Below are 139,298 nucleotides of genomic sequence, written 5' to 3'. Positions count from 1 at the left end.
GCTGTAGCTGCAGCAGCAGCTCCAGTAGAAGCAGCAGGAGCTCTAGTAGCTGTAGCTGCAGCAGCAGCTCCAGCAGAAGCAGCAGGAGCTCTAGTAGCTGCAGCAGCAGCTCCAGCAGAAGCAGCAGGAGCTCTAGTAGCTGTAGCTGCAGCAGCAGCTCCAGCAGAAGCAGCAGGAGCTCTAGTAGCTGTAGCTGCAGCAGCAGCTCCAGCAGAAGCAGCAGGAGCTCTAGTAGCTGCAGCAGCAGCAGCTCCAGCAGAAGCAGCAGCGGAGTATTCTGCAGCTGCAGCACAGCAGCGTGATCCATGCCCACGGGGTTGAGTGTCTTTGTAATTTGATTCGCAGGAGCAATTTCTTTTTCTCTTTTTTTACTTTGCCGGTGGCGTGGTGACGAAAAATGAAGGCCGCTCAATCGCGCAGACGATGGTTGCAGGTTGAAATTAGCAATCGCTTATAGCTCGGTATTTCTGCACTTTTTTGCAGTACTAGTAGTAATAATAATTATAATAACAACAAATATTGAGTTTCAAAAATTCCTTTTAATTTGTTGAAAAAAATGTTTGAAACTGAACACGGCTTAACACGAACGCACGTTTTCAAGTCCACCGCTGTGCGTACGCGAGGAAGGATCGTGCGTGTCAAGCGGAAGTCTGTTTTTTGAACGCAAGCTACGACGGCTGGTCTTGCCCGCACTTCGAGCGCTCGCTGAATTTGACGCTTGAAATATCTCCACTCTGGAACATTGAGGAGGAGGGGTGGTGGGGGCTCTGTCACAGAGGCCAGCGGCGGTGTACGGGAAGATGTGCCACCCCTTTTGTTGATTTGCACCCTGCCTTTGATTCATTACGCTCCCCATATTTTGATGTCACCCCGACACCGCGTGTTCCTTGATACTTTCCTTTACATCTTCGCTACCCTCCCCCCCGCGACCCCCAACACCTACCCTTTGACTTCGCTCCGTCTCACGCCCTCTCTCGCCCCTTTCTCGGTTTCCCAGCTCTCACTGCCGAGCAGCACCCGCAGCCACCCACGTCTGTGTCTGTGTGCGTGTCGACCGTGCACTTGGTGTGTGCACTGCGGCTCCGCTGGCTTCTGTCTTGTTGTTGAATTCCATCAATAATAATAATAATAGCTGTCGGGGTGGGGGGGTTGTTTTGTTTTAAAAGGAGCTGGGTGGGTAATACCATTTGTAAACAAAAAAAATGCACATTGCAGTTTCAGAAATACCACGGAGAAAGTGAGCTTTGTTGCCCAGCCATTGCCTCTTCCCTTTAATAAGATCAATCGATTCCTGCGGGCTCTTAACCCTAATGAAGCGCACGAGTGCCACGGCGAAAGTAATTACGGTAAAAGTATCGCCAAATAATTAAATTATCGTGAATTACAGGATTTAATGTGAAGCTCCAATTCATTATTCCGCAGCAGGCACTATCGATGGATGTGGGCGCATACATAATGCATGGCTGTTGAGTGGTTGCAGCGAGGTGGCGGGGGGGGGGGGAAGGATAGGATGGATAGGATGGATAGGATGGATAGGATGGATGTATAACCCCATCGGCGAGATTGAAATGTGCTCGTTTCGTCACCCGCTTGTCTGTCCCTGCGTCGCGTTTAGAGGAGTGAACCGGGGTGGTGCTTGTAGCGCAGCGACTATTTTGACCCCGCGTTTATTTTGTCCGGCGACGGCGGCGAGGGCGGAAGCTCGCGAGCGTCGGGAACACGATTTCTGTCGTCCACTCGTTTCTGCGGCGGCGTTGCTGCCGTTCATTTTCAAGGCATGGAGAGAGAGAGGGGGGGGGGTGGAGAGCAGCAGCGGCAGCCCCTTGGCCGTGAGAGGAGTCGCCGCGTAGTCCCCTCGTTCCTGGGAGAGCGCAGGACCAAAAAAATATGAACGTTGACTCGCAAGCAAGAAGATGTCGCTCAAGCGGGAGAGCGATCGGCTCACAAGCAGAAGGATCCGAGTTTAAATCCTGGTGGGGGGGGGGGTGGGGGGGGGGGCGGATTGACTTATCCCCACCATCCGTCCCCGGGTTCGATCAAATGAGTTGCACTTTGTGGGTTCTTATGGATAGATTCACTCCCCCCCCTCCACCCCGTGCAAACGTGGAAATTGTCACCACTGAATCTGCACGGCTGTGCAGATGAGCACCAAATAATACCTCTTTTATGCTCATTTGTCTGTGATGGATGTATTCTGAACCTCTTTAGGACCGTACGTAGCCAACCGTGCTAATCGGAGATGCCAACCAATTTGAGCAGGACGTGTCTTTAACGTTTGTTTTTGACCGGGATGTGAATGTGGAGTTTTTTTGTTTGCCTACGGCACGCTTATTTTGCCCGAGGTGGTATCGCCTGCCTGCACGACGCGTGATCTTTTAAGCGCAACCCGTGATGCCGGAGACGGCAGCACGCAAGCGATCGATCGGCATCCTCGGGTGGCTGTGTGTGTCTGGAGCAAATCAACTTTCCTCCACCCCCTACTCTCGTTTTTTTTTGTAACGCTTGACCTATTTTAAAGGAACATTTTAATTTAAATCGCGAATGCATCCACAAGTGAGAATCCTGTGACTCGAGATCAACTGGCACCATCCAGCTTTGCTTGTTGTTATTTTTTTTGCAGCGTGCCCCGATTTTTTTTTAATTCTACCGACAAAATAGCACTGCTTCGGTTTTAGAATTCTGGCCACGCAATGAGTCCCCCCGCCCCCCTTTGTTCCTACCGCCATCCCACCACCGCTTCCCTCCCCTCCCCCCACCTCTCCATTACCCCCCCTCCCGACGTGGCTTTAAAAGCAGCCGCTTCCAGCAGCAGTCTCCACAGCACCGCTTTGCTGCTGTGAGCACGTGCGCATCTGCGTCGGTGTGTTCGCGACTTCATCTCGCCGCTCGTCCTGCATACTTGCTCAAACAATCACCATACGGTGTATTGTATATATGTATTTTAGCAATGCGCTTCTATATCTAATACGCGTTCTATACAAGCTCTTCACCCACTCCCACCCACTCGCGTTCCCTGCCCACAGCACCGCGCGTGCACCAAAAGGGATCTCAAGTTTTTGCTTCCCATATAGAGGGTTGTGTGGCCGTGTTGTGCTGTTTAGGCGACCCAGACATACGCCGTTTGCATCGGTCTCTTCGAGCTCTCCGAGATGAACCGCCTGCTGCTGGCGAGCCTCTGCGCCTGCCTGGTTGCCGGTGAGTCGCGCACACATCCACAACCCTTATGATGCTTCTTCTTGGTTATTCAATCTTTGCAGGATGCTAAGAAGAGGGAACGGTGAAGGGGGGAGGGGGTGCACGCTGAAAATGTGATAAAAGCTGGACACACGGCGACCTTGAAATTAAAATATATAGGCGTTAACAGATGACGTTTTCAGGCAATGGCACTTCTGCATGTCCTGCGAATAGCTATGGAGAAGGACCATTGCCATAAACGTCACCTATTGTATAATTTATGTTTTTGAGGCAGTGTGATTGACGAACGTGTCGCGTTTGTTGTTCGTGCACCACTGACAAACGCAGCAGCATCGCCAAAAAAATCCGTTTTAATTTTGCATACAATGTGCCATGAAAGAGAACTGGCACATGGCGACACGTAGCGTCTATGCCTGCGCCAGTCGCTGTGGTCTCGTGGTGGTGGTATCGCGTGGTAGCTCCTGTCCTTGTTACCCACGTCGCTTTCCCTCGACGCAAATATCACGCACGCATGGTCCCAGATGTTCCAAATTGGAACGGTTGCACTGCTTCTTTTCACTCAATTGGAATCTGAATAGCAATCGATCATCGCCCCCTGCTGCGAAACATTTTGCAGGACCCTCCTAGACAGGAGTCGTGAGACTCGGGTGATGCTTTCCTGCTGGGTAAAAAACCGAGCGTAACAAATAACACACCGGAGCGTGCATTAGCTTCAGCACCACGGACAGCGCGCGCGGCAGATTGCTGCATGGAGAGTGGTGCCGAAGAGTGGTGCCGGAGAGTGGTTGTGTAATAGGTAGTGAGTCAATGAGAACATCCTTTCTATTACGCTCGTAACTTTTTTCAGGAGGGTCCTGCCAAGGGTTTGGCAGTAGATTTCCAACCGAGTAAATGTGCGGGTACATTTTGACATTTGGCAGTTTTGGACCATGACGCCGGCACACAGTGGCCTTCCGTTACGAGTGGCATCACAGGATCTTTAACATCCCACGACGAAGCAGACGCTTACCGGTATCACCTCCCATCATTTACGGTTCTTGCATGAGCAGTATTAACTAGGACGGCCGCTGTATTCGAACCGTGAGCCTCTGCAACGAGTGTGGAGCGCGCCACCGCTGAGCCACTTCACCCATCCAACGTGATGATCACGGACAACAATGTGACGATTGACTAACGTGATTATTGGCTCACGACTTTAGCAGCAAACATCTGCAAGGAATGTGTATTCGTCGTGGCGATTTTTCCTGTGGGTCTTGAGTTACCTTGCGGAAGCGTTCATTCCTTATTTATAGATAATGTAGGGCAGACTTGGATGCAACTGGGAGTTTCCCATGCAAAGTTCTTGAGTGTAATATCATGAGTAGTGCGCAGTGGATGGAATATCATGATCTCAGAAACGTCTGAGAAAGGACACAGCACATAGAGAGTTTGAGATATGCACCGAGTACATTTGATTGTCAATACAAATCCTATATGGTGTGTGCGATTTTAAAAATATAAATTATAAAAATGGACTTGAAAGCGGATTATCAGCTATTCACCATTCTCAGACAAAGCAATTGAAAGGCGAATTCGCCCGGTGGCTGAATCTCGAAACGGCTGCTTTTTATTTGGCCGTTTGAAAGAAGAAGATTTTTTTTTATCGATGACTAACTTGCAATGAAAGGTGATAACAAATGAACTGTTTCTCAATGTGCGTGTTTTTTAAGCACTAACATTTCCCAGAGTGTTCACGGTATCTGTTTGCAGTGCGTGAGACTATATGAGAACCACGTGGCTCATTAAGAATTGTGCTGTCGATGTTGGTGATGGGAGCCTGATTTTAAATTAAATTTTTTACACGTTGCCTTCCCTATAGATTAATTCCCACACAAGTACACACTTACACTCTGCGTTGCTCCAGTCGCACACAATGCTCGTGGGAAATGATTTGCGAATAAGCCCGGAGGAAAAAAAACTGCTAAACTTCTATTTTTTTGTAAGAAGGTGCGAAGCAAATGCATGTACGTTGAACTTTGTTCGCGCCGTACATAGCCGACCGTGCAAATCTGAGTTGCCGGGGGGAAGGACAAATACATTGACATGAGGTACTGTAACGAGCCGCTTTCTTACGTCCACGCGTGTGATGGAGGAATTGTTTCTTGTTTTGTTTTTTTCTCTTCTTCAGTGTCGTCCGTTCCCGTGCCGGCGACTTTGCTGACAACAGATGATAGCGTAAGTAGAAAAAAAACGATATATATAAAAACATCGTTGTGCGAAATTCTCCGCACAAAAACTGCACTGCCTGGGGGGGGGGGGGGCGGCGGCGGGGGGAGGGAGGGGTGTAGGGTGCATCTCGCGTACGCGAGCGCTCGTGTAATTTAATGACCGTGCTTCACGATAATTTCGTCTCTCTCGCTGCACTGCATCTGTCACGACAGCGTCGGTGAACATGTCAGCTGCTGTTGATATGGAGGTGGGGGAGAGGCAGCTCGACGGCGAGGGAGTCGACGTTGCAGAGCAGCGATCCGAGCGGCGTTTTAATCCCCTTGATTGGCGTCGTTTTTTTTCTCAAATCTTTTGAATCGCATCGACCGCCATGCTGCGAAGGAAACCGTAACGTGAACGTCGCATGGAGCTGTACGCTCGCGTCGAGGTGCGGTCGGTCGGGCAGCTAGAATTTTTGCCGCGACCATTTTTTTCGTGCGTTTTGTCAGTTCGTACGTTCGCTACAGTTGTGCAAGTGTGGCCCTTTAATAAAAAATAAAAAAAACCAGCAGCAGCAATGTCACAACAATTTTGACGCGAAGCCGGTGAATAATAATTTGGGACCTATTCCTGGACTCTTGATTTTCAGCACGGTCGGCTACGTACGGTGCGAAAGAAGTTCTACGTACATACGCGCGCGTGTGCGCGCACACACACACACACACAGCTTCTTGGCCTGTACGTTTACCACCACCTCCGTGCGTCGCCTGCCTCCCCGCGGCTCGATCATTAAAAACGGGCTCCCGAGTTTCGCGGCCAGCCGCTGGATGACCTCTCTGTGACCTTGACCCCAATCATCCGCCAACGCCGCCGCCACCGCCGCCGCCACCGCCGCCACCATCTGCCCGCCACCTGCCCGCCACCGCGATTCACCTTGGGAGTAATTCCTCTGCTCGGCAGGTGGCTAGGTGCGTCGGTGAGGTGGTCACTCGCGCCATCTCGGAAGCCAGCCCTGCGCCCGCCACGGAAAACTGCCTCCGCGTGTTGCGAGAAGGTAAAACGGACACCAGACGCAAAAGGCTTCCGCCGGCATGGGGACAAGGGGATGGATAGATGGGTCGATAGCCGTTGCATGATGGTAATACTAACATTCTAGAATGTGTAACTCGCACACTTTTTCTCTCACTCCCCCTCAAAGAGAGAGCGAGGGGGAATGATTCGGAGCCACGGGGAAGCCAGAAAACCCATGGCAACACAATGCCTGAGCTTTGTGGCCCTAAATTAAAATGTTTGGCCAACTCCATCGATGAGCGTTTATACGTGGGGTGGGGGTGGGGTGGGGGAACCAGAGTACCCGGAGACAACCCACACGTGTGAGGGAGGAGGCGGAGTAACGCTCAATTCCCATACAGGTGGGGGAATTAGTCCACAAATTGGCGAGATCCACCGACCCTTAACCCCCACAGTGCTGGACGCCGGCAGTGCACGTCGTGTCCATTGAATGCGTTTTGGAATTCTGGCCGCGTGAGAACCGTAGGAGATTGGTGGGCACCCTGCGGCCTTTCCCCCACCTCGTGGTGGCTTGGTCTCAGCGTGTCTAGGGCAAGGGTCGACAACCAAAATAACAAGAAGAGCAATTTTTTTTTCGAATTCGGTGAAGAGCCGCAACGCAGGGCGGATAACATCACGAAGCAGCGGTCCTCGCAGAGACGCATGCGGCTCCAGGGCCACAGGTTGCCGACCCCTGGTCTAGGGTGAAGGAGGGTCGCTCGTGTGGCCCACTAACTCGTCTGGGTTGCTCATCACTGCCAAAGGAGATTTCATCTCTGGCTGGGAGGCTGGATGAAGAGATCATTGATGCCACCGCCTCGACATCGCTTCCTTCCCCGTGTGCCGGCTCTCGACGCTGCGTATTGAGCGCATGGACAATAAAATACAGCGCTGGAAATCGCGTTCTGAAAGCGTGTAATTTTAATGTTGTCTTTTTCAGATGAAAGAATTAATGGCTTTCTTCATCGTAAAGATTTAATCCAAGTGCTGCAGCAACTCTCCAGGCACGGTGAGGATTATTTTGAAAGAAAATAGACGTTCCGTGCGTGTGTGTTTGTTGGCGTTGAATTGAGAGTGGTTGCGGCACGAGTTAACGGTGATTTCCCCTCTCCGCAGCTGAACTAATTGAAGCTCCGCGCCAACAAGAGGCCGAGAGAACGGCGGTGCCGGACGCCTGGGCCAATCGCCCGGTTGAAAGTGACCAAGGGGGAGAGGATCCGCTGGGAGGCGCGGGAGAGTGGGTCCAGCACGGCGGGGAGGGGGCGCGTGAAGGGGTGGCAGGAATGGGGAGAGTGACCAAGGGAGAACGCGCGCATCTCGTCAAGCAGGGGGGACCAGGCGATGGGGCTACACGTGACGATGATGATGATACATCGGCAGCCGTCGATAAAAGAAACGTAAATTACAGGAACCGCGGTGGGAGCCGACGCGGAAGTGAAGGTCTTGGAATCGAGGCGAGGAACGTTGAGACGGGATACGAGCTGCGTGGAGATGGCCTTGAGCACAACGCCGCTGAGCCTCGCGTAGTCACGAAGGGCGACGGCGTCGACGATGACGACGACGACGACACCCGCGAACGTGCCCGTGGGGACGGGGCGACGCGGTCGATTGAAAGAGAAGACGGCGAAGACGGCCGAGATTATCAAACCGGGGGGGGGCATCTCGAAGGCGCGAGATTTTCCCGGCATCCCAGCGACGAACGTGAAAGCGAACGACCCGCGCCGCTGACGCTTTCTGAACAGGAACGGAACGCGGCTCCTAACCACCGCGAAGGCGATGACGACGACCGCCACCAGAATGCCGGTGGAGGCCATGGAGAGGCGGAGGAAGGGAGAAGCTCGAGGGCAACGGATCTAAGAGCCGGCTTGCGGGAGCGCCGTGGACGAGAGGGCGAGTCGGAGGGCGAGAAGGTGGAGGAGGAGCTCATACGGATGACCCTGCAGAGCGCTGGTGGGAAGGCGAGCATGGGGGGTCCCAGTCGAGATGCCGCAGACGATGCCACCACTGCCGCCACCGCCGCGTTGCTTCCTGCGGAGAGGGAACGGAGTGACGACGCGCCCGGCGTTACGCTGGCGCTTGGCGACGCAGCGGTTGCAAAGCGAGAATCTGCTGCTGCTGCTGCTGGTAGTGGTGGTACCGCCGCCACGCGCCAGGCGGGAAGGGAGATCGGTTCGGAGGGATTCGTGGGAAATCCCCACGGAGCCACGGATCGTGGCAGTCGTGCGGCCTGGAGCAGCAGCGAAGAGGTAACGTCCCCCTACTTTTTTTAAACAATTGCACGGTGTCCAATGTGCAGGTGCGTATAGACAGTCCTCTGCCAATTTGCTGCTGGATGAGGGCCTCCCCATACCATGGCGGTCGTGGGGGTTATTTGAGTGCATGGCACGACACATGCCCGTACGTGGTGGTGAAGGCAGGGGGGCCATAGACGTGGGAGCATAGAAGTGGAAGACAACTATGGATTTCTCTGCACTTCTGTCCCCCAAGTCGTCTCTGAGGCCTGTGACAGCTGGTTGGTGCTTGTGCTTGCCCATCCTATAAATTATCCAGGCTCAATTTTGCTTAGCTTCTGAGATCAGAAGCTAAGGTAAAGAAAAAATGCACAATAACTTTTAAAAATATACAATTCAGACGCGTACAGTGTCTACATGCGTCCTCATCCAAAGTACGCTCGCGTGCCGAAAGGGATTTTATTTTATAAAGAGTGGGGAACGATTGTTTTTAAACTCCTAGAGGGCCGGAGGTGGGATTGAGATGATATTATTGTTGAAGTGTAACATGGAAGCAGCGAGGCAGAAGAGAAGAGGAATGTCTGGGGCCGAGAATCGATCGTGGGAAATGTCTCGGCAGTGCAGATGACCAGAGAAAGTGACTTCTACTCAACTTAACCCTTTCCCGTTCCGAGACGTCTACAAGTTGCAGGGTGGGTGGTGTCCCGTTCACCGCTGAATCTTGCAACGCGCAAGCGGCTCGGTGTTAATTTTACTTGGAGAGCGCCGTTGTTCTTGAGGACGTTTGCACTCGCCGCCGAGAACCGTCACGACACGACCGCACTGCACGGACAGCTGGCGCCAAGCTGCGCCGCACGCCCTCCCGCATGGCCTTGTGGGAGCCTCGGTCCCGATAAAAGTGATTTTATTTTAGTTTTTCTTCCGGTTTCATGACGATGATGTCCACGTACGTCATCGGAATGGAATCGGAAGAAAAAACTGGTGACGTGCACGCACGCCATTGGAACGGGAAAGCGTTAATACGAGACGACAACACATTAATCCGCATGAGACTCGGTTTTAATCGGTTTTGAATCGGTGCGAATGATCTTCCGTGACAATATCGTAAGAAGAAAGAAGTGTGGAACAAATAAAGGAAACCTTCGTACGTGGAATAAAATTCAAAGGGCGAAAGAGGAACACGTGGATCAAGGGCACAGGTTGATGACGTAATTCAAATTTAAGAACGGTGAGTGGGCTTCGGAGAGAGGAAACATCGCTTGGAGAGACGATGTTGAACTTCTGTCGCACTGAACTTGGCCAACTGTGCTAATCGGAGGGGTAAAGTGTGGGTACTCTCACCTCTTGCACAAAAGGGCCTGGCCACCATTAGAAGGAGGTGCGGGAAACGATGGCAGGTGGTCAAGAATAATGATGGGAGTGGTAGCAAAGGAATGGAACGCGTCTGGGTTTTATGTCCATAGGGGAGATGGAGCAATGAAACGTTCCAGGGGTTTGGATCATTACGTTGCAGGACCAGGAGATATGGCGACGGCTTGGGGGGAGGGGGCCGACTTAATCCAGTAGTGGATTGACCACGGCTGACGATGTGAAAGTTGAAAAGGTAGCTTTGTGTTGCTGTGCACAGCGTGAAGCAAATTGTCTGGCGCTGTTCTTTCGCAGGACAAAGAACTCGCAGAAATCGCAGCGATGGAGTTGGAACTGGAGAGCATCGTTCATAAAATTGAAGATCTCAAGAGAGGGTAAACATGCTTAAGTGCTTGGTCACTGTTAACTTTTTTCTTAAATTATCTTTTTGGAAGATTTGAAAACCGGGTGGTTTGGGAGATTTGTAAACACTTTTAATAGGTTTTTTTTAATTATATATGAAGTATTGAAGCAACAAAAAAATACTTGGACTGAAAGTTTGATGTTAGCGCATTTTGTTGACTCGCTCGAAGAGAGAGGCAATACTTTGTACATGCCCTGTGTGCTATATATTTAATCATTTTCAGTCGCACACGGGAGAACTGACAATCGTTTTAACCCTTTCCCATTCCAATGATGTACGTCATCAGTTTTGCAGGAAGAAAACTAAACTTAAAAGTACGTAACTTTATCGGTACCGAGGCTCCCACATGGCAATGCGGGAGGGCGGTGTGGCACAGTTTTTGGCGCCGGCTATCGTACAGTGTGTGGTCGTGTCGCCACAGACTCTGCGGTGATCGCGATGTCATTTAAAAACCATCTTCGCCACGCCTCTCAATAAAATGGACGTGAAACCGATTGCGCATTCCGAGATTCGTTGGTGTATGGGCCGCCCGCCCGTCGTGCAACTCGAGACGAGCGCTCAGGGTGACGCGGTAACGCCGTGCCCCCCTGGGTGCGTCCGACGTCGGGCGTGACGATCAACGTCGTCATTCCCGCCCCCCGAACTAACCTTGGCCACGAAGCAGATTCGGATGCCTTTCTTGCGACGGCAAATGACATTAGCACGGTTTAGTTCCGGCCCGGGGAGACGGAAAAGAGGCAGTGGCGAGGGAAAAGACGACCCCGCAACCGTGAATGGCAAACCCGGCGCTGGTTCGGTTCGGATTTGCCGGTGGAAAAAGAGCGGCACGGTGACAATCGTGGTTCGCCTTTCCGTCCAAACGTACGCTGGGTCAATGGCTCCCCGCTGACTTGAAACCCGTCTTGGCAGGCGTCTGCGCGTTTGTGTGCGCACGCCGTTTCCTGTACGTTCCGTGTCTTTCTTGTTCATGGGTTCTCGTCTCTGTGGCGTCCGAGGTGGGCAGTCGCAGAACAATGTGTAAATCGCACAAACGCATTATTGCTCGCTTGTCCTCCTCCTGTGCGTTGTTCTACAAAGAAATAAATTCCTATTTGACGACGAAACAAATGGTAATGTGGTTTTTATTTGAATCAGTCTCGCAGTTAATAGATCTAATAGACTTGATCAGACTTATACGGTCGACATTGGAACAACGTTCACCAACGATCATAAACGAATGCTGCACGCGATAATGCTCCCACCCTCTTATTTACCCAGGACAGCCTCAACGAGTCCTCAAAATTGCTTTTCTTCACGCGGGTCGTGCACTTGGTGCGCCTTTTCGCCAAATTCGCCCCACGTGGGAAGAAACCGGAGCTCTCCGAAGGGGAAGAAGAAACCCCACGTGGGCGACGAGGGGGAAGCAACTAAAAAAATCCCCGCACAGTAAAGGACAAAGCTGGCAGTCACCAGGTGTCCGTGGTGTCACCGCAGGTCCCCTGCGAGCACGAGAATTCATATCCCAAAGGGTTTTGCCTGTCTCTAAAATAACCCCCACCCCCCTCCTACGGTGACAGGCACCTGGCGTTCCCATGCAGTTGCCCATTTAACCCTTTTGTCAGTACCGAGGCTCTCCCACAAGTCCATGCAGGAGGGCGTGTGGCACCGATTGGCGCCAATTATCGCTCCGGTTCTCTGCGGTGAGTAAGAATGTCTTTTTTAAAACAATGGCATCTGCTACGCCTCCTCTAAATAAAATAGGCGTGGAACCGCTTGCGTTTTCCGAGATTGAGCGGTAAACGGGACACCACCCTGCAATTTGCAGACATCTCAGAACCAGGGGGGGGGGGGGTGGTGGGATACTTTCCCAATGTTTGTATTAATCTGAAATTCCCGCAGATGCGGCCTTGATACGAAATTCCTTATCCGGGGGAAAACATTTTTGTATTGATCCGGAAAAAAAAGTGCCATCACTCTGACTGAATGCACGTACGTTGAACTTCTATCGCACCGCTCGTCGCTAACCGTGCTTAATCGGAGGTGCGGTGGGAAGGAACGTGCTGCCGTTCCGTCACCAGTCTTATCTGGTGGCCGCCACCCCTCTCGCTTCCCGGCACGTTCCGCCCGCCGCCTCTGATTCGCGTTGGCCCTGTGACCCCCCCCCCCCCACGTGTTCCCTCTCTTCTGTCCCCGCGGTATAAATCCCAACGTGCACCTATTATGCAACGCCTTTGTACCATTTTTTGTCGGTGTTCGCGTGTTTTTTTTTCCAAACCATGTCATGACAGGTATTAAAATAGCGTGCACTGCAAACTCCAGCTGTATTGTTGCGTTTTCATTTTGCAGGACAATTTTCCAAAAGCACTCGCGACCTGCCCTGCTCGTTTAACCTTTTCACTCATTTATTGTGATGTTACATTTTTCAATAGATATCCTAGATATACACACAAGCACACACTCCGTTGTGTATTTCAGTTGTGTCCTTTTTAAAATTGCAGCCATAATTTAGTTGTTCAATCATTCCCTCCTGGTTCATTTCCACTGGACGGTACGTCGACTACAACTGGCTACATCCGTGTTATGGTTACGCCTGGAATGTCTCCAATCGAGCGGTCAGAACGCGCCTTCCAGAGTCGCTGCACGTGGCCTCCGTGGGAGGGAAATCTCAGCTGTGCAATCTCAGCTGTGCTATCTTCCTAAATCGTGTTTAAATGACGTCAATTTATCTTTTGTTATTACTGCATCACCCGGTTTCATATTCTTGGTTCTTTCGGTAAAGTCACATAGAAGGGAAACAATTTATTCTCATTTTTATTATTTTATTGTTTCCCTTCTACGTGACCTTACCGAAAGAACCAAGACTATGAATCCCTACAGTCACGAAAGCTTTAAATCAAAATCTCTCGGGTTGTAAGAACACTAATGGACCACACCATATATATTTTTTGACTGACAAACTACCTGCTGTTTTACATTTTTGTTCTGTTTTTTTCCCTCTCTCTATTTATTCCGTTGCTTTGTTTGAGCTTGCGTGCGATTTGTTGATTTGTTTAAATAACCTCTCTCGTTTTCCACCACTGCGGATCCCAGCCTGGGCTCTGGGACACCAAAGATACGGCTGCACAGGTCACCGCCTTCTTCCGGCCTACACCAAACGACTGCGATTACAATGCTACAGATGAAAACACCTTTTCGACAAAAATCCAAGGTACGTTAAAATTGCATTTTTTTTACGACTTTGCCTCTCGTAGAATCTGGTTCATCGCATTTATGTGGTTTCTCAATCCAGCTTCCTCGGATGGTCGGTTGTCCCCTAACGTGTCAATTTTATCATGGGTTCTCTCCAATCTTAGCGTTGAGAGGGCAATGGAACTAGAATTCTGTAGATCGGCTTTGTTGTCTCGTTTCAACAAACAGACGAATGATCGAGGTTTCGTACCGCCATCGACGCGTTTTAATGTACACGTAAACGTTCAGTGATCAGGCACCGCAATGCTTTACGTGTGCGCACCTTGACCTGTGACCGTACGGTCGGTGAAACAACCCCGCCGAGGTGTTGGATGGATGCAGGAATTAAGCCGGCGGGTTTCCTAGGCGCATTCCGCAAACCTGCATCGCCCACAGGATTATTACACCGTCCCCGTTCCGACGTTTACATACGATGCCGGGAACTACAACCTCAAATGTAAATCACGCTCCATGCTGCGGAGAGAAACCCTGGCATGACGACGCAGTATATCTACTGATCAAACTAACCACGATCTCTTTGCTTGTCTATTCGTGTAAGGCAGGGCTTAAATTTAGCCGGAGCTGTCCGGGACTGAGCTATTTTCCTCTCCTGGGGGAGGGGTGGGGAGGGGGGATTGTGCCCATGGGGGGTTGGGGATTTGGAGGGCCTCCAGAAAATGCTACATGAGAAATGAAACCTTGGATGTAAGTATCGCTCTTCGTAATCCACGCTAAAAAGGCTGTTTCCTTCATTTGTTAAAAAAGAAACTGCGTTGAGCCAATGGGCTTGCTCGCGATCTAGCGAGAGGAATGAGCGTAAATTCTACTTGGCTTCTTTTTTTCTTTTGCGCACAGCGGATTGCTGTGCCCTCTCCGAGCGGCGGGATTCAAAAGAACATTATCCTCTTCATCCACTGGGAAGACACGCGGGGGGGGGGGGGGGGAAGGGGGGGGGGGGATCAAGATGAGCTCATTGTATAAATCAATAGATGCAAGAAACACTTCCATTAGTCCACGTCACCAAAGGGGTTCAGGACGTGAGGATTATAACTACGAGGTTTAAGCGAACGCTGCGCATTGTGCAGCTTAAATCGGGCATGGCCTTGTTGGCATGCCCTGTCAGGACAAAGGCAATTCGGCACAGCGATGACCGAGCATTCCTAACGCAACCCGCAGTACATCCTGGGTTTCTTGTCATCGTCGGCCGTGATCGATGCACTGCTGGATGAAGGCCTCCCCTAAAACGCTGCCATCGCTCATCTCTCACGATCCTGCAATTTGCGATAAGCCACTTGGCACCAACACACGAGCTGATCCCCTTTTATTATTTTTCTCATTATTATTCACGCTAAAGAATATATAAACTGCGGGCCTTTGCTTGATGTGTGTGAGTACAGCTGAGCGGTCGTGTAGCGGTTAGCACGCTGCGCTACAAACCCGGCCACCCGGGTTCGATTCCCGCTCAATGCCATCACCAGTGACGATTATTTGAGCCGGTCCTGGGCCTCCCCATGGTCGACTTGTCCTCAAATGAGTACCTGGCATGGTGTGTATACATCGCCACTGGGGAGACAAAGGTAGCCGGACATGATGCTGGCCACCCACCCCCTCGTGCGCCGTACCGGCCTTCATAGGTGCTCGCTAAAAGCACTTGCCCCAACAGTCTGTTAAGGCTACAGGGTGGATCCTTGTCTTTGCATGAAGCGACACACACAGGACGCTCTTCGTTTAGCTGATGACACAGCTGAGCGAAGCACCGAGTCGAACATTCTGGCTATAACATCTCATCGAGCGCTTTGGCAAAAGTCCCACGTAGTTTACATGTTTCAGTGAGGGGGTGGGGAATGCCAGGTACCTCCTTCTGTTCAGGCTGTATATCCGGCCGTTGGAGGATGGCCTTCACCGTTCCTGAAAGAAGAGACGAAATTGCGGCATCACACGCACGGCAGCAGCAGCAGCAGCAGCAGCATCGCGATCCTCGGTCATCTCAGTATCGACATCCACGTTTTAACTTAACCTCACGCCCAGACGAGATAAGGGCGGACAGATTTGTTTTTATTTCGGCGGGGGAAGGGCCCAATGAGCTGTTGGGCTCCACTATTCCACGCGCGCCCTGCGGGGCGGCAGAGATGTCTGCTACGCGGCGCAGATCTCCGATACAGGCGCGCGCGGTCCTCACGTCGGGCCGCGGTACGAACGGCGCGGCGACGGCGAAACGTGGTTGCTGACGCAGCCCACAATCGGGCGTACGCAGCCTTGGATGTCCGAGCCAAACCGCTGCAACACCCCGGAATTCAATCGCTGCAGAGCATCATTTCTTAACGTTAACGTCGACCGGCTCCACCGACCGCGCCGCACCTGACAGCGCGTCGATGTGCAGCAGGCAGCAGAGGAAATCCTCGAAGTCGATTCTCCTCTTGCCGCCAAGGTACCTGAGCAGGGTATGCTTCTCCAGGTCCCCAGACACCGGGAGCCCTGGCAAAATGCGCAAAGACAAAGATGCCCCCCCCCCCCCCCCCCACCGCCGTGATAGACTTTGAACAGACCGTCGTGGCAAGTGCTGTTAGCGAGTTGCATCTGTGAAGGCCGGCATGGCACTCAAAGCAGCGGGGGGGGGGGGGAGGGGGGTGTGAACATCGCCACGAGGGAGACAGGTAGCCGGGCGTGCGTGCTGTCCACCATTCTTTTGGCCACCATTCTTTTGGCACCGCTTGCTCCTACAGTCTGTGAAGGCTAAACGGGGAGGGGATCTTTGTCCTCTGTGTGCGATGCTTCACTCCGCGTACCCGCTTTGTAGAGGCCCCGGTGCACGGATTGCAGAGACGCCGCCGCGTTGCCGTGGAGGCGAAATCTACGGTAGAGATCCTGAAACGGAGCGCAAAAACGGAGCGAGCGTTGGACAATGTCGCGGTGTCGAAGGTGGGTACAAGTACACGGGACGACCATGAACGCAGCGCTTTTTGTTATTGTTGTTGTCGTCCTTCCCCCCGCCCCACCCCGCATCTCCCATGTTGCACTGTTGGCTATGTACGGCGCGAAAGAAGTTCAACACACGCGCGTACGTACATTGGCGTAAGGGTAAAGTCGCAGCCCTGCAATTGCCGGGTCACGCGACCAGCTGGCCGAAGGGCTTCCACTGAAGCGAGCTCGACGGCGGTGTTTGGGCCTAACCCCACCGCACACGACAAGCCGATCGCCAAACGGCCGCTGCTGCACCCCCGTTTAGTAATGTTGGGTGGACCAAGGTGATTGGTGGTGGTGGTGGTGAGGGGGGGGTGCTGCAGTGGTCTAGTGACGACTATCAGCTCAGGGGAGTGCGACAATCGGTCAGGTGGGGCCCCCCCAATATTTGATTTTTGCCTCGTACGGTCGCACCTCGAGGCCATTTTCTATATCGTGGCTCCTCTTTGCCTCATCGCATCGTCACGTCGGTGTTTTGTTCTTTTTGCACCGTTGTTGAAAACATCTCTCATGGTGGTTGTCAATGGGGGGCCCCCAACTCGTTAGCCTTGGCCACCGGGGGGGAGGGGGGGGCAAGGCACCCCCTGCCTGCCCCCCACGTTCGTTACAGCGCTACTGGGTTGGTGGCAGTTGGTGAGTGGGGGGGGGGGGGGGGGCAAGGCACCCCCTGCCTGCCCCCCTCGTTCGTTACAGCGCTACTGGGTTGGTGGCAATTGATGAAGGGGGGGGAGTGGTTGAGGGGTCTGGGGGGGGGGTATTTAAGAAACTTCCCCGCACCATTGCGATGACATTGAGTACTCACGTGGATTTCGGTGAACTTGTGGGAGAGAATTTCAAACTCCCTTGATGCAAGTTTGCTTGAGACGCTTTTCTGGACGTACGAAAGCTCAGTGAAAAAGATTCTTAAGCATCATCATAATCCATTTTCATCTGGCATCGCGGCGATGACAAAAGCGGAGCATTGTAATGCATTTTTAATTGAAAAGAGCTGAAACGACCGCTTGTAATTATCACACGCCCTCACACGCTCGCGCGCGTTCAATGGCTGTGAACACGCCGCATATTTAGTTGATAACAAATAATTTTAAAAACTAATTTCAGATCTTAAAACGAAACAAAAAAACTGCTCGTCTGCCGTGGATAGATGTCAATCGCAAGCTAAGAAACACACACACACAAAGTAGGAGCAAGGATTAAGGTTTAAGGGGGGGGGGGGGGCGACTGTTCACGTTATTTCGCGATGGAAATTCACCCAAGGGAATATGATCTACTCCTTGTCGTGTCCTGCCACCACAGTCATTACGTTTATCCAGTGCTGCACGAATGAACGTTGAACTTCTTTCGCGCACCGCACGTAGCCAACGGCGCTAATGGGAGGTGCGGGAAAGCTAATCGGTATGTGGTGCTATAGCCAGAAGTGCATAGACCATGACACACGATTTGCTGTGGCTCGGTCTGTAGCCCAGGGCGAGGTCGTGCACTGTGCACAGCCGCTGCAGCGAGCCGTGGGACCGATGGCCTCCACGTCCGCGTCTCACCACATTCGTGCGATGTGACCGTGTTGGTGTGACCAACACAGGGTGACCGTGTTGGTATGACCGAGTTGGTGTGACCAACACGGTCACACCAACTCGGTGTGACCGAGTTGGTGTGACCAACACGGTGTGACCGTGTCGCTGGGGCAGGACCACTTCCTTTGCGCCTCTTCAGCTTCCCTCTCCCGTCCTGAGTGCGTGGGGAGATTGAGCGAGTGATTGGGAGACTGGGTAGGTGAGTGAGTGGGTGAGTGAGTGGGAGACTGTGTAGGTGTGAGAGTGAGTGGGAGACTGGGTAGGTGTGTGAGTGGGTGAGTGAGTGGGAGACTGGGTAGGTGTAAGAGTGATTGGGAGACTGGGTAGGTGTGAGAGTGAGTGGGGGAGTGAGTGGGAGACTGTGTAGGTGTGAGAGTGAGTGGGAGACTGGGTAGGTGTGTGAGTGAGTGGGTGAGTGAGTGGGAGACTGGTTAGGTGTGTGAGTGAATGGGTGAGTGAGTGAGTGAGTGGGATACTGGGTAGGTTTGAGAGTGAGTGGGTGAGTGAGTGGGAGACTGGGTAGGTGTGTGAGTGAATGGGTGAGTGAGTGGGAGACTGTGTAGATGTGAGAGTGAGTGGGAGACTGGGTAGGTGTGTGAGTGAGTGGGTGAGTGAGTGGGAGTCTGGTTAGGTGTGTGAGTGAATGGGTGAGTGAGTGATTGGGAGACTGGGTAGGTGTGAGAGTGAGTGGGTGAGTGAGTGGGAGACTGGGTAGGTGTGAGAGTGAGTGGGTGAGTGAGTGGGAGACTGTGTAGGTGTGAGAGTGGGAGACTGGGTAGGTGTGAGAGTGAATGGGTGAGTGGGATACTGGGTAGGTGTGAGAGTGAGTGGGTGAGTGAGTGGGATACTGGGTAAGTGTGAGAGTGAGTGGGTGAGTGAGTGGGAGACTGTGTAGGTGTGAGAGTGAGTGGGTGAGTGAGTGGGATACTGGGTAAGTGTGAGAGTGAGTGGGTGAGTGAGTGAGAGACTGTGTAGGTGTGAGAGTGAGTGGGAGACTGGGTAGGTGTGAGAGTGAGTGGGTGAGTGAGTGGGAGACTGGGTAGGTGTGAGGGTGAGTGGGCGAGTGAATGGGTTAGTGAGGGCGAGACTGTGAGAGTGTGTGGGTGAGTGAGTGAATGGGTGTGCGGGGTGAGGTGAGTGTGTAAGTGAATCGAGTGTCCCACATGCAGTTTCTATATATATAGCCTTAGAAGAGCGTATGTTGTTGAAGAATTCAACTCTAAAGCTTTAATAACTTTTTGCCAAGAACATGCTGTGCAGCTGTCATGGGCTGCGATCGCTTAACATTTACTGCACGACAATTTAATCCACCGCCCCCGCCCCCTCGCCCTCCAGTCTTGGTTATAAAAGGATACATTCAGGAGGATGATGATTTTTTGACAGGTTCCGGAGCTGAAGCTCTGCGATATGGTGGCGGGGTCTGTAGGAGGTGCGACCATTTAATTATCGGTTAACAGCTTTTGAGAACGTGCGACCGATGCGAGACGACGCACAAAGCTTTTTTAAAATGAAACAAAACGAACGCCGTGCGTGTGTGCGTGCGTGCGAGCGAGCGAGAGATGGTGGATGATGGGATTGCAACGTTACATTTCGAAGCGGCCTTGGACAATACGGCCTGCAGTTCGGCGGGTCCAATCGACTGGTCCTAGACGAGGCACAACGCACGGGGTCGGGAATGCGAGCAGCCCTGTGAATACATCGGGCGGTCGCCACGCGACTTGGAGGGCACAACCAAGCGAGAGGTGGCTCCTGCGACGACGGGGGTTGTGGCGTGTGTGGGTGGTGGTGGTGGTGAGGGTTGTGTCGTGTGTGGGTGGTGGTGGTGAGGGTTGTGTCGTGTGTGGGTGGTGGTGGTGAGGGTTGTGTTGTGTGTTGGTGGTGGTAGTGGTGAGGGTTGTGTCGTGGGTTTGTGTTCTTGGCGGTGGTGAGGGTTGTGTCGTGTGTTGGTGGTGGTGGTGGTGAGGGTTGTGTCGTGTGGTGGTGGTGAGGGTTGTGTCGTGTGTTGGTGGTGGTGGTGGTGAGGGTTGTGCCGTGTGTTGGTGGTGGTAGTGGTGAGGGTTGTGCCGTGGGGGTGTTGATGATAGTGAGGGTTGTGTCGTGTGTTGATGGTGGTGGTGAGGGTTGTGTCGTGTGTGGGTGGTGGTGGTGAGGGTTGTGTGTGGGTGGTGGTGAGGGTTGTGTCGTGTGTGGGTGGTGGTGGTGAGGGTTGTGTCGTGGGTTTGTGTTCTTGGCGGTGGTGAGGGTTGTGTCGTGTGTTGGTGGTGAGGGTTGTGTCGTGTGTTGGTGGTGGTGGTGGTGAGGGTTGTGTCGTGTGTTGGTGGTGAGGGTTTTGCCGTGGGGGTGGTGGTGGTGGTGGTGAGGGTTGTGTCGTGGGGTTGTGTTCTTGGCGGTGGTGAGGGTTGTGTCGTGTGTTGGTGGTGAGGGTTGTGTCGTGTGTTGGTGAGGGTTGTGTCGTGTGTTGGTGGTGAGGGTTTTGCCGTGGGGGTGGTGGTGGTGAGGGTTGTGTCGTGGGGTTGTGTTCTTGGCGGTGGTGAGGGTTGTGTCGTGTGTTGGTGGTGGTGGTGGCGAGGCTGACCGTGCTCGCGTGCTGCTGGAACAGCTCGCTCCACATGGTCCGCAGGAGATGCCTCTCGTGCTGTTCATGCCGCAGAACCGGCTGCGTTCCAACCACAACAACAACCACAACAGCAACCAGAACCACCACCACCACAATAACCACAACAGCAACCACAACCACCACCACAATAACCACAACAACAACCACAACAGCAACCACAACCACCACCAGAATAACCACAACAACAACCACAACAACAACCACAACAGCAACCAGAACCACCACCACAATAACCACAACAACAACCACAACAACCACCACCACAATAACCACAACAACAACCACAACAACAAGAGCCCATCACAAAATCGTGATGAACTTCATCCGTCAAAAACGTGTTCACAAGTGCACTGTCTCCAACTTATACGTACGTGTGTACGTTGAACTTCTTTCACACCGTACGTAGCCAACTGCGCTAATCGGAGTTGTTCGGGGAAGGTCAACAAACTAAACACAAAAATCAGCAGTTCTAAAGAAATGAGTTTTTCCATACGTACGTATACTACTGCAGAGTCGTTTGGTCAACATCACTGCTGGACGGAAGTCGTCCAGGACCCAAAGCAGCAGTGGTGGAGGGTAACGTCACGTTGAGCAATCGCATTAAAAAAAAACTAAACGAGGCTCTTTTTATTTTACCAGGTAAGGCCCGCTGAGCTATGCAGCTCTTTTTTTCAGAAGCTACCTGGCCACAAATGACAGCTCAACGAAAGTGGCTTTTGTCACGTGGGAATTTAGAGCAGCCAAATACTCTAAAGGCTCGTTTCTAAACGTCGAGGGGAAAATAAACGGAGGACCCGGGGGAAAATCCGCGCGACCACGGGCAGAGAGAGAGAGACAGGCAAACTCCAAATATACAGCAGCAGGCGTCAGGGTCGGGGTAGAACCGACGACCACCTGCATACCAAGCGAGGGAGTTAACATCTCGCAGCTACCGTGGCACCCACTATCCTTGTACACGGTACGGCCCTTGCGGTAATCCACTGCTGGATGAGGTTCCTCCTAATGCCGATCCATGGAGGATATTTTTTGTGGGTGTTTCGTCCCGGGTGGTCCCTGTGGGTTGGTGAAGCCGGGCAGCATGTACATCACAGTACAGTACAACAATAGATTCCGTTGAACTGTAAAATAATGAATATAAGTTTGCCATCAAAGTACCGTGTTCATCTTAAAATTCTCTTCGGCACAAGCATATATGCAGGACGTTCATACGAATTAAACCATTAAAGCTTGCTCGCCCACTCACATGGGCCAGTGTTTGATTAATTATTAACCGCAGCTCGGGCATGAAATTAGGTAGGCCAAAAGCACGATGACATTACTGTGTATATGTATGCGACATTCCATTAGGATATTAGAACACGTTTACAAAAGTGGTGGCCCACCTCTTGCGGGGCTCCGCATTCTTGCAGCTCATCGGTTAACCTGAAAAGCAACGCACGCGGTGGCTGCAATTGACATGGGGTCGCCGGAGAAATACTAAAAATAAATCGCTATGGTCACACGCGGAATATAAAAACAACAGCTCAAATATCGACGTTTTTTTTTCCTCCCATCGTAATTAATTCACTTCGAAAGAGAGAGCCACACTGCGAGACGCGTCGCGTGGTAGCTCTGTGATGTTTGCTTCCGTGGGTCATTCTGCATCGCTGAGTTTCGCTCGAGCATTCCAAATTGACTTTACTACGTCTCGTGACATGATGCCGAGAGCACAACCGGGATACACTTGGGGGGGGGGGTGAGGGGGCAGCGTGGGTAGGGCAGCATGGGGGGACGGGGGGCATGGGAAGGGCAGCATGGGGGGACGGGGGGCATGGGAAGGGCAGCATGGGGGGACGGGGGGCATGGGTAGGGCAGCAGGGGGGGACGGGGGGCATGGGTAGGGCAGCATGGGGGGGGGGTTGGGGGTGGCAGCGGAAGAAGAAGAAGAAGAAGCGACCGCGTGGCGTCGTACTCGCTGCTGTCGCAGCTGCAGCAGAAGACGCGCAGCAAGAAGTCGGCCGCCTCGCCAGGCTGCAGCGAGCAGGGGATGACGACGTAGCGGCCCGGGGGCAGCAGCAGGCGCTGGCTCACCTCGCGCAGCGCCTCGAAGCGCTCGCGCAGCGCCACGGGCGCAGCGGCACGCAGCTCCTCCCGGGACAGACGCCGCCCGCACGCCTGCGACACGGCGGCACCGACCGGTGCGGTGAAGTATGGTCAAACAAACCCCGCCGCCACATATGACGGACGCAGTTTGGGGGGGAGGCCTTCATCCAGTGGCGAAGTGACGGCGGGGTTGTAAGTCGCGCCGGTCGGACCGACGACGACGACGACGACGACGCCGTTCTCGCGACCTATAAATTGGAGCTCGTGTGTAGCGGTGCGTGTTTGCGAAGGTGTGATGAAGGTCGTGGATTCCCCGCAGCCTGGGCGAACGCCTTCCTGCGGACGTGGAGTCGTGCGCCGTGTCGGAGCCTCGTTGTGCGAGAGGGGGGTGAACGGCGTGTGGGCAGAGTCGCCCCTTCTGCCCGTCGACCCAAGCTGCCGTGTGAGCATGTGTGGTGTGCGCGTGTGCGTGTGTGTGCGCGTGTGTGTGTGCGTGTGTGTGTGTGCGTGCTCCGTGTTACCAACGTACCGCGGCAGGAACCTGCGGCACAACAACAACAACATCATCATCAATAACAACATCAACACAGTCAATTTGCAGACAATCCGCCCCCTCTCCCGTCATTCGTTCCTCCACCATAAATAATCAAAAGTTATTGTTAGACAACCCAATGGCCACACGGACTTCTGGGAGTGTATCTTATCAGCTCGATCGGTTTCAACATTCAGTGTCTCATCAGCAAAGTCGGGCTCCCTTCAGCCAATGCTGGTGAACCGCCAGATCTTTATTATATATATATTTTTAAGTTTCCAAAACATCATTCGTGTATCAAATTTCAGATAAGCGGTTAAAACGCGTTTTCTAATGGGTAAAACCACCACATCAACCTTCCTTTAGCACTCTTAAGTAACTGGCCGCTCGTGTCGCCTGCAAATTACAGCACCCGGAGGTAGAATCACCGCTCCCCACGGGCAGTCTCGAGGGGAGCGAGGCTTGGCCGTGGGCTAACGAGCGCGCGATTTGAAGAACGCAAAACCAACAACAACCTTGTAGATGGCGAAGCCGATGGAGAACCAGGGCGCGCGGTTGCGCTGAGCGTCGCGCGGCTTCTGCATGAGCGACACGATGAGGCTGCAGAGCGCGGACTCTCCGCCACCGCAACCGCAGCCACCGCCACCGCCGCCGCCACCACCGCAGCCACCGCCACCGCAGCCACCGCAACCGTCGCCGCCATCGCCCTCCTCCTGCTCCGCGTCCGCCTCGTGAAGATCCAGCAGGTACTGGGGGTTCTTCCAGAACGTCTCTGCGATGGAGACGGGGTGGGGGGGGCGAGAGAGAGGGGGGGGGGAATAAGACACGGGGAGCGCTTGGGGAAAGGAAGCCGGCCGGTGACATTCGACGGGAAATGTATGGAAGGTTCCCCTCGCCTCCCCCCACCGCCACACCAACCCGCACTGACCAGCATGGTGAAGTACGGTCACACAGCTGGCATCCAGCTGTGGGCTTACGGGGGTAGGGGGGGGTTATGCATTGTCGCTTCAGAGATGTGTCCGCCACGCCCGGCCACCTTTGTCATCCTTTTGAGGCTGAAGACCGGTTTCAGATTATCGTCACTGGTGTTTGCCGTGAGTTGGGAATCGAACCCGGGTCGCCAGGTTCGTGGCGCAACGTAGCACAGCGTAGCGCTAACTGCTACACTACCGCTCCCCACACACAGGTACAAAGATCCCCCATATAGCCTGAACAGACTGTCGGGGCAAGTGCTGTTAGCGAGCACCTATGAAGGCCGGAACGGTACACGAGGGGGTGGGTGGCCAGCACCACGCCCGACCGCCTTTGTCTACCTAGTGGCAATGTTTACACACCGCACCAGGTACTCATTTGAGGCTGAGTCGACCTAGGGGAGGCCCGGGACCGGTTCAGATAATCGTCACTGCTGTTGGCCGTGAGCGGGCATTGAACCCGGGTCGCCAGGTTCATAGTGCAGCGCGCTAACCGCTACACTATCGCTCCCCACTACAGGTACAGACACACAAAGATAAAGACAAAGATCCCCCATATAGCCTTAACAGACTGTAGGGGCAAGTGCTGTTAGCGAGCACCTATGAAGGCTGGAACGGTACACGAGGGGGTGGGTGGCCAGCACCACGCCCGACCGCCTTTGTCTCCCTAGTGGCAATGTTTACACACCGCACCAGGTACTCATTTGAGGCTGAGTCGACCTAGGGGAGGCCCGGGACCGGTTCAGATAATCGTTACTGGTGTTGGCCGTGAGCGGGAATCGAACCCGGGTCGCCAGGTTCATAGCGCAGCGCGCTAACCACTACACTATCACTCCAGACACACACACAGGTACAGACACACACGGGTACGCACAGGGCTTGTGTTGAGTGGTTGGCCCGCGTGGACCCACCTTTGCAGGTGCCCCCGGCAGAGTGGCCAGCCTGCCAGCTGCCCTGGTACATAGTGACGGTCCAGGTCTTGCGAGGGCCGTTCTGCACGTCGTCTGGCGTCAGGTGGCACACGTCCAGCCTCTTGAAGTGTCTCCTGAAGTCCTCCAAGGACATCCTTTGGGAAGGGTAAAGGCGCAGCCCTGCAATTGCTCGCTCAGTGCCATCCGCTGCTGGGAAATCTCCTACCAGGAGCAGAATCCCGAGACGGGTTGTTGTTGTTGCTTTTGTTGTTTTCGTCGCCTACTCTTCCACGCCGGCTGCACCGGATGACTGCTGAACGGTCAGAGTAGCTACCACACTTTACCCAACCACCACACACCACCTGCCGCCGATCGACTAATTGTGGAGTGACCCATGCATACTGCGGGGTGCACAGAAGCCGGGAGGCGTGGGGGGGGGGGGTTTAATAAACTTGCCCACGTTGTTTTTCAACCACCGCGACAGGAGATCGAGCCGGCAAGCGCTGGATCACAAGTCCACCGTGTGCTGACCCCGCTGCACCACGGACGCCGGTGGAGGATCTGAGACCCCAGTAATGGGAAACCCACCCTCACGTGTGCCCTGCCGGCCTTCATAGGTGCCGCTCGCTAACATAAATACACCCACGTGGGTGTGGGTGTGTGTGCACAGGGAGCTTCATTACGCACACAGTATGCGTGTTGGTGTGGCGGTGTTTGTGTGTAGGTGGGGAGCGGTGGTGCAGCGGTTAGCTCGCTGAGCTAGGAGCCCGGCAACCTGAGTTATATTCTCGCTCACGGCCATCACCAGTGACGATTTATCTGAATCCCGAGGCGGACTCGGCTAAAATCCGTCCCTGGTGCGGTGCGTAAACGTCGCCACTGGGGAAACAAAGGCGTCCGGGCGTGGTGCTGGCCACCGACCCCCTCGTGTGCCGTGCCGGCCTTCAAAGGTGCTCGCTCACAGCACTTGCCCCTGCAGTCTGTTAAAGCTATACGGGGCATCTTTGTCTTTGTATGGGGGGAGGGGGGAAAATGTCTCACCAAAATTCGCCGTCTTCCAATTTCACCTGCAGCTTCCTCTTGGCGTCGCAGTCAACACATTTCCACACCGGTGAGCTGTGTGGGAGAAGATGTTGCCGTACACATGACAGGTGTCTCCCTGCGGTGTCGGACATGAGCATCAAGACGTTGCCCTACACATGACAGGTGTCTCCCTTCTGTGTCGGACATGAGTATCATCAGCCACGATCTATCCACTGCCGGATGAAGGCCTCCCCAAGCCGGCACCGTCCCTCACGGTCCCGTCGACGAACAAACCCATCTTACGGGTGCGTCGCTGAAACACAAGGGTATGCGTAGAGATTTCACGTGTTTGGCAGCACGGCGATCATTCTGTCAGCGTGTCCCCTCTGATAAATCGAAGCTTCTTAAGATCCGACTAAATGATCACAGCCATTATTGATCTCCTGAACGAACTTACTTGCGTACAGGGCCTTTATTCGTAACTAGGCAAGAGCCTATAGAGACCAAAATTATATTCTTTTGCACCGTATGCAGCCGACCAATACCGGTGGTGACTGTGTGTGTGTGTGCCTGTTATTGTGTATCTGTGTGTGTTATATTGTATGTGCGTTTTAAAATTGTGTGTGCATCTGCCAGTCATCTCAGTCGGCCAACCCACTGCACCTGGGTCTGTCCCGTGACCTCCTGTCAGCGACCCTTCAACACTTCACGTGGCCTCAAAGTGCACCTAGCCTGGCACAAGCACTGCGGTGACATCACCGGCACTTAGCAACGAATGTCGGGGGTATTGGTATTGGTTATTTGGAGCTGCTAAGTTTGCTGCCCGAGGGAAACGCGAGCGAAGCATTTGGTCCGTGGGTCCATGCCTGTCGCTCCACGCGCCGTTCCACTCCACCTTGCCCCACGGGTTCCTCAACCTCACCAGTTCCACCACCTCGCCGTCCACCTTCACCTGGTGGACAACAAACGTACATCGACGCCTCGTCTTAAAGCATGCGGCAGAGTTGGTGTCCCTCGCTTGCTGCCACCTGGGCGGGCGGCGACGCGGCCCGGCGGGCGTGGGCGCGTTCGCCGCACGTTGCGGAGGTTCGCGGTTCGAGTGCGGCGGCCGCCCTGGTTAACACCGCGGCGGTGTAAAACCCGGAGAAACGCTGCGCGCCGTCTGCTTCACGGCGGACGTTGAAGAGCCCCCGTGACGTCATGCGCAAGGGTAGTGCCATCGTGTGCACACCGTCAGGGCCCAAATTTGCCACGTTCTAAAATGACACCGCAATGGATTACTCAGTCGGGATTGCACGCACAGCAGCAATCATCGCCGCCTTCCGGCAGACTGATGCCCCAGGCTACTTTTTCAAATGCGACTCTAACCTGCTCTCTTGAGTTCACGCCTGGTTACGAAAAATACATATGAATTCTGAGCTGTTTTCCCCCGGATTGGCCTATTTTTTTTTTAGGTTTCACGCCAATGACCTGAGAAATATGTCAGTCTTCCCAAGACATTAAAAGTGAGTGAGTGAATGAGCGGTCGAGTGGGTGAGTGAGTGAACGAGTAAGTTAGTGCGTGAGCAGGTGAATGAGTGAGTAATTGAGTTAGCAAGCGCAAGAGCGAGTGAGTGAGGTGAGCGTGCGAGCGTTTGAGCACGCAAGCAAGCGGCGTGCTGAGCGGGGGCCGGCGACGCGCACCCTCTCCACGCCGGTGATGGAGTACGCGTGGCCCAGCACCAGCCCATCGCGGGTCTTCTGCTCCGGCCGCGTGCGCGGCACACGCTCGCCCACGCCGGAGCACGACAACGACGAGGAGGAGGAGGAGAAGGAGGCGCTGGGCCGTAGGCCGCCGAAGTCGCGGCCCCAGCCGTACCGGGGGCTCGGCCCGGAGCAATCGTCCTCGTGGCGCCAGGCGAAGTGAGGGCCCAGGAAGCTTGCGTCCCCGCGCGCCGCCGGCTTCCCGGGGTGCGGGCGAGGGTGGGTGGCCGCCCCCATGAGGGAGCCGGCGTTCTCCGCCCGCTTCAGGAAGAGCCACAGGTTGGGCGGCGGCGCCTCGCCGAGGAGGTAATGCTCCTTGACGCCTCCCGTAAAGTCCACCAGCGCCTCGGTGAAGCGGCCCGACCTCAGCGCCTCGTACGAGCCGCACACCCTGCCCCCCGAGGACCGCACGCGGCAAAGGTCACCGCCGTCGCCGCGGTCACCATCGTCACCTCCGTCACAATTGGTCACCACCGTCACCGGTCCGACAGTTTAGCTTCCGACAGTCCAGGAGTTTTTTTTGTGTGTGATTTGTCACATTAAGGAATGTTTACGAGTGCCAGGAATTGAATAGATGCCGGATTTGTGTTGGACTTTATTACAGTGCAGGGCCCTCACCGCACAGGGTGGCTTTCTCGCCGGCCATATACTGTGACGCTCCAGAATCAAGCCGTGCTGCAGTGGTCTCACAAAACATCTGAACCTATCTCGGGGTCACGCAGGGCCAGGGGGCCGGGGCTAACGATGCATCCGTTGCACAGCTCAAACGCAGGGTCCCCGCGTCATCCGCACGCGTCTCGAACTCCTTCGTCGCGCGCGACTCCGGTGGCACGGCTCGCGCTGCGCGGTGGAAAAACGACCGGGGCCGCCTCGGCTCGACTCGGCTCGGCTGCGCGCAGTAGAAACGAGAGGTGCACCTATCCCCCCGGCTCTCGAGCCAGGCTGGTGTGACTTACTTGGCATAAGCTTTTTCCAGCAGGGCTCCCCAGAACTCGTTGCTCTCGCACGACCTCACAAACGCCAGCTTCCCCTTGAGCGTGGGCAGCCTGTCGTCCACCACCACGTCCACCCACTCGCCGTACCGCCAGAACTGAAACGGCGACAACGACGACGATGATGCTGTGAACTTGGAACGCGTCGCCGCGCGGCACTCGCTCCTCGCTCTCTCGTAGAGAGACACCGAGAGAGGACCACTCAGGGGCAGCGGCAGCAGGAGGAGGAGGAACCGCAGACGAAAGGGAAGGCAGCGGCAGCAGCCACGCGGTGACACGGTGCCAAAGTCCCCACCTCCGTGCTCTGCGGTCCTCTATATATCAGAATATTTATACTGGTAGGAACGAAGTTGTAAACTGAGTGTACCAGCCTGCAATAGATTAATGTGTCCGTCCGTCCCCTTTCAATACTTTAACGAAGTGAAATCTCGTGCTGTTGGGGTGTAAAAATAAAATTGCGCAAAATTCCAATGTTCCTACCAGCCCACCCTGCAGGGACCTGTTTTATACTGGGGGAATCCGATGAGCTATAAAGCTCTCTGTCACAGATGTTCAGTAGGGGCACGGAGTCAGACGTTACAACAACAAAAAATACAAAAAAACCACGATAAGAGTGAAAGGTATAGGAAAGGTAAACAAATCGATTCAAATACGACTAAAACTAAACTATTTTTTTACAATCTTAACAGGCAAAGCCCACTGAGCTATTATCCTCTTTTTCAGAGGCGACCTGGCCACAAATGATAGCTCAACGAAGTGGCTTATCATGTTGAACTGTATATCAGCCAAATAATCTAAATAATCATATCAAGGTGTTATCGGCCGTTTACTAAGGAGCATGAACCAACCCAGGCCTATGAGGAGGCAGCACTGTATCCATTACAGATGGGCCAGATGGAGATTAGTCCACACTTTGTTCTACCGCCATCTCCTGGCCAGCCATGGTATGGCTCCTTCTTGACGCCCACGGGAACGGAGCAGTTACAACATCCGTGTGTGATCCACCAACCCTCGCTGTCCATACAGCGCGCAGGATCACAGGTAGCCACGTGCTGCAGCGTAGCTACCGCCACCGGGACAGCTCTGGGTTGAGACGACGCTTCGAATGTCACGACTCGCTCTGGGAAGTATCCCGCGGGCAAACGAGCAATAGCCGTGCGATAGTTGAGCGCGTTTGCAGTCGTGTGCCAAAAAAGTATACGCCATCGCGAATGTGCACCAGTAACTTTAGGAAGTGGTTAACGATGCTAATCGTAGAGACAAGCAAGGAATTCCAAATTCGGAATTTTAGCAATTTAACGCTGGTCAGATGATATGATCGGTACCCGACATGTGAACAACCACCCTGATGGTTCTATTTATGCTTCTTTTAATTTGTATTACACAAAAAGAATTATTAAAGCAAACGTTAATGTATTCATGTATATAATTAATATGTACAAACAGCATGCGCAATGAGCTCTGTGTGCGGTGCTTTGAGTACTCTCAAATGTTGAATCTGTGTTTGGGTTTGGTACAGTCGTTGCCAAATCGGCTGAGGCAATCAACTTGCAAAAAAACAACAACCACAACAACAACCACCACAACAACAGCCTCCTCGTGAAGGACCCAACCACGCAGAAGATTCACCTGGGCTGTGATTTCCGACCGTGAAGCTCATTGAACCACACCCCCCGGAACCTCATGATCCATTGCACGAACCATAGCAGCAGCAGCAGATTATGCGAATACTTGATGATGGATCATTGATGATAATGATGATGAGTGATAATGATGAGTGATGATAATTGATGATGAGTGATTTTTGATGATTGATTGATAATTATGAATTACGATGATTGATAATATAATTAATGATAATGATGATGCACAAATGGAAAATTAAAAACCGCTTCGGTCGTGTGGAAACTGCGGTCACCACCCAGGTCAGAACCACGCGACTTGTAACGGAGACTCGGTGTCCCGATTCACAATCACGAAGGAAGAGGAGGAGGAGGCATCCTCGCGGTAGCGACACGGCACTCCACTACCCCTGACGCAATCATCTGGCTCATGAATCAGCCCAATGTAAAACTGCAACTGTTGTTCTCCATCAACATCAGCCGCAGGAAAAAAAAACCGGGTTTAACCAGAGGCAGAGCTGCCTGGACCTGGCCCCCAGGCTCTCAGCCGTGGTGGCTCAGCCGGCTTTCTGATCCCTGCTGTGCTATATATTTTTTTTTGGGGGGGGGGTTACTTTTTGAGTAGCAGAGAGTTGTACGTATGTCTGTTTAACTTCTTTTTGCACCACCGTACGTAGCCAACCGCGTAAATCGTCGGTGGGGGGGGGGGGGCGACAACGAACGAAACGCAAAGAGCAGTTTCTTAGAGGAATGAGTTCTAAAGGGAGGTGGCCGAGTACTTTGAAGTGGAAGATTCCGGCGTAGGCGTGACGCGTGCCGAATCCTTGCTGCATTGGCACCACGCGGCCCAGGAGCCTCTCGTTGAGAGTCAGCGACGAGATGGCTGCCAGGAACCAGCAGTCTCCTGCCACGAGGAGGTGAGAAACGGGGCATCCAGTTCTCGTCATCATCATCAATTCTGCCATCATGACCAGATTGAGCAAATCGCTAAAAAAATTAACTAATCTTTTTTTTTATTTTACCAGGTAAGGCCCACTGAGCTACCCAGCTCTTTTATTTTTTTGGCGGAAGCGACCTGGCCACAAATGAAAGCTCAACGGAGTGGCTTAGCGTCACTTGGAAAATTTATTGCAGCCAAATACCCTAAACGCACGTGGTTTCTAAACGTGGGAGGGACAACCCGGAGGACCCGGAGAAAAATCCACGCGACCATGGGTAGAGACATGCAAACTCCAAATATAAATGGTGTCAAGGTCGGGATCGAACCCACGACCTCCTGCATTCCAGGCGAGATATTTAACATCTCTCCACCGTAACACCCCGGGTGATTAATTGGCGGGCAGATTAATTGAGTGGAAATGGACGCAGATTTGACTTCTGTAAGCGGAGGTGTCGCGTCCATCACACGCGCGGAGCCAATTAGATGCTAATTGCAGTTGTTAGGTATATTTAAACGAGTGAGTTAAACGCGACGTGAATAGATACGGGATGTTTACACTGCATCGTCATTCCTATGACGCGTGTTTACCCGGGACGGCAGTCTTCCTGAGTCTCAAGGCGTTTACCAGGAGATCTACCGCAGTGCCGGATTATCCTAGTAGCAAAAGTAGCTACACGTGCTACGGGCCCTGCAACTTTCAAGGGCCCCGTGCTAAATGTTTTCAAGCTATCAATTCCGGTTCAGTGATTCTGCACTTGTTCTATCACTATAGTACTATACCGCCTTCAACTTTTATGAACGACTGGGTGTTTAAGTTAAGCGATTTGTCGTATTATCTGGCTGTATAGCAAATGAAAAAAAATTACTTTACTATGCAAGTAAACAAATTGTGTTTTAATATTTATGTTTTTTTTTTTAATTCCGAGCCCCTTTATAACATGCTACAGGCCCCGCACTAGCTTAATCCGGCACTGTTCCACCCGCCACGTGTTTTGTGGGGTTTTTTTTCGCAGCAGGGGGCTGACGTTCTCATCACCATCGTCAGCCCGGTGGAGACGATGTTTGAAACGTCACAACACACAAGAGGGTCACTGTAGAATATTCCACGAGGAAAAAAATAAAACTTGAGCGATAATTTGATTGAATGTATAACACTGCAAGTGTCCGCAGTGATAGTCACGCAAGACCTCGAATTAAACGACGTTATGTTTGTAATGCTGTGCGTTTAAACGTTGACGTTGGTTTAACTTATTTCTTTTGCGCCGTACGGAGCCCACCGAGCTCATCGGGGGTGCGGAAGATGTCGGGGCTGCCACAGTGGTGCGGTGGTCAGTGCAACTCGACTTCCAAAACAGAGGTTCGACTCCAAGTCGCGGCACGGCGCGTTGAAAAGACGGTCAACGTTTCTCAACGATCACTCCAAACCGCCCGCCCCTGTCCAGGAGTTCGTCGATCGGCAAACCGCGTGTCGGGGGGGGGTGGGGGGTGTAAAATGCGGGCGCTTCGCACCTCCAACTTATCCGGTCAACGTGGAAGAGAGGACTACGTGGGAATACCCTCTCGAGCACCCGCTCGTGGCAGTCCCTTCTGCCGGTAGTAGGCCCGTGAGAGTCAAAGCAGCTCAAGGGGCTGCGCCCTTTGCCTTTTTAAAAGGGTGCGTTGGTGCAGCCAAAGGCGTTGGCGTGAGAGGGGCAGCACCGCGGACCGCGTGGAGCCAAACTCAAAACGTCAAATTCCGCAGCTTTACAAATACTCGATGGAAAATCATCGCCGCCCCCCCCCCCCCTACTGACAAGACTGTTGCCCCGGGGATCACTCTTGGATCCTGGCCTCTTGGGTTCGTTCTCACCACCTGGTCCAGCTGCCCCCCCACCCCCCCCCCCCTCTAGCGCCGGCCCCAGGTGCACCCACAAATGAACCACGACAATCACCTGGCCGATCTCGTCAAGGAGCTATAAACCATCAATCATACAGACTCCGCTCATCCTCGCAGCAGCAGCGGCGGCGGCTTTTGGTTGGCCGCCGAACAAAGACGGCAGTCACCGCATCGCGCGGCGCTTTCAGATGCGCTTCCGCGGCCGTCTGGAACGCTCTTCCGATATTAGGAAGTCGCTGGAGCTATGCGCTTTTCAATCATCGTCTATGTCGTAAACTCATTTCTTTAGAACTGCTTTTTGTGTTTAGTTTGTTGTCCTTCCCACGCACCTCCGATTAGCACGGTTGGCTACGTACGGTGTGAAAGAAGTTCACCATGCACACATATATACATAGACTCACACAGAAACCCATGCTTACATCCCTACCGAGCTTTCCTTGGCACAGGTCAAATCTGCTGGCTCCTCGCACGATGAAGTGGGGGTCACTGGTGATCTCCTGCGAAGTGACATCGTCGATTAATGGAGAGAAAACGCTCAACAATGGATGATGTGGCGATGTTTAAAACGGGACTGCTATCGGGTGCATTTGTTTCTATGCCTGCTTTGAACACAGACGAACACAACGTGATTTCAACAAGCGCGCGTGAGTGCAATTTCGGTTCGTCAGACTGGTATCGGTAGGTGATATGCATAACACTACCGATGTATCCAGCAAAAACCCACACCGAGTTCAAGGACCTTTCTCCAGGAGGGTCTTGCTGCATTTGGTTTTCATTTCAAAATATTCTAAGCTAAATGCACGAGTGTCTAAGCGAGTGTTTCTTAAGATGTACTGCAGCCTTGCACGCCCTTTGGTTCTCAATTGTTAAACAATTGTATCATGTTCATAAATACAAAGGATTGATGGAACAAAGTAGTTGTACTAACGTGCCCGTGCTTAATCTGTGTTTTCGGTTTACCTTAAAAAAAACTGGCCATGTCTCGCACCCCCAGGGGGTACAGCGTGCACCCCAGGTTAAGAACCATTCGTCTAAATGTAACCTGGCAATTTTGTTGTTGTGCACGTCTTGTACACGTGGTGTACACGTGGTGTGCACGTGGTGTGCACGTGGTGTGCACGTGGTGTGCACGTGGTGTGCACGTCGTGTGCACGTCGTGTGCACGTCGTGTGCACGTCGTGTGCACGTCGTGTGCACGTGGTGTGCACGTGGTGTGCACGTGGTGTGCACGTGGTGTGCACGTGGTGTGCACGTGGTGTGCACGTCGTGTGCACGTCGTGTGCACGTCGTGTGCACGTCGTGTGCACGTCGTGTGCACGTCGTGTGCACGTCGTGTGCACGTCGTGTGCACGTCGTGTGCACGTCGTGTGCACGTCGTGTGCACGTCGTGTGCACGTCGTGTGCACGTCGTGTGCACGTCGTGTGCACGTCGTGTGCACGTCGTGTGCACGTCGTGTGCACGTCGTGTGCACGTCGTGTGCACGTCGTGTGCACGTCGTGTGCACGTCGTGTGCACGTCGTGTGCACGTCGTGTGCACGTCGTGTGCACGTCGTGTGCACGTCGTGTGCACGTCGTGTGCACGTCGTGTGCACGTCGTGTGCACGTCGTGTGCACGTCGTGTGCACGTCGTGTGCACGTCGTGTGCACGTCGTGTGCACGTCGTGTGCACGTCGTGTGCACGTCGTGTGCACGTCGTGTGCACGTCGTGTGCACGTCGTGTGCACGTCGTGTGCACGTCGTGTGCACGTCGTGTGCACGTCGTGTGCACGTCGTGTGCACGTCGTGTGCACGTCGTGTGCACGTCGTGTGCACGTCGTGTGCACGTCGTGTGCACGTCGTGTGCACGTCGTGTGCACGTCGTGTGCACGTCGTGTGCACGTCGTGTGCACGTCGTGTGCACGTCGTGTGCACGTCGTGTGCACGTCGTGTGCACGTCGTGTGCACGTCGTGTGCACGTCGTGTGCACGTCGTGTGCACGTCGTGTGCACGTCGTGTGCACGTCGTGTGCACGTCGTGTGCACGTCGTGTGCACGTCGTGTGCACGTCGTGTGCACGTCGTGTGCACGTCGTGTGCACGTCGTGTGCACGTCGTGTGCACGTCGTGTGCACGTCGTGTGCACGTCGTGTGCACGTCGTGTGCACGTCGTGTGCACGTCGTGTGCACGTCGTGTGCACGTCGTGTGCACGTCGTGTGCACGTCGTGTGCACGTCGTGTGCACGTCGTGTGCACGTCGTGTGCACGTCGTGTGCACGTCGTGTGCACGTCGTGTGCACGTCGTGTGCACGTCGTGTGCACGTCGTGTGCACGTCGTGTGCACGTCGTGTGCACGTCGTGTGCACGTCGTGTGCACGTCGTGTGCACGTCGTGTGCACGTCGTGTGCACGTCGTGTGCACGTCGTGTGCACGTCGTGTGCACGTCGTGTGCACGTCGTGTGCACGTCGTGTGCACGTCGTGTGCACGTCGTGTGCACGTCGTGTGCACGTCGTGTGCACGTCGTGTGCACGTCGTGTGCACGTCGTGTGCACGTCGTGTGCACGTCGTGTGCACGTCGTGTGCACGTCGTGTGCACGTCGTGTGCACGTCGTGTGCACGTCGTGTGCACGTCGTGTGCACGTCGTGTGCACGCCTTGTTTTGTCGCACCAGGAGAGAACTCAAGAGACCAAGACACAGTCTCGTTTGCAATGGCGGCCTGGGTCCTCAGAATCGGAATATAAATTTATACTACAGAATAAATCCGATGAGCTATAAAGCTCTTTTTTAACAGATGTCCAGTAGGGGCACGAGGTCAGAACGTTACAACAACAAACAATACAAAAAACACGATAAGAGTGAAAGGTATAGGAAAGGTAAGCAAATCTATTTCAAATACGGCTAAAACCAAACTATTTTTTTTATCTTACCAGGCAAAGCCCACTGAGCTAATGTAGCTTCTTTTTCAGAAGCGACCTGGCCTCAACGAAGTGTCCTTATCACGTGTAACTTTAGACCAGCAAAATAATCAAAATAATCTAAAGGCTTCTTGATTTGAAGCTTCCGTGACTGCAGGAATCCATACTCTTTGGTTCTTTCGGTAAAGTCACGTAGTTAGAAATAAAATGAAATCACGACGTTTCGATCGCAACACAAGCGGTGGTCATCAGACCGCTTGTGTTGCGATCGAAACGTCGTGATTTATTTTCTTTTATTTCTAACTACGTGACTTTACCGAAAGAACCAAAGAGTATAATCGAAAGGCATGTTTAGATTATTATGACATCGCAAGAACACGACGGATTTGTGTTGCCGGGCTCGTCGCCAACGCTCTGCGCGTCGTTTTGCGTGCCGCAAGTGATTCGGGTGGCGACTGATGCAGACTTTACTTCTCTAAGTGGGGGGGGGAGGTGAAGCGTCCATCACACAACGCCCCATGGTCGTTAGGAGCCAATTAGATGATAAATGCAGTTGTTTGGGTGTATTTAAGAGAGAATGAGATCAACGCGACGTGAACGCACACGGGATGTTTACACCTGCTGTTATTATTACTACTCCGCTTTGTCGTTTACCCGGGGAGGCCTCGCTGACTCTCTTTGCTTTTTTTATTTGGAGGATCCTACCGAGTAATTGTGTTGCAGTAGCGGGCCGATGTTTGCTGCGATGTGAAATTCCAATTGCGTATGTTCACCACCTGGGATGGTTGGCCGATAGCAGTCACAGTATTTGTTGGGGAGGAGGGTGGTGCGGGTGTTGGCGATGGGAGGAACCCAGTGAACCAGGAGGACCGGCTCAGATATAACCCAACACTGGTGTGAGCCGTGACCAGGAATCGAAGTGAGGTGCCTGCTTGCTCACACCCACAGCTGGTGGAAAGGAGCCTCCGACTCGAGGGCGCTCGAGACGGTATTTGGTCTACTCTTCCACGCTGTATTTGGTCTACTCTTCCACGCTGTATTTGGTCTCCTCTTCTACGCTGTCCAGACATGTTGGAAGAAGTGTTAGTTACCCACACTTTACCCCTCCGCATGTGACCTGCAGATCGACTAACTGCGGGGGTACCCATTTCTATTGGCGAGATGACAGAACCGGCGACCTCTGGATTGTAAGTCCAGTGGCTAGATGTTAACTACCTCGCCTGGTATACAGGAAGTCGTGGGTCCGATCCCAACCCCGACGCTTGCTGTATATTTGAATTTGCATGTATCTCTCCCTGTGGTCGTGTGGATTTTTCTCCGGGTACTCCGGTATTCGGCCGCTATACATTTCCATGCGATATTAAGCCACTTCGTTGAGCTATCATTTGTGATGGCCAGGTCGCTTCTGAAAAAGAACTAAAAAATGTCGGTATGCCGAAAACATTAACTAAATATTCAAATCTGTAAATCACGATAAACCCCATCTTAACAACAACAACACCATTACACCATATATTATACAAATAAAACATATTTACCCATGGCCTCCTCCAGACGATGCCGTCGCTGAACCTGCTGCAGGGCCCCAGCTTATCGTACCCCAGTGATGTGGGCCCTGCCGGGAAGCAGGGATCCTCAAAGGGACTGCAATGAGCGAGGGCCGCGTCTCTCAGCGCCGCGAAATCCTGCCCACGGTGGCATTTCATCCTCGGCGAGAGGGTGCGGGCGGCACCCGGGCAGCTACCTGAGTGACAGCAGTCGGAGGACATTGTGGACGGCCGGTTGGTTGGTGGAAGAAATGAAAAGAATAGTCGACAAACCCGATGGCTTTGGCAGCTGCCAAAACCTTTCTGGAACTTGCTCCCCAAATGTAAAAGAGTTTGAGGAGCTCTTTCTCCAATCTGTTGAGGGTCTTCTCTTATATTTGTTAATCTTGTGCTGTCAATCCGAAGAGCTTGTTTTATTTATGTAAATTACTGTGTATAAATATAATATGCTACGAATTCTACTTTCTCGAAGCTTGCTATTTTTTTTACTTTAAGTAAAATTCTTTAATCCTGGGCTGCAGTGGGGTACAGGGTGGCGATGTCTTGGGTCTGCGTCCACTCCTGAATGAATTTCAGTGAGAGAGCATCTGTTGATATAGAGTACTGTGTTGTAATGGAGCCTATAATTAACGCCACCTTTTCAGCACGTGACAGACCCCCGTGACAGTGTACCCTGGCTCACGGCAACGTAAACATGTGCTGGAACCGAAGGCAGGCTTACGATTATGTCCTGTGATTACAAACACTGTAAACATTACCGCAGGTGTCATTATATGTTTGTTTTCTCTCTCTGATTTGCATGCCTGTGTTGAATTCAAATATTTTTGGACGGGAAATTGTTGAGTACATCTGGCCACAAAACTCCACCCATCGTTAAACACTATGGATATGCAGGATAGCATAAGCAAAATGATATTTCTGTTAAGTCGGGTGAAAGTTAATTTTTTTGTTTACCGAGGTAGAGAACTGGCGAGGCCAGGAGAAGTCTCCTTTTCAAGAGTGGCCCGGGTCACCAAAATAACAAAAATAAAACACGATGAAAGTGCAGCAATGAAGCAAGCGGAAATCAGAGGGAAAACAACTGCGTCACGTGATAAAGAAAAAAAATTCAACGAAGACAAAATCAATGTTGAATAATAATATATTCCCTGGAAGCGTTTGAGTCGCCTCGGGCAGATTATATTCAGACTGATCGTAGCACAGTTACAAAATTAAGTACGACAATCGTTAAACACGTGTTCTTCAATTTGGGCAGTGTTCTTCATTGCAAGGCCCGCGGGCCACTGGCGGGCCCTGGTGGCCTTTAGTACGGCCCCCCTGACGTGCGGCCTCCCGACAAGACACACAGAGTGACAACACCCCCCATCATCATTGTCGTCGTGCTGCTGTCAAACCCAACAATTGTTTCAAATGTGTGGCGGCCCTCACACTGACGGTGTCTTATCGGCGATAAAAAAAAATAAGTGAAGAACGCTGAATTAGGGTATTTCAACGTGAATCCACGAATCATTATTTTAAAGGAATTGTGGCCCACATGACCAGATGCTTTGTCCACTCAAGTCCAGACTCGGTGAGTCCCGGTAGTGGAGCGAGCGGCTCGCAATCGTGAAGGTGGCGAGTTCAAATCCTGGTTGGGGGTTGACTGAGCCCATCATCCCTCCGGGGGTCGATAAAGTAAATACAACTTTGTGGAGAAGTCAGCAGTGGTTGTCCTATGGGTAGACTCGCCCCCGCCATAGGCATGTGGAATGCCCACGACTGACTCAAGGCTGCCGACAGGAGATGAGCCACAATGCATCGGCGCTCATTTGAGCGAGGTCACTCTGATCGTTTGCAGCCACGGCCGACTTTTAACGCCAACGCAGCCGAGGGGCTGAGACCTCAAAAAAATCTCATCGCTTCATCACAAACCATTACCCACACAGTAATTTGTTTGGCATAATTGGAATGATCTCACATCGCCACATAATTGAACACTTAGCCGTCGGCTGAATAACGGGGGGGGGGGGGGGGCGAGGAGGGCGGGGGGGCCGTGAGTGGTGCGCGCCACCGTCCCATCGACAGCTCCGCCCGACAGTCGCCAACGAACGAGGGGGCCGGCGTCCCTCACGTTGGGCCCGGGAATGCCCCGCGTGGCCCCACCATCGTGACCGCTCGGCATTCGTGCGTGGGACTCCCGTGAGCCGCCACAAGACGGGCGCCTTGCGAAGTCTCGTTTGTGAACACATCCAAAGCGTGAGCGCCCCATCGGGACACTAATAATCATCATCATAATTATAATTATCATCATAATCATCGTAAAAAAAGCTACCAGAGATGTCTACGAGTCGTCATCTTGCTGTGGAGCTTTGCTCGGTCCTCTCGATTTAACCCACACGATCGTACTGACACGATCCACACGGTGGTGAAGATGTTATCTCATCGCCGAGTTGGATTCCTGGCACACGTGAGTGGGATTCCTCGTCACGGCGCACATCAGTGGCGAGTGATGGGCCGGCAGAGGCAGAGTTTGACTTCTATTTGGGTTGGTGGGTTCGTTTTGTCCCTCACATGAGGAATCACGGGTGCATATCATTTTTTTTTTACTGGTAGGAACCTCCTGGTTACACCAGCCCACAGGGGATTATTGTGTCCGTCCGTCCGTCGTGCATCCAAAAATTGGAGGGGTGGGGCTGGGTGGAGAGGAGAGGGTGGGGAGGGACTGGGAGGGGAGGGAGGGGCTGGGTGGGGAGGGTGGGGCTGGGTGGGGGGTGGGAGGGGTGGGGCTGGGTGGGGAGGGGCTGGTCACCCCGTGGTGCCCTTATAAAACTAAACGTTTAACCTACTCACGCCGGCTTGTGCCCGCCCTCACAGTCGGGCATATTTGCGGAATACAACACGCCGCCGTTAACCCTGGCCATTGACCGAGCAACCCAACGTTCCTACCAGCTCCCTCCGCAGGAATGTGTTTAATCGTAAACTCCTGGAAATAAATTACTAAAGGTGGGGCAATGCCCCCCCCCCGCAACTCCGCCCATGAAGCCCGTCCTGGACCCCCCCCACGCCCCGACCCGTGTGGCGGCGTTGAGGCAGCCCGTGGCGGCACGCCGCGTGGCCCGGCCCTAGCACTGCGCTCACCACTCCACCCGCTGCCTCACCAACACCACCCCCACATGAGCAGCACGCGGAGAGACTCGCGACACAGACTCACAACGCCGGTGCGGACATCATCACTCGTAACTCAGTGGCCGTGCCGGATGAAGCGAGTGTGAGGCCTGCCGCACATGTTATGAAGGGGCCCTAAATAAAAGAAAATGTAAATATTAAAACGCAAATTTTTAGCTTGCATAGTAAAGTCATTTTATTTTTTCATTTGCTATACAGCCAGATAATACGACAAATCGCTAACCTTAAACACCCAGTCGTTCGTAAAAGTCGAAGGCAGTATAGTACTATAGTAATAGAGCAAGTGCAGAATCACTAAACTGGAATTGATAGCTTGAAAGCATTTAGCGCGGGGCCCTTGAAAGTGCGGGCCCCGTAGCTACGACCACACGTGTGGCCACCGCTACTACACGTGCGGCCACTACTATACGTGTAGTAGTGGCCATACGTGCGACCGCTACCACACGTGTGGCCACCACTACTACACGTGTGGCCACCACTACTACACGTGTGGCCACCACTACCACACGTGTGGCCGCTACTACACGTGTGGCCACCACTACCACACGTGTGGCTGCTACTACACGTGTGGCCACCACTACCACACGTGTGGCCACCACTACCACACGTGTGGCCACCACTACCACACGTGTGGCCACCACTACCACACGTGTGGCCACCACTACTACACGTGTAGCTACTTTTAGCTCCGAGGATAATTTAATCCGGCACTGCTCAGTGGGGTCTCACCCTGTTTTGGCACGACGGAACCCGGCTAACTATAAATTATTAATTCATTATGATAGGGAGCAGGGGTGGCGTGCAGATATATGACATCTCCCTCGCCTGTTTCGCTAGGAGAGCCGTCGGTTCGATCCCGGACCCTGACTGTGCCTGTTGTATATTTGGAGGCCGTGTGTTCTATCTCTCTCTCTTCCCGCGGTGGTCGCGTGGATTTTTCCTCCGGGTCCCTCTGGTTTTCATGTTTTAATTTTAGAAGCACGCGCTGAGATCGTAGAGCTGTTACAAAGTATGATATGCGCGCTAACTTCGAGGAGCTATCATGCGTGAGACGAGGTGGCTTGAGCCGAGATACAACAATCGGAAGTGAAACTTCACGACGCTGGCAGTCACCGCTGAGTCTGTAGAGTCCAGGGGTGGGAAACCTTTTTTTGCCAAGGGCCATTTGGGATATTTATATAACATCATTCGCGGGCCATACAAAATTATCAACTTAAAAATTAGCCTGTTAAATTTGTGTCAAACATTTAATTAACTCACCCCTAATGTGATGGGCCGGAACTGCTTCTCTTTGGCGAGGCGTGTTATGATGATGTTAGCTGGTATTGATGATGTTAGCTGGTATTGATGATGTTAGCTGGTATTGATGATGTTAGCTGGTATTGACGATGTTAGCTGGTATTGATGATGTTAGCTGGTATTGACGATGTTGCTACCACCACCCCCAGGTTTGCTCCTAGATTTATTTAATTTCGAGTCCCGCCTGCGGTTGCCTTGGCAGGGCCAGAGACCCAAATGATTTCGCGGGCCTCATACGGCCCGCGGGCCGCACGTTCCCCACCCCTGCATGTAGACGGTATGGCGATGCAACAGCGGCACTGGTTGTATGCGGAACCGTTCGGGGTGTCCACGCGGGGAGCGTGCGGCAGCTCTAAGCCAGAGTTCAATAAATGCACATACATCACAAGCTCTTGGGGGGGGTGGGATTTAGGTTTATTGATTTTTTTTAATACAACAAAATACAAACGACAATAATCTAATAACCAAAGCATCAGAATCACTCATCTGGCCCGCGTGGTGTAGCGGGTCGCGTGGCTGCCTCTGAGGTTTGTAAGCGAGGTTCAAATCCAGGTTTTAATATATTTTTTTGCTAATTTACAAATTACGCGATGACATTGTCGCATTGAGGTCACTCAACCACGTGGAGCCCTGTGACGTCACCACTGCTCGATGGTCGAGTGGCGAACACGTGGGGCTGCAAGTCATAGAGTCACGGTTTCAAATCCAGCTTTATTTTTTTAAAAAAATTTGGGGGAAAATCAATCGTAAACGCGAATTAAACTCCTTCATTTTTAAAATATATTTGACAAACCACATGCAAACGAACACAATGTTGAAAATGTCGATGATATAATAACCGGACCATTTGCAACATGCGTGAGCAAGCGTGGTGTAGTGGTATATCACGGTCGCCTCTGAACCTGAGAGCCCAGGTTCAAATCCCACGTTAGATTTTTGCTGATTTATACATCACGCGATGACGTCACTGCCGGTATTTAAACGTCCACGTGTGCGGAGTGCAATCACTACACCACGCGGTAGTCGCCTGTCCCTGTGCGAAGACTCGGTGGAGCAAAGCGATGAGAGCCAGCCCCGGGAGTCTGAAGGTATAAGGTTCGAACCCCGGCAAAGGGTTGAGTCGCGAGTAAATTAGAAAATGTGACGTAAATTGTTTAAGGTTACCATAATAACATATGTGTCTCGATACGTGAATGTCCTAACATGCGTGTATATAAACTGTGTGTGAGTGCAGGCAGAGCTGAGGCGATGGAGCAGCGCTCTGGCGTGGAAGGGACCCTCGGAACAGCCGTGGAGGCGACCTGGAGCAGAGGCAAGGGGCACCAGAGGTGGGGTGGGGGGGCTAGTGAAGAAAGTGAAATTTATTTTTTGCATAACAAACGATGTTTTGGCCACTAGGGGGCGCTGTGCAACCACTAGGGGCGCTATTTCCAACTAGGGGGCGCTGTTCTATGGCAATAACCATGGAAAATGTCACTTTCTTGAAAATAAATGCATTGACACCGGATATTCAGCATATTGCAGCTCTACGACGTACTTTTTGCAAATTCGCGCTAAAACCCCCCACAATCTCGAAAGGTAACGTAGCCGACGGTAAAAAGAGCACATTTATATCCTATAGGGGGCGCTCAAGCTGCTGGAATTTGGCATTACATTTCTGCTTTCACAACAAACATTCGGGTTTTTTTACAACAAAATACAACGAAAATCGATTTATCTATCGAAGATAAATACTGCGACACATTACCAAACCAACTGGTAGAATGGGGTTGTTTTTTACACGTAAATACGACTAAAAGCACGATTTACCAGTAACAACAATGGTGTCTAAAATGCAACACCCCTAACCCGAGATGTGTAATCCCGTTTAGAAAATCACAGTGGGTGAACATTCTCTCCCCTACCTCTTCCCCTCTCACCTCACCTCCACTCCCCTCTCCTTTCCGTGCTCTCTGCTCCAGCAGCCCAGTCAAACTCCTCTCAATGGGAGGTCGCTCCCCCTTCTCTGCTGCCCCCTCTGCCTGAAACTCCCTCTCCCTATATCTCTCAATAAACTCTCTCGGTATCCCTCTACCCCCCTCCATGTACCCCTCTCCCTGGACCCCTCTCCCTGTATCCCCTGTACCCCTCTACCCCTCTCCCTGTACCCCCTCTGCCTCCGTGCTAGTAACAGCTGCGTCCCTTGCTCCCAGGATTCTCACGCCGCCCCAGTTCCGATGCAGCCGCACTCAGGAGGAGATCCCTACATCTCCGTTGCCCTGTGCCGAGGATCTCGCTGTGGCGGCACGGGAGACGCAAGCCCCTGGGGTTGAGAGTTACCGGTTGGATCCCCGAACCTGGTGCACAGTGGACCGCTGTGATGGTCAGCACAGAGCTGTGTAGCAAAACCAATTGTGTATCCATTGTATTCTACGTCTGTGTCTCCCTGCGTATTCACCACGCCGCACTGATCGGCTTTGGTGAAGTATGGTGAAACAATCCGCATTGAGCGAAACGCAGTGGAGAGGTCCTCATCCAGCAGTGTATTGACACAAAATGTATCCACGTGTACGCACGTGGTGAGTATGTACGTGTTATGATGAAAGCCAGATATCCGAGTGATTTGCATTCATGAGTTGAATATATTTACTGTACTGTCGATGAGATGTTCTCCCTACGTAAACACAAACCCAGTAACGCCTCCACTTGCTGTGCACAGAGTCTAACTAGATGCAGGAGCCCCGACTCTTAATGAGCTACCCCTGGACACACCGAGCGCATCAATGGGGCTTTAAGACTTCAAAAGGTTACATAAAGTCTTCCTGAATCAACATCAAAACCTCGTGCCTAGCTCCACACCCCCTCACATCCCGGCATGGAAGCGTCACTCAGCGCGGATCCAACTCAGACAGCCCCAGAGAGGCAGCAACTCACGCTTCAGACGGCTCCAGGTGCAGGGCCCCCAGGTGCAGGGTCTCCAGGTGCAGGGTCTCCAGCTGCAGGGTCTCTAGGCTCCAGGTGCAGGGTCTCCAGGTGCAGGGTCTCCAGGTGCAGGGTCTCCAGGTGCAGGGTCTCCAGCTGCAGGGTCTCCAGCTGCAGGGTCTCTAGGCTCCAGGTGCAGGGTATCCAGGTGCAGGGTCTCCAGGTGCAGGGTCTCTAGGTGCAGGGTCTCCAGGTGCAGGGTCTTTAGGCTACAGGTGCAGGGTCTCCAGGTGCAGGGTCTCCAGGTGCAGGGTCTCCAGGTGCAGGGTCTCCACGTGCAGGGTCTCTAGGTGCAGGGTCTCCAGCTGCAGGGTCTCTAGGCTCCAGGTGCAGGGCCCCCAGGTGCAGGGTCTCTAGGTGCAGGATCTCTAGGTGCGGGGTCTCTAGGCTCCAGGTGCAGGGTCTCCAGGTGCAGGGTCTCCAGGTGCAGGGTCTCCAGGTGCAGTGTCTCCAGCTGCAGGGTCTCCAGCTGCAGGGTCTCCAGCTGCAAAGTCTCCAGCTGCAAAGTCTCCAGCTGCAAAGTCTCCAGCTGCAAAGTCTCCAGCTGCAGGTTCTCTGGGTGCTGTACGCACGGAACTGAGTGACCCTGGCTGTTTCCTCATTGAATTCAATGCAGCCCCGCACCGCGTCATCGTGAATCTCCCATCTCAGTGGCTGCAACGCTGCAGTGACAGCTCTATAATTATTCACCTGCTCACGTCACCCTCACCTGCACACATCTCAGAGACACCACATCCCGGACGCTAATCGGGTGGGTGGAAACCCTCCGGTCTGGGGAACTTCGCACATTCTCCATAACCTCTCACCCCAGTCTGGAATTGAACCAAGACGCCCGCGGTTTGAGTCGGGCCAGCCCCGCGTGCTGACGCCGGAATCTGTGCAGAGAGAGAGCTCACCTGGCCGGTCTTCCGGGTTCCCTACCTGTGCATAGCAGGGGCACGTGTGTGCGTTTGTGTGTGATAAATACACCCACGTGGGAGCTTCATTCGGCAAACGGTACGGGTGTTGGTGTGTCGGTGTTTGTATGCAGGTGGGGAGCGGTGGTGCAGCGGTTAGCACGCTGAGCTAGGAACCCGGCAACCTGAGTTATATTCTCGCTCACGGCCATCACCAGTGACGATTTATCTGAACCGTTCCTGGACTATCCCGAGGCGGACTCAGCTAAAATCCGTCCCTGGTGCGGTGTGTAAACGTCGCCACTGGGGAAACAAAGGCGTCCGAGCGTAGTGCTGGCCACCCACCCCTTTGTGTACCATGCCGGCCTTCAAAGGTGCCCCAACAGTCTGTTAAGGCTATTACGGGGGGTCTTTGTGTGTCGGTGTGAATTTGTGCTTCTCAGTAGTAACCGGCAATGGGATTATTCTGCTTTTCGGCTGTAGAATAACGCTCGGCAGATTTGGAACATGTGCGACTTTGCCTGGCCCGTGAGAGACAACCATCAGCCTCGAAGCCGGATTATTCGGTGTTAAAATAAATAAAAACATGGTTTTGGGATTTTTTGCAGTTGAAGCGATCACGATGCAGCCATCTCAACGGCCGAGAACAAGCGATGATTATTCAATAATGTATGTAAATCAAAAGCTGTAGGACGAATTTGCTTGTAAGATATGCGCTTATTATTTGTCTGCTATATTTTCCCACGTGATAAGCCACTTCGTTGAGCGATCATCTGTGGCCAGGTCGCTTTTGAAACAAACAAAAAAACAGCCAAATAGCTCAGCAGGGCCTTACCTGGTAAAAAAAAATTGTTTAAAATAGTTATTTTTTTATTATTTTAACATACAACGTAATAAAAAAGAAACAATGCTCCAATAGCTAGAACAGTCACAACATTCACGCAGCCCTCGTGGCGTCACGACTTTCCTTTGAAGCTGGTGAACCAGGTTGAAATCACGGGGTATATTTTTTTTTTTACAAATCACGCTATGACATCATCGAGTGTTTGTTGTTTCACGTGAGCGCAGTGAGGTCACAGCACGCGGAGCCCTGTGACGTTGCCACTGCTCGGTGGTCGAGTGGCGAGCACGTGGGGCTGCAAGTCATTGAGTTGCAGGGTTTAAATCCAGATTCTCCATTTCACCTTTTTATTTCGGCAAATTCAATCACAGACGCAAAGTTAAGTTATTTTTTTGTACACTTTTAAAAATATGCAACTAAAACAATATAACAAAGGTCGATGATGTAACGACCGGAACATACGCATAAATTGTGAGTCTGCGTGGTGTCGTGGATATCACGATGATCTAACAACCGGAACATTCAAATCTGTTGTGAGTCTGCGTGGTGTAGTGGCTATCACGACCGCCTCTTGAGCCTGAAAACCCGGTGTTGAAATCCCACCTTCGATTTTTTTTTGGCTCGTTTACAAAATCACGCGATGACGCCACAGCATGTATTTACGCGGCCACGTGCACGGAGTGCAATCATTGCACCACGCGGGGGCCCCTCTATCTGCGTGAAGACTCGGTGGCGCCAGGCGATGAGACAACCCCGGAGTCTGGAGTCTGGAGGCACGAGGTTCGAACCCCGACAAAGACGAGTGGTAAATCATTATAAACACGAAGCAAGTTATGTGTCTGTGTTGCGTATGTGTCTATTATGTGTAAACATGTGTGCCTGACTCAAGGGGGGCGTTCTCCTGGGATCCCTGTAGTAACGCTTGCCTGTTTGCACTAACACGTGTGCAGGGTCTTTAGGCCCCCGGTGCTCAGTCTCCAATTTGGATGGTCTCCAATTTGGATGGTCTCCAGATGCATGGTCCTGGTTTTCTGTTTACTGAATTTCCCACCTCAGTGGCTGCACACTGCAGTGACTGCTCTGTCATTCACCTGCTTTCCGTGTCATCTTCACCTGCAGACTGTCTCATGGTCTCTCAGAGACACCACAACCCGGAGTCTAAGCAGGTGTGTGGACACCTCTCACCCCAGGATGGAATTGAACCAAGACACACCACCGGCTCTTTTAGTCGGGCTCTTCCCGTGGTACGATGCCGGCAGCTGTTAAGAGAGCTGACCTGGCCGGTCTTGCGGGTTCCCTCCCTGTGGCACGGCAGGATCACGTGGGTGTGCGCGTCTGATTAATACACCAACTCCGAGATCTCCGAATCAGCCGAGCGGCATTATATTTTCGTCAGCTGCATAACGCAGTGTGGAAGGTACCTGGTATGTCACTCCATGCGAAGCTCCGGGTCTTCTCTCCCACAGTCGTGCCCTTGGTCTTTTCTTTCGAAATGTGGACCCCCCTCTAACGGAACATTTCCACCGGTTAGAAACATTCAGGCTGAGCTGCCTATGATCTATCTGGGTTTAACCAGGCTGGATCTTGTCAGCTAAAAAAAATCATTGAAATATCTGTATACATTCCCATTAGTGAGTTCCTCCGGCAGGCAAGGCTGGATTGGCTGGGTCCATGTAGTCCACAAGCCGCGCCACCGCATCCCCAAGCATCTTGCTTGGCCGGATAGAGGAGGCTAAATGGGCGCGGCACGCGCTAGAGAAGAAATGGACTGATACGGTACAGAAGGATGTGGAGCTGAGTGGACTTGGCGAAGACTGGTACCAGCAGTGTCAAGATTGTCCCCTATATGAATGCTACTGAGCAGTTGGAGGCAGTCGTCCTCCAACAGCGGACAGAGGAGCGACACAGAGCGGAGCGCAGGACGGCTAATATGCAGCAAATTGGCACAGTAGGGTGAACAGGTGTTGCAGCTGCCAGTCATCTGTCAGTGAACCCATGACACCTGGGTCTGTCCCGTGACCTCGTGAGCGAGGCTTCGACACTCCTCGTGGCCTCGGAGTGCACTTTGTCGGGCACAAGCCCTGTGGTGACGTCACCACGACTTAGTGGTGAATGAGTTGTTGTGTGCCTATCTAAATAAATACCTTAATCTGTATGTCTCAAAAACCTTGAGGGTATTTCCCGACGAGGTAGAAAACAGAAATTTGGTATAGCTTTTAGGACACAAAAAAGTGAAAATCTGATATTTTTCATTTTAAAGCCCCCAAATCTCGATTTTAAGTGCACCATAAACGTTTATGCGTGGTATCATTCAGAAACCGTTCAAAATATAAATTTGCGGGGTTTTTTTTCGTTTGGTAAGAGCGTTAAACAGCAAATAAAATTAAAACGAGAAGCATTGTTCTTATCTTTTGAGGTATTTCGGATTCAAGCGGTTTTAAACGAAAAAATACGCATTTTATGTTCAAATCTGAAAAAATCGAAAACGGTAAAAGATAAGAGCTTCCCCTCAGAGAGTATTAAGTTCATTCATTTTTTTTTCTAGATTTGAAGCTTTCGTGACTGCAAGGATCCATACTCTTTGGTTCTATTCGGTAAAGTCACGTAGGTAAAAAATAAAACAAAAATCACGTTTCGGCCACAACACTAGCAGCCTTCATCAGGTGAAGGGACCAAACTGTCTCGAAGACTGCGCTGGAGTGAAACAGAACATTTTTGTTCTTTCTACTAAAAAATGACGGAATCTTTACATTGAGCGGTTTCCGATGAGTACGTCTTTAAATATAAGAAGTTTAATCAAGTTACCATTTTTTGAGTTGTCTGTAGAAACAAATTGTAAAATATCATATCAGGTTCACGATTATACTTTTTGAAAATGTTTATCTGGCAAAGACAGGCTTTGTGAACTAGTGTGTAATAACCGCCAATGGGCTTATTGTGCTTTTCGGCTGTAGAATAACGCGCGCCAGATGAATTACTTGGATCCAAGCGATTCGGGACATTGAGTGTGAGCTCACCTGCCCTGCGAGTGAAACCAATCACAGCCACGAAACCGGATTATTTACGGTTAAAAAATAAATATTTTTGCAGATTAAAGTGATCAAGATGGAGCTACCTAGACGGTCCGGAGGTCGCCGACCTGTCGCTCCAGAATCGCATGCGGTGGCTCTTTAAAGACCGCTTCGTGACAGTTATTTATTAAGAACCACCTTAATGACTATCAATATTTTGGTTGCCGACCCCCTGATCTAGAACTTACATCACCTGTCTGTCGTGGTTGTGTTTGTATCAGATGCGTGCAGTAGAACTGCGTCGATGCGTCAGAATGTTACAATGGACTTCAGGTAGAGACGGTCCACACAGACGTTCATCAATGACAGAACACTGTTATAGCTTCACCTTTACTCACTGCCGAGGTCGTGCAATGCCTAACGTAGCACGATATCGATTAAAGTTCGCAAATGGGGCTTGAAATGGACTCCCGGGTGAGAGGTAAGCCACCCCCCCTCAACCCCGCCCCTCGCTCGCACTCTCCCCAGCCCCGGCCCCCAGTGGGTTGGGAACTCATTTCGTCCCTCCCATGCATGGCATGACGTAGCTGTTCACCCCGAGCTCTCATCACTCTGATAGCGGCATTGTCTTTGTGCTGTACGCCTTTTGGCGTCCTCTGGTCTAACACCGTTCGAGACGAGGCTCGAAAGAAAGCCGTCTCTGGTGTGGACCAATCAGTTTCAAGGACAATGCATATATTATCAGAGTACGTTTTTTTGCTTGCATTGTGACCACAAGTATTGTGGTTAATGCAGACATGATTCCTTGTAAGAGGTTTCAGTTTGGGGTTTTAACATCGTAACATCTGTTTTGTTGCCAGAAAAAAGGGGGAAACCTATCCTCATATTTTGGTACTGGCAAAGGAGGTCCTATGATGCATGGCATTTTTAACCCATTCCCCAGGTCCTAACTGATTATAAGTATTTATTTGATCGATTCCACAAATTACATAAAAATGCGTGAAAAACCAGAAAGCTCATCACCGTGCATATCACGGTGATCGGCAGTCTAAACGTCCATTCGAAATGTTCGTGAACCCACTTGCTGCGCTGCCTTATATGCGAGTGTGTGGGCACGTGTCTTTGTATGTGTTTGTATATGGTACATTAGTGTGTGCCGGTGAATGTGTATGTACGATGCGAATGTACGTGCTTTGCGTGTGCGCACATCTGTTAACCTGCGGGCATCTTCAATTCAAATCCCGAAGATACCCGCAGCAGTCGTGCCGTGGGTGAGAGAAGAAAATGCCCAACACGCAGCTCAACATGGAAGACTACTCTTGGATGGAGAGTACATTTTTTTCCATTGATGTTTCCGAGTCATTAAACAACGCTCCATCAAATGGCGAGTCTTTAATCGAGTGACAGAACGAGGTCAACTTTCTTGCTAACCAATGCCATTAACCCACCATTCGCCACTAAGTGACGGTAACGTCACCATGGCGCCCGTGCCAGACCTGGTACATTTTGAGGCCACGTGAAGTGTCGAAGACTCGCTGACAGATCACGGGAGAGACCCAGGTGCCATGGGTTGACTGACTTGAGATGACTGGAATATGCACTAGTTGTGCCCAACTCCACCCCTCTAACACAGACACCAATACCAAGCATAACGTTATTCCTAACCCCCGTGTTAACCATAATAGCTAACACAACCGTACCCCCCCCCCCCTCTTCCTGAACTTGTAACCCCAGTGTTGTGACTGGCGTGTGGTCGGTGTGTACCGGTACGTGTACAGGTTGTGAAGCTGGTGTGATGCTGCTGTGCAACTTGTTGTTAAAAGCCACACTTTGACACGACCCTACAAATGTAATTCGCGAACGTCCATTTAACTTCTGTCACATCAACAAAGCTTTTAACTCCAAATCCGAAGACATCGAACATTTATTGTAGCTAACGTGTTAAAAATCGGTGGGGCGGCACTTTGTACAAACTCTGTGAGATCACCCATCTTTGCTGAATGCAAAGGCCGACAACTGTACACTTGTAACCGCTGCCAGAGGACGCTTCCTTTTCGATGCGCGTTCATCGTCGGGAGGAGCTTTCCCATTGTTCTCGGCAGCCGGCTCCTCGCGCATCCTCTTCAAATCTTCCACCTCTTTAGCTTCCTGCGCAAACGCCTTTGCCTTGGCATTCCATTCCTGTAGGAGCACATGATAATTACACAACTCGGACCTTCAGCCCCCGGGGGAAGGCGGAAACTTGTGCTTCAAGACAGCTCCAGCGTGCAGGGTCCAGATTCCGCCAGAAGTGGGGTAGTACCCACACTTTAACCCACTGTGGTGTACCCATTTATATTGCTGGGTGGACAGAAGTGGAGAGGGCTTCAGAAACTGGCGTCATTGTTTCAACTGCCGCGCATGTAGATTGAATTGAACCGGCAACCTCTGGATAGCAAGTCCAGTGCGCGAACCATTCCGCCACGATAGCTCGAAATGTCTCAGTTAAGGGCCCGATTCATATTCTGGTGGGAAAGTGACCATCCCGATAACACCTTATAGGTATTTAGCCAAACATTTGCCTTGCCAGCCTTTCTGCCGACAAATGTATCAGGCCCCAAATGTGGCGCATCCGTCGACACTTAGCGAAGGGGCAAGCCTGCCAACACCCAGATGCCATTATCGACACTCACTGCAAGTTTCTATTTTTGCAAATTCCTACCGCACCTCCGATTGGCACGGTTGGCTACGTACGGACTGAAAGAAGTTCAACATACATACAACATACAATTTTGCGAGGTGAGAGTCTGCTGCGGTATCGAGCGGTTGGGAAAAGAGGCACGCTTGCCTTCTTCTCTTGCGACGAGAGCTCCCGGAAGCGCGCGGTCCCGTCCCGCACGAGATCCTCCTCGCCGAGGTCGCTGCGCCCGGCCTCCACGAGCTCACGGTTTTCCCGCAGCCACAGCTCAAAGCCAGTGCGCACGCTGCACACGCACAACAGCGACAGCTCGAAGACAAAGAGCCCCCATGTGGCCTATACAGACCGTCGCGGGGCGAGCGGTGTTGGCGCGCTCCCCTCCGAAGGCCGGCACAACGCACAGCGCGGTGGTGTGGCCAGGAACACTCGGCCGCCTAAATCTCTCGAGTACACTCATATCTACCGACCGCAAACAGTTGACCGGTTAAAATATTCATCACCGATGTTGGCCACGAGTGGGAATTGAACCGAGGTCACCAGATTCGTCGCAAAGTGTTCGAATGACTACTACAGGCATGGCGCAAACGCGCAGCACACGCAGACGCAGAACACAGATATGAATAGCATGGTGCACACACACACACAAACACAGCACACGTAGATAGAGTACAGATACAGCACACACAAATAGAACACAAAGAGGTACAGCATAAACACGGACTCAGAAATAGCACACACCCAGACAACACAGTCATAGCACACCTTCAAAGTATACTCCCAGACATACCGCCCACAGTGGGTAGCCTGGTGCTCTACCTGCTGACATACAGCCAATCAACTTCCACAACCGACACGGTCTTCACACAATGCACGCTTGCTCATTAGCAGCCTCCGCATGTCGACCCGGAGGCAACAATTCCGCAGCGAACTCAGCCACTGACCATCGCACAGCTTCCTTGTCTTTTGTCATGCCCCCAGCGGCTTCCTTCTTCTGAGAATCTCCAGGCTCTTCCTTCTTCTGGGCATCTCCAGTCACCACCTCTTGGTCTTTTGCTTTGAGACTCACTCCGAACAGTGTCGCCTGCTCCAGCCCATAAACACAGCGAGGCCAGGGCAGTGTTGTTCGTCATATCGTCGGCAAAGGCAAATGCGTCAGCGTGGGTCGACAGTGCCCCCCGCGGACACTCGTGCCGCGCTAACATTTTTAACCACAGTGCACCTTGCACGTTACACCATACTCGTGTTCTCAGGATTATGAGACGCACCAGAAAGTCAGAAGCACCCCAAATGTGTAACCAGTGTCAATAAATCGATACAAATATGCTCACTAGTGGATTATAAAACTCATTCCCAATATTGTTTTAATATACATGGGGAAAAAATGTTATCTTGTAATTTGGAGAATATAGTCTCTGTAAGGCATCCCTGGAAAAACATTTTCATGCAACAATACGGAAATTATCGTGCAATTAACACTTCACAGCCAAGCGTTTTTCAGCCGTACGTCACCTTGCAGCAAGCCACTTTTTAATTAATTCTGTAAGCGCTGCTCGGTTTAATTCTTGGTAAACATTTTCAGACTAAATGGGGCATGACACCGGTCCTTCAAGGCGATACCTATCATTGTTAGATTTTGCCACACAACGTGTGTAAGCCCGAAAACCAAAACCTATATTCGCTCCCGTGAAACCAATGGTACCGGCCACTGGAAGGAATCACCGGATCATTGAGAAATGACGCAACCTGAACCGTGAAAAGGTTGAACAGATAAGAAAGTCAGCGTGCGTGTGGACAAAGGGAGAGGCACCTGCTTGGCCTTTGGCTTGGCAGGCTGTGGGCCGGGGCTGGGGGTGGGGGCCGAGCGTCGGGGTTTGCTCATGCTGTCCAGAATGCTGCTGCATGGAGGCCGCTCCTCGCTCGAGGTCGCAGCTTCTGCCGACACCTGGGAAGGCACGAGAGCCCCGGCGAGGCGGTGCAACGGTCAGAGCACATGGATCCCAATCACAAGGTGATGGAGTTCAACAAAGCCCGGTCGTGAAATATATGAGCAGACAATATTCTCCTTCATATATATAACGGTCTCTGCACAATAAAATGTTTTAGTTTTTTTAATGCTTTCGCCAACCACAAGGCCTTCTGGGAGCTCATATTCAGCAGCATTGGTTCAATACAAGCAAATTCTAGACCGGTTTTTGATAAAGTGTCAGATTCTACGATAAAATTGCCCAACCTTGTCACAGAAATGTGGAATTTCCAGGACTGGCTCCAACTGTAAAAATATACCTCCCCGTATAAATTTGCATGGGAAAGCACGTGATAATAATACCACGGGTACTCCAAAACTATACACATGTACACTCAGCAGTGAAAGGACTTGGTGAACACACCCACATTGTGCACAAACACAGTGTTCCTTTTCAAAGTGCATTCACACACTATAAACACAAAGTATGCACACAATGTGCATACACACAATGCAATACACACGTACAGTATACAATGAAGGCCACATACAGACAAGATACCTCCAACCACCCACCACGGCACATAATGAGACGTATTTTCAAGGAGTCCTCTTACTTTGAATGGATTGCTGCGATGAATTGAGGATTTTCGCACAACTGGCCCTGGAAATTGGCACAATGAAGGGTAATGTTACTGTAAACATATTGTAGATTAAATGCCGATTGCTTTATGTCTCTTGTTTACAATAAAATTTTACTTTCAAAATTCCATATATATAGCTGATGTGCGACAACACGCATTTTTGCCGTGTACACAAACGCGGGCATCATGGCACATTAGATTCGTGGCCTGGCCCTCTCACCTGGCCTGATTGGCAAGGAATGTTCCTGGTCTCTGTTGCTCTGCAGCACTGGTCCTGCAACAACCACGAACAGGAGTTACACTCACAAACCTGAGCGATCTGTTGGGCAACTCGGTTGCATGCAACCGAATCACTTATGCGCGTGTTGCGAGCAAGTTGCTCAACAGGCTGCTTACAGCAGAGACAAACCCTTTCAATGCAAATAACAAAACACACATTGGTCAATAATAGTTTGGCTTTACAACAAAAACGTATATATAATAGGCGACGTATTGGGAAATGACACTTCTTCGAAGCACACAAACTATAATTGGTTGTTACAATTCTGATGGGGATGGGGGGAGGTTGAGCGAACTACAAACGGGGTGAATAAGTTGTGGGACTTCGAGCGTGCATTGGTTGCATGACAGATCCCCACCTCCGATTAACACTGTTGGCTACGTACGGTGTGAAATAAGTTCAACATACATACAGATCGCTCAGGTGCGGACGCGCCTGTACGGCTATCGACAGCAAAACAAACGAATTCGACGGGGCCGGATTGTGACCTTGCTGGGGCCCTAAGCCATGTCACACTTCAGAGGCCCCACCGATTCGCACCTCCGATGAGCACGGTTGGCTGCGTACGGTGCTAAGTTCAACATACGTTGAGGAATGCCTGTATATTTTTTTGTCACATTGGAATGAAAATAACTGTTTTGGAGAATCTTTCCCCCCCCCCACCATCACTCACTGTTCCGATCCGCGTCCCGCCTCACGGGCGGCTCCTCGGCCGCAGTCTCAGCCTCGTTTTCCGCCACCTCCACGTCCTCATCATCTTCCGCCTTGGCCTCCGCCTCCTCCTCGAGCGACCGTGCCAGCTCGGCGAGGCGCTCCGCCAGACCCAGGTGGCGCGAGCGAGACGCGTATTTGATCGCCAGGGTCAGCGCCGCAGGGGTCATCATGTGCGCCACCTCCACGCAGCGGAACTCCCGGTCCAGCTTGCACGCCAGCTGGAGCGTGCAGCCAGACACAGCGCACAGTTAGCCACAAACAGATTCAGCCACAACCCAGAGCTAGTCACAATGCAGGACCACCACAATGCAGATCTACCCACCACGCAGAACCCGGCCACAAAGCAGATGCAGCTACAACACCGAGTCGCCGCAACACCGAGCAACCACAACGCAGATTCAGCCACAATGCAGATTCTGCCACAACACAGATCGAGTAAGGACTAGAGTGAGGGCGAGTACGAACAGCAAACATCTTCATGAGGCACTCCTGCTGGTGGTGCGTGGCGTCGCCCTTGGGTCCGGCCCCCTTGGTCAGACGGGAGCACCAGTACTGCTCCTGTGGGTGAAGCCAGAGCCATCGCGTTAAGCCTCCAGAGCCACAAGTCAGAGCCGCGTACGCCACCACCAACTCAGGCGGTGGCGGATAGAGGCATCTGTAAAAAAAGAGCTTACAGCTCATCAGATTCCTCCAGTATAAATAAATATTCTGATTATAATTTTCACTTGTGTTACAAACGGCCACAGAGAGTTCATAAGCATCAATCGGTGTAACTCTACAGCAACGCACAAATTACAAACCACCACATCGCAGCAGTTGAGAGCTACGATTTCTGGCTAAAAGTATCGTGTTTTCATCCAAGCTCGTGAACACAAACAGGAGGGGCCTCAAGCGCCCTTTCGCCTATCCATTGTGGCTCAGCAAAACATTCGGCAATGTGGATATGTAGAACCCTCAAACCAGAAAAAGGGAACTTATAACTTGCATTTGGAATTTGGAACCATGACACCAGCCATATAATGGCTTATCTTTAGCAATGATCGTGCTGGGTTTCATCGTCATTTTTAAGTGGACGGGACAATTTTGTTAGTCAACAGAAATCACCGGGTGAATGTGCAAATCAAAGTTGCCTTCGTGAAAAATGACTCAAGAGTTGACCCTCTGCCTGTAGCATTCAATGTCCACCTTTAATGACCATTCAGTAAGAGATGACCTACACTATTCGTGCTTGGTCCATCCATCCCATCCTTGTCGTCACACACAAATCCAGCGTCACCACTCTGTACAGCCCAATTCTTTCAAGGTGCCACACCCCCAGATCGAGCCCAAATTTTGAGGATCGTTGCTAACATTCTCCATCCAGTACATCTCTCTTCCTCTCATTACTCCGTGGGCAGAGTTTACGAGGGGAGGGAAATCCCCGCCCAAACTGGACACCATTAATTTATTTTCAGTAGTTTCCAATTAAGATTTTAAATAATTTACTTAATTATATGCACCCGCGATTCCTAATGTGAGGGACAAAGCCAACCCCTGCTCACCCACCCCCCCCCCCCCCAAATATAGAAGTCAATTCCGCCTATGCATTACTCCTCTTATTACCTCAACACATTTAATCAACCTCTCCCATAAACGGCTCTCTCCCGGCCACTACAACAACTACCGCGCAGTCACGTACCTCCATGGCACCTTTCTCCGTGTTCATCTGGCAGAACGGCAACTTGAAGGGCACTACGGTGACCGCTGGACGGGGCAACGTGGGTGGGAATCTGGAGCCTTTGCATGGAATGCACCTGCCGAGGGACACGTTCCTGCATCAGCAGCAGGTGGTGGCGGTGGCCCGGCGGTAGCACGTTCACGCTTTTAATTTCAGCGGACCCCCCCGCGCCATCTGCTTCACAGTTGACGTTAAAGTTCCCTCGGACGTTCGCAAAATGTAGACGATCGTGTGTGCCGGATAGAGGAGAGGTTGTCACCCCCAACACATAAAGCCGCACGTATGTTATATGACTTAGAGTGTGTCCCTTTACCAGTCCCCTCCTTCTCCCACACCCGATCAACCCTGAGAATGTTGGTTACTTTCTCCCTACCCCTCTTCCCCTGCCCCTGCCCCTGCCCATAAATACAAACTCCCACTCTCCCCCCCACATCCGTCAAAGACCCCCGTCAGGGTGGGCACCGAGCATCCCTTCCCCGCAATGTGAGAGTGTCCAAAAGTTCCTCTCCCTTCGCTGTTGTTGTCCACCCCCCTCCCCAGAAACCGCACATTATACCAGGCTTGTGCACTTAACTCAATAATTTGTATTTTTAGATGTACCCACAAATTGCTCATTTGGGGACTTTACATAGCAACCATCGCCCCTGCTTGGCAGACTAATGCACAAGAGGTCACTCTTCCAAATTAGACTATCCCAGTCTCTGAAGTCCTTGCCTGATCAACCACACGCCACTCACCTGAGCTGCTGCAGGGCCTCCTGTACGCCCACCAGCCAGTAGTGGTCTCCGCGGCTCTTGAGTAGGTCACGGGTACAACACACCGGGGTCCAGCTGTAGCCCAGCGCTCGGTTCATGAGACTGACCACCCCCAGCGAGTCTGCAAATACTGGGGTACCTGAGAGGCACAAGCACCGGGTGCACAGCGAAAGAGTTGAGTGCACCGAAAGGACCATTTAAAATTGCGCAACGAAATGTAACATATTCTCGGTTCCTTCGGTAAAGTCACGTAGAAGGGAAACAATAAAATAATAAAAATATAAAACAATATTTTTTAAGAACCAAGAATATGAATCCCTGCAGTCACGAAAGCTGTAAATCGAAATGTAACATGTTTAATGATCCTAGAAGGAGTAGTGAGAGAGCCAGGGCGAGTTGGACTGATGTGGTGGAATGAGATACGAGGGCTCAAGAAGTGGCAGTGCATGCAGGGAGAAAATCTGAGTAGCAGACCCCATGTGGGGACTTTTGGCTTAGGAAAGCAAGCCACATTTGTCAGACCATAGCCGTTTTCGCATTGGAATATTTATTCAGAGGAAGGCATAACAGGCATTGCTTCCAAGAGTTCGGAGCCCTGAGAAGATTCACATAAACTTCTCCTGATAAATCTCTCAGCTCAGAATTGTTGAGCATCTCTCAAGAAAAGAGAAAAACAGAGGAACAAAAAAACTGGACAACGCCAACATTGTCACGTAAAACCGGTGAATTCCAAGGGGCGTTGGAAGAGGACGAACCTTCGGCGGAGAAGCCTAGCCAGGTGAGATAGGCCTTGGGTCCCAGGGGAATGGGGTCTCCTCGCACGACAGCCCTTCTACCTTGGCAGCTCAAATCCAGAAGCTGGAATCCTACACACTGGTCCCCATCAAAGGCCACACCTGGACAGCACGCATACTCCGATTAGCACGATTGGCTACGTACGGTGCAAAAGAAGTTCAACATACATACATACATGTGTAGTGACTTATATGGAGTCACGATGGTGTTTAGCGCCAGCTACTGTCACAAGAGTGGAAATGTTCGTCTTGAGTCTCTCTCTGGCACCAGAGTGGATATGGCATGGAAGCGGGCCCTAGGGGGCATAGTTCTGGTGAGGGTTAGAGAGAGAGCAAGTGAGGACGTGATACTCTGGGCGAACCCGAGAGGGCACGTGGCCGGGGAAGGGTAGCAAGGGGGCCTAAAAGGGGCTCAAGGGACACGTGATATGGACCAGAGTCTTCTCGTAGGATCTAGAAGGGGGCGTGGCCCGAGGGCAGAGCCAGGCCACGCTCAGGAGCATAAAGGAGCAGTCCCGAGAGGGTTCTGTTGGAATGGAACTCGTCGGTGCTACGTCTCTTCGATCATCGGTCTTCGATGTTACGCTCGGCATCGTGGGTCGGGCAGTGTGTTACTGACTGACCCGGTTATGTAGTTACCCCATTGTGGTCTAGTTAACCGTGTAGTTATCACCTAGATGTAGAACCAGTGTATGTTTATGTCTTTAGCCCTGTTGGGTCGTTAAATAAACGTTTTGCCTCCAACTCCAGTGTGTGCCTCCGTATAATACACTACACATGCATAGACAAAGATCCCCCATATACCCTTTAACAGACTGTTGGTGCAAGTGCTGTTAGCAAGCACCTATGAAGGCCGGCGCGGCACACGAGGGGATGGGTTGCCAGGACCACGCCCGGCCGCCTTTGTCATCAGGTATTCATTTGATGCTAAATTGACCGAGGGGAGGCCCATAACCCGTTCAGATTATAATCGTTACTGGTGTTGGCCATGAGCAGGAATCGAACTTGGGTTGCCGGGTTCGTAGCGCAGTGCTGTAACTGCTACACTATCCCTCGACACACACAGTCCAGGTCACTCTGGCAAATGAGACTATCCTGGTATCTTGAATTCTTACCCGGTTAAACAAATAAACTTCAACCCTACTTATAATTCATAGTAAACACACCCATGCAGAGAAACCGCCTCGCAGCATGCTCACCCCTGTGGTAGGCGACGAGCAACTTCGACGCGTGAGCGGCCAAGGCGAGCACCGGCCCTGGGAGCAGGGACACCTCCCTTTGCAGGCCTCCCAGGGACAGGATCCTGAGCAGAGGACCCATGGAGGCCCCACTGGAGGCCACGGCCACCCAGTCCCCGCCCACGCAAATGGCGCGGGCAGTCTCGCCCGTGGGCAGCTCCAGAGTCCATTCCTTCGTCGTGTCCCAGGAGCCGAAGTGCAGACACTGCACCTTGCTGCTCTCGGGCATGCAGTACACATGGAACGCACAGCACTCCTGAGTATGCACAGCACACACGAGCACCAAGAGCAAGCAAGGGCACACGTTGCACACACAGCCTTAACAAAAGACACAGATCCCCAATATCAAACATAACAGATTTTTAGGGCAAGTGCTGTTAGCAAGCATCTATTAAGGCCGGCACAGCAGACAATGGGGTGGATGGCCAACACCACACTCAGCCGCCTTTGTCCCCGCAAATGCAGATGTTCACACAGGTACTCGTACGGAGTCAACCTAGGAGAGGTCCAGGACCAGTTCAGACATTCGTCGCTGATGTTGGCTGTTAACGGGAATAAAAATTCGGTTCACCAGGTTGGTAGCGCAATGCGCTACCCACTGCACTACTGCTCCCCAGTACACATGAGTATACACAGAGAAGCGTCATAATAAACTTCTTCCAGATACTCTGCACTAGAGGCCTCCTAAGTCCCCTGTCACTGCAAGATGCGTTGTGTTCCCACCTAGGCGTGTCCTCCGTGGCCTCACAGGCTAGGAGCACGGCCTGGCTGGAGAGGTGGGCCAGCGTGTGGTTCAGGTTGTTGGCGAGGTGCATGCTGTGGTGCAGAGACGCATCGTGGAACTCCACATCTATGGCGCTGTCTTGTTCGTCGTTGTAACTCCGCACCACTCCCACAGAGTTCCACATCTGCCTCGCGCATATGCACACAAAGACAAAGATCCGCCCTGCCTAAATCTTTTGTACAGACCGTTGGGACAAGTGCTGTTAGTGAGCCCCAATTAATTCCGGCACTGCACACACAGTTGTGAGTGACCAGCACCACCCCTGGCCACCTTTGTCTCCCCAGTGAGAATATTTACACACCGTAACAGGTACTCATTAAAGGCTGCATTGAACCTTGGGGAGGCCCATAGCCGGTTCAAATATTGGCCCTTAAATTTGTCTGTGAGCGGGAATCTAACTCTGGTTGCCGGATTCGTAGCGCATTGGGCTAATGGGCTACTCTTCTTCGAAAGACATAAAGGGAAGTTTAATGTCCATTGTGATATAGACGGCACATATTTCATGGTTAAAACACCCGCAGTATAAACTAGGCCTGGATTTTGGATTAGAATCGCAAATTTCCATAACAAGCAGCATCATTCAAACGAGTAGGCCATTGTGTGCTGGCGTCATGGTCCACATTTCCAAAATACAGAAAAATTACACATCAAATTACAAAATTTCAATCATCGCCGACTGCTTGCAGACTAAAGCCCACCTGCAGGCCATCGCTGAGTCAGCATGTGCTACACAGGGACAGCTGCCACTCGGGGTACCCTTTGAATGTTTGAGATGAGATGTGATATAAGCCATTTTGAGTTTCTGAGGCATTTAAGCAAGTGCCGTATAAATGCAAAGGATATTATTACAATAGTGAATACATCAGGACCTTTCCGATGATATCTGTCCTTTACGTCCACTCATGACGCATCTGTGCGTGTGTATCATGGTATCTAACCATGAAGCGGTGGGAGAGGTGTGCGGGAGTTGATCCCGGCTGGAACGCCTTCTGTCGGGGGGTGGGTACAGGGCCTGTGGCGCCAGGGGGAAAAGGCCCTGGCCGCTGATCCTCCGCTGCCGGGCCCCGACTCCCGTCGTCCTCGTCCACAGCGGAACCTTGCCTCAGCGAGCCCGTGTCTACAAAACAACAGCACTTCATAAAAACATTTTGCTTGCCACATAATGTGGTGCGAGTACTGCAATGGGTTTAAGTGGTGAAGTGTAAAGTGAGGTATGCGAATGGTGTGAGCGATGGTGCTGTGCAAAGTGAGTGATGCGAGTGGTGCCGTGTGGAGTGAGAAATGCGAGTCGTGTGAGTGATGCGAGTCGTGTGGCGACGTGAGCGGAGTGAGTGATGCCGTCCTGTCCTGGACAGTATCACACCTGAGGTCCTGAAATGTGTGAAACCCGCCATCCTCACAAAACTCCATGAACTTCTCTGGGAAGGAGCAGTGCCTCAAGCATGAGAGACTCCAACATCATCACCCTATATAAAAACAAGGGTGACCATGGGGACTGCAATAACTACCGCAACATCTCCCTGCTGAGCATCGTGGGGAAAACCTTTGCCCGTGTGGGCCTCAGCAGGTTACAGATACTAGCTGAGAGGACGCATCCTGAGGCTCAGTGTGGCTTCAGAGCAGGAAGGTCTACAATTAGCATGCTCTTCTCCTTGCGTCAGCTACAGGAGAAATGACGAGAACAGAGAATGCCCCTGTACTTGGCATTCATTGATCTTTCAAATCTAGATTCATTGATCTTACAAAGGCCTTTGACCTGATCAGTAGGGGAGGCCTCTTCAAACTCCTCAAAGTGAACGATGCAAATCGTGTGAACGATTTGAGTCGTGTGAGTAATGCGAGTCATGCGAGTGGTGCGAGTGGTGCGAGCGGTGCCTCTTACCACGGGAATCATCGTCATGCAGCACGAGACTGCGGTTGCGGTTGGCCGCCGGCCTCGCATCATCTCCATCACCTTCATCCTCCATGGCTTCGTCGTCCCGGAACCCTGCGTCATCTGTATCAAAGAGGTCATCGTAGGCGTCCTCAGCAGCAGCAGCATGGGGCCCAGCCTGTGGCACCTCTCGCGGAGCAACGGTGGAGCCCATGGACACGTGCAGCAGCAGCCCCAGGTTTCCCTTGGTGTCCGTGTAGGCCAGCTCCCCACTGCCTTGAGGGCTCCAAGCAAGTCCACAGATGCTGTATCCTTTCTCGTGCCTCACTCTGCCACACAGGACCAGGATCAAGATGTCAACCTGGCACCGAAGCCGTTGATGCCACCGCACCTGAATTGCCACCGCGTTCTACCGTCCGCCAGATCCCATAGCTGCTGCACAGAAGACACAGCGACCGCCCAAGATCTGCTAAAACAGTATCCCACCACCTGGTCTAAGGTTGTCCCTTTGTTCGAAGGACCCGTGGAGCCCACTCAAGTGTCTGTCTCGGTAACTGACCCATTTCACCATCCTGCCCGTGTCCCACCCAACATAGCCTGTTTTTTCCTAATCGTATACACATCACTCCCCTGGCATGCTCTCTTCCGGATTGCCACACAGGATCAACAGACACCAACAGAGGGCCTCCGCATCATATATATGTATATTATTATGAGTTCTTTTATTTTCATCGTAATAGTGCACGATACAACTGGGGAGCTTTCTACATTATTCCGTGGTCAGCGTACCCGTATATGTGTGTGTGAGTGTGGAACGCACCTTTCAACACAGCTCCGTGAAGCAATGTCCCACACCACAATGTGTCCATCCACGCTGGCAGCCGCCACGCTTGCACCTCCCGGTGCCCATGCAACCACATTCCAGGGCTGTGGTCCATGCACACAACCACAAACAGTTTTGGCAATCAAACACGTTCCAATAGACGTGCATCTAGCTAAAACACAAGTTACAACGGTGAGCAGATGCAAGCTCTCACATGACCCATGTTGCACAGACGCCGATCCTACATATTTCTCTTCATACATATTTACCTCACATAGAAAACACTTGTGCAGCTGCTACGTGGATTGTTACAGCACATGAACGTGAAAGGTGGCGGTAGCTTTGGGATGCTGTAATCCAGTAGTGGATTGACCATGGCTGATGATGACGAATGTTTGTATGTGTATCTAGCATACAGTGATGTTGATCAGCAGATAAGCAGCTCACCTGCAAGACTCCATCGGCCACCAATTCAAAATTCTTGTCCCATGAGTTTCTCTCGAACACCTTTACAGCTTTTCCCACAGGTACGGCCAAATGCTGCAGAGGAAGACAGGAACGATCACTGCACAGTGGTGCGTGGCAAACACTGATGGTACAGGAAAGCATGCCGCTCACATTGAGTGAACATTCTTAGAGCGTAAATGCATGTTTATGTGGCAGTGATATGACTCAGTAGAGTCACGCATTCGCTGCTTATTGTATGGAAACTTCCTTTGCACCGTACATAGCCAACCGTGCTAATAGGTAGTTTGTGGTTCGAGTCGGGCAGGCTTCTCTTGTTATTACTCCAGGTGTATGAAGGATAGCATAATATTCGCCATCTTCTTCAAAGTGGATGTCAATGATCACTTGACGTTATTCGAAATGAGTAGGCCAGTGTGTGCCAGTGTCACGTTCCAAATTTGCCAAACTGGTAAAGTTACCTGCAAATTGTTCAATTGGGATATGGCTCATAGCAATATTGCTCCCTCGTGACAGACTATAGCAATCTGTGAAACACAGTGCCTCCGTGATAGCCCTGCACTATAAGAATGGTGCGAACCTCAAATGTACCAAATTATTAGCAGTCGAGGGATGACATTGTTTTATAAAGCGATTGTTGGGATTGCTTACATCAAGACTGGCGCTCTGGGGCAAGGGTTTGGGCTCTGCTGGGTTGAGCTCACCTGTCCAGTGTGTGGTTGCCAGGCGAGGCGGCAGAGAGTGCGTGCGTTGCACACGTCGTTCGACTTATCCAGAAGAGCCCACGTCTGTGCCCTGGACTAACCACAACCACACGCCACAGCCCACAACCAGAGCAGTCATTCCGGACACGGGTGACGGCCCATACACAGGATTGGATCTTTCTGTATAACCGAGTGTAACGGTGGGAGTTAAACGTTTCGAAGAACACCATGAATTATATAGACAACACATTCGTCTACAACATGGCCCTGAAGGACAGAACTACTATATATTCGTTCCTTTTATGCCAGTGTTATTGACGAACATGTTGAGTGTTTTGTCGCCAGCAAACTAATCAATCCAGTTTTCAATGTCCTATAAATGGATGTACAGACTATTGGACTGATTAAAAGGGAAATAAAAAAACATATGGCAAACCTGATCAGATATGAGCCAAATGCACACCGTCCCATCGCAGCTGGACGAAGCCTAAAACCAAAGACAAGAACATGTGTCGGTACCACCTGCTACAGCAGCACATATAACCGGCTTCTACTGGCACGGCAACAGGAGTACCATCAACAGGGCGGTGGCATCTCACTAGATCATCGCACAAACGCAAGCACCGTTACGTAGTTTATTCATCCTGTGCAGAGGTCTGGTGCGTCTAAATCACGCCAAAGTGCAATTGGTTTAAAGAGGGCATCGAGACTCACCAGGAACACACCGCAGGGGTCAAAGGCGACGCTAAGCACAGGCGCTTGGTGTCCGCACAGCGTCACCTGCTGCTCTCCACCCTCGATGGCCACAACTTTGATGAGGAAGTCGCTGTTCACAGAATGCCCCAGGTTAGTCTTCTGCCCCTAAGCAACTTTCAGAATTACATTTTGCCATCAAAATTCATTTTTTTTACAAATCTCTGCATATTTTTAGAACGCGTTATCATGCAAACATTTTTAAGTATTTACATTCAACAACAAAAGAAAATTACACAGACACCACAACTTTATACCACGAACGAGCCTAAGAGCGGTGGTGCGTTTGCCGCTTGTTGCACAGGTTCGCGGTTCAAGACATGTGGGCACCCTAGTTAACACCCCGGGTGTTAAAACCTTAAATATATGTGCTTGCTGCTCCACAGTGGACGTTAAAAGTCAATGTGACATGATACAAAAAAAGAGTAGGTCAAGTGTGCTGGGCGTCACGGTCTACATTTTCCCAAATAATAAAAAAGATCCGTAAATTAGCTCAGTCGGAAAACACGTAGCAACAATTGTCTCTCCTCTAACGTGAAACTTTGCAGGACCCTTCCAAAAAACGGTACGCTCACGTGACCAGGAATGAGTCCTCATTTGCAAGAGTGACCTGGGACACCAACATAACAAAACATCGTACAGCGACGAAGCAGATATTACTCAATTCAGGCATTCCGGAGTAAAAAATGTTTTTAGCCAAAAACAAAAAAACCCCAGTACGATGGGCGAACCTTCCGGCAGCGGCGAGCTTCGAGCCGTCGTGGTTGAAGTCGAGGTGCGAGGGGGCCGCAGTGAAGCGGGTGACGATGCCGTCCGCGACGCCCTCGGGGAAGGTGTGGACTTGCACCGTGTGGTTGGACACGGCCGTGACGAGCCGGCTGCCCTGCACACCCGGCGGGCGCACCAGGCAAAGGCACACCGCCGTGCAACCAAATGTACCTCAATTGTAATAAATTACCCGCAAATTACACGCAAATTAATTACACAACGGGAAAAACACGGAAAGCTCGTGTTGACCCCTACTGTGAAACTTCGCGTTAATTACGCGAAAAGTTCTTGCCACAAATGTACCACAATAACTTGCTGATTTCGAGCATAAACCAGCACGCGAACTCCGGTCATCCTGCCATCTTCCGTCTAACCCCATCGGTCATCAAAACCTTCAGCGACTTGTCGTGCCCAAGCCTACTTTTCATCTACATATAATTCGGTAGTTTTGCGGGTGTGCATCCACACTTTACTCACATCGGGCACCAGTTTGAGGATGCGTCTTTAACGTTCCGGAGTGTCTTACAATCCAGAGAAATGTGGTGAACGTGATGATAAAGAAAAGGCTCGTGGCCAAAGCTGTTAGCAAGGATGCTCTTACCTTGAGCGCAACAGCGTGAGCCTTTTCTCCGACGCGCACAGACGTGGGGTCGTCGTCGTCGAAGCCGTCCCAGATGCGGACATCCCCATCCACCCCACACGTGACAATGTACCTGCACACACAGCATCGTCCCTCCGTGAGCAAAAAACAACCCTCCCACCTCCCCCCCACCAAAGTCGAACACAGCAATTCAAACAGCGCACGGTCTTTTGCAGCCGAACTGTCCCCCGGGAGGTGTTGTATGGGATGAGAGGGTTTGGGGGCCGACTGCCGAGACAGACTTCGAAATGGTGTCTGGTGGCCCACGGGAAGACCCAAGGATATTCTATGGTTCTTTCGAAAGAACCATAGAATATGAATTCCTGCAGTCACAAAAGTTAAGTAATGTGACCCAACGATAGGTCAGCGTTCTTCAATGCAAGGCCCGCGGGCCACTGGCGGCCCCTGGTCGCCTTTAGTGTGGGCCCCGACAATACACAAATGTCAAAACACACCCCCATCATCATCGTCGTGCTGTCAACCCCCAATGGTTTCAAATGTGTGTGGGGGGGCTCATACTGATGTCTTATAGGCAAAAGTGCCCCGTGCCCCCCTACTCTCCCTCCTGAAAATGAGTGAAGAACACTGGGCTCGATGATGGGGATACGGTTAGAGCAGATCTTTGGGTCTCTGTGCGAGTAACTCGAGTCGGCACACCTGCCGATGTCGTCGTAGCACAGCCCCGTGAACCCCTCCATGTGACCGTAGCGCATCGCCTTGCGCTCCGCCATCGCCGCCGCCGTCACCCGGGAGAAGCCGGCGAGAGGCGACGGGTGGGGGACGCTGCTCCACACGGCACAAGCGGGCGCCTGTTAAGACTGGCGCGGCAAACGACCAGGTGGTGGAGGAGAGTTGCGAGTCGGTCGCTCTTCTTCCCCAGCGTTGAGGTGTGGCTTTACGCGCCGCACCAGCTCAGGTGAATTAAGGTCGAGTCGACCTAGGCGGGGGGACTGCGCCCGCGTCTCCGCTCTGCCCAAAGTTTCCTGACGTTCGCGCGAAAACGAAGAAGGCGGAATCTGATTGGTCCCCGCTGCGCTGGTCACGTGACGCCCCCTCCCGCCGCGGGGAAAATAGTGACGTCACCGCGCAGAGCCTCGCGCGTGACGTCACCGCGCAAGCCTGGCGCGTGACGGCACCGCGCAGAGAGCCTCGAGTGCGACGTTCCGTACAAAGCCTCGCGCGTGACGTAATCGCGCAAAGGCCTCGCGTGTGACGTCACCGCGCAAGAACCTCGCGTGTGACGTCACGTGACGAGTGGTTGAGAACGCGATGGCGACTCCGCTCGGTGTTCAGCCGCAACAGCAGCAGCAACAGCAACAACAACAGCAGCAGGACTTTGACCCCGTGGCGCGGGTGAAGATGTTGCTGCCGCAGCTCAAGGAATGTCTGCAGGTAACGACTCTCAAATCCCGCCCCGGCTGCTGCTGCTTGCTGCCGCTGTGTGCGGTGCCGCGTGTTGATGGCCGCGCGGGGGTCGACGTCTCGAAGGGCTCAATCGGTCACTCGCCTTCGCTCACTCCCCGCGCACACGCGTCTTTGTCTTTCTCTTTCTCTTCCATGGCGTTTCACGAACTTTTAACGACTCGCGCCGCACACCGTCGTTGTAGGAATTCACGGGGTGACCCGGCCATGGGAATACATCCGGGTCGAGCACGGGAACAGCACGGGTCGAGCACGGGAACAGCACGGGTCGAGCACGGGAACAGCACGGGTAGAGCACGGGAACAGCACGGGTAGAGCACGGGAACAGCACGGGTAGAGCACGGGAACGGCACGGGTCGAGCACGGGTAGAACACGGGAGCATTATGGATAGAATATAGGAACGGCATTGGGAAAGCACGGGACCAGCACGGGTAGAGCATAGGAACGGCTCGGGTAGAGCACGTAAACGGCATTGGTTGCCACGGGAACAGCACAGAATCAGCACGGGTAAATCAAACACATGACGGGGGCAGAGCCTTTCCCTACATTATTATCAGCTGAAATGTGCACATGTTATAGTTTGGCTCTAACGGAATTTTGGCGCGTGTTTTTTTTTGTTTTGTTTACAGAATCTTATGAAAATTGCTGCTCAGAACCTGAACCAGAACACGGCGATTGATAATGGCTTGTGAGTCGCACTTGCATTGCAGATCTCCATTGCACACTTTGTTTTGCCACCCTTTGGGTTTCTTACAATTTTAATACAGGGCTGTGTGTGTGTGTGTACAGTGAGGGAAAAAAAAGTATTTGATCCCCTGCTGATTTTGTACGTTTGCCCACTGACAAACAAATGATCAGTCTATAATTTTAATGGTAGGTTTATGTGAACAGTGAGAGACAATAACAAGAAAATCCAGAAAAACGCATGTCAAAAATGTTATAAATTGATTTGCATTTTAATGAGGGAAATAAGTATTTGACCCCCTCTCAATCAAAAAGATTTCTGGCTCCCAGGTGTCTTTTATATAGGTAACGAGCTGAGATTAGGAGCACACTCTTAAAGGGAGTGCTCCTAATCTCAGCTTGTTACCTGTATAAAAGACACCTGTCCACAGAAGCAATCAATCAATCAGATTCCAAACTCTCCACCATGGCCAAGACCAAAGAGCTCTCCAAGGATGTCAGGGACAAGATTGTAGATCTACACAAGGCTGGAATGGGCTACAAGACCATTGCCAAGCAGCTTGGTGAGAAGATGACAACAGTTGGTGCGATTATTCGCAAATGGAAGAAACACAAAAGAACTGTCAATCTCCCTCGGCCTTGGGCTCCATGCAAGATCTCACCTCGTGGAGTTGCAATGATCATGAGAACGGTGAGGAATCAGCCTAGAACTACACGGGAGGATCTTGTCAATGATCTCAAGGCAGCTGGGACCATAGTCACCAAGAAAACAATTGGTAACGCACTACGCCGTGAAGGACTGAAATCCTGCAGTGCCCACAAGGTCCCCCTGCTCAAGAAAGCACATATACATGCCCGTCTGAAGTTTGACAATTAACATCTGAATGATTCAGAGGACAACTGGTTGAAAGTGTTGTGGTCAGATGAGACCAAAATTGAGCTCTTTGGCATCAATCAACTGGCCGTGTTTGGAGGAGGAGGATAGCTGCCTATGACCCCAAGAACACCATCCCCACCATCAAACATGGAGGTGGAAACATGCTTTGGGGGTGTTTTTCTGCTAAGGCGACAGGATAACTTCATCGCATCAAAGGGACGATGGACGGGGCCATGTACCGTCAAGTCTTGGGTGAGAACCTCCTTCCCTCAACCAGGGCATTGAAAATGGGTCGTGGATGGGTATTCCAGCATGACAATGACCCAAAACACACGGCTAAGACAACAAAGGAGTGGCTCAAGAAGAAGCACATTAAGGTCCTGGAGTGGCCTAGCCAGTCTCCAGACCTTAATCCCATAGAAAATCTGTGGAGGGAGCTGAAGGTTCGTGTTGCCAAACGTCAGCCTCAAAACCTTAATGATTTGGAGAAGATCTGCAAAGAGGAGTGGGACAAAATCGCTCCTGAGATGTCTGAAAACCTGGTGGCCAACTACAAGAAACGTCTGACCTCTGTGATTGCCAACAAGGGTTTTGCCACCAAGTACTAAGTCATGTTTTGCAGAGGGGTCAAATACTTATTTCCCTCATTAAAATGCAAATCAATTCATAACATTTTTGACATGCGTTTTTCTGGATTTTGTTGTTATTCTGTCTCTCACTGTTCAAATAAACCTACCATTAAAATTATAGACTGATAATTTCTTTGTCAGTGGGCAAACGTACAAAATCAGCAGGGGATCAAATACTTCTTTCCCTCACTGTATATATGTTGATATTGGGGACAAAATGTTGGGTGTTCAGTTAGCACGTTTGGCCACGTACGGTGCCGAAAGAAGTTCAACAACATACATATCCACACTTGCCAGTCAACGTCCGGCTGTGTATGTCCAGAGGGGGGGAAGTGATGTTGCGCAAGGAATTTGCCTTGATGCCTTTGTTTCTTTCCTTCAGGAAGAGCAGTGACTCGCCCATTCATAGATTTGACAAGTGCCTGGAGGAGTTTTATGCCATCTGCGATCAGATCGAGTTGTGCTTGGTAAGTCGTCGTGAATTGCCGCTCCGAGTCACCGTCTTAACAAGTCGCACGTTTACAGTTATCTGGTCAGGCACTGGATGTCACAACACAGATGTCGCAAATGGGCTGTCCGTGAGGCCGGGTCCACACCAGGGCGATCCGATCCGTTGTGCTGCGCATGAGCCAACTAAGATTAAAGTCCCGAATGGTGATTTAAAGCATTCGCGACTTTTATATTTTTATTATTTTATTGTTTCCCTTCTACGTGACTTTACCAAAAGAACCAAGAATATGAAGTCCTGAATGGTGTTTCACTTCCTCGGCGCGCGACTACTCGTTCGGATGTGGATAAAGCAGTTGCAGGCGATTTTATGTTGCACCATCTCGAGAGCCATCGCAACCAATGGCTCTTACCTGCCGCCACCTGGTGGAGCTTGCCACAAAGCGTTTCTGTGCCGGAAGGGGGGTGCAAGACTGCTTGTGTGTGCGTGTGTTTCTACGTCGACAGTCTTTCGCACCATACGTAGAAACACGTGGGATTTGCCTGGTAGGATGGGGATGCTTTAGTTTTATTTGTACGTTTCGGTGATTTGTGTACTTTTCTTGTACCACGATCGCGTTTTTGTATTGTTAAAAAAGAGCTTAATAGCTCAAAGGATTCCTCCAGTATAAATCTCATTCTGAACCATGCCTTTATCGGAGATGCGAGAGTGTGATTGTTATAATTAGTGGTTGTAAACTGAAGGTGCCAGTCGTGTTGTGTCGATGAATCTGTGCGTGACGTGCATCGCAGAGGCTGGGCTACGAGTGCATCTCGCAGAGCGTGGACAGTGCCAAGCATTCCCCGAGCCTCGTGCCCACGGCCACCAAGCTGGACGCCACTCAGGCCGACAGCCTGTCTTACGGGCAGTACCTCGCCATGATCAAGTCCCAGATCTCCTGCGCCAAGGACATACACAACTCGCTGCTCGTGTGGGCACGGGAGATCTCCAGCAAGGGGCAGATGTAGTGGTCACCCACGGAGTGAGCAAGCGGAGACCGTGGACGCACCGTTCACCGAGTTTGGTCTTTGTTTGAACTCGCTTTTTAAATGTCGCTTCATGGAGAACGTGGTGGGGGGTGGGCGGGCAGGGTGTTTCAACACAATTTTCGTATTGACGTTTTATATTCTCGTCTTTCATTGTCGTGTAAAGCACTTTTCAGGAAATGTAACGCAATGGAAGTCGTGACTGCTTATTGTTAATAAATTTGTTTACACAACAAAGTCTCACCATTGCGTATCTACCGCTCGTCACGTGACGTCATCCCCCCTCAATTTCGCGCGCGACGTCACTACGCAAAACCTGGCGCGGTGACGTCACTGTGCTAAGCCTGGCGCGATTACGTCACCCCGCAAAGTCGCGCAGCGACGTCCCCACACATCTTGGTGCTCGACGTCACTGCGCAAAGCCTGGCGCGATTACGTCACCCCGCAAAGTCGCGCAGCGACGTCCCCACAAATCTTGGTGCGCGACGTCACTGCGCAAAGCCTGGCGCGATTACGTCACCCCGCAAAGTCGCGCAGCGACGTCCCCACGCATCTTGGTGCGCGACGTCACTGCGCAAAGCCTGGCGCGATTACGTCACCACGCATCTTGGTGCGTCGACGTCACCCCGAAGTCTCGCGCGTGACGTCGCGCAAAACCTGGCGCGACGACGTCACGTGACGAGCAGGAGAGACGCAATGGCGATTCCGCTCGGTGCTCAGCAGCAGCAACAACAACAACAAATGCAACAACAGCAGCAGCAACAGCAGCAGGACTTTGACCCCGTGGCGCGAGTAAAGATGCTGCTGCCGCAGCTGAAGGAGTGTCTGCAGGTAACGGCTCTCAAATCCCGGCTGCTGCTGCTGTGTGCAGCGCGAGTTGCCACCCGGGGGTCGGTCCCCTCGAAGGCTCCATCGGTCACTCGCCTCCGCTCACCTCGCCCGCGCACACGCGTCTTTGTCTTTCTCTTTCATGGCGTTTCACGAACTTTTAACGACTCGCGCCGCACGCTGTAGTTGTAGGAATTCACCGGGGTGACCCGGCCATGTAACTACATCCGGGTCGAGCACGGGAACGGCACGGGTAAAGAATAGGAACAGCACGCGTAGAGCACGGAAACAGCACGGGTAGAACACGGGAGTCGTATGGATAGAATACAGGAACGGCATGGGGAATACACGGGAACGGCACGGGTAGAGCACGGGAACGGCACGGGTAGAGCACGGGAACGGCACGGGAGCAGCACGGGTAAAGCACAAACACATGATGAGGCAGAGCCTTTCCCTACATTCTAAGCAACTGAAATGTGCACATGTTATAGTTTGGCTCTTAACGGGATTGTGGCGCGTGTTTTTTTTTGTTTACAGAATCTTATGAAAATTGCCGCTCAGAACCTGAACCAGAACACGGCGATTGATAATGGCTTGTGAGTAGCACCTGCATTGCAGATCTCCATTGCACACTTTGTTTTGCCACCCTTTGGGTTTCTTACAGTTCGAATGCAGGGCTCTGTGTAAATATATGGGGCCGTCCATAAATGACGTCACACACCTAGGGGGGGTCAGACATTTGTGACAATGTGTATGGGTGGGATTTGAGAAATGTGACGTCACATCAAAATGCTCAACTTTAAATATAGACAAGTTCTACTTAATTAAATATACTTTTTAATGTTTCTCCTACATCAGAGTGCAGCGCCACATTAAATACGCACTACAATGACAATAGTTTAAAGCGGTTTGAAGCATGTTTTTTTTTCAAAATGGAAATATGGTTTTGGGGGGGGGGGGTAGAGCTTTGTGACGTCATATTTGAGGGGGGTCTGACTTTTTGTGACGCGTGTGACGAGGGGGGGGGGTCAAAAATCGTCCAGAATCGCGTGACGTCATTTATGGTCGGCCCCTATGTCGATATTGGGGGGAAAACGTTGGTGTTCAGAAAGCACAGTTGGCTGTGTACGGTACGAAAGAAGTTCAACATACATATCCACACGCCAGTCGACGTCCGGCTGTGTATGTGCAGAGGGGGAAGTGATGTTGAGCAAGGAATGTACTGTCATGCCTTTGTTTCCTTCAGGAAGAGCAGTGACTCGCCCATTCATAGATTTGACAAGTGCCTGGAGGAGTTTTATGCCATCTGCGATCAGATCGAGTTGTGTTTGGTAAGTCGTCGTGAATTGCCGCTCCGAGTCACCGTCTTAACAAGTCGCACGTTTACAGATATCTGGTCAGGCACTGGACGTCACAACACAGATGTCGCAATGGGCTGTCCGTGAGGCCGGGTCCACACCAGGGCGATCCGATCCGTTGTACAACTCAGCGACGCATTTCATGACGTGCGCATGAGCCAACTAAGGTTACAATCCTCAATGGCATTTCATTTCCTCGTTGCACAACTACTCGTTCGGATGTGGGAAAAAGCAGTTCCAGCCGATTTTTTGTTGCGCCAACTCGAAAGCGATCACAACCAACCGCCTTTACCTGTTGAACCTGGTGGAGTGTCCGTAGAAACATGCATTTAGATTATTTTGCTGTTTTAATTTTCCAGATAAGCCGAAAGGTTGAGCTGTAATTTGTGGCCAGGTCGCTTCTGAAAAATAAAAAGGGGTGCAAGGCTGCACGTGTGTGTGTGTATATATTTCGACTTTCTTACGCACCATATACGTAGAAACACGTGGGCTGTCTGGTAGGATGGGGATGGTTTAGTTTTATCTGTATGTTTTTTGGCTGATTTGTTTACCTTTCTTGTACTTTATATTACGTTTTTGTATTGCAACGTTATTACCCGCCCCTACTGGACACCTGTGAAAAAAGAGCTTTATAGCTCATCGAATTTCTCCAGTACGAATAAATATTCGTGTTGTGTAGATGAATTTGTGCGTGACGTGCATCGCAGAGGCTGGGCTACGAGTGCATCTCGCAGAGCGTGGACAGCGGCAAGCATTCCCCGAGCCTCGTGCCCACGGCCACCAAGCTGGACGCCACGCAGGCCGACAGCCTGTCTTACGGGCAGTACCTCGCCATGATCAAGTCCCAGATCTCCTGCGCCAAGGACATACACAACTCGCTGCTCGAGTGCGCACGGCGCATCTCCAGCAAGGGGCAGATGTAGTGGTCACCCACATAGCGAGCAGAGACCGTGGGCGCACGTTAACCGAGTTTAGTTTTTGTTTGAACTCTCTTAAACGGCTCTTCATGAAGAATGTGGGGGGGGGGGGGGGGGTATAAACACATTTCGTATTTACATTTCATTTTCCTGTCTTTCATTGTCGTGTAAAGGACCTTGCCGCATTTCCAAGAAATGTAACGCAATGGAAGTCGTGACTGCATATTATTAAATGTTTGCACAAGCCTCACCGAGTCTCAATTAATTCTCAGAAGGGTCCTGAGTTTTTGCAGTAGAGGCCGAAGATGGCTGCATTTCCCATCAAGTACTGCAAGTAATTTAACGCGGTAGATTCATTTCTGAAAAATGCATTAAGGGAAGTTTCCCCACAAAGTAACAACAAAGTTTGCTGAGATACGATGTACGCACACGGTAAAACGGTGTGACATAACCCGAGGATACGCCGCCACGTTGCTATATCATTCCATGCAGCTCCATGTAGTTACTCATCGACCGCTCAGAAACCGCATTAGAACAGGCGCGTACCACATTGTGCGAAGTGTACCCTAATGTATACAGCGAAAAAGCGTTGTGTGAACGTATTAAGCGAGGGCTTACTGTAATGTTTTGGAATAAACACATGCACCTTTCCACACAGGAGTGTGGACATGCATCCCTCGAAGATAAAGTGGGTATCTGCCATTGGTGTAAAAACAGGAAGCGTGCAGGCGACAGAGGATTGTTGGATTAATATTTCCATGTCCTCTCTTGGTCAATATGGGCCGCAACAGCATAGCCTTGGCAGACTGGTGAAGTTGTGACCTGAGATTGTAAAGTAGATGGAGCAGGCATGGAGGGAGGGTTGTGGGCAAACCGATAATAAACAAACCATCTGGTTAACATGAGATGCAGGTGCTGCATGAATGCAAAGCCCCAGTACGGGGTGTTGAATGCTGCCGTGTTGTGGCTCCTATGACAATGAAAAGTCCATAACATTGCCAGTGAATTTTAATAATCCAGCGAGCCAATGCACCGTTTCCAGTGGCTATGGAAGGATGTTCAGGGTGTGGTTCATGTATCGATGCCTCACTCATTTCTAATGAGCATGGTCTTGTGCTGTATGCAAATGGTTTACAAGAGGAATTTGTGGAGTTGTGGAACGTGTACATGGCTTTCCCATTCACCTGAAATGACCCCACTGGAATTTTCTGTTGTGGGGTGATAGAAAATTGTCTGCGAGGCAAAAAAGCACGAGATAGCAATGACCTTGGCTTGCATATCACTGATGGTTGTAAACAAACCACACTGGTTATATTGAACGCAGCGCTTCGGGAGAGTGTTCGATCATTGTGTACTGAGATTGGTGGGAGACACCTAGAGGCTTTGAAATAAAAAAAAATTTAAGTCAGTATGGCAAGTCCTCGCTTAACGTGGGGGTTGCGTTCCTGAAAATTTCTGCGTAAAGTGAATTTGCGTTAAGCGGGGAATAATGTTCCCATAAGGAATAACGGTAAGGGTGGGGTGTGTCATTCCAGCCCTTAATGTTGTTTATATTTGACAGCACATGTGTTTTGTTTAAATGTGTTGTGTTTATAAAGTATTTCTATAAATATTCTATGCGTGACATTTGTTTAAATTAAAAATGTCGGTGAGAGTGGACAGCGATAGACCGTAGCGGAGCGAGGAAACCACGCCATGTATCACAGCGCACATCACTCTACAGTACCAGCTCCCAGCATCACCGAACAACACCCAAGTCGCTCATAAAAGTAGTCCTTCACGTTCGATGAAAGAAAAAAATGTGTTAAAGTGACCACGCGTTCAACGGGGATTTACTGTATAAATTGATCACCCTGTATATAGTAGGTATACGCACAGCAAGTGGGCAAGTGATGAAGGTTTTTTTGTTGATCGAACAAACTCCAAAACACGGATTCCACCAGCAAAAAATATATATTTCTTAAAATAAGCACACCTAGTAATGATTTGTAGCAAACAGCCACTCGCACACAAGCGTGCGATCCTTTAACACCAATAATAAGTGTTTTTTACAATGCGTAGATGGGCCCCTTTCTCTCTGAATGTTGGTTTTAGACGTACACGTATCCATCGGGTTTATTGACCAAGCCCACCTCCCGTAAGGTAAATTACGCACTCGTGTACACCAACACCACTCCCAGCCAGGACATCTCCGCACGGCAACGTCTTGGCAAAGCACCCGTCAAAAAAGGCCACGACGTCACTGCAGCAGTGCATTATCAGAAATGTTGCAATTGTCAACAGAATTTCACGAACCCCCCCCCACCGCCCCTGATAAACCTCTTTAAAGATGCCACGCAGTGCCAGGGTTTTTGCTCCCCCTTGCGCAGTTGCATTCGAGCGGCAGCTGGAAGCACAGAGTGTTTGGCTGCAATCTCTTCCCCTTGAGCCGGTCTCCTCAGCCCAGCGCCATCGATGGGCCACAAACGCCAATGGTTCACAGTGAAGGGCGCCATAGCTAAGGCAGAGTTAAGTCTTCCGCACAGTCGCGCATTCCTAACCCCCATTCTGATCGACGGCAAAAACTTAAGTCGAAGGCAGCGGCTCTCCGCCCCCCCCCTCCAAACCTTTGTGGCGCTGAGGACCGCCGTGCATTCATCGATGACACATTGCACGATGTCAGTAAATTCCGGCGATCAGGTTGAGCCATTCGCCAGCTGTGTTGACGGCTCACGAGCACAACGTAAATAGTTGTGCAATGGAGGGTGAAATATGAGGTTTTTGTGAGAACAAAAAACTGCACACTATCTGCAACAATTCCGAAGACCACTTCCCCACTACCTTGCGAATAAGCACACACATTAGAGGGAGCCACCGCTCCAAGGCATCACCCACTTACACGTGTACAGTATCAGCATTACCGGAACTGCACAGTTTATAAAATACGTTTATGCTTCCAATGTAATAGGTAATGTGTAAAAAAAAATGTAATCCATAAAACGCCGGCAAAGGAGCCTTCCTCCAACCTCTGCTGTACACAGATCTGGTGCCCACAGTTTTAGGCACATTGCATACGTTGGCGCGCGAAGGAAAGTAACAAACATCCAATAAATGATCACAAACATTAAAACGATGATAAAAGTTTTGGTAATGAAACTTTTTTTAAAAAAAACTGGTAACCTGCCTTAGTGTTAATCTTTGAGCCGTTCCAACACACGCCCGAGTAAACATATGGCTTCCAAAAGTCCAGTGATCGATGTTGCATCTTGCTTGTTGATGTGGTAAAGGAACTAAACACGCACAACTAGTGGGGACCGACTTGGACCGGTGCCCAGCCAAAGGCACTTCAATTTCACGTGCCCAGGCCAACTGAGCGCACTACTTCATACAAACCAATTACACTGCAAATAAATTACAGGAATGCTTGGGTCACCTTAAATGTTAACAAAATTTTAAAATGTTTCAAGTTTATGAGTGTGTACAACTTCAAAAAAATTAGCCAGTCTGGAATTTACAAACGGTGCATATATTTATATACATAAAATATTTAAACCCTTCCCATTTGTATAAAATTAACCCTTTTTCACCCATAGTATATATCCATTAGCAGCCTATGTCAGCGAACCACCTTTTTGCGAGATGGCTTCTGACACCACGCAAGGGGCGGAGGGGGGCTCGTCGGGGCTCTGGAGGAGTGGCGGCGGCGGCGACGGCGGTGGGGAGGGAGGCTCAGGCCAGTGCTTGGTCAGCATTCCCCGCACCAGCTCCACCAGCTTGTCGAACCCCCACAGGTAGCCGTCCTCGCGGTTGCCCTCCTCCCAGCGCCGCCGGTGGCTGAGGCGGCAGCCTTCCGGCAGCGCGCTCGTCTTGCCAAAGTCGATCATCCTCACCCGCGCTCGCCCGCTCGCGTCGTGCATGAACAGCAGCGAGCTGCCGATGACCTGCGGTGTGACGGCAGCGGTGGCAACAACAATGGAGCGCGGGTCACATGGTCGGTGACGGCTCGTGTAAGATTCTGCTGCCCACAGGGGGGGCAGCGTTGCCAACTTAAGAAATTTTCGCCAGCAGACTTTTCGGGTTTCTCCAATCAACTTAATTGTGAAGAGCGAAAAAAGTATGGCGACTTTCCAGCACGAACGTAATTATGCGGGTTTCGGAGCGATTCCCGGTGTGCTGAGAATCCGGTGGAAGTTTACCAAATTTAACGCTTCATTCATTGTCGATTGACATTGTTGTTGAATCCGAAGGTATACCTTGCGACATCCAAGAGACATTTTAAGGTTTGGAGAGTCGGCAACACTGCACAGGTGCCTCCAACTCATATCACTGTGCAGTGCACATCCAGTCTAGGGCAGAATGTTCAGTCACATTTGACGATCTCCACAAACAAAGACAAAGATCCCCAGTATAGTCTGAACAGACTGTTGGGGCAAATGCTGTTAGCGAGCACCTATAACAGCACACGAGGCAGTGGATGGCCAACACCACGCCCTACCGCCTTTGTCTCCCCCGTGGCAATGTTTAAACACCACACCAGGTACAAATTTGAGTCAAGCTAGGACCGGTTCAAATATTCATCACCGATGTTGGGCATGAGCGGGAATCGAACTCTGGTCACCGGATTTGTAGCGCAGCAGCGTGCTAACCGCGACACTACCACTCCCCAGAGGATCCCTAGACACACACGCGCATCTGTAAGAAACCGTAACAAACGGGATGCACTGCAGGCGAGGCGTGCATTTATAGGCGCCGGTGGGGTCCCAGTGGGAGCCGGTGGCCACGCACCTCGTGGGAGAGGAAGAACGGTGATGCCTCCAGAACGGACCTCAGCTCCTCCAGCTGCTGCAGGTAGCCTGCCTAGAGGTGGGCACGGGGGGGCCACACGGGGCAGGACGTCACCAACGCGGCTCACAAACGCATGGACACCGCACGCGAGGTGGCCGCGTCGCTCGCACCAGCGGAATGAACGGCGCTAACGACGGACACAACGCACCGTCTGGATTCTTGCTTTGGAGCCGCTCGGCTAACGGCTGACCCAACCCCCCCCCCCCCCCCAAACTCTGGCGCACATCTAAAGCGCTGCGGATCAGTATTCGTGGCTTAGAGACTGCAATTAAAAAGCTGGGACACAACACTGGGCATGGTGGCCTACTCCTGCAAATGTCAGTTTAAAAAGTGATCCATTTTCCACCTTTTTTTGTTATCGTGCAATCGGCAGCATGTCATGAGACAATGGCCATTCAGAACTGTCACCAAGCAGTCCATCGCCTCATTCATACGAGGGGTGCTGCATAGCCCAACATGACCTGCCACAGAGATGTTGACCCGACGGCAGCAACGCTGCCCCTATGGGCCGCAGGATCCTGCAACTGCTGTCACTGACTACGTGCTGCTTTGTGATTTGCAAACCAAAACACTCGGGAGACATAAAATACGTGTGCCACATTGAGTGTACCACCTACCCATATATCGTCGTCTTTGTTGACAAAATCTTCAAACACTTTCACAATCTCAGGAATGGTTTTAGTTTTTTTGAAGTCTCTGCACACCGATCCGTCTTCCTTCTGCGAATCACAACGCGCGAACCAGGCACGGTGAAACAGGGCGACGGGCGTGCACCTCCCGACTGCCAGTTCCCCCCAAGTGCGTTCTCCCCCACGTGTGGCCCCCCGCACGCGAACGTTCCCCCCACACCTCCGTACACGCGCGTTCCGCTCCCACCCCCCACGCATCTCCCCCACGCATCTCCCCCCCCCCCCCCCAGCGTGTCCCCCCCCCCCCATAGCCCTCACCTTGACCCCCTCGATGCGAAAGCCCAGGCTGGCGGAGGAGCTGATGGTCTCGCGCCACTGCATGTAGCGCGGCTTGGTGACGGCGCCGGCCGCATGCTCCGTCGGGGTGGGCGCGTCCGGGTCGATGGTCACCATCTTCTGGTACATGTCGCGCCGCAGCCGCGGCTTTTCCCGCGCTTTGGTCAGCTCCTCTTCCAGGTAGGTTCTGCCCGGCAAGGCCGCACGTCACGAGTTCGTGTCGGTGCGGTGTCTCGAGCGGCGCTCGTGCGGACAGCCCGATGCTGCAGTGATTTATTTATTTTTAAAGCAGTTCTCTGAGCACGGGACCAATGACCCAAAACGTCAAGCGGAGAGGTAAAAAAAACACAAAAGCTATCAAAGTTGTAAAAGACAAAGAGTCAACACGCTTCTTGAATCGGGCAAGGTTAAAAGAGCATGGGAAGAGAGGCAATGGGGAGTGCTGCACCGGTGCGACTGTGGCTGAGAAACACGAACAATGATGCAGAGATGGAAGTTCTCCACTCAGCGTCACCAGAAGGTATCTCGTGGCTAAACCTAGATCTAGAATTCGAATGATTGTGAATAAATCGAAGCCACAGGCAAAAGGAAGAATGCTGGTGCCTCTTTGACCCACCACCCCTGAGCGTGTAAATCCTGATGACCAGAGGTCACTTGGTTAAACAAATAAACTTGAACTGTGCTTCATACAACGCTTTGTATGCTTTGTTAGTACCAATGGCGGAGCAAGGATATTCAGGTAGGGGGGGGCAACCCCTCCAGCAATGAAAAATGATAGGAGTTGTTAGTAAGGACTTGTCCCTTGTTTTTTATTCAACGCGTGTGCGGCAATGGCGCAGCCATCGATCGAGGGTTGAATTCGAACCGTGTGTGATCGGCATCGCGCTCGCTGAAGGTATGCCTTCAGGGAAGTCGTGTACTGTATACGCAACTGCGCACAATTCTGTGAGTCACTTATAACTGCTTTGCCGTTACTTATTGCCAATTATGGACTCAGACTATTGTCCTATCATCTCATATTATCGAAATTATGAATTTCGATCGGATCATTGGGGGGGGCATGTGCCCCCCCCCCCCCGGCTCCGCCAGTGGTTAGTACCAAGAGGCAGCATTTGGTAACTATTTTTTGCAAATCTGCATTTCAGATATTTACATTATTCATTCCCATTATTTGTGAATGACCAAACAATGTTGATCTAAATTATTTTAAGCACAAATTAATTAAGCATGACACAAGATAAGAATGACACCTTAATTATTGTTATATTCAAAAAGGGAGGCAAACCTAACTTGAAAAACGACGGACAAATTCGCTTCTAATCATATGTATATAAAATGTTCACCAAGATCGATGGAAACAGAAAACACAAGTTCAAGACCAACTCATCACGTCAGAAAGCCGTATTTGGGAAAGGTTGCTTTACGTCATACAAACCACATACAAACAGATTCTATAGCAGACAATTCATGAAAAATACCTTCATGCCTAGCCTCTGTTGACTATGGAAAGGAATTTAAGCAGGCAGCCAGATAAGCACATGGGAAGCAATGTTAAAGTTATAATCAGTCTCATCAATAAACAATTTTTTTTTTAAATGTCATTCACGCAGATTGGGCAAAACTCTTTTACTCTGCTATGACACACACACATACAAAATTGCAAATGCATAGCTTGCAACGTGGAGGTACAAGAAACAAGCGCATGGCAAGGAAATTAGAGCTGTGCGATTCATTTGGACTTTTTTACGACAATCCGCATAGGAGTGTTGGACAGATTTGAATGTGTTTGAACTAAAAAGTCTCACAAGACAAAATGCGCAGTGCTGAATGACAGGAACCAATGATGGACGTGGTCTTTAACCGGTTACCCGGCCAGGTGGCTCAGCTGTCGAGCAAGCGGCTCGCATTTGGAAGGCTGCAGGTTCAAATCCAAGTTGGAGGTTGACTCAGCCCATCATCCCTCCGTGGTCGATAAAACGAGTATCACTTTATGGGAAAGTCAACAGTCAACCGTGGTTGTCCTGTGGACAAACACTCACCGCTGCTATGGGAACGTAGACTTTCCACCGTTGGCTCAGGACTTTAAACTGGAGATCAGCACTGACTCGATGCTCATTTGAGCAGCAAATCACTTTGACTTTTTTTGCGTTTGTTACTATCATGGGTGGAGGGCGGTAACCTGGCAAAATGTTTACTGCCAGGACATGGCGTCCTGCCCAGGTACCCTGCCCAGTCTTAGAGCGAGTATGGGCTCGCATGCGATCGAACAGTGGGCTCCCCAATAAACTTATTTTTATGTTTAGTTTGTTGTCCTTCCCCCGCACCTCCGATTAGCACGGTTGGCTATGTACCATGCGAAAGAAGTTCAAAATACATACGTACATACGCACGCTACACAAAGAGTGGGTTTAAAAAAATAAAGGGTGCAAGGCATAAGCACAAAACAGAGCAGCATAGCCGAGCGGAAATCGAGAGACATCGTCACGCTCTCCCCTCCTCCCCCTCGGTGTTTGTTAACCCCACTCTTGTTCTGCATCTTGAGATCCCAGCTGTATTTAGTTGCCGAACAATTAACACTGTCGATGCTATCGGGGAAAACAAGGGCACCAGTGCAGGATGCTTCATTAGGCACTGCGAGTGGCAGAGTGACAGGGCCAAAACTATATCGCGAGTGAAGGGAGAAGCGAGAGCACACAAGACAGGGCAGACACAGGAGCAATAGTGGAGCTGCAGTCTGTGTCTGGGTGGTTTCAGGATGCAGAGTATGTTATCCAGCAGTGGATTAATAGTTGACAATGACAAAACTTAAGCTGCGTATATCACAACGAACGTTCGCAAATAAAATCATTCATGTATACAACGGCATCAACAGCAGCCGGAATTCGCCAGTAAGTGCCGGTGAATAACCACAACACTTGTGCCAGGCTAGGTACACTTTGAGGCCAAGTGAAGTGTTGAGGGCTTTCTGGGAGGGAAGATCACAGACCCAGGTGCCACGGCTTAATTGACTGAGATGACTGGCAGATGCTCCCCCCTGCGCTCCCCACTGTGCCAACTTGCGTATAATCTGCCCGGCACGCCATTCGTTGTTGCGAGCACTCCTCCCCAACCTTCTGCCGCCGTTGGAAGGCGAGTGCCTCCTTCCAACTGCCCTAGTAACCCGTTCATCACAATCCTCCTCCACAGCACCCGATTTTGACACCGACAACACCAGTCGTCGCCCAGTCCAATAATCACCAAACAGCACACATACAGTATGCAAGACGCACCTGATCCCCATTTTGCAGTCCATGACTGCGGGCGCGGAGAAGCCGTGGAGCAGGTCCTCCATGTGGTTGTAGCACTCCCCGTGGAGCTCCAGCACGCCGTAGAAGGCCGGTACGTACGGGCCGAGGGGGTCGGCCATGAGCGCGTCGAGGCAGCGCCGCTCGCACTCGCTCAGCCTCTTGAGCACGCGGCCCTCCTCGCCCGCCACGAAGCTGCCTGCAGGCCCAAACACACATCCTCCCTATAGCCAGAACAGACTGTCGGGGCGAGTGCTGGTAGTAGCACCTATGAAGGCCGGCACTGTGGCACATGGGGTCCACATACACGCGCGTGCGCACGCCCGCAAAATTATTCGGCTAAATATTGTAATCCATGACTGTTTTGCGGTCGATTACTCGGTCAGCTTTGCTAGGTTTTCCTCTGTTAGGTAAAATTTTGCCTCTTTGTGTGAGCATCTCATTTGTCGTCGACCTGAGAGGTCACATGGCCACTGGGCTCAAAACCTTAATTTTCCCTCTCCCGCAAGTGAACCCCCAAACGAGGTGGGGGTTTGTGTTTTAAAGGTTGAATTCACGTAAATCAACATTTGCCTTTCATCCATGTAAACACCTCTACACACATGGAAATGTTCCAGCTTGACAGACCGTCAGCTAAAAAGCCGAGAGTATGTTCCATTGCTGATTTTTTTTTTAAACAGGCATGGCAATGTACGGGCCTCAATTCTGGCCCGAAATAAATCTGGATCCTGCAACAAACACCAGCCATGAGACCCGAGCAGAGCAAGACACAGCGCAGGACTGCCCCCACCGTGGCCCCCCACTGCCCCTGTCGTACGGCCTCATGCCCCCTCCGACCCTCCCCTCACCCACCCTCCCCCACCCCTTCACCCACCATTGTGTCCCGCGAGCTGCACCCAGGGCCCCTGATTGCACGGGGCCACCCTTGCCGGTGACCACTGGAAGACCCCTTTCACCTTTCGCCACGACTCGCCCTGCCACACGAACCACAGAGCATGAGCTCGCGCGGGAAGGACACTGCACACACCAACCATAGCAGGCAGGACGCTCACAGGACAAGTTCATCGTTAACGCACAAAGACAAATATCCCCCGTATAGCCTTAATGGACTGTTGGGGCGAGTGCTGTTAGCAAGCGCCGTTAATGCACACTCACATGCGCGCGTAACTCAGTCCTTTGCCTATCCAAAGTGTATATTCAGGACCAAAACCCTCGAAATATTAGATGCCCCCAAGCCCTAGAGTGCATTGTAACGAAGATAAATAACGCACGTGGTTCTCACACATTCTCTGTTAATGCCCCAAACACTTGGAATCCCATCGAAATGACAAGTTGATGCACAGCTGTCAATTCTTTATGATGACGTCACTTGCAATTGCATTTGACTCGTACGTCCTTTCCTGTTTACATAGTTAGTACGAAAGTCACCCGATATCTTTATGTTTCTGTAACTTAATTGTACAATCTATAATCTAGAACATTAACTTATGTTTGTGCAATATTTTTGTCTATTTCTTATGCAAATGAGATTCTGGAGAGTTCTCGGCGGGTCAACTAAAATCAATGACACGCCGCACGAACGCAGCGCACATGAACCACCGCGGCGTAAAACACACGCGCAACCCACACGGTGCAACCCACAACCCGCACGGTGCAACCCACAACCCGCACGGTGCAACGCGCAACCCACACGGTGCAACCCACAACCCACACGGTTGCGACGCACAACCCGCACGGTGCAACCCACAACCCGCACGGTGCAACGCACAACCCGCACGGTGCAACCCACAACCCACACGGTGCAACGCACAACCCACACGGTGCAACGCACAACCCGCACGGTGCAACCCACAACCCACACGGTGCAACGCACAACCCGCACGGTGCAACGCACAACCCACACGGTTGCGACGCGCAACCCGCACGGTGCAACGCACAATCCACACGGTGCAACGCGCAACCCACACGCAGAGTGTAACACGCACCAAAGCACACAGAGACCAGGGCTTCATTTCAAACCGAATATTTTTTTGGGGGGGGTTTTCCCTCCCGCGTTGTCGGTAACCCGGAGCGGCAGTGTGGTGCGAGTCGTAGACTGTGGCCCTCTGCTACCTTGCGGCTCCCATTGGCGCTGAGCGGGAAGTGGAGGTGGCTCGAGGCGTCTGCTCCCCGCCACTCGGGGGGGTCGTTAAGGAACAAGTCCTCCTCGGACTCCTCCATGGACGAGGAGAAGCCCCCCCCCGCCGACGACGTGGACGAGTTGGAGAGGGAGCGGGCGAGCGGCGAGGGGGCCGCGGGCCCCCCACCCTCCTCCACCTCCGTCACGATCAGCTGGGGGATTCGTGGGGGCCCGGGCCGAGGGGCCCCGGCCTCCCCAGGGAGAGTGGCCCCCAACTCGGGTGCCCTCGCAGATCGGCACTGGACCAGTCCAGGAGATATCGCGTCTCCTCCACGCCGGTCATGCTGGGTGATGGGGTGGGTTATGGGGTCAGGGTGGGTGATGGGGCGAGTAATGAGGTCATGATTATGCCGGGTGATGGGATCAGGGTGAGGCTGGGTGATGGGGTCAGGCTGATGTTGAATTAAGGGGTCAGGGTAGTGCGGGGCTCTGGGGTCGCGGTCAGTCCCCTCAATCCTCTCGCCCCCCTCTCCCCTGCCCGGGCCCCGCTCCCGAGCCTCCGCCATCCCCTCCTGCTAAGGCAGCGGGGCCCCGCCTCGCAGGGCCCCCATGCCGCGGGTTCCGCCTAGGCACAGCACAGGAAGGAGGGGGGGGAGGTTGTTAGTGGCCACCCCAGGGGAGGAACACGCGAAGGGGACATGAGGCCCAGACCTCACCGTACACCGCCAGGGCCACCCTCACCTCTCGCAGCGTGTTCCCCTCTTCCGGGGGACCTCGTCCGAGCGAGCGGAGCTTGGGAGGGAGCGAGGCAATCGCGCTCAACGTCGGGCCGGTTGGAGGGCACCGGGAGCGCCCCTTCGCGGCGGGGTCACAGACCCCCGTGTAGTCCGGGACCCCCTCGTGCGGCGGTGGCTGCGAGACCACGACGCCACACGGAGCCGCTTCACTCCGCCCGATGGCGGAAGGATCCCTCGCCCCGCCCCCGCGTGACATCAGAGGGCGAGGCCTGAACCGGAAGCGGCGGGCGAGAGTCACGTGGTGCGCGAAGTTGGGTTGCGTAACACGTGGAGCCGGCGGAGACCCAGAGAGGTACTGTACCGCAGCGTGAGAGATGGCACACGGGGAGAGAGAGGACACGGGGAGAGATGGCACACGGGGGGAGATGGCACACGGGGAGAGAGAGGACACGGGGGGAGAGAGGACACGGGGAGAGAGAGGACACGGGGAGAGATGGCACACGGAGGGAGATGGCACACGGGGAGAGAGAGGACACGGGGGGAGAGAGGACACGGGGAGAGAGAGGACACGGGGAGAGAGAGGACACGGGGGGAGAGAGGACACGGGGTGAGAGAGGACACGGGGGGAGAGAGGACACGGGGTGAGATGGCACACGGAGAGAGAGAGGACACGGGGAGAGAGAGGACACGGAGAGAGAGAGGACACGGGGTGAGAGAGGACACGGGGTGAGAGAGGACACGGGGTGAGAGAGGACACGGGGGGAGAGAGGACACGGGGGGAGAGAGGACACGGGGTGAGATGGCACACGGAGAGAGAGAGGACACGGGGAGAGAGAGGACACGGGGAGGGAGAGGACACGGGGGGAGAGAGGACACGGGGAGGGAGAGGACACGGGGAGGGAGAGGACACGGGGGAGATGGCACACGGGAGACAGGGAAAGAAAGAGTGTACGAGGGTAGGGAGAGAGTAGTGGACGGGGAGAGAACAAGGGACGTGAGCACACAGTACAGAGGGAGGGAGTACACAGAGGGGACAATGGGAGAGGGAGAGAGTACATGGGGAGGGAGAGCGAGTACACGCGGAACGGACACGGGGAGAGTAGCAGGGGAGGGAGCAGATGTGGAGAGAGTCCACACAGTATATGGGGAGAGGGTACGCGGGGAGAGGGTCCACGAAATTGGAGAGGGAAAGCGTGCATGATGAGAGTACCCAGGGTTTATTGTGCAACACGGGGCTTACGTATTACACGGGAACAGAGTGCACAATCACTACGACCAATGCGATTGTGGGCAAACCCGTGTAAGGTTGCGTTGGCCGGGGATGCGAGAAATTCCCTGTTCATCTGGGAGTGCTATTCTCATCTGTTGCGTGTACAACGGGAGGCACGTCGCTGCCCGGGTGTGGTCCGGGGATGTTATGTATGCTGCTGATCTGGTAATTACCCTGAGAAGGAGTTTGAGACTCCGGCGCCTGGAATGTGCGCTGAAGAGGTGGGGCCCACTAAAACAAAGCACCTGCCTGTGTCTTGTACTTCAACAAACACTCCCACCTCGTCAACTCGTTGGGTCAGTTTGGAGAGGACGGAAGGAGTTCACATACCACCTGGGCATTGTGTTCATGACCTCACCTGCTCTAGATTGTCAGCAGAGGTCTCAACTTCAAATCAGTCGTGCAGCATGAAGTTATCATCTGCTGTGTAACGCTGTGTGGATGCTATCTGGCCTGTCACTCCTTACAAAGCTCCCGGTCGTCTCAGCCACAATTATGCCGTCCCTTCTCTATGCTTGTGTAGTGACATCGCGGATGTCACTGTGTAAAGCCGGCTCTAGAGAGGCACGGCGTGCGATGTATTGACATCGCAGGCACAACGTATATGTGGGTGCAGTACCGGCCCTAGAAGGGACATATCCCCCCCCCCCCCCCAATATTCAGATATGCTCAAAGGCCGTGCCAGCTCGCTAATGGCAGCGCTTGCCCCAACAGCCTGCTAAAGGTTATACAGGGGATCTTTGTGTGTGCGTGGCAGTGCTCCATGGCGGGTGAGGCGCTCTCCGTGCTGCGGGGTCTGTCCCACGTGGGTGGCGCGGTAGCCTCGCTGCAGCGCGAGCGCCTGCGGGAGCGCGCGGCGCGAAGCGGCAGCATCACGAAGGTGGCGGCCGCGTTGGCGGTGGAGAACGGCGCTGCCCTCGAGAGCTGGGTCAGCTCTGCAATCGCCTCGTGGCAGGTGAGCGCCACACCGGGCGGTCCCCCGCCGCGGCAACTGCCGCACGCCCGCCACCACACGAACGCGGAGATGGGGGGACAGAGACGGAGAGATGGAGACAGAGACGGGGAGATGGAGATAGAGAGATGGGAAGAGAGACAGAGATGGAGACAGAGATTAGATAGATGGAGATGGGGAGAGAGATGGAGACAGAAGGACGGAGATGAAGACAGAGATAGAGAAAGAGGCAGAGCTGTAGACAGAAATGAAGAGAGATGAAGATGGGGAGGAGGGAGACAAGGCTGGAGACGGAGGGACGGAGATAGAGATGGAGACTGGGAGATCGGGAGAGACAGAATTGGAGACAGATGTTGAAATAGAGATACAGAGATAGATATGGGGACACAGAAAGATATGGAGACAGAGATGAAAAGAGAGAGAGAGAGAGATGGAGACGGGTGGTGAGACGGAGAGATAGGGACAGAGAGAGATGGAGATTGAGAGAGACAGAAATAGACACACAGAGCAACAGACAAGGAAACAGATGCCAAGAGACAGAGACATGAAGAGGCAATGATGCCACAGAGCGACATGTGCTGGCTTGTCCAACGCTTTTTGCACGGCGTTGTCTTCGAGAAACGTTTGGACGGGTTGCATATGTCGTCACATGTTTCTGTGTTAGTGTGAGCCTTTGGGTCTCTGTGCGAGTCTGTGGCTCTCTCTGTGTGAACTTTTGTCTGCTGCGAGCGTTCTCCGAGGGCACGATAGGCGCCCGGCACTTACTGCCCAGAAGCCAGCAGCTGGATTCAGACAGAAGAGAGAGGGACTGTGCGGTGACTCTTCTCCTCTTCCCCCTCCCAGGGCGCTTCGCCGGACAGCATCTTGATTCGAGCGAGGGCAGGAGGAAGCTTGTGCGATGATGCGTCGGGGGAGAGGGGGGAGCTCCCCTCCCAGAAGGACAAGAGTGCCCCTGGCGGAGTGGGGGCCCGGGCGGGGCCCGCGTGGCGCACCGCGGAGGCAGCCGGCAGCACCACGAGACACGCGGCCGGCACGGCGGGCTCCAGAGCGGGCCCCGGCAGGGGTTTGCACTGCGGAACCTCGCTGCCTCCGCTGGGCCCGCTACGTCGCCTCCACCAGGGCTCGTCGGCAGGCCGACTGACCGCGAGCGACATCCGCAAGGCGCGGGAGGTGGCCGGGACGAAGGGCGGCGCCGGCAAAATGGCGGCGCTCCCCAGGCACACGGTCGGTATTTTAGCGACACGTACCGGTCACATTACATTGTTGGTTATTATTATTATTATTATTAAAGCAAGGCCCTAATTAGTCAATAGAAAAATCTTGACGTTTCGAATTCCGCACCGCGCTGTTCGGAAATCGCTAGATCCGCTGCTGTTTTTTTTTTTTGCCAGACGGGGCCCGTGGGGTTGCGAAGCGGCCAGAAATGCGGGGCGTTGTTTGTGCGTTGCGAGGTTCCATAGTCGATGGCCATTGTTTGTTTCGGCAGCTGAGCGAGCGCGCGCGAGAGAGAGCTGTTCCGGCCACCAAGATCGCCAGGATGGCCAACTTTGGCGGTGAGTGCAGACGTGCGTCATTATGCAGGCATGTGTTTGTGTGTCTGTATGTGGGGAGCGGAAGTGTAGCGGTTTGCAGGCTGCGCTACGAACCCGGCGACCCGAGTTAGATTCCCGCTCACGGCCAACACCCAGTGAAGATAATCTGAACTGGTACTGGGCCTCCGCTAGGTCAACTAAGCTTTAAATTACTACCTAGTGATGTGTGTAAACATCGTCACTAAGAATGCAAAGGCGGCCAGGATTGGTACTGGACACCCACCCCCTTGTGTGCCATTTTGGCCTTTATAGGTGCTCGCTAAGAGCCCTTACCCCAACAATCTGTTAAGGCTATATGGGGTGTCTTGGTGAGGGGAGTGGTCTGCATAGCAGTTGACACACCGCACTACGAACCCAGCCACCCAAGTTCGATTCCCACTCACGGGACAACATCAGGCTGGATTATATTCGGAGCTCACAGGTTCTCGAAAGATCCAACACAGTCCCATCGTCAGTGAGCTCCTCCGGCAAAGCGAGGCTGCGTTGGCTGGGTCCTCTGGCCTGCATGCCCAGCCACCGCATGCCCAAGCAACTTCTGCCAGATGGAGGAGACTAAATGGGCACAGCATGTGCTAGAGGGGATACAGGTGTTTGTGTAATGCTCGTTGTGACACTGCACATTTGTTTGTGTTGTGACCCACGTTATGCATTTTGCTTTCTTAGGTCTGGCTGTGGGGCTTGGAATTGGAGCTCTCACAGAAGTCGTGAAGAAAAGTTTTGGGAAATCGGAACAAGCCGACGGTAAAGTCACTGCTGTGAAACACGGAATGCCCGTGGTCAGCAAAGGGGATATGTGTGGTGATGTGCGCATGGATATTGGGAAGGGAACCAATGTGTGTGTACATGTAGGTCGACTCAGCCCCAAATGAGTACCTGGTATGATGTATTAACATTGCCACTCGGGAGACAAAGGTGGCCCAGAATGGTGCTGGCCACCCACCGTGTCGTGTGCTATATCAGCCTTCATAAGTGCTCGCGAACAGGACTTGTTCTAAAAGCCTGTTAAGGCTATACGGGGGATCTTTGTCTTTATCTTTGGGGAGCGGTAGTGTAGAGGTTAGCGCGCTGCGCTATGAACCCGGCGACACGAGTTTGATTCCCGCTCACGGCCAACGCCAGTGACGATTATCTGAACAGGTCCTGGGCCTCCCCTAGGTCTACTCAGCCTCAAATAAGTACCTGGTGTGGTCTGTAAAAACATCGCTACTGGGGAGACAACGGGCATAGTGTGGGCCATCCACCCCCTCATCTACTGTGCCGACCTTCATAGGCGCTTGCTAACAGCGCTTGCCCCTACAGTCTGTTAAGGCTATATGGGGGGGGTCTTTGTCTTTGCTGGTATAGGTGGCGACTCCCTGCTGGCGGGGAGCGTGCTGCTCACGGAGGAGAACGCCGAGCGCATCGTGGCCACGCTCTGCAAGGTGCGCGGTGCCGCCCTAAAGCTGGGACAGATGCTCAGCATCCAAGGTTCCGAGCCCCCCGCCTCACTTTCCCATACTTCACCTTAAAATGGCACTCGGAAGATCAACGTCCAAGGCGAATTTTCGATTTTTCCCACTCGAATGAGCATTGAGGCGTCGTCGATGCTCATCTCCCGCTTACAAGCGCCCACTGGTGGAAATTCCACGTTCCTATCTATGGCAGGGAAGAGTCTCTCCATAGGGCAACCACTCTACAAAGTGGTACTCATTCTAACGACCACGTATGGATGATGGGCTGAGTCAACATCCCCCCGTGCATGATAAATGCCTCGTTTAACAATGGGGGGACGTCGGCGCCACGTGGAACAAGCCAGTCTGTCCGTTTATTTCGGGTCGGGTCCACTGAGCTCAGAAGCTCTTTTTCACCTGGGGACCGAGATGCCTTACGAACGCAAAGCACACTAATGCACAACGTGAAACGCACGCCTCGCTAACACTCACCCCCCACATCACCTGGACCAGTCCCGTGACCTCCTGCCAGCAAGCCTTCCACACTTCACGTGATGGCCTCACCACCACTTGATGGTGAATGGCAGCTGCCACCGTTGTTGTTGCGAGTGTGTGTTTGTGATTGTGAATGTCGGATGTTTGTGTCGTTTACAGACAACAGCTTCATAAACCCCCAAGTGCAGAAGATCTTTGAGAGGGTGCGGCAGAGTGCCGACTTCATGCCCTCCTGGCAAACCCAGGTGGGTGACGCCGCGGCCCACGACGGTGCCTCTGAGCCGTGTCCCACGTTAACATGAGAGACCTGCGAGTGCTTGGGTTATGGAGTTAATGAGTGGCTGGCTGAGTGAATGATTGGTTGAGTGGACGAGTGGGTGACTGGCTCAGAGAGCGAGTGGCTAGGTCATTGAGTAACTCGGTGAGTGAGTAAATGACTGGGTGAGCAGCTGGGGAAGTGAATGAGTGACTGAGAGAGTGAACGAGTCGGTGAGTGGCTGGCAAGGAGACTGGCTGGTTGGGTGGGTGAGTGGCTGATTGGGTGGGTGGACGGGAGGTGGAGTTCTCCCCGACAGGAGCAGAGCCTGTGTGTCGACGCTGAGATGTTGTACCTGCTGTTGTTGACCATGTTATTGTTGACCGTGTGGTTGTACAGAAGGTTCTGCAGATGGAGCTGGGTTCGGACTGGAGGTCCCACATGGGCTCCTTCCAGGAGAAGCCCTTCGCTGCTGCCTCCATCGGACAGGTCCATGCCGCCACCCTGCCCAGCGGAGACACGGTCGCTGTCAAAATTCAGGTGCCGTGGCCCCTGATCCATGCACACACTCACTCAGCCACTCGCTCAGCCTGCCAGCCACTTGCCCAGCCACTCACCTAATCCCCAGCCATATACCCACTCACCCAACCAGCCAACCACTCACCCAGCCAGCCAGCCACTCACCCAGCCAGACACTCACTTGCTCACCCAGCCAGCCACTAGCCCAGCCACTCACTCATCCAGCCACCCATTCAGCCACTCACTCATCCCCCCCAATCACTTATCCACCCACTCACTTACCCAGCTACTCATTCACCCAGCCACTCACCCAGCAACTCACTCAGCCAACCACTTACCTAGTCACTTATACACCCAGATTGTATGTAAATGTATGGGTCTCTGTGTAAATGTGTGTTTCTCTACGTAAGTCTATGGATCTATTTCTAAGTTAATGGATGATTAAAATGTATCTGAAGTCTGTGTCTTTGTGTCTACGGATCATGTGTAAGTGTGTGAGCCTATTGTTCTCAGTGTGGGTGTACCTGTCTGTGGATCTCTTCATGAGTCATTGTATCTGTGCATAAGGACAGTGGAATGATGTGACTCGTGAGGATGCATAGAGTCTTAATTGCTGCTACATTTGGGCCCTGAGAATTGCCCTTCAACTCACCACTGGTGAGTGCAATGATAACAAAAGTTGGCACGGCGTCTCTAAAACGTCTCTACGCGGCACAGTTCAATTCGTTGGGCCGTGTCGGGTGGTGGTGGTGGAGGGTTTTACAACAACAACAACAACAATAAAAATTGTCCACATCATTGCGGAGTGGCCTGTCCCCAAAAACTCGGGTGGCGAATCCGGCACGCGCGGAGGAGGAGGAGACGTACGCGTGGAGACAGCGAGTGTCCGGGCAATGGGACTTTGTGTGTCGACGCAGAGATGTTGTGGGCCGAGGGGACTTTGGGCCGAGGGGACCGTCGCACATTTTGTTAATAGCGCGGCCGTTATCAAAGGTCGGGAGGGGGAGGGGCTCGCTCTTGACAGGCGTCGACGGGACATCGTCGCGGCTGTTGCCGGGATCGTTTTTCTTGACCGATAGTGATGCTAGGCACCAAGAAAACCGAGCAACAGCCTGAAGGGGAGTGGGGGGAGTGCCCAAGCACCTTCAGGGGGCCCTGTATTCACAAAACAAATCAACTAAACTATTAAACAATTTTATTTTACCAGGTAAGGCCCAGTGAGCTACGTAGCTCTTTTTCAGAAGGGACCTGGCCACAAATGGTTGCTCAACTAAGTGGATTATCGTGTGGACATTTATAGCAGCCAAATAATCTAAACGCCTGTTTCTAATTGTGGAGGGGGAAAAAACGGAGGTCCACGCGACCACAGGGAGAGAGACACGCAAACTCCAAATATACAAGCATCAGAGTGGAGATCGAACCCACGACCTCCTGTATACCAGTCGATGTAGTTAACATCTCGCCCCTGTGGCGCCCCTGAGAATGCACCAAGTATCAAATCAGATTCAGATGTTATTTTTGCATTAAAAAAACGTTTCTCTCAATTCTGCAGCTCCCTCTCTTCTGTCACGCCACTACAGCTGTCTCTTAATCTCTTCTCTCATCTTGCTACAGCTCTTACTCTTTATCGCTGCTGTCATCTCACTTGAAGTTTATATGTTCAAAGGTGGGGGGAGTTCCAGTGGCGGATGTGGGGGGACGACAGTGGAATCATCCACCCCCCTCCCCCCACCCCCAATACCTTGAGACCCCAAAACAATGTTTTTTTCATATTTGTATATGCATATATATTGAACGTCTTTCGCACCGTATGTAGCCAACTGTGCTAATCAGAGGTGCTACTTGAGAACATACATTGAGTGTTTTTTAATATTAATATAGGGCCCTGTCTTACAAGCTTGCAATTTCGGGACCATTCCTCCACCTTGGTAAGATTCTAGATGTGCTTCCTGGGGAGCCCTCCACATTGATTTTGCTTAAGACCGGCCCCCCCCTCAACTCGGCGCGTGTCATGCCTACCATTGCAGTACCCGGGAGTGGAGCAGAGCATCGACAGTGACATCGGCAACCTCATGGGGGTCCTCTCGCTGGCACGCGCACTCCCCGACGGTAGCCACCCACCAGTCTGCTCACCGCTCGGCTCACTACCCCTCTCATTACTCCACTCACCACTTAACTCACTACTCTGTTCAATACTCCACTCACTACTCAACTCACTACGCCATTCACAAACTCACCACTTCACTAACTCAGTCACTCACCACCACTCAACTCCGACACACACCCTCAGCCCACACATACCCTCGCCCGTACACAAACACGCACACACACACCCCCCATATACACGCACACACACACACATCCCCACATCCTATGCTTGGGGTACCTCGTATTGGATGGTTTTGTCTGTGCCACAAATTCCTTAAAGCATGTCCCCTCTATAATTTAGCAAGTATTTAAAAATATTTAACTTGATACATCGGGAATCGCCCCTGAATGTGCACAACGTCTTCATTGGAGGTAGTCGCTAGATTTGTCACCAATATCTTTGACAAACCATTGAGTCGCTGGGGCAACCAGAAAAGTTGCAAAATCTTTCACGTCATGATGCCTCAAGCCGTAAACGCCGGGCGTTGTCGTGTTCGCGCCGGCGTGGTCACACAAAGCGCCGTGCTCTCTCCGCTGCAGGTTTGTTCGCCGACAGCGCGATCGAGGTTCTGCGCCGGGAACTGGCGTGGGAGTGCGACTACAAGCGGGAGGCGGTGTGCACCCGGCGCTTCTGGTGGGTGGGGACCGCCTCGCTCTCTCTCTCTTTTTAATCCTTTCTCATTCCGATGACGCATACGTATATGTCATCAATTTTCAGAATCAGAATATTTATATTGGAGGAATCCGATGAGCTGTTTTTCTTCCGATTTTGCACGACATACACGCACGTCATCGGAACGGCATCGGATGAAAAAGTTAATTAACTTTATCGGTATCGAGACTCCTACAAGGCCATGCGGGAGGGCATGTGGCACAGTTTTGGCGCCAGCTATCATAGTGTGGTCCTGTCACTCCAGTTCTCTGCGGTGAGTACAGTGTCTTTAAAAACAATGGTGCTATTCCTCTAATTAAAATTAATGCTAACCGCTTGCGCGTTCTAAGATTCAGCGGTGAACAGGGCACCCACCCTGCAACTTGCAGACGTCTCGAAAAGGGAAAGCGTCAAAACCGCCACTCCGTGGACTTTTGTGGTCCATCGTCTCTGTGCTGTGAAGAAGCAGACGAAGGGCCAATTGCCCAAAACTTTACCTATTATTTACAAATATGGCAAAAAAATAACTATATGATGCAGCTGGTATTCAGCCAAACCCAAATTGCGATTAGACATAGTAACATCGTCCCCTACTGCTAGAATTTGGCAAGACCCTCCTGACGAAATAGTTGAGGCTTCGTGACGCTTTCATGGGTAAACAAGCGTAATAATAATAATTACAATAAACATTTTTGGAGTAAAAATTTTCTCACGCTATTATCCTAATTGTGCCACTTGTGTAATGTCACGACGTACCGGAAATCCATTCAAAGCTCTCACTTGGAGACGGACATGACAGAACCACTTCTGAGATCCTGTCAGGTGACCTCTGGTCCATCATATGCATGACTTGAAAAATCGCCTTGTAGTAATATATGGATACAAATGTTTCCCCTTCTAAGGCTGTGTTATTGACAAATGTGTTGAGTTTTTTTGTTTTACACTTGTGCATTACTGCCAATGCGGTATTGCCAAAAAATGTCCACACAGCAGAGTCTCAGTGTATTTGGGTCAATTGTGCAACATGCAGTGCATGTGCCTGTGTGTGATAGCATAGTGATTACCTCGCTGCAATGCGAACTCGGAGACACGAGTTCGATTCTCGCTCACGGCATACATCGGTGAAGAATGTCTCAACCGGTCCTTGGGCTCCCCTAGGTCGAGTCAGCGTAAAATGAGTACCTGGTGCATTGTGTAAACATCAGCACTAGGAAGACAAAGGCGACCGGGCGAGGTGTTGGCCACCCACCCCCTCGTGTGCCGCGCCGGCCTTCATTGGTGTTTGCTAACAGCAATTTCCCTAACAGTCTGTTAAAGGCTATATGGAGGATATTTGTGTATATATCACTGGTGAATACAAATTAATTTATTCTGGGCCTCTAGGTTGAATGTGTAAACATCAGGGAGACAAAGGTCTTCCTATAGTTGTGTGGCCGATGTCATAGGCACCACGGGGGACCATTGTTTGTGTGACCGGGATTAACGGTGGTGCGACGCGGCGCGTTGTTCCCGCGTGCATCGTCGCTGCCGCGTGCGTGCAGGGAGTTGCTGCAGGATGACCCATTGTTCGTGGTGCCGGAAGTGGTGAGCGAGCTGAGCAGCCGTCACATCCTCACCACCCAGCTGCTCGCAGGCGAGCCACTTGAGCAAGCTCGCTCGCTCGACCAGGAGACTCGCAACCGGGTGGGTGAGCGGGCGGGAAAGCAGGCGGGCGAGCGGGGAGGCGGGCGAACGGGCAGACGAGCGAGCGGACGAGGGGGTGGGCTGTTATTGAGCACAGTAGGCCCCGAGCGTGAAGCGTCCAGGAACTAACAGTACTATTAAAGTTTAACACGTAGGCATTTGCGACCAATATTATCCATAATAGAGGTGTGTTTGGGTTAGATCGCGTAAATAAACGTGATCTAACCCAACAAAAACCTCTATTATGGAGTACTATTAAAGTTGTATTAGACAACAGTTGACATATTTTCTGAATGGGGAAAAAGCTGTTTATGATAAACGATTGGGGAAAGAGAGGCTATTGGAGGAAAACATAGGAAAACCATGCAGAACTGGGGGAGAACATACACACACCACACACAATGGCAACCGAGTTGGGGCTCGAACCCAGGCCCTTGTTGCGTGGTGTAAGGAATAAATGATGATGGCGGCGATGGTTATGATGATGATGTATTGTCATCTGAAACTCTGATTGCTTTTGCTCTTCAGATCTGTTCCGGTGTGTTGCATCTGTGCCTGCGGGAGCTGTTTGAGTTCCGTTTCATGCAGACCGATCCCAACTGGTCCAACTTCCTTTACAACGCGAGCACCCAGCAGGTGCGTGCACACAGAGTCGGTGGGCGGGCAGCAAAAAGCACACGGGCGCAAAGGCACAGATCCCCCGCATAGCCTACGCAGGCTGTTGGGGCAAGTGCCGTTAGCGAGCACCCATGAAGGGACTCCCAAGGCACACGTGGTGTGGTTAGCACAGCGCCTCCCGGCCGCCTTTGGGTTGACGTTTACACACTGCACCTCAGGTACTCACTCAAGGCCGAGGACTGGTTCAGATATTCGCCACTGATGTTGGCCGTAGCCCAGATTATTGAACTTGGGTTGTCGGGTTCGTGGTGCATTGAGCTCACCATTAAACTACTGCTCCGTACATATTTACACACACATCTGCACCCATAACATGTATACACACAGCCTTGAGTGTTCAATTTATTTCATATATTAAAACAAAAATTGCTTTGTACTGGTCTTTAAATAAGCACCACGATTTTGAGAAGTCTTCAGTGATTGTTTTATGGCTACATTCGCCCCTGTCATATGAATGTGGAATTTTGGGAAATGGGCTGTAAAACTGTATAAGGGCTGTAAACTGGAGATGAGCACCAATGCCTCATGCTTATTTGAGCAAGGACATCACTCTACTAACTGCTGCTGCTGTCTGGACTAATGCCTTGGTGGGGGGTCGCTGCTGATTGGCAGGTGGCTCTGCTGGACTTTGGGGCGAGCCGAGAGTTCAGCCAGCAGTTCACAGACGACTACATCGAGGTAAGGCACCCTAGGTCTCTCGTTGGTAGGGTTAGGGAACAAGCTGCCATTAGGGGGTATCCTAGGTTAAATACAACTAAACCATGCGATGCATCAGTTTTCGAGACCAATATTATTCATAATAAAGAGTTTGTGGATCAGATTAGGTAAATATAAATCTGTTGTTAATCCACAACTATCCGACACAGCCGATTTAGTAAGGTTTGTCACGTAAACAAAACGTGCTAATTAGTTCTTCAGCACACTGGTGTTTTGGAGAGTAGACCCACACCATTTACAATTTGAGTACGACGTTTCGCGGCTGATGACAACCAGCTTCAGGCGACTTGCTGTAATTGTCAATAAGTCTTCCCGTTTCTGCTCTTAAATAGAGTAAGGTGATGTCATCGCTGTGAGCCTGTCAGGTGCGAGGATCAGTATGCGATGCATCGTGTAATGCGACGCTTAATCTGCCCAGGTCGTCAGGGCTGCTGCTGACGGAGACACAGAGCGAGTTCTGCAGAAATCCCGCGACCTCAAATTCCTCACGGGATACGAGACTAAGGCAAGCGCTTGCAATGAAGCTCCACCCGCTGTTAGCTGTTGCATTCACAAGCCAAACTTGGAATACCCGTGTGATGATTTTTACATGTAGCGTTTGTTTCCATTAGACTTGGTTTGGGACTGGGGCCGAATTTACAGCTGGGTTTATCTGTCTGGGTCAGTGACCTGGAATGGTATTTGACATCCAGTGTACCTCTCGCTATGGCTGTGACTACTAGTCAGTCCCATGACTACTCCAGTTTATTAATAGCCCGGAAAAATATTCGGTCAGAAATGAAGTCGCCCTCTGGCGGCAGGTTCCGTCCAATCGGATAACAAGAAAATAGTTGAAGGAAAAAAGTATCACCTCTGTTGCCAATATGTGTCCCTGGATAGGAAGTGATGGGTGGGGCTGGGAAACGTCATCAGCATCATCAGCTTTGTCATGCCGGGCCTGGCTTGTCGGGGGGTTTCCCGCCTTCAGGAGGCAGAATGTACATGGAGCCAGCCATCGTTTTTAAAGGTGGTCAGAGCAATTATTCCAAAAAAAAATAATCCGTTACATGTTGTGAGTTACTTGGCTTGACTGTCTATTTGTCCCGAGCAGAGAGTTCCTGGTATTTTAGTTAACAATATTAAACCAGTCACATTTTTATTGACCCCCACTTTGCAGCCTTCCTCATTAGCTCTTCACGCAGTTCACTTCCGTCGGTCGCTTCAACGACAACGATCGTAATCGGTCGGCTAGAATGTCTCGTTGATCAGCCGACTTGACCGACCCCGGCTTCTCTGTGCGCGACCACAGGCGATGGAGCGGGCGCACGTGGATGCCGTGATGATCCTCGGCGAGCCCTTCAGGCGCGACGAGCCCTTCGACTTCGGGGCGCAGAGCACGACGGCGCGCATCCAGGGCCTCGTGCCGGTGCTGCTGCGGCACCGGCTCACCGCGCCGCCGCCCGAGAGCTACTCGCTGCACCGCAAGATGTCAGGCGCTTTCCTGCTGTGCGCCCGCCTGGGCGCGGTCATCACCTGCAAGGACATGTTCGACGACGTCTACCGGCGCTACTGGTCGCGTGACGACGAGGCTCCCGGCTCGCCGGCAGCGGGGCTGGTAGGGGCGGCGCCGCGAGCGGCGAGTGCCCATTGAGCCCGTCGGAAATCAAACCTCCACCCGCCCCCTTCTCCCCGCGCCATCGAGTTGCCAACGCCGTGGTGGCAGCAGTGCGGAGAGCATCCAGGGGAACGGGCGGGCGGCAGGTGCTTTATTTTATTTGTGCAATTTATTTTAAATGCAGTACAGCAACGAAATCGGCTCGTGGTCCCAGGTACTTGGTGGATTTGTTACCGTCGCAGGATAGTGAGAGATGGGCACGGCTTGGGGGAAGGGTCTTCATCCATCCAGCGGTAGGTTGATCATTTCTGGTGATGACTCAAATTGGCCTTGGGCAGCACACATACGTCGCTATAACGAGTGATGTTTGGTGGACGGGATTAAGTACAGTTGAACATGGAGAGGGAATGCGTCCGAGGGGAAATCTGCAGAGAAAATGGAGCTTTGATATAATCTCGTGCCCGTGGGTGCTCAGTGGATTGTTGCTTGGTAGGATCGTGAGAGATGGCGACGGCTTGATCACGAGCGATCGTGACGATGATGATGATGACGCCGACAGTGATGCTTCTCTTATCCCCGCTGTATTGCGGATAAGGGGAGTTGTACGACAGTCCCGGAAACTTCTGCCGCCACAGCAGAGCGGTTGGCGGTTGCCCTCATCCCGTCCGTTTTTATTCTACGGCCGATGTTGGCCTCGTCGCGGGGGTCGAGGTTTGTGTTCCGGCTCGTACAGAAGTCCCGGTGAGAGCGGGGGACGCGTGAACCCCCGGATGGACATTAAGAGCGGTTCCTGTTACAAACCGCGTCGCGTTTTAGAAACGATGCCCTGTACGCGTGGAGGAGATGGGTTTCCATCCAAATAAACTGGTGTGCAGGTTAAGTGTGCTTTCACGTTCATAGGGAGTGGGTTTAGAGACTGACTGGGTTTAGAGAGGGAGTGATTGGGTTTAAGGAGTGGCTGGGTTTAGAGAATGTGACTGGGTGCAAAGGAGTGTTTGTTGCGGTTGCATCCGATTCAAGAGAAACTGAAACTGGTTTTAACAAGGTTTTGGCGAGTGATTGTATTCTCCAGCGCGGACAAGAGTGGCCACTCTCGCCCCGCGCCTATCCGCAATGGGGATTGCAGAGAGGGGGCGGCGGCTCGGTTGTCAATCAAGCGCGGGTTGAGCCCGCCCGACGTCAGAGGCGCGGCCTCGACCAATGGGTACGCGGGCCCCGGGGCGTGACGTCTCCGCGGGCGGCAGCCAATCGGCCGCGCCCTGCGCCGCTCAGGAAAAACAACGGCGGTTCCGCCTCGCGGCCGGGTTGGATCCGGATCCCGTCCGGGTTTTTTTGCGGACCGTGAGGAACCGGATCCGGTGGGGGTGGGCGGTGGTTTGGGGCGGGTGGGGGGCATTTAAACACCTTGGGGGGCGGGGCGGGGGTAGGTGGGGGGCGGGGCGGGGGTAGGTGGGGGGCGGGGGCATTTAAACGCCTTGGGCGGGGGGGCGGGGGCACGAGGACCCGGATCTTGGAACCGGATCTCGAGCCGGGGCCCCACTCGGACCCCGCCCCGATCCCCCGCCGCGGGCCCCCGGAGAGGAGCGGCGGAGACGACGACGACGGCGGCGGCCGAGCACGACGAGGACGAGGAGGCGGGGACGTCGAGGAGTTGGTGGTGGTGGTGTAGGAGGAGGAGGCGGCACGGGACGCGATGTCGGGCCGTGGCGCCGCCGCCGCAGCAGCGGGAAGCGACCTCAAGCCCAAGGCGAGCGCCGGGGCCGCGGGAAGCAAGGGGATCGCGGCGACGGGGGCCGGGGCGGGGGGGATCAAAGGGGACCGGGTCCCGTGCGGGCGACGGTGCTAGGGGGTGGGGGGTGGGGGAGGCCTTGGGTAACGCCGAAGGAGGCGAGAGAGGCTCTGGGCCGCGGCCCCCCTCGCGCGGGAGCTTGCGCGAGGAGACCCGGCGGAGGACCCAGCGGGAGCTGTGGGCACGGAAGGGGGGAGCCGGGGCCGACGAGGGGGGGGTGGGGGGTGGCGTTAAATGGCGAATCGTGGCGCAAGACGCAGCGGCGGCGGCAGCAGAAGCGGCAGCGTCGTCGGCTTTCTCTTTCCTCCCCACGGCCCGGGCACGGTCAGGGCCGCGGCTGCACCGAGAGACGATGGTTGGGGTTGGTTGGGGGGGGTGAGGAAAACAGGAGACGACGAGGAAGGGACGACGGGGATACCCGATGGGGAAGATGGGGAGTCACGGGTTTACTGGGGGAGATGGGGGGGAGGGCGATGCTCGGGTTAGCTGGGAGAAACATCGGGATAGTGTAGACGGCGAGACAATGGGAGACGGGGACGTAGGGAATTGCTTGGTCGAGGGAGATTTTTTTTTGAGGGGGACAATTGTGGTAGACCGCGATGCAAGGGGAGAATGAAAGACGGGTGGTAACTGGGGTAGACGTCGAGACGTGTATTCTAGGGAATACGGCGAGAGGGGGAGATGGCAGGGGGAGAGCTACGAAGACCAACATATATTGTGGATGAAAGGAAGAGGTACTTGGGGGGGTGGGGGGAGGACACGGGAGTTCGGTTGGATTAAGAGGAAGCGGAATGATACAAAGGTAGGAATACACATTGACATGGTATTGCACACGAGGATTAGGGAAATTGGGTGAATGGCGCGTAGAGATTTGGGTAGAGACGGGCAGACGTGGATTGGGAAGAAGGGGGGCGGGGAAAGAGACGCGGGGAGAGAAGTCAAAAACATAGAAGATTCAATTAGATGCATGGCGAGAGACCGGCGACGGAGGAGATAGATACGAGGCGACAAGGGAACGGAAAAGACTGATTGAGGGATAGGGAGACAGAGGCGAGAGGATACATGGAGAGCCGCGATGCAGAGAGGGACAGGGAGGCAGGAGGAGCTGCCCTCACCATGGCTATCCCCTCCCCGTGGGGATGCGGATACGGGACAGCTCCACCGACCTTTGACCCCGCGCCGATGGGATCCACGGAGCGGCCATGCAAGGCCCGTGATGGCACACGCCGTGGTGATGGGGTTGGGATAATGTATGGATGGGGAGGCGTTGGTGTGTTGTCGTGGCTTGATGATCGTGCGGTATTGATGTTATTCATGCTTTTGGGGGTGAATATGGTGATTTGGTGTTGAAGTTGGGGATCGCGTTGGTGATGGAAGTAGTGATGATTTTAGGGATGGTGGAGTAGGGATGTGGTGATGGTGTTGGGAATGTAAGTGGCGATGTCGTGATGGTTTAGGTGATGGTGTGGTGATGATTTTTTTTGTGTTTGTAACTTTAACTTATTTAGCACCCTATGTCGCCAACCGTGCTAATCGGAGATAGGGGGAAGGACCACAAACTGCACAGAGATGGTGTATCGATGGTGATCATTTCGGTGTGAGTGGTCGTGGTGTATGTGGTGTGGTAGTGTTATTTTGATGTTTTTTTTATGGGGTCGAGATGGTGTGGTCGTTTTGTGGTCATGGTATGGTGATGGTGTGGTAGGGTTGTATTTATGGTGTGATAGTAGTGATGCTCTGGTAGTCTTGTAGCGATTGTGCCATTGTGCTGATAATGTGGTAGACTTATGGTGATGTTGTGGGGGATTGTGTGGTAGTGTTATGGGCATGGCATTGTTGATGTTGCAGGAGTGTCGGTTATGCTGCAGTAGTGTTGTTGATTCTGTGAGAGTGTTGTGGTAGCGTTGTGTTGATGTTGTAATGTTGTGGGAGTGTTATGGTGATAATAATGCTGTGTGGTAGCATCGTTGTTGATGCTTTGGTAGTGTTTATGGGTTGGCAGTGTTGTGGCAATGCTGTGGCAATACTGTGGCATTGTATTGATGCTGCAGTTGTGTACTGGGATGCTGCAGTAGTATTGTGGTGATGATTTGGCAACGTGCTGTGTAGCCGTGGTGTGTGGTGTACCCGTGGTGTGTGGTGGCACAGTGGTTAGCGAGCTGCACTACAAACCTGGCGACCCGAGTTTGATTCTTCCTCACGACCAGTGGTGAATATTTGAACCAGTCCCTAGGGCTACCCGAGGTCGAATCGGCCTCAAATGAGTACCTGGTGCAATGCATAAACATCGCCACTCGGAAGACAAAGATGGCTGGGCATGGTGCTGGCCACCCCCACCACCTCACGTTCCGGCCTTCATAGATCCTCGCTAGCAGCATTTGTCCCTACAGTCTGTATAAAGGCTATACGGGGGATCTTTGTCTTTGTGTGAATGCAGCACTTGTCTATGGAGGGCCGCTTTGACACGCCATCCTCCAAGTCACTGCGAGTCAATGGCTCCCGCAGTCGCAGCTCCATCGCGTGTGGGGAGGAGCTCCCCCACATCGGCAACTACCGTCTCCTAAAGACGATCGGCAAGGGCAACTTTGCCAAGGTGAAGCTGGCGAGACACATCCTCACCGGCAGAGAGGTGAGACCTTCCACCGCGACAGCGTCACTTCACGGCAATTCAAAGGGATTGCTCGGCCATGTACTTGGGTTGTCATGATATAATTTTTCACGTTACGATACAATATACATTTTGACGACGTGACGGATATCACTCCATCCTTTTCCCGTGGCCTAGTTATTGTTAGGTATTTTTATTGTGTCGTTTTTGTGTTTTGATGTCCTGTACTTCCATCAGCACATAATATGTAGCTTACTTAAAATGTATTCAACCAAAGCTTGTTCGGCAAAATCCTGCTATAAGTCTTCTAGTCATTGCAACTTTATAGTCTGTGCTGGTAACAACATGCGTGCTATCACTGACACAAGAAATAATGAACTCATTATTTGAGCTACGAAAATTATGAGGTCATCTCACCACCTTGCTGTCAATCACTTTGGCAAACATTTGACAAAACACAGATTTTTTTTGTTATGGCGAACAACCATTTGTGTAGAACCTTCATTATGGTGCTTTTGTTAATTCGTACGTATTTTGTCAATAATAAAAACATTTAAATGAGGGACAATGATCGTTATATTTTACAAAACGGACAATGCGATTTTTCGTGGACATTGTCTTCCCTGTGTATAAATGACGCTCTTTGCATCGTCACCGGGAGCACTGCCCTCGTGGCTGACAGTTGTCGCCTCTCTTCCCTATAGGTGGCCATCAAAATAATTGATAAAACTCAGCTGAACCCAACAAGTCTTCAAAAGGTACGTGCACGTTTCGTTCTGAACTCTAGACTCTATCTGTATCTTGGTAATTGCTTTGTAGCTTTCATTTACCGTACGTTGTCAGCAGGAATGATGGAAACTCTCTTTGGTTTTTTTTGCAGCTCTTCCGAGAAGTCAGGATAATGAAGTGTCTGAATCACCCCAACATCGGTAACTTCATTGCATCACTGCTGCCTGAAGGGACGGCCACACTCGCAATAATTGAAGCTCTTTTGAGTTGCTGGTCTAAAAAATAATACAGCCACACGCTCGGTTCTCTTTTGAGTTGGTGGTCCAGACAAGGCTTTTTGGTGGTCACATAACATACACACGAGGCATATCGATGGAAGTAATGGCATCCTGCAGTTTGTAAAGCGACCTTTGCGTGTCGTTATTTCTGTCGGGAAGCTCGCTCACGCACACGCCCCTTTGCGTATTTCCTGTCGCGGTTACCTGTAATGCACCGGAGCCGTCTTCAGCTACGTGACCACTTGGGTGTTTTTTTTGTGCGCGGCAGTGAAACTCTACGAGGTGATCGAGACGGAAAAGACGCTGTACCTGGTCATGGAATACGCCAGTGGTGGTGAGTGTCACCGACATGCCACGTTCATCCAGGGGGAAGCCCTCACAACATCAGCAGCAATGATGGGCAATTGGTTAGCATATTGGGTCCCTCGTGTTGACCACATTCGGGCGATGATGACGCAGCATGGAGGAATGCGTCGCAGAGTGTGTGGTGTCTCGCAAGTGGGGAACGATGGCACAAGTGCTTTCGCGCAATGAGCCACGAACCCCGGCTTATCCAAGTTCCATTCCTGGCCACGGTTAATATCGGTGGCTATTATCTGAACCAGTCCTGGGGGCTCGCATATGTCATCCTTTTTTCAAATCTAGTATGTAACTTGTGCAGTGTGTAAGCGTCATCACTGGGGAGACAAAGGCGAACGTGCGTGGTGCTGACCGCCAGAAGCGTGCATGTGAGATGTTCAATCTCAAGGGATTGTGCAGGTAAACTGTTTCATATAACCCCCACCATGTACCATTCCAGCCTTAATAGGTACTCGCTAACAGAACTTGCCCCAACAACCTACAGGGAAATCTTAAGTTTTAACAAGAGGGGGTGCCTCTTCAGACTTTGGGGGTCACTGCAACTGTGAACGGAGACCACGCTGATTTTTAACCGTGTACAGTTAAAAATCATCATGTTTGTGTGCTACTTTAATGAGGGGTGCCATTACACTTGATGCTCCGATGAATGGGGCCCCCTGTGTGTTCGAGCTCACGGCGAGTTGCATTTCCAACGAGGGCGGCGGGCCGTGCGAGTCGCTGCCTGTGAGCGGCATGAGCGACGCGCGCGCGTCTGTGTGTGTGTGTGTGACGTGTGTGTGTGTGTGACGTGCGCGCGTGTGTGTGTCGCCGCCCAGGGGAGGTGTTTGACTACCTCGTGGCACACGGGCGCATGAAGGAGAAGGAGGCACGTGCCAAGTTCCGGCAGGTGAGGCCACCTCGCCGCCCCGTGTCCAAACCGTGCCCATTGCTGGTGTAGTTGTTGAGAGTTTGTAACTTCCCACTGCTGGGCAACGGACTCGCCCCCAGCCCACCAGCTCTGCACTTTTAAATCTAGATTTAAAACGAATTTCTTTATATATGCTTTTTGTGTTTAGTTTTTGTCCTTCCCCCACACGATTTGCAACGTATGGTGCAAAATAAGTTCGACACGCATACATACACATACACCTCCCAATTTACTTCCATCCCTTCCTTTGCTCAGTTGCTCCGTACTCTGTGATATCATCTTGCTGCCGTATTTTCTGCTATGTTCCTCTGCGTTTCGCACCCATTTCTGGGACCCCACTCCAGAGTAAAATGTCTTGCTTATCTCTCATTGTGTCTCATGACGTGCGTGGCCCTCTTCCACTTGATTTATTTTGCTAGGTGTGACCCGTGTTTTTTTTCTTATTTCCTAATGCTTTAACCTATCTCTTGACTCTTGACACTCTTCTGAACTCTGGTTTCATTTTTGCTCCGAATTCGAATGTTTCTTTGCTGTATTTTAGTTAATGTTATTCTTGGTTCTTTCGGTAAAGTCACATAATAAAAATATATTATTTTATTGTTTCACTTCTACGTGACTTTACCGAAAGAACCAAGAATATGAATCCCTGCAGTCACGAAAGCTTTAAATCAAAATTTAGTTAATGTTATTACTTTTATTATATTTGGTGACCCAGGTCACTGGTGCAAACGAGAGATGATCCTGGTCTCCTTGAGTTCTCACCTGGAAAAAAAAATAACTTTTAAGCTTGAATCATTTGCACCCTCCACAGTGCTGTAAGAGTTGGAAGTTGGGAAGGTGCCTGAGAGTCTGGCGGACGTCATATCGCAGCCGTGTAACAGCATGCAGATGACATCTCATTACTGTCATCCCGTGGCCCCTTTGCTGTGTTTACAGATCGTGTCTGCTGTGCAGTACTGTCACCAGAAGAACATTGTGCACAGGGATCTGAAGGTGCGTTTGTTCACAGTCGAGCTCTCCCATGGCTGATGTAATGCACGGGCAGAGCTTAATTTTTCACTGACATTTTCCGGGTAGGCTGGTCGGCTGGACCACTAAACTAAACTATTGTTTATTCTATCAGGTAAGGCCCACTGAGCTGTATAGCTCTTTTTCAGAAGTGACCTGGCCACAAATGATAGCTCAGCGAAGTGGCTTATCACGTAGGCATTTATAGCAGCCAAATACTCTGAAAGCATGTTTCTAAATGTGGAGGGAAAAACCGGAGGACCTGCAAAAAAATCCACGCGACCATGAGGAGAACCTGACAACTCCAATTATACAGACTTCAGGGTCGGGATCGAACCCACAACCTTCTTATACCAGGCGAGGTAGTTAACATCTTGCCACAGTAACTTGTAGCCACAATAATAAGAGGTGGTATCCTGGATGTGTTGCGCCAGATGCGGAATATTTTCCAGGTCCCCTGACCCGAAACAAACCCGGCTGAAATTTATCTCATCTGAGCATTAATCACTGCAAGTTATTGACAGCGCAGCGTGATTAACTTACTCGTATCACTAATAATCGACTTTATCGCCATTGGCATCAGCTGGTCCGGTGTTTTAAACCAGCTGTGCGCGGGCGCTGTGTGTGATCTGTGATTGGCTGTGCGTGCTGCAGTGTTATTTGGATAATTTTTCTGCTGTAAATTTCCACATAAGCCACTTTGCTGAACTTTTGTTTTGTGGCCAGGTCGCTTCTGAAAAATAAGTTAATACCTCCGTGGGCTTTGCATGGTGGGATAGAGATGGGTTTTCTATTTATTTGTATGTTTTTGGGTGACTTGTTTGCCTTTCCTGCACTTTGCTCTACTGTCGTGTTTTGTACTTTTTGTTGTTGTGATGGTCTTACCCTCCCCTACTGGAAATCTATGCAAAAGAGCTTCATAGCTTATCGGATTCCTCCATTATTAGTACATTTTTTTATTCTGTTAATTCCATTATCGGAACCAGTGATTTGACAAAAACATTCTTCAACGAATGTTTCTTTTCTTGCCCTAGTCAACGATGACCACCGGTGGACGAAAATCGTCGAGCGTGACGATGATCACGACCACCAACTAAATACCACAGCGTGACTGACTGCGACTAACTCCGACGAGCCTGGACGAAGACGCAAACTGATGATGACAATGACGATGTTGGCCGTCCACAGGCAGAAAACCTTCTCTTGGATGTGGACATGCACATCAAAATCGCTGACTTTGGCTTCAGCAACGAGTTCACGCTCGTCAACAAGCTGGACACGTTCTGCGGGAGCCCCCCCTACGCCGCGCCAGAGCTCTTCCAGGGCAAGAAGTACGACGGGCCCGAGGTGGACGTCTGGAGCCTCGGAGTCATCCTCTACACGCTCGTCAGCGGGTCGCTGCCCTTCGACGGCCAGAACCTGAAGGTGTGCGGGAGTGGGGGATGAGGACACAGGCAGGTGCAGTGAGCACGTGGTGTGGGTTGTGTGTGTGTGTGCGTGCGTGCTATGGGTAGTGAGTACATGTGCGTTGTGTACATGGGATGTGGGTAAGTGGTGTGTCATGTGGTGTGCATGTGTGTTGAAGGTCATTTTATTTTTATTTTACCAGGGCATTTTTTTGTGTCATTTGTGGCCAGGTCAGAAGCGACTTGGCCGCAAATGATAGCTCACCGAAGTGGCTTATGTGAAAATTTTACAGCAGCCAAATACTCTAAACACACGTTTCTAAATGAGCGCATGATGTGGGTTGTGGTGGGCACACGGTGGTTTGTGTGTGTGTGTTTGTATATTGCGGGGTAGTGAGTGAGCGTTGTAGGTTGTGTTCGCGCGCTGCGGGGTCGTGAGCGCGCGCCGCGGGCGGGGGTGGTGAATTCAGCTCTTGGTTGCGTAGGAGTTGCGGGAGAAGGTTCTGCGCGGCAAGTACCGCATCCCCTTCTACATGTCCACCGACTGTGAGAATCTACTCAAGCGCTTCCTGGTGCTCAATCCAATCAAGCGGGGAAGCCTAGAGGTGAGATCGGTGCCCTCCTGGCCCCTTGTACTCTTTCCCCTTGACATCAACATTGCAGGCGCTCGTTTGAGTTTGTTGATAGCGAGCGGCAGCACCATGGGTACTGTTCGGAGCTGGCCTATCTGTACCCTACATTACGTGACCCTCGTAGGAGATAACAAGAAGATAGTTCGGGGGAAAACTAAAAAAAGTGTCTGCACTGTTACCATGTGTGCTGCCGGACAGGAGGTGATGGGAAGGACTTGGAGACGTCATTGACATTATCGGCCGTGGTTTCTATGGGGTTTTCCCGCCTTCACAGGAGGCATTATGTACAGCCATTTTTAAAGGGGCCTGAGTAACCGACCACAGAGTAGTTATTTCAATACTTTGTCTTTTAATCCACTCGACCAATTCAACGTCCCAGCCCTAAATGCTGTGTTATAATCGGTTGGTGCACGCAGCGTTGAGAGGTCGCCACCAGACATAATGATTCATGGCGCACCCCCCGGCCACTTGAGGTCACCATTCGATTGTGGGATTGCGTTTTTCTTTGACCTTGTCGCGCTCTCTCGGCCGGCATTGCCCGTGTTGTCTGTTTGCTCGTTTTTTTTTCCCTGTCCTGCCCACTCTTATCAGCTTGAGGGGCAATTACCATAAATGCACATACCATTTTTACATTGTTAATAATTTATATGCGTATTATTTGATGCATGCATCATGTTTGAATACATTAATTATTACATACTTAGTCGGCTGGACATTCTTATTATCCACTGCTGCCCCCATACACTAGCATTCCCATCCCCCAGATGTCCGTGCTGTTGACTTCCTGCCGCTGTTCAAGGCCAGGCTCAAGACCTTCCTCTTACCTCCTGCCTATGACCTCTGTCTCTCTCTAAAATAAATATTCCCACTGTTATCTGCAGTTTCGTTGAGGTACGGTCGAATGTAGACGCTACGAAAATTCACGTTATCGAAAAACGGTCCATAATGTGACGTTATCCTGAGTGTGCATACAAGCGTACATTTCGCTGCCGGATGAAAGGTTTTTTTTTTAGTCATTGAAAGAAAATGCCTTTATGACTGATTTATAATGATGAGTTATATAAATTAGGCATGTAATGATTAATTTTCCCTACTATTTGATACATTCAATTCAGGAATCGATTCCTTGGTTTAACATTGTCATGCCCCTAGTCGATACAGGGTGTTAAAGGGATTTCCTGTTCATGTGAGTATTGAGGTGATGGTCATCTCACCAGTTTACAGCCCTGAGCTAGTGGCAGAAATTCCACATTCCTATGGCGGCGGGGCGAGTATCCATTGGAATGCTTCTGTTGTCTTCCCCAAAAATTGTTACTTGTTTTAACAAGGAAATGATGGCTTAAGAAAGCCAACAACCGGGATTTTAACTCTCCAACCTTCCTGTCTGATTGGGAGCTGCTTGCTCAACCACTCGGCCACGTGGCCAGCCACAGGGGTTGTGTCAGCTGATGGAGTGTAACGTATACAAATCGAAAAATGACAGATTCGGTCACGGTCAGATGCGTGTGTCGCGAGCGTAACCATTGATTGGTCAACCGACAACAAACGGATGCATCGTTCGGCCCTCCCCCGGTGTTAAATGTTCAGTGCCGGAGGGATTGTGTGACGGTGGTCCCTGCGTGTCCTGTATGCCCGCGCGACGCGCGTCTGTGCAGCAAATCATGCGCGACAGGTGGATGAACGTGGGTCACGAGGAGGACGAGCTGAAACCCTACCAGGAGCCCGAGCTTGACATCAACGATCAGAAAAGGATCGGTAAATCCACAGTACTTGTATTTATAGTGGTTTCAAATCTCTTACTGATTCACTCTGGCAACTGTGTAGACGCTTTGTTTCTGCGAGGATGCACAATAATCTAAACCGGTTCGTGGAAAATTATCTACCTTGAACACTAGACCAGGTACGTTCTTAACGATCCACACTGGCACTGTAGACTCATTACATCTCGCGAGGATCCACACTGACGCACTCGACTTGTATAAAACTATCCACACAAACATGCTCGAGTTGGTTACATCTGTAACGATGTGCACCGGCACTGTAGACTGGGCTGATCTGTAATCATTCACACCGACGCCCTGTTATGAAGCCCGGTCACTTAAACCGACAGTTTAGCTCGGTTTCGTTGACGCGTTGCTCTACGTGTTTTTTGTGTGGCAGAGATAATGATTGGCATGGGCTACACGATGGATGAGATTGTGGGATCTCTTTCTGCAAAAAAGTATGATGAGATCATGGCCACGTACCTTCTGCTGGGAAACAAGAGCCCTGACGTAAGTGTCTGCTGTGGTACAAGAGCCGCTGAGAGGTTGGCGGAGCTGTGTGATTGTGTAATGTGGTGGTGTCGCGGTTAGCGCACTGCGCTACAAACCCGGCGACCAGAGCCTGATTCCCGCTCACGGCCAACATCGGTGACAATTATCTGAACTGGTCCTGGGCCTCCCCTAGGTCGGCGCAGCCTCAAATGAGTACTTGATGCAATATTTAAACATCACCACTAGGGAATCCAAGGGGGCCAGGCGTTGTGCTGGCCAACCCACCCCCTCGTGTGCCGCGCCAGCTGTTATAGATGCTTGCTCATAACTCTTGCCCCAAAAGTATGTAAATGCTATACGGAGGGATCTTTGTATTTGTCTTTGATAGTGTGTATAGTGTGTCGTGTGTTCTAAAAGTCTGTTAAAACTACACAGGGGATGGTTGTCTTTGTATATCCGCTTGTCTAGAAAAACAAACCCAGTTAACCCGACCTCAGTACCAGACTGCAACACTAGCGAGTAATTACTAATGCCGCTTTTAGGGAGAGGCTGATGTTAATTGGCCGACTCCCCTCATGGAACGCTCAGTGGCAGCTGATCTGGCATGTCGCTGGCTGATGTGCCATCTGCTGGGGACGTGCGTCAAGCGATTTGGAGCCTGAGACCATCATATGTAATTGTGTATTTTTGTATGTGATTGTGTGTGGTTTTATAAGTGTGTGCGTGTGATTGTGGGGAGTGGTAGCATCGTGGTTAGCATACTCGAGTTTGATTCCTGCTCACGGCCAACACCAATGACAAACATCTGAAGCGGTCCTAGGTCTCCCCTTGGTCAATTGGGCTTTAAATGAGTACTTGGTACAGTGTGTAAACATTAGCATTGGGGAGACAAAGGCGGCCAGATGTGGTGCTGGCTCACCCATCCCTTCGTGTGCCGTGCTGGCCTTCATAGATGCTTGCTTAACATCACTTGCCTCAACAGTCTGCTAAAAGCCTTTTTATATATAAGTAATATTTTTTTGTACTTTTTAAAAACACGCTTTAATGAAATGTACCGTACTAATGGAAGAACTCCATGACTCCAGGAAGTGGCCCCGAAGCTTGCCATAACGTAAGGGGACCGTGGTTATGTACAGCCACAATGTCAGTTTACCGTGGACAATTAGAGCCAAGCCGAAACATAACATAAAAAAAGAATGTTTTAAAATATATATATTTATTATAGAATATAGTCTTGTCATCAGTATGACATAAGTATACCAAGTTTGCAGTCAATAGCACATTGGGAAGTGGGTAAAAATTGAGTTACAAGATTTGAGGATACAACCACAACAGACAGTGAGTTAAATAAAAGCGTGAAATAATAAAAGGGAAATTTGTGAATGTGTGTCTGTTCAATCTTGAAATTTGGCATGTGGGTAGCTTCCAGACTGTACACAATGCAAAAAGTATAAAAAATAGACTTTTGTATTTTGGGGGTGAGGGGGTGCAATAATGGATATATTTTGCACGGCAAGTGAGCAGTGACGTCACATCTGTGATGTCACCTGCATGCGGCAGCGTCACGCAGTGTGCCTGCTGACGTCACGCATCCCCCCCCACCCTCCGCGTAGGCCGTGTATTAATCCAAGACAAGAATCCAAGTCCCGGGCGAAGCCGGGTAGTAAAGCTAGTGGGGCATATTTGTCTTTGTGTGTTTGGTTGTTTGATAGCGATTGTGTTTGACGGCTACTACAGAGTGGCCGTAACTCATGGTCGGGGAGCACCCTCTCGCTGCCAAAGCTACGTGGGGGAACAGAGGGCGGAGGTGGGGGCCTGGGCCCCTCCCCCTCTCCCTCCGTTTCTCGAGTGCAACGCAGCGTCACCACCAACCAGAAGAACCGGCAGCGTGCCAACGACAACCGTGAGTGCCCATTCCCTTCACACAGTGCCCTGCCCCACTCGTGGTAACGTTGCGTCCATCCGACCTTCATTCCAGCCAATAACAGTGCTTTTGAGTGTCTGCGTTCGTTCGTACCACCCCCGTGCTTGGGGTGCGCCGCAGTGGTGAGATCTTAATCACCTCGCCTGGTGTACAGGAAGTTGTGGGTTCGATCCCGTCCCTGACCACCTGTAAATTTGGAATTTGTGTGTCTCTCCCGTGGTCACGTGGATTTTCCTCCAGGTCCTTCGGGTTTTTCCCTCCACATTTAGAATCAACATGCGTTTAGAGTATGTGGCTGCTATACATTTCGACATAAGCCACTTCGTTTGAGCTATCATTTGTGATAGCCAGGTCGCTTCTGAAAAAGAGCTATACTTTTATAGATTCTGCTCATCTGCGTTGCCCGACGCCCGCCGTGTCCCGATTTTTGTTGCAGCGGGCCTCACGATCCCCACGTCGACGTCGTACATCCGGCGCAGCCAGACCAACACGTCAGAGCTGGAGCGCGGCGGCGGCGGCGGCGGCGGCGGCACCGACGGGAGCGCAACGTCGCGGCGCTGGGCCAACTCGAGCGCGTCCACGAGGCGCACGGACCCCGCCACAAGCCCCCTGCTGGGCAAGCAGACGAGTCCCACCAAGACGCCCAGCTCCAACCGCAAGAAGGCGTCCGCCATACCCACCGTACGTTCGCGCTCGTGCTCCCTTCCCTCCACGCGGATATCGCAATGCTGCTTCTGTGAGATCCCCTTCAAGTGACCTCTTATCTGCAGAGTAAAGGGGCGGCACTTTTTCACTCGCCCTGCCACATAGAGTAATGTTCGTCTAGCGACGGTAAAACCAATCGTTGATCCAAATAAAGCATAGGACCAAATTTTACATCTTTTTTTATTTTTTGCAATCTGGACTAAGATTATATCATCCCAGTTTTTAATCACAGGATGGCCAAAACCTGGATTCAAACCCAGGACCTCAGTGGTGTGCCAGCTCAGTCCCTTTGACCTGTGAGTCACCCGGCCACCTCGGTGTCGTACTTGTGTGAAAAGAAGGCATTACCCAAAAAACAAATAGCCCTTGCAGATGGATCCCGTGGCTGTGTCCCACACAGTAGTCTGGCACCATTGAAAATCTTTATTCATGTACCCCAGTCAAGTGTGGCGCTGTCACACTGGCAGCTTCACCGCATTGACGCATTACAACGTATTGGCGCGTCGTCGCAGCGATTTCGCCGGAGTGCCTCTTTATTGACGGCACTCGAGACCGGTAGGAGTGCGGCGTTGAGAGCCGCTCGTGGATTTCGAGGCACGGCGCGTCGCAGATACGTGGCGGCGTTTGTGCGGAGTGCGTGCGGAGTGCATGCGGCGCGAGGGCTCCTCGCTCTGCAGTTGTGCGGAGCCTGGGCCAGGACTCAGGTGCTCGTTGTGGGTTTCAGAGTGATGCGGCCCCACTGCCCAGCAGCATCATCCGGCGCAACACCTACATCTGCGAGCGCAGCAGCGGCGAGCGCCACCCCTCCACGCACAACGGCAAGGACGCCGGGTGGGTGGAGAACCTCCGCACCTGCACTCACAGGCACCGCACTCATTCTCAATCGCACCCGCACGCCTTCTCGCAGGCACCGCACTACACGCTCGCAAGCACGGCACTACGCTCAGAGGAATCGCACTGCACTCGCAGGCACCGTGCAAAGTTGTCACGTGTCCCCTTGCCTGGAGATCACAGACGCCACACCCACCATATCCCTTAGCACACACCGACACACCCAGCAGGGCTTGGTGAGTGCTTCTGCATTGCATAAACTTTAATCCATCTCCATGCAGCCGTACCATCATTCTTCATTGAGCATATGCATTGCCTTTGTGCCATTGATTTATTTGTATTATTTGCCTGGCATTTTGTCCCCCTTTTATCTGTGACGTTTCCATGCATGGGATATTATGAATGAGACATTAGAGGGGGGAGGTGTTGGTTCTGAGAGAGTTGCCTAGCCATGCCGCGGAAGTCACGTGCAACGTGTGGTGTCAAGACGCACGTTGAATGCATTGCATAAACCAATTTCCCCACACCCAGTCCAGCTGGGCCCCGAGCCAGATGCGGATGTTATGCAAGACCAGTAGCACGGCTCTTGTTTCTGGCTTCACACGGCAAATAGCCAGTAGAAAAACACGCATGTTGTGCTGGCCCTGTGCTAGCATGGCTCAGATGTGAAAGTGGAAAAGGGGTATGAGACAACAGGGAATGGCCAAGGTCTGGGCTATCCAATTAGACACGTTATTGATTGCTGTACTAATTATCAGTTCGATTACACAATGAATCGGATTACACATGAATAGTTAGAAAAAGTCTTGCCTCTTCTCCAACGTGTGCCGCTGAACTGGAGGTGATGGGCAGGGCTTGGTGATGTCATCAGCATCACCACGCAAGTGACACCGAGCGTGGCTTGTAGGGGTCAACTGCCATTTTTAATTGGGGCCCGAGTTATCAACCACAAAAAAAGTAGTTGCTTTAATATATTTATTGATTAATCAACTTAATCGACTCATTGCCCTGGCTCTAGATCATCGGCCATGGCCGCAACCGAGTAGTGTTTGTGGTTTCGCGAGCGTCGTGTGTTTATTTTCCCCGTGTGCGCGCGCGTGGGTGCTGACCGCCACGTTTATTTCTCCCCTCGGTTTTTTTTGCGCGTGGTTTCCACGTTTGTGTTCGCGGTGCGCCGTGGGCTATATTATTAGCCCCCCTGTTGCCGCCATCCCAAGCTCCGGTTCCATCCCACCCACCACCTCGCGCCCCATCCGCCATTACAAAACCGTGTCTCCAGCCACAGCCAGCCGCCCCTCCCGGACCGCCCTGCAACGCATCGAGGACCGCGATGCCCCGCCACGATCAAAGTAAGCCGCCGTCGCTACTGCCGGTTGCCTGCACACGCCCGTGGGGGGGCGTGGGGTGGGTTTACCCCCCACGGGGTCCTCCAGCTCTGGGCCCTTTGGCAAGACGACGCTGGGGCTTTTTGAGTCCCGTCGAGAAACTGCCCCGGCACGGACAACCCCCGACGGTTACAAGCGTTGCCGCGATGGCGACGATGCAATTTTCGGTTGCATTCTTGTCGCGTTTGTTTTTGTGATTTGCGGTACTTCCGGTCCGACTACAGTTTCGTAACGGCAGTTCACGCAACATAACCTGCCACGAGTCTTACAAATCCTTTATAAGTTAGCGATCTGTTCTGCTTCTAATGCACCTAATGTGAGTTACACAAGACAAGATTAAATAAATTATTGAACTCGTAAATGGTGGTATGCAACCGCTATGCTGGAAATTACGTGAGAAAACACTTATTTAATGAATAAAATGCATTAAACATTTTGATTAGTTTCTTCATTTAATATTTTCAGGAATATAAAATCTTTTAAGAGAATTAAAATGAGCGATTTTTAGGATCGCGATAGTTAACCACACTTATAGGTACGACTCTCCTGGATTTTATATCGAACGACAAATAGTTTTGCCGTATTGCGGCAGACCTCGTTACGACACTTAATTCATGTCGTACCGCCGGTGCCCCCCTTCGCTGTCGTCCGGTCGGTGCTGCCCTCTGCGCCCTCTCGTTTCCCTCCACCCCCGCGTTCGCTCACCTGCCCGGTGGTGGTGCTGCCACCGCAGCTCCGTCCTGGGCCAGCGCATCCCGGCCATGTCGCCGTCCACGCACAGCATCAACAACAACGCGCCGGAGACGGGCTACTTTTCGCGGGGTGTGTCGGCACGCAACACCGTGCACGGGGGCCAGCTGCCCGAGACGGCGCGGAGCGCGGCCTACAACGCGCCGCCGTCGCCCTCCCTCTCCCACGACCACGAGGCACTGTCCCAGTCTCGCCGCGGCCCCTCCACCATCTTCTCCAAGCTCACCTCCAAGTTCAGCCGCAGGTAGAGATGCAGCGGCGGCAACAGTGGCGGCAGCATTGCATGTGCCCTGGCGAGCACACGCACATGGGGCTCTCTCACATGCAACCTCGAGCGCCATCTTAGGCGTGGATTTTTACCCTGCTGCCCTACTCGTGCAAACAGGCTTAGAGGTGGGCAAGGCTAGTTGGTGGTTGCCGAGCTTCGTCTGTGCCGGGGTTTTCGGCGTGCCAAAGATTCCTTCTGTAGGATTGCACGGCTGCGCTTCCAGCTGCCGTGTTATGACCGCATTAGAGATGGGAGCCACTGCATGTGGTTTACTGTAGCCGTTGGTTTGGCCCGATTTTGAGAGTGTGGGGCACACCGCGGTGCGGACGCCTTCGTCTGCGTGAACAGAATTTGCTACGCAGCGTCTCGTCAATTATAAACTCCGCTTACGAGGAATGTTGCCACGACGGTTGGAATGTGCATCTGAACGTTACCGCCTGTGCGCAGCGTGCGGTATTACGAAGCGCTGCTTTGCTAGTGGTTGGGAGGATTGCAATAATTTGTATTGAATGCATCGTGTATTTTGGCACTTTAAATTTTGAGTGAAAGCGATAATATGACTCTTGGGTTTCTACCCGAATCATATCAACTGGCTGATGCCTCATTTCGTTGAGGTAGAATTGTTGATTTTTTTCAAAGCTATTTCCAGAAGGCTTGCTTGGCGTTGTGAGTGTGTGCAGTGTGGTAAATATCTTTCCTTGTCCTGCAAAAATTGTTCCATGTGAGAAGTCTTTTCTAGCTATTCCAAAGAAAGCATGAGTTCCGACATCTATCTTAACTGTCAGAAGCTTTTTAGGTGCTAATAAGTGTTGTTGCTTGTACAGAAGCTATGCTGAGGATTTTGTCTGGCATTAAGGAATCTTGTCTGGCATTTAGGGATCTTGTCAGGCATTTAAGGGTCTTGTCAAGTGTAGTCTTAACATTATTAACATGTATATACCCAGGAATGTCTCGCTGTGAATATTAATACATATTTTAGGAGGATCCTGCTCAGTTTTGTTGTAGGGGGCATTGTCGCTATGTGTTTTCCAATTCAGAAATTTGAGGGTAATTTAAAATGTTGTCTTGGAATCTTGTCAGGTGTGTATCAGGTGTTTGAGAGGGTGCTAAGCTTTGTTGCATGCTTAGAATATTTGCCTGGTTATAAGCAGTGATTTAAGCAGTTTGACAGTTAGTTATTGATGTTGTGAGTTGTTGACATAATTTCTACATGTTGAGAAGTTTTTTTGTCAGGCATAGAGAGTGTTAGGTGTGCAGGGGTCTTGTTAGGTGTGTAGGGATCCTGTCAGGTGTGTAGGGATCTTGTCAGGTGTGTAGAGGTCCTGTCAGCTGTTTAGAAGCCTCGCCGCCTGGTATTTGTGTCCAGAGTCACGATGGACCCTCCCAAGAGCGCCTCCGCGCATGCCCCTGCCGTGACCAGCACCCCGGGTGCCAAGACCGCCCGTACGTCTCCTTCCTAATGTTCGCTATCAAGAGTGTGTGGCGGTTGGTGCTCAATCACTCCTTGAGCCTCTGTGCTTCTTCACGTAGCCTACCCCTGCTGCCGCTGCTGCCTGCTCGACTGACTTTTGTGTTTTCTCATTTTGAAGGTCCACAGCCCGGAGTTAAAGAGCCAGACCTGAAAGTCCAAGGTAACAAATTCTGAGCACATTGACGTTAGTGGCGTGCCTTTCGTCGGCACCCGCATAATGCAATCGCGTCAGCTGCATGCAGAGATTGCACGTGTAAAAAAAAAAGTACAGGCACTTCCTGCTGAGGTCATCGGGCAGCTATCCCAGACACGGTGAGTAGGACCCCAATCCCGAGCAGGCTCTGCTTGAAATCGCTGCCCTGTGCCATGTGCCAGGAATTCCCAGAGCTCCTCTGTTTCATCATTTATTTTTTGGGTGAGGCCACATTACCGTCTGGCAAAAAAAAATTTCCATTAACGAGTACTTGCGTTTAATGCACCAATTATGGTTTCGGCTCAAGTTGAAGCGCATTCCTTTCAACCAAATACAGCGATTTAGATTCGATGTTTCGCACTAAACTTTTCCAGCCGTCTTCAGGACAAGATCCAGGTTGCCTGACCCAAAAATCAACTACGAGTCATAATGTTGGCTGCCAAAACCTACACGTTAAGCTCCTATGTTAGATTCAAGTTTTTCGCAACATTTTAACTGTTTGCAGACCGCCTCAGGCAGGCAGGCTGTTTCCTGAATTTTAAATTGTTACAGTTCATATATCTTGGACTTAAAACAGCTTTACAGCCATAAATGCATATGCGCATGCGGTCGCTCACGCGCACGTGTCGTCGTGCGGTGCGCGCGGTGCCCACCGAGAGCACCTTTTTTTGGCCACGGTGCCGGTTAAACGGCGTCGGGGACGTAAGTCATGCTGGCGTTGCTCGTGAGCGAGCGAGCCGTGCTTGCTTACGTCGGGTGGTTTTGTTGCAGTAGCTACATATCTGGGAATTCGAAAGACCAAGTCGAAGAAGCAGGGGCCCAGCCAGCCAACCTCGCCGGGGGTGTGACGCCTGCCCCCCCGCCACCCCCGCCACCCCCGCGCCGCCCGCTCGCTCACCTGCCCGGCTCAGGGCCCCAGCGGGCTTACGGGATTTGCTTCCGGCTGCCGGCTGTTCACGGGCCAGTCAGTGTTTGGTCTCCTGCCCTGGCTGTCTGGTTACTGGACATTGACTTGAGGAGAGCCTGGTCGGTCAGCTGGTTTGGTTCCTGAACCCAGGTACCCGGTTTAGTGCTTCTCCTCCCGCTGTGCGCTGTCCTAACACTTGATGAGCACTTTGTTTTGAGTCTTGGCCTGCCTAGCCAGCTGTAGCTGGCCGGGCTGGCTGGCTTGCTGGTTGTCTGGCTATCTGTGGTTGGCCCGAGTGGCTGATGGCTGACTGGTTGGCCGTGCGGATGGCTGGTTGGCTGACTGGTTGGCTGACTGGTTGGCTGTGCGGATGACTGGTTGGCTGACTGGTTGGTTGTGCGGATGGCTGGTTGGCTGTCTGGCTGGTTGGCTGTGCGGTTGGCTGGTTGGCTGACTGGCTGGTTGGTTGTGCGGTTGGCTGGTTTGCTGACCGGCTGGTTTGCTGACCGGCTGGTTTGCTGACCGGCTGGTTTGCTGACCGGCTGGTTTGCTGACCGGCTGACCGGCTGAACGGCTGTCCGGCTGGTTGCTTGTGTGGATGGTTGTGTGGATGGCTGTCTGGTGTGTGTGTTTGATGCTCAGCTGCTATTGTGACTGGCTAGCCGCCTGTCTCAATAAGTTACCCCCCCCCTTCCTATCCTGGGGAGGGGTGGTGGGGGGGCAGGTTAAAAGCTGAAAATACTTTTGATACCAGGGTAGATTGGCAGAACAAAGGCAGGATTAAAAAAAGAGATGTAAATATTATAAGAATATGGGGATTTCAATCATTTGTTTGCACAAAGCTGTGAAGTCATAAACAAATTTAAAGCATTTGGAAAGTCTTCCTTATGAATAGTGTTTGAGTAGATATGATAATTATTGAGACTGACCTAATGTATGTGGCTGTAGCTTGTTTGGGTGAGAGGGTGAAGGGGGGGGGGCCCGGGGGTGGTGGTGAGAGCACGCAGCTCGTGATGTCACAGCGAGAGTGCGAACGCCTTTTAGGACAAGAGGAAGCGCAGCCTCTGTGCCAGTGTTAGGGGGACGGTGCTCAGAGCGGTTCTGTACATACAGGCGACGCCTGCAAAAGGCAGTTGGAGGCAGGTGCGCACATTCCAGCACGGAGTCGAGGGTCAGGTGTACGAGTTTATGCCTATGCCAAACAGTTGACTTCTTCAAGTTTAACCGAGGAGTCTAAAAATAGCCAACTTGGGAGAAAAAATAAAAACTTGATTCTGTACATTTCCTGTCTTGGGAGGAAGTTGTGTGTAGTGGGGGGGGGGGGGTGGCGACCGCGCGTGTCCGTCGTACGCGTGCGTGGGTGGCGGCAAACCGGGGTCGCACGCAGACGAACAACACTTTGCAGCTATAAACACGCGGAGCAATGCAAGGATCCTCCTCCTCTTCTCGGATGATCCCCTTTGGCAGTGAAGCTCCACCTTCCTTATCAACGTCACGTTAACGCTGTCGTGAAAATCGCACCCACGGTCAAATCGCTCTGAAATTTCTCCGGATCTCGCCAAAGTATACGGAAGTTATGAGAGCAGGGTTGAGCCTGGATTGTAATGCGGAAGGGAGACTGCCAGGTAATACCAGGTGTTGTAGGATTTGGGGCTGGAAAGTTGCTAGGAGGTCGGCCGTACAGAAAATTGGTTCTCTGGAATCCTATCTGTGCGGATCTGAGTGTGATCCTTTGTACGCGTAAGTTTTTCCTGGGTATACCAGTTTTCTCCCGCACGAAGCCAAAACACTCGTTTATATAATTGGCCAAACATCCCAATGTAGTGGGACCCTGCTGAAATACGAGTCATGAGACTGGTGAGGACTTCCTGGTCCAGGAACATTTCCATAATCATTGTACAAAGTTACCAGCACGAGACGCGGGGCAGGTGGGGGTGCATGGGCTGGGTCTCACTGCCAAGTTGACTCTCTGAGCCTTGCCTGGAGGCTCTGTCCTTTGTACTCCTCCCTCCCATAAGTCCCCAGTCTCAGCTATCAAACTACTGCTCCCCCTCCCTTCCCCGACTCTACCCACTCCCTCCACCCTGCCCCCCAACCCCCTCCACCCTACCCCCCCCCACACCCCCTCCACCCTGCCCCCCTCCCTTACCCATGTGCGATCCCTGCTGGTTTGAGCTCACCCTAATCATGTTTTGTGAAATATGAATATTTGGGGCTGTACATAATCCTGTAATAATCCTCACAGGTCACTCTGTCATCTTGTGTAGTTTCATTGTCTTTACTACTTTTTTGCTTTTCTTTTTCTCAAAAAAAAAGTTTTAAATGAGTGGCTTGGTTGTCAATAAAAAAAAAACTGTAGTTCTTTCATGTGAACGTGTAATAAACGTGACGTAAATTATGCACTTGCCAAATTTATTTGCCCTGGTTTTGCTTCTGCTTGCCGATGCGCGGATGGGTGCGCGCGCATGCGCGCCCACGTGTGTGTGTGTGCGTGTGCCGCCCTGCGTCACACCGGGGTGCTCTTGTGAAGCAGCTGCCCTTTTGTGCCGGCAGGTTAATTAAAGGCACGAGAGTAATAACTATACTTGACCAACCTTCACCGTCTCTGTTACTATATTCTCGAGATCACAGGAGGCACTTGTTTGTTGCCGTCTAATTTAAAGGAACGTTTTTTTGGGCGGGTGCAACTTCGAATTGTTCGTGCGCGTGTGACCAGAATTGTACAAGTATTGTAACTAGGCCCAAGTTTGGGATGCCTTTTACTTTACGGACAGCCTCTTAATACCGACTAACGTCACTACGGTCATTCGGAAAGATTCAGAACGGTCAAGTTGTATAACAATCGGTATGTTAACGCGTATGCGGTGTCAGTTTTATCGGTCGTTTCTATAATTCGCCTCGCTATCCTGTTGGCGTAATCTCCAGCATTGAGAGCAGTTGGGGGGGGGGGGGGTGGGGTGTTGACGTGCAGGAAGGCGGAAGGGATATCGACACGCTCAAAGCACAGACACGAGATCCACGGCGGAGTGGCCACTGCTGCCTTAATGCTTTATTCCATCCAATATTTCCTTCTTGCAGAGAGCGAGGGGGGGCAGTTGTTCGTGTTGACGCGGTGTGTAATGTGTCACTCGCGGCTGCAGTGTGTGTATGCCGTGACGGGAGAGCACACCGGCACGAGCGATGGAGCGTGCGCGCACCGATGACAAGGCCCCCCTGGCGCTGGCCCGTCAGTGAACCCAACGAGAAGGGCCGTCTTCTCCCCCCCCCCCCCCCCCCCCCATAGCGCACATGTGCAGCGTTGTTTGCTGCGCTGCAGCTCAATCGACGAGATGTAGTTGGGGCGGGGGTGGGTGGTGGTGTTACAGGTGAATCCGGTCCAAGTTTTCAACCTTTTCCCAAATTCCTCGTGACCCGACCGACTCCCTCCCTCGGTCACCCCGTATCAACCACGACCGCTGCGTATTTGTCGGAATCTCGGATGAAGCTGCGTGAGCACCCAGCCTGCGCCTGCGATTGACTGACGAAAGTTGACTGTGGGCAAGTTGGGGGGCGGTGGGGGGGTGTGGCGGGGGACCCGCTTGGGGGGTTTACTTCTGTGCGGGGATGAGGTCATCGATGGTCTTCCCCTTCTCGAGCTTCTTCTCCATCTCGATGAGGAGCTTCACGCCGTCCACCACCAGCTGCACCTGCTGCACCTCGGACGATCCCAGGCGGTCGGCGTTGGAGATGTCGTACACGCCGCCCACGGCCGCCGTGTCCACGCCGCCTGCGCACGCACACACAGACAAACGCTTTTCCCAACGTGGCCTTGTTGCACCACGTTGTTGGTACTGTAGCGAGGACTCATTGAGGCCCTATATTGAAGCTCGCGTGGCCACACGTGGAACAGCGTGGTTGTAGCCAGCACCACGGACAGCCATTATCTTCCCCCCCCCCCCCCAGTGGTGACGCTTGCAGACCACAGCACTCGGCACTCATTGATGGCCGAGTCGACAGGGGAGGCCCATAGCCAGCCTTAAATGAGTACGTGGCGCGGCGTGCGAACCTGAAGTACCGAGGAGGGTGGGGAAGGCGTGTGAGCGTTGGTTCCGGCCACACGTGCCCTGGTTCCGTGCCAATATGTGGTCATCAACGTGGCCGGTGCTCTGACGCACGGAAAGCACAGTGTGTACACTGCCGCCGCAGTGTCCCCGGGGCACAGTGCAAGCCCAGGTCGCACTTCGCTCTACCGCTTGAACTTTATTCCTGCTGCTTTGCCCTGACCGCATGGTGGCTCTGCGGTCGCCAGGCTCGTGATGTCGATGCAGAGCAACAACCACAATTTCACATTCAAGGTGGTCAAGCCCAGATAACCGCATCGGGAACAGAGGAGTGGCGTGTATCCCTGCGATGTCGCCTTCGTGTTTGTTAATCGGGGCATAGCATCGTTATACGTTGTACGGTCTCTGATCTGGATGACCGCAGTCGCAACACTTTTGGGGAGTTTTTTTAAAATATTCCATTTGTGCATCAAAGTATCCGCATCTACTGCCTATGGTCTCTGCAGTGGATGCGGTTTAGGGTGGAACATGAGCTTCGTGGAATATCAAACCCCCAGGGGTCGTGTCTGCTTCGGGGCTCGGCTCAATGAGCCGGCTTCGTGCCATCTCAGCACGGCCCCAACCGTGTTCGGGATTTCCACAAGCCGGGCCTGTGTCAGGCCACGGCTGAGCCGCTCACTCGTCGAGGCATCTTTGATATCAGTCGAGCACCTCTCAAGATTGAGCTGAGCCGCCATGTTCGTGGCCGAGGCAGCCAATCGGTGACTGCGAACGCGGCCCGGCATGGACACTGAGCTCTACCGCTCGATTCTACCACTTGGTTTACCGCTCGGCTGTACCGCTGTCCACTGCCGCTCGGTTCTACTGCTCAGTTCTATCGCTCGGCTCTAACCATAGGTGAGGCGCGTAGCCCACCCCCCCCCACCCCCATACCAGTGCCGCGCTTCTGCAGACGCAGGCGGTGGAGGATGTCCTCGAACTTGGGGTGCTTGGCCATGTGCGGGAGCTTGCAGTGGACGCCGCCACGCAGACCTGTGCCCAGGTTGGAGGGGCAGGTGAGGATGTAGCCCAGGTGCTCGTTCCACGAGAAGGGGTGGCCCTTCTCCTTGAAGATCGCCTCGATCTGCCCGGCGCATACACACGCGCACATCACGACGGGCTCTCTGTGTGTGTTGTGTGTATGTGTTGTGTGTGTGTGTTGTGTGTGTGTGTTGTGTGTATGTGTTGTGTGTATGTGTTGTGTGTATGTGTTGTGTGTGTGTGTTGTGTGTGTGTGTTGTGTGTGTGTATGTGTTGTGTGTGTTGCTTGTGTGTGTTGTGTGTGTGTGTTGTGTGTGTGTGTTGTGTGTGTGTGTTGTGTGTGTGTGTTGTGTGTGTGTGTTGTGTGTGTGTGTTGTGTGTGTGTGTTGTGTGTGTGTGTGTTGTGTGTGTGTGTGTTGTGTGTGTGTGTTGTGTGTGTGTGTTGTGTGTATGTGTTGTGTGTATGTGTTGTGTGTATGTGTTGTGTGTATGTGTTGTGTGTATGTGTTGTGTGCGCTGTGCGTCCTTTTCCTTCGCGTGAACGTGTCCACGCACAGTTGAAATCGTCAAGAAGTTAACCGTCGATTTATTTTCAATCGGAACTCGCATTAAATTGGGAAATATGCCCCACGTGTTAAGAGAGAGAGTAGCTAAACAAACACACGCACACAATGTAGCTGGTGTTGGCCAAACATCCGAATGCTGAAAAATTACGCTTCGCGTCATTCGTTCGGGATCGCGCGCACAGAGAAACATCGACAACTATCGTGAAGACCTGGCGGTACCCTCCTGAAGAAAATTGCCGAAACTGTGTGAGGTTTGCCGGAGTTGACGAGCGGTATACAAGTAACCAGCTGAGGTCCCTACAGTTGGCTCCTATTCACACTCGGAACGCTGCAACTTTTCAACCGTTGGATCGGTTGAAACGTGGCAACCGATCCAAACGTAAACGGGTGCCCGTGTTATTGAATCAGAATATTTATTTATACCGGAGGAATCCGATGAGCTATACAGCTCCTTTTGCAAAGATGTCCAGTAAGGGGTGGGTCAACGCTACAACAACATACCAATAGATAAACACGATCGCAGTGCAACGTATAGGAAAGATAAACAAATCGCTTTTAAAAAAAATATATACAAACTAAATGATTGTGTTTTTTTAAATCTTACCAGGTAAAGCCCACCGAGATAATAATGTATTTTTCAGCAGCGACCTGGCCACAAATCATAGCCCCAACAAATTGCCTTATCGCCATTGGCGACTGTGCTGACATCAACCTAAGTGCTTGTGCCGGAGCACCCGGTTAGACCACTCACGGCTGAAAGCCACGCTGGAAACCAGTGGTGCCACTCGGCTCTCGGCCCTCTCGAGTCACCCTGCCCCCTGGTGGCAATGTGCGGATTGTACGTCCCAAGTCGGGTGTCTGTGGCTCACAGCTCGAGCCGAGTTGGTTTAACCCGACCCATAAAGCCACGCAACGTGGCTCGAATTCTACCGCCACTTCGCATCGCTTTGGCAGCTCTCTGCGGCTGAATTATTTACGGTTGCGTCGTGCACGCAGATTGCATTCACTGTGAAATGTTGTTCATGATACACCGTGGCATTGGCTATGTTACGATGTTCATCATCATTATTATAATCGCTTGTGACGCCCGACCGGAAAACTCGGGCACACCTCCAATGAGACCAATGCAAACGATACTTCGCCCTAATTTAATTTCCACACCGATGTTTTGCTTTTCTTAATGAGCTCTTTACATTCAACGACTCTTCGTGACTTTGACGGTTGACCCCTAAGGCGATCTCTCCTCGACGTTAAACGAATTGTGTTGGTGATGCTGCGTTGGCAATGGTGCACGGGCACAATTAACAACAACAATTTGTATTGCGATCGAAACGTCGTGATTTATTTTATTTTATTTCCTGCAGTCACGAAAGCTTCAAATCTAGATTGAAACAACAACAAACTCGACGCATTCGTCAATCGCTCTGGAAAGGAAAGAGACGTAGCAGGCGACGTTTCGGGCAAATGGCCCCTTCATCATAACACGTACAGAGAGCGGCTAGAGAGATAGCGACGACGCAAGCTGGAGACTCGAGTTGGAGACTGCGTTTGGTTCCTACGTGGCGCCTGGAAACCACTCATTTTCTGAACGCCCAATCGCCCCTGATTAATTGGGGCCGAGCTCACGACATTTCTAAGGGCGCCCTCTGGCCGTCCGTTCTTCGGGCCTCTGTTTCCGCCGTGACCTCGAGGCGCCGTGGCCACGCGTGGGGTGGGGGGTGTCTGGGGGGGGGGGGGGGGAAATCACCTTCTGCAGGCCCGTGCAGAAGCGGTTGAACACCTCCTTCATGTTGCCGCCCTTCTGCATGGAGATGACGCGCAAGTGGTCCTCCTCGTTCACCCACACCAGGAAGGTCTTGTTGTTGTTGTGCCTGCGAGCCGGGGGGGGGGGGGGGAGTGGGGGAACACACACGAGACGGTGACCGTGGCGACGGGAGGTCGGCGAAGGATGGGACAACGGTGGCTAGGAGATGTTAACTACCTCGCCTCGTGTGCAGGAGGTCGTGGGTTCAGTAATGAGCCCGACGCCCGCTGTGTATTTGGAGGTTGCGTGTCTCTCTCCCCGTGGTCGCGTGAATTTTTGTTTCCAGGTTCTTCAGTTTGCTCTCCACATTTAGAATCGGAGTGCGTTTAGAGCATTTGGTTGCTATCAATGTCCACGTGACAAGCCACTTCGTTGAGTTATCATTTGTGGCCAGTTCGCTTCTAAAAGAGCTGCATAGCTCAGTGGGCATTATCTGATAAAAAATGCTAATTTTTATGCTAATTCCTTTGTCAAGGCGCTCTGTTTCTTCTCACACAGCTTAAAGGTTGCGGTCTGAGCTTGGCTGTGTTCGCTCCAGCGCTGTCCTCCAAACAATTTCGTCCCTTCACCTGATAAAGGCCACTTGTGTTGTGGCCGAAACGTCGTGAGAATTTAACTGTGTTATTTTATTTTATTGATTTATTATTTTATTCTCATTCTACGTGACTTTACCGAAAGAACCAAAGAAGATGAATCCTTGCAGTCACGAAAGCTTTAAATCGAAAAAAAAAGGTTTAGTTTAATAACAAAACATTTACTGTAGTTTAGTTTAGAGTTGGTCGAAGCCCCCTTACCTCCCCAACGCGCCGAGCACACCTCACAAAGTTCGCGACCATCATGGACACACGAGCCTCAAGACTCCACCCCACAGGCTCTCCGGACATGCCCTTCAATACCCACAGCGACCGATGTGGGAGCAGAGGTCCATCTTCGGTGGCGGCTTAAATATTTGGTGGGGCGGTGCTGACGCCTTTAGTGCACGCGGACTTTTTACAACCCTCCCCCCCCCAACCTGCGTGCGTTCGCGTGACGCACCCCTCCCCCCCCCCCCCTCGGAATCCTATAGAACGGCCGATATTTAATCCAAGCAGAAACGATCAAAGATTAATAATATTAACGTGTTTAAGCAAACAGATAGTCCACCGCCGGACTATCTAACTCAGTTGAAGGCCAATGTAGACAAATTATTTTCGAGGTTTCACCCCCCCCCCCCGTTTCCTATGCTATGAACATTGTCAGTAGACCCCCCATACGCAAGCTACGCATTTGGGTTACCCCCCCCCCCCCTCCATGCGTACGCACTCAATGGATGGCCCCTTATTGCCAGAAAGGGTTAAACCCCATTATTATTTCTTGTTCATCCTTTGATACTGGCAACAACAACAACAAATGGTCCCATGTTGTATCTCCTGAGCTTGAGGAGGGACTCGGCTCACCAGATGCCTCGCGCGTCCGGCCAGTCGCGGCCCATGCCGGCACACAGCAGGAGCGGGGACACGGGCTTGTCGAAGAGGAAGTGGTCGTCAATGAGCTGCTGCTGGTCCTTTTCCGACATGGTCTTCAGGTCGTAGTACTTCCCCTTGAGGTCTCCGTCCAACTTGCCCAGGGCTGCGGGGGGGGGGGGGCAGAGGGGGGGGCAGCGTCAGGGGACTCGCAGGAGGCAGACGTGGGGACTCACAGAGACAAATGGGGACTCAAGGGGTATCCTCATCATCTACGGCATTTCCGGGGATGGAGACCCTGTGGAGATCACCTCTGTGAGAGGATGAAGCTCCTAATGAAGTTAATTCCCTGTGAGGAGTTGTGGGAGGATGTGATCCCTCCATTGGGGTGGAGGGGAGGGGGGGGAGCCCCTTTAGACGGTAGGGTGGAGAGGATCCCCCTTTAAGGGGAGTTGTGTAGAGCCCCCGTTGGGGGGGGGGGTGGCGTTCCCGCATGAGAGGAGGGGTTATGGAATCCCTGCGGGGGGGTGAAGCCCCTTTGGGGGGGGTGGGGTTAGAGCCCCTTTAGATGGTAGGGTGAAGAGGATCTCCCGTTAATGGGGGGGGGGGGGGTGGAGCCCCGTGGGGTGAGTGAATTCCCTTTGGATGGCGGGGGGGGGGGTGATCCGCACCCTCAATGGCGAGCTTCTCCACCGCGCGACGCTCCCCGCGGCTGCAGTGCGGGGGCAGCGTGTAGCCCTTGATGCTGCGTCCTGTGCGCACCCTGGAGCTGAGCACGTAGTTGGGATCCAGGTCATCACCACCCTGGAACACACACGGACGCAGCATCCTCACGGACCGCTCCACCACCATCATCATGATCATCATCCTCATACTGCCAGCTCCGTCATTATCACACACCTCGCTAGCTCCATCATCATCCTCACACTCTCAGCTCCATCATCATCACACACCTCGCGAGCTCCATCATCATCATCATCATCATCCTCACACTCTCAGATCCGTCATCATCACACACCTCACTAGCTCCACTATCATCCTCACACTCTCAGCTCCATCATCATCACACACCTCGCGAGCTCCACCACCACCACCACGTGTCTATCATTATCCACCACGCATCATCTACCTCTACCACACTCAGCTCCGAGCTTCATGTTTTCTTTTGACCAAGCCGAGAACTCATATGGATATGTGGAGCCAGACGCCAGCACGCAATGGCTTCACTCTTGCGAAATACGCCAAGGGATCTGTAACGTCCACTCTAAAGCAGACGGCGCTTATCATCACCATCCCTTACGGTGATTATACTCGCCGTACTGATCGGGGTGGCCGCTGTGATTAGAATCGCGAACCTCTGCAACATACAAGCGGCGAACGAGCTAGCGGTAGGACACGCCTCACCCTCCCATCATCACGACCAACCATCATCACGACCGCCAACCACCATCAAGACCATCACCATCACCATCCAACCATCCGTCACCGACCAACCATCACCACCACTGTCACCACCAACCATCACCACCATCACCACCACCATCACCACCACCATCCAACCACCACCATCCATCACCACCACCATCACCACCATCATCACCACCACCATCACCACCATCACCACCACCATCACCACCATCACCACCACCATCACCACCACCATCCATCCATCACGTCGACTCGGCAAGTTTGACGGCGCGTGCCTTCAGGTTGGCGGGGTTCAGGTCGGTCTTGTGCTTGTCCGTGGGCTTGTAGCCCGAGTGACGGTCGCTGATCACGGGGTCCAGCAGCTCCTTGAAGACCTCGTAGGACTCCTCGTCTCCAGCCACGCAGCCCACGGTCATGATGAACGGGTGGCCTGGGGGCAAGCGGGCATGGCAGAGACACCGCGGTGGATGGGATGGAACAGGAGACGCGAGTGGGGCATTAATCAGTCCCTCTCCTTAATCTCCTTCCCTTCCTCTCACCTCTTCTCCATCGCCCAATCTCTTCCCTCGCCTCGCTCCTCAACTCCTTCTCGTCCCTCCTCTACTCTTTCGTGATCCCTAAGGCACCCCCTCTATCGCTGTCGCTCATTTCTCAATCCTTGTAGTACGCCTCCTTTCAATCACATCATTCCATTGCGTGTCATCGTTTTGCAAGCTATGTCAAGCACCTTGAGTGAAGCAACACTCTGGACCACCCAGTGTCTCAGGCTTGCTTAAATCAACGCTACCTGCCCCGGTCAGCGAGAATTTTATCGTCAAGGACCCACCTCCCTGTTAGATACGGGTCCTGTAGCTTGATGGAAACCCCCATGTAATACACAGCAGTGTCCCACGCTTGCTTGAATCAACGATCCTGGGATGCCAGGCGCCGCGGTGGCCAGATGTTAACTCCAACTCCCACGCCTGGAGTACAGGAGGTCGTGGGTTCGATCGCGACCTTGACATTTGTGTTTTTGCGAGTTTGCGTGGTCTCTCTCCCCGTTGTCATGTGGATTTTTCACCGGGTCCCCCGGGTTTTCCCTCCACATTTAAGATCATGCATTTCGGCTGCTATAAATGTCCACGCGATGAGCCGCTTCGTTGAGCCACCACATGCTCCTGAAACAAGAGCCGGAGTGCTCAGTGAGCCTTACCTGGTAAAATCAGAATAGTTTATAGTTTTATGGTTTAGCATGGTTTAGTATAGGCAAGGACCCACGTGTTCCCTGATAAATTCGGATTCTGTAGATTGATGATGGAAAACCCACGTAACACACAACAGAAATTCATACACCACCCGCTCCCTTCCTCCCCACCACGCCGTGATGGGTGACCTCTCCGTACCAGGATTGTCCACCCCGGTCTGGATGATATCATCCAGGGTGAACCCGCTGGGGGTCTGCCTCTCGCGAAGCTTGCCGTAGATCTCCTTGGTGAGAATCTTGGCCATGTGGTTGTTGTGGGCCGACAGGTCGGGGTATTCTTCCTCCACCGAGAACTTCATCTTCAAGCTGTTGTGGGTGTTTCCGAACGGCATGGCTGCTGATGGAAGGGGTCCTTCCTGGCGAGAAGTTCAGAGGGTAAATTGGACACCTCATTTCGACACGCAAATAAAATATAATAATTGGGAATCGGAAATTATTTGGCGGTTTCAAGAAGCGTCCGCTGCAAGGGAGCCTGGAATCGGTGCCGATGAGACCCTGCATGCCGAAACCGGTTCACAGTGTGTGCGTATGTTTACGTGTGGGGGAGCGGTAGTGTTGCGGTTAGCGCGCTGCGCTATGAACCTGGCGACCCGGGTTCGATTCCCGCTCACGACCAACACCAGTGACGATTATTTTAACCGGTCCTGGGCCTCACCCTGGGTCGACTCAACCTGAAATGAGTACCTGGTGCGGTGTGTAAACATCGCCACTGGGGAGACAAAGGCGTCCGAGCAAAGTGCTGGCCACCCACCCCCTCGTGTGCCGTGCCGGCCTTCATAGGTGCTCGCTAACAGCACTTGCCCCTACAGTCTGTTAAGGCTATACGGGGGATATGGCTTTTGTTACAATAAAGCAATGGTTCTTCAAATGAGGAATGTTTAAATTGTTGAGGTGGAGCGACAAATATGAGTAGGCTGTACGCTAACTTATATATTTTAAAATGTATACGTTTAATCTCATTAAATTTGTAATTTGGAGTTAATCGCTAAATCACAAACCTAAGAGTATTCAGTCATTTGGATTACTTGCAAATCAATTAAGCCCGGATGATGTATTTCCCAAATGGCCATTGAGGCAATGGTGCCGTTTCGTTTACAGCCCTGCTGAGAAAGTGGTGGAAATTCCACATTCCTATGATGGGCGTGAGTCTATTCACAGGACAGCCTCTGTTGACTTCCCCACAAAGCGGGACCTATTTTTTCCAACCGCCGCAGTAAGGGATGAATGATGGGCTGATTAAACTCCCAACTCCGCTTCCCTACCCAACTGGGATTTGAACTCGCAACTTTCGCCTTGGGGGGGTCTCTCTCGCTCTGCCGCTAAGCCTCCTGGCCGGGTGTCACGTGACAGTTAAGTATTGCAAAGGTTAAGTATTGCAAGGGTTAAGTATTCGGTTCCTCGTGACAACACAATCACCCCGCGGTCCACCTGCCGCAACAGGCACGGGCGAGTCCCGCCCGATGACCTCCAAAAGTCGCGGCGACGGCGTTTCTCACGATGCCATTTCCATTTTGAACGATACGATATCGATGTCGGCGACACGTAGATAAACATTTTCTTAAGATGAGATATAGTTTCTTACAATGCGATATTATTATCAACAGCAGGATATCGTACGATATAAATGTTCAAGATATGTCAATAATCGCGATATCGATTTCCCATACGTTTATACTATAATTGTGTTTAACATTTGTCTTATAGTCTAGTGCTTTGCTATACTTACATTTACGACCAAAGATTAATTCAAAGTTTTTCAACAGCAGTTTTACGCGACATGACCCTACACCGCCCTACGTCTTTGCAGCAGCGTAAAATGTGCAGCACATACGAACATGCCGTCAGTTACACAAAACACACAATCTACCACTAAGTGCTACGAAGAAGGGCCGTCGCATGAAACGTCGCATTTTATATATCTTATCCGCTTTCCACAAGTGGACCGCAATGCGTCACTGATCTCAAGGAGCATGAACCATCACGCTAACTCCGACGGTCATCCTCGGAACAGCAGCAGCAGCGGATCTTAGCGGTCACCGCGACATCGGGCGGCTGCTTCCAGATGCGCTCCTGCGGCCGTCTGGAACGCCTCTTTCCTTACCGACATTATGAAGCCGCTGGAACTGCGCACTTTTAAATCATCATCCAGATACTGAACTCGTTTCTCTCTAAGTGTGTTTCTGTGTCTCGTTTCGCTGTCCTTCCCCCGCACCTCCGATGAGCACGGTTGGCTCCGTGCAGTGCGAAGTTCAACATACATACACCGCGCGGTGTTATTCGTGACGAATGTACTGAGTTGTGTTCTCTTCTTGCGTGTGACAGCAGCGATGCGGTTCAGGAGCTCGATGCCAATGTCGAGGTCTCTGCTGCTACTGCTGCTGCTGGCCACGACGAGAGGGCTTCAACAGAGAAAGTTCGTGCCGTTTTGCTGTTCTTCCTCCGTTGAAGGAGCTCAGACCGCAGTGGGTTTACCGTGGTCCATCAGGTTTCATGGCTACACTCACACGACTAATACCACTACTCTGGCTTGTTTCTAATGTTTTTCTACGGGTCTCTACGTATTTATATTACGTCTATGGGTCTCTATGTATCTATGAGTCTTCATGGGGTTGCAATATGGCTCATAGTTTGGGTTGCATGCCCACAATCGCACTACGACTGGGGCTTTTCTGTTACGTATTTTCGTGTTACCTTAACCACAATTAACATAATCATTTAGGCGAATTAATAAATAATGACAATAACGATCACCACTGACAATCTGTTATTTACCGGGGCACAGAGAGAGAGAGTTCGTGTCCTTTTGCTGTTCCTCCTCCTCCGTTAAAGGAGCTCAGACCGCAGTGGTTTGCTGTGTGGTCTAGCGGGTTTCATGGCTACAATTACACTACTAATACTGCTACTACTCTGGCTTGTTTTTAATGTTTATCTACGGGTCTCTATATATCTATATGAGTTTCGATGTAATACTGTGAGTCTATGTATATGTATGTATTGCTATGAAAACACAAGAATAGGTTATACCCTTTCTGGCACTAAAACAGGAAGTGTTCAGATGTACAAACACCAAACGGAAACCTTTTGCAAGGAATCGTGTCTGCATTAAGCACACACGGTACTTGTGGTGAACATGAAAACCAACATGCTCTGATAATAATATATGGCATTGTCTTTGAAACTGATTGGCCTACACCAGAGACAGCTTTCTTAGGGCCTCGTCTCACCGGTGTCACTCCAGAGAACGCCAAAAAGCGAACAGTACCAAGACAATGCCACTATCACACAGTACCAAGACAATGCCACCATCACACAGCACAAGGACAATGCCACCATCACACAGTACCACTTTCAAACAGTACCAGGACAATGCCACTATCACACAGTACCAAGACAATGCCACTATCACACAGTACCAAGACAATGCCACCATCACACAGTACCAAGACAATGCCACTATCACACAGTACCAAGACAATGCCACCATCACACAGTACCAAGACAATGCCACTATCACACAGTACCAAGACAATGCCACTATCACACAGTACCAAGACAATGCCACTATCACACAGTACCAAGACAATGCCACTATCACACAGTACCAAGACAATGCCACTATCACACAGTACCAAGACAATGCCACTATCACACAGTATCAAGACAATGCCACTATCACACAGTACCAAGACAATGCCACCATCACACAGTGCCACTATCACACAGTACCACCATCACACAGTACCAAGACAATGCCACCATCACACAGTACCAAGACAATGCCACTATCAGGGCATTTATAGCTCGGGGTGAGCAGCTCACCATTGGACCTTTTTGCCAGTATCAAAGTATGGGTCATTGAGTTGTCTACTGATAACTATAATCATCATTGCTTCTGTTAATTCATACACATTTTGACAGCACACATACGTACCCCTCCGATTGCTACGGTTGGCTACGTAGGGTGCAAAAAAAGTCCAACATACGGCACATGAGTGTTTTAAATCTAAAATAAAACGATGTATTGCAAAACGGCCGATACGATTATCGTGTACTCAATGTACGATATATCGCAGTATCACCGTATCACGGCAACTTTCGTGGCCACTGTGTGAGTTAAATTGTGTGGGATTCGTGTGGACTAAACCGTGTGAGCCAACTTCTGGGCTATATCGCGTGGAGAAAAGTGTACTTTTAGGCGTTAAATCGTCATTGTGCACAGCATCATATACACACGTGCTCACCCAGTGTACACGTGCTCACCTTTGATTGGTGCGTACAGGTATCTCACCTTTGTGGAGTGAGAAGCTGTGGTTGGAGCTGAAGCTGAGGCTGGAGCTGGGGCTGCCCCGCACAGAGCTGCCTCTTATAACGACTCAGCGGGGTCGTCTCGGGTATCCACGAGCCTCAGCCCCCCGAGATAAAAATAACCCCACACACCCCCAAGTCCCACAAACCCCCAAACACGACCCCCCCCCCCCCATAACGTGAAATAACACGCGCTCATCATCATCTTGATCACCTCCTCCCTCACTCGAGTCTCGCATGCGGAACGTGTGGGCTTGATCGCGGCGAGGAGGTTACATCTGGTCAGGGAAGAGGTGGTGAGAGAATGAGCAACGATGATGTTGTTGTTGTCGTTGTTAAAGAGGGGAGATTGTGTAGGCGGTGTGGTCGAAGGAAGAGGTCAGGTAGGACGTAAGGTCAATGTGGTGGTGAGGTCAGGGTAGAGGCGAGAGGGTGAGGTCAACGAGGTGAGGTCAGCGAGGAGGTGAGGGCAATGAGGTGAGGTCAGGGTAGAGGCGAGAGGGTGAGGTCAACGAGGAGGTGAGGGCAATGAGGTGAGTTCAGGGTAGAGGCGAGAGGGTGAGGTCAACGAGGTGAGGTCAGCGAGGAGGTGAGGGCGGGGTAGAGGTAGAGGTTAGAGGGTGAAGTCAATGAGATTAGGTCAGCGAGGAGGTGAGGTTAGCGAGGTGGGTCAATGGGAGGTGACGTCAGGATAGAGGTCAGAGGGTGAGGTCAATGAGGTGAGGTCAGCGAGGAGGTGAGGTCAAGCAATAGAGGGAGGTGAGGTCACAAAGGAGGATAGGTCACGGAGAAGGTGAGGTCAGGGAGGAAGTAAGGTCAGGGTCGATGTGAGCTCAGGGAGAGAGTGAGATCAGAGAGGAGGTGAGGATGGGGGCGAGGTGAGGGAACAGCTGCTGAGGTCGTTGAGTGTGAGGGTTGCTGCTGCTGCTGCAGGTGAGGTTGAGTCCGTGGGTGAGGAGACAGCGTCCAATTTTGTAATCAAGCTCACTCAGAGCTGGTGGCGTGGAGACCCGGGGAGTCCGCCAGCGTCTCCTTCTCCTCCTCCTCTCTCCTCCTCCTTCTCAACCCCTCATCCACCAAAAGAAGCTGCGGAGGCCCTCTGCGGTCCCGCTCGTGAGGCCTCCCCATGGCCCCGACCGTGGCCATGAACGGTCGGGTGGCCCAATTCGTGCACAGGGAAGGGAGGCGGCTTGCAGTGGTGGTGGTGGCCGGACTGGTGCGGGACGAGCCCCGGGTGGCTCTCTCATATTTCCC

The 139,298-nt window shown here is 51.9% G+C and overlaps 9 protein-coding genes across 18 annotated transcripts; 5 read left to right on the top strand and 4 right to left on the bottom strand.

The window, feature by feature from the left end:
• Positions 1-2,760: 2,760 nt before the first annotated feature.
• On the top strand, positions 2,761-11,541 carry LOC116943249 (uncharacterized). The gene is made up of 7 exons (XM_076067680.1): positions 2,761-2,860; positions 3,102-3,195; positions 5,363-5,409; positions 6,343-6,436; positions 7,373-7,441; positions 7,549-8,678; positions 10,326-11,541. The coding sequence occupies exons 2-7, from the start codon at positions 3,150-3,152 to the stop codon at positions 10,407-10,409; spliced, it is 1,470 nt and encodes a 489-aa protein (XP_075923795.1). The 5' UTR covers positions 2,761-2,860; positions 3,102-3,149; the 3' UTR covers positions 10,410-11,541.
• Positions 11,540-31,782, bottom strand: LOC116943125 (calpain-9-like). Its single transcript, XM_076067750.1, has 17 exons — positions 31,389-31,782; positions 29,009-29,217; positions 27,993-28,443; positions 27,039-27,261; positions 25,287-25,547; positions 23,920-24,176; positions 23,402-23,413; positions 22,742-22,983; positions 22,173-22,212; positions 20,749-20,829; positions 19,761-19,818; positions 19,529-19,593; positions 17,405-17,473; positions 16,428-16,506; positions 16,000-16,116; positions 15,497-15,549; positions 11,540-14,555 (listed from the first exon to the last, which is right to left on the bottom strand). The coding sequence occupies exons 1-17, from the start codon at positions 31,632-31,634 to the stop codon at positions 14,529-14,531; spliced, it is 2,490 nt and encodes an 829-aa protein (XP_075923865.1). The 5' UTR covers positions 31,635-31,782; the 3' UTR covers positions 11,540-14,528.
• Positions 31,783-52,000: 20,218 nt separating this feature from the next.
• On the bottom strand, positions 52,001-68,769 carry WDHD1 (WD repeat and HMG-box DNA binding protein 1). Its single transcript, XM_032955948.2, has 23 exons — positions 68,344-68,769; positions 67,648-67,759; positions 67,010-67,161; positions 66,240-66,351; positions 65,962-66,012; positions 65,526-65,621; positions 64,804-64,896; positions 64,354-64,460; positions 63,543-63,862; positions 62,599-62,777; positions 61,600-61,784; positions 60,838-61,091; positions 59,600-59,740; positions 58,827-58,983; positions 58,051-58,165; positions 56,838-56,930; positions 56,332-56,590; positions 55,599-55,652; positions 55,352-55,398; positions 54,579-54,713; positions 53,713-53,852; positions 52,922-53,057; positions 52,001-52,275 (listed from the first exon to the last, which is right to left on the bottom strand). Exons 1-23 carry the CDS (start codon positions 68,415-68,417, stop codon positions 52,078-52,080), a joined length of 3,210 nt encoding a protein of 1,069 aa, XP_032811839.2. The 5' UTR covers positions 68,418-68,769; the 3' UTR covers positions 52,001-52,077.
• A 104-nt stretch (positions 68,770-68,873) lies between these two features.
• Positions 68,874-73,009, top strand: LOC116943257 (mediator of RNA polymerase II transcription subunit 29-like). The gene is made up of 4 exons (XM_032955964.2): positions 68,874-69,078; positions 69,739-69,797; positions 71,682-71,766; positions 72,539-73,009. The coding sequence occupies exons 1-4, from the start codon at positions 68,956-68,958 to the stop codon at positions 72,752-72,754; spliced, it is 483 nt and encodes a 160-aa protein (XP_032811855.2). The 5' UTR covers positions 68,874-68,955; the 3' UTR covers positions 72,755-73,009.
• Positions 73,010-73,385: 376 nt separating this feature from the next.
• On the top strand, positions 73,386-77,487 carry LOC116943256 (mediator of RNA polymerase II transcription subunit 29-like). Its single transcript, XM_032955963.2, has 4 exons — positions 73,386-73,603; positions 74,138-74,196; positions 74,847-74,931; positions 75,666-77,487. The coding sequence occupies exons 1-4, from the start codon at positions 73,469-73,471 to the stop codon at positions 75,879-75,881; spliced, it is 495 nt and encodes a 164-aa protein (XP_032811854.1). The 5' UTR covers positions 73,386-73,468; the 3' UTR covers positions 75,882-77,487.
• A 322-nt stretch (positions 77,488-77,809) lies between these two features.
• Positions 77,810-88,051, bottom strand: LOC116943254 (inositol-trisphosphate 3-kinase A-like). The gene is made up of 8 exons (XM_032955958.2): positions 87,809-88,051; positions 87,061-87,692; positions 85,823-85,922; positions 84,934-85,147; positions 81,647-81,851; positions 81,317-81,418; positions 80,640-80,711; positions 77,810-79,795 (listed from the first exon to the last, which is right to left on the bottom strand). The coding sequence occupies exons 2-8, from the start codon at positions 87,631-87,633 to the stop codon at positions 79,466-79,468; spliced, it is 1,596 nt and encodes a 531-aa protein (XP_032811849.2). The 5' UTR covers positions 87,634-87,692; positions 87,809-88,051; the 3' UTR covers positions 77,810-79,465.
• LOC116943252 (atypical kinase COQ8B, mitochondrial-like) lies at positions 88,038-102,670 on the top strand. 2 transcript variants are annotated; one of them, XM_076067677.1, is made up of 15 exons: positions 88,038-88,156; positions 89,832-90,029; positions 90,870-91,250; positions 91,513-91,579; positions 92,282-92,359; positions 92,963-93,085; positions 93,703-93,788; positions 94,199-94,339; positions 96,346-96,427; positions 97,007-97,100; positions 98,660-98,801; positions 99,330-99,437; positions 100,092-100,157; positions 100,615-100,696; positions 101,480-102,670. In XM_076067677.1, the coding sequence occupies exons 2-15, from the start codon at positions 89,838-89,840 to the stop codon at positions 101,824-101,826; spliced, it is 1,989 nt and encodes a 662-aa protein (XP_075923792.1). In that variant the 5' UTR covers positions 88,038-88,156; positions 89,832-89,837; the 3' UTR covers positions 101,827-102,670. The 2 variants fall into 2 exon arrangements, with proteins under 2 accessions (XP_075923792.1, XP_075923793.1); XM_076067678.1 differs by having other exon boundaries at positions 88,079-88,156; positions 89,808-90,029.
• Positions 102,671-103,282: 612 nt separating this feature from the next.
• On the top strand, positions 103,283-124,607 carry LOC116943251 (MAP/microtubule affinity-regulating kinase 3-like). 7 transcript variants are annotated; one of them, XM_032955952.2, is made up of 19 exons: positions 103,283-103,537; positions 106,017-106,208; positions 106,892-106,945; positions 107,068-107,116; positions 107,463-107,528; positions 108,370-108,440; positions 109,398-109,454; positions 110,658-110,894; positions 111,361-111,480; positions 113,163-113,262; positions 113,668-113,780; positions 115,500-115,665; positions 116,123-116,367; positions 117,116-117,222; positions 118,416-118,571; positions 119,341-119,601; positions 120,992-121,068; positions 121,215-121,256; positions 122,061-124,607. In XM_032955952.2, the coding sequence occupies exons 1-19, from the start codon at positions 103,484-103,486 to the stop codon at positions 122,135-122,137; spliced, it is 2,244 nt and encodes a 747-aa protein (XP_032811843.2). In that variant the 5' UTR covers positions 103,283-103,483; the 3' UTR covers positions 122,138-124,607. The 7 variants fall into 7 exon arrangements, with proteins under 7 accessions (XP_032811843.2, XP_075923788.1, XP_075923789.1 ...); XM_076067673.1 differs by lacking the exon at positions 103,283-103,537 and adding an exon at positions 103,794-103,903 and having other exon boundaries at positions 122,064-124,607; XM_032955951.2 differs by lacking the exon at positions 103,283-103,537 and adding an exon at positions 103,795-103,903.
• Positions 124,608-125,220: 613 nt separating this feature from the next.
• On the bottom strand, positions 125,221-138,162 carry LOC116943255 (creatine kinase M-type-like). 3 transcript variants are annotated; one of them, XM_032955959.2, is made up of 8 exons: positions 138,028-138,162; positions 133,879-134,095; positions 132,772-132,926; positions 131,740-131,872; positions 131,063-131,234; positions 129,570-129,693; positions 127,170-127,359; positions 125,221-125,962 (listed from the first exon to the last, which is right to left on the bottom strand). In XM_032955959.2, the coding sequence occupies exons 2-8, from the start codon at positions 134,069-134,071 to the stop codon at positions 125,784-125,786; spliced, it is 1,146 nt and encodes a 381-aa protein (XP_032811850.1). In that variant the 5' UTR covers positions 134,072-134,095; positions 138,028-138,162; the 3' UTR covers positions 125,221-125,783. The 3 variants fall into 3 exon arrangements, with proteins under 3 accessions (XP_032811850.1, XP_032811851.1, XP_032811853.1); XM_032955960.2 differs by having other exon boundaries at positions 133,879-134,091; positions 138,028-138,155; XM_032955962.2 differs by having other exon boundaries at positions 138,000-138,113.
• Between the last annotated feature and the right edge of the window lie 1,136 nt (positions 138,163-139,298).

The sequence above is a fragment of the Petromyzon marinus genome, chromosome 17 (genome assembly GCF_048934315.1).
Source record: "Petromyzon marinus isolate PM22_M1 ecotype Great Lakes invasive population chromosome 17, UKy_Petmar_22M1.pri1.0, whole genome shotgun sequence".
Classification (NCBI taxonomy): domain Eukaryota; kingdom Metazoa; phylum Chordata; class Hyperoartia; order Petromyzontiformes; family Petromyzontidae; genus Petromyzon; species Petromyzon marinus.
Note: the sequence above shows the minus strand (reverse complement) of the source record. Positions and strands in the feature narration are given on the sequence as shown.

Bases quoted from the DNA above. Each gene is read 5' to 3' on its own strand.
- LOC116943256 (XM_032955963.2), top strand. From the start codon at position 73,469: ATGGCGATTCCGCTCGGTGCTCAGCAGCAGCAACAACAACAACAAATG. The intron at 73,604-74,137 runs GTAACGGCTCTC...TTTTGTTTACAG, and splicing joins AGCTGAAGGAGTGTCTGCAG to AATCTTATGAAAATTGCCGC. The intron at 74,932-75,665 runs GTAAGTCGTCGT...CGTGCATCGCAG, and splicing joins ATCAGATCGAGTTGTGTTTG to AGGCTGGGCTACGAGTGCAT.
- WDHD1 (XM_032955948.2), bottom strand. From the start codon at position 68,417: ATGGCGGAGCGCAAGGCGATGCGCTACGGTCACATGGAGGGGTTCACG. The intron at 64,897-65,525 runs GTGAGCTCAACC...CTTCCTCTGCAG, and splicing joins GGCAACCACACACTGGACAG to CATTTGGCCGTACCTGTGGG. The intron at 55,653-56,331 runs GTGAGTGATGGT...TGGTTGTTGCAG, and splicing joins GCGGGACGCGGATCGGAACA to GACCAGTGCTGCAGAGCAAC.
- LOC116943251 (XM_032955951.2), top strand. From the start codon at position 103,814: ATGGCGAATCGTGGCGCAAGACGCAGCGGCGGCGGCAGCAGAAGCGGC. The intron at 118,572-119,340 runs GTAAGCCGCCGT...CTGCCACCGCAG, and splicing joins GATGCCCCGCCACGATCAAA to CTCCGTCCTGGGCCAGCGCA. The intron at 119,602-120,991 runs GTAGAGATGCAG...ATTTGTGTCCAG, and splicing joins ACCTCCAAGTTCAGCCGCAG to AGTCACGATGGACCCTCCCA.
- LOC116943252 (XM_076067677.1), top strand. From the start codon at position 89,838: ATGGCGGGTGAGGCGCTCTCCGTGCTGCGGGGTCTGTCCCACGTGGGT. The intron at 90,030-90,869 runs GTGAGCGCCACA...TCCCCCTCCCAG, and splicing joins CTGCAATCGCCTCGTGGCAG to GGCGCTTCGCCGGACAGCAT. The intron at 93,086-93,702 runs GTTCCGAGCCCC...TGTCGTTTACAG, and splicing joins ACAGATGCTCAGCATCCAAG to ACAACAGCTTCATAAACCCC.
- LOC116943254 (XM_032955958.2), bottom strand. From the start codon at position 87,633: ATGGCGGAGGCTCGGGAGCGGGGCCCGGGCAGGGGAGAGGGGGGCGAG. The intron at 81,852-84,933 runs GTGCGTCTTGCA...CTTGCCGGGCAG, and splicing joins GACTGCAAAATGGGGATCAG to AACCTACCTGGAAGAGGAGC. The intron at 81,419-81,646 runs GTGAGGGCTATG...TGTGATTCGCAG, and splicing joins TTCGCATCGAGGGGGTCAAG to AAGGAAGACGGATCGGTGTG.
- LOC116943249 (XM_076067680.1), top strand. From the start codon at position 3,150: ATGAACCGCCTGCTGCTGGCGAGCCTCTGCGCCTGCCTGGTTGCCG. The intron at 6,437-7,372 runs GTAAAACGGACA...TGTCTTTTTCAG, and splicing joins CCTCCGCGTGTTGCGAGAAG to ATGAAAGAATTAATGGCTTT. The intron at 7,442-7,548 runs GTGAGGATTATT...CCCTCTCCGCAG, and splicing joins GCAGCAACTCTCCAGGCACG to CTGAACTAATTGAAGCTCCG.
- LOC116943125 (XM_076067750.1), bottom strand. From the start codon at position 31,634: ATGATGGCAGAATTGATGATGATGACGAGAACTGGATGCCCCGTTTCT. The intron at 22,213-22,741 runs GTACGACGCCAC...GTTGCTTTTCAG, and splicing joins TGCAGCTGCGACAGCAGCGA to GTTAACCGATGAGCTGCAAG. The intron at 15,550-15,999 runs GTGCGGCGCGGT...CTCTTCTTTCAG, and splicing joins GCACATCGACGCGCTGTCAG to GAACGGTGAAGGCCATCCTC.
- LOC116943255 (XM_032955959.2), bottom strand. From the start codon at position 134,071: ATGCCGTTCGGAAACACCCACAACAGCTTGAAGATGAAGTTCTCGGTG. The intron at 131,235-131,739 runs GTGCGGATCACC...CCCCCCCCGCAG, and splicing joins GGAGAAGCTCGCCATTGAGG to CCCTGGGCAAGTTGGACGGA. The intron at 127,360-129,569 runs GTGATTTCCCCC...TGCGCCGGGCAG, and splicing joins TCTGCACGGGCCTGCAGAAG to ATCGAGGCGATCTTCAAGGA.
- LOC116943257 (XM_032955964.2), top strand. From the start codon at position 68,956: ATGGCGACTCCGCTCGGTGTTCAGCCGCAACAGCAGCAGCAACAGCAA. The intron at 69,079-69,738 runs GTAACGACTCTC...TTTTGTTTACAG, and splicing joins AGCTCAAGGAATGTCTGCAG to AATCTTATGAAAATTGCTGC. The intron at 71,767-72,538 runs GTAAGTCGTCGT...CGTGCATCGCAG, and splicing joins ATCAGATCGAGTTGTGCTTG to AGGCTGGGCTACGAGTGCAT.